General features: G+C 42.9%; 1 protein-coding gene and 1 long non-coding RNA gene across 7 annotated transcripts; one reads left to right on the top strand and one right to left on the bottom strand.

The window, feature by feature from the left end:
- The first annotated feature begins 31,367 nt into the window (after positions 1-31,367).
- LOC103788680 (uncharacterized) lies at positions 31,368-69,405 on the top strand. 2 transcript variants are annotated; one of them, XR_004735510.3, is made up of 5 exons: positions 31,368-31,657; positions 32,617-32,684; positions 34,681-34,866; positions 45,872-45,986; positions 64,121-69,405. It is a non-coding gene; the product is annotated as an uncharacterized LOC103788680 (long non-coding RNA). The 2 variants fall into 2 exon arrangements; XR_008477008.2 differs by lacking the exon at positions 64,121-69,405 and adding an exon at positions 52,658-53,932.
- Positions 65,722-97,091, bottom strand: ZNF706 (zinc finger protein 706). 5 transcript variants are annotated; one of them, XM_078353447.1, is made up of 5 exons: positions 96,489-97,091; positions 95,334-95,462; positions 92,145-92,281; positions 90,753-90,860; positions 87,512-90,022 (listed from the first exon to the last, which is right to left on the bottom strand). In XM_078353447.1, the coding sequence occupies exons 3-4, from the start codon at positions 92,277-92,279 to the stop codon at positions 90,765-90,767; spliced, it is 231 nt and encodes a 76-aa protein (XP_078209573.1). In that variant the 5' UTR covers positions 92,280-92,281; positions 95,334-95,462; positions 96,489-97,091; the 3' UTR covers positions 87,512-90,022; positions 90,753-90,764. The 5 variants fall into 5 exon arrangements, with proteins under 5 accessions (XP_017821143.1, XP_078209573.1, XP_017821140.1 ...); XM_017965651.4 differs by lacking the exon at positions 96,489-97,091 and adding an exon at positions 96,083-96,302; XM_017965654.4 differs by lacking the exons at positions 87,512-90,022; positions 95,334-95,462; positions 96,489-97,091 and adding exons at positions 65,722-68,708; positions 96,083-96,302.
- Positions 97,092-144,179: the final 47,088 nt, after the last annotated feature.

Here is a 144,179-nt window from a genome sequence, read left to right as displayed (position 1 = left end):
AACTTCTCAGCTCTGCTCACTCCTTCCAGAACCCCAGCTCCCACTGTTCCTCAATCAGCCCATGACCTAAAATCACCAATCCTATCACATTTTAAGTGTCTCTCATCACTCTTATGTTCTCCAGTTCCCGCTTACCCAACATAAATTCCATGGTCAACCACCATTACAATGACTCACATTACATGAGTCATAGGAATGATAAGTGTTACGTAAGTAAGTGCATGTCAAATCTGTACCTCACAGGCACATTAACTCCCCGACCCTCTCACAAAATAGCAGCCATGGTTGAATCCAACCCTCTGTTTATTCCATAGTGGTCCGACCACCACCCCCCATCTCAACAATCCATCTCCACAGTTGAACAGGGACAGAGAAAGACATTACAAGCACGCGGACTGGTTTTATTTTAAATTCAAGTGAGTGCTTGGTGATTACTGAAAATCCAACCATGCTCCCTCATCCATTCATTTTCTTTTTTTTTTTTTTCCTTTCTTTTTTTTTGAGATGGAGTCTCGTCTGTGGCCCAGGCTTGAGTGCAGTGGCGCAGTCTCGACTCACTGCAACCTCTGCCTTCCAGGTTCGAGCAATTCTCCCGCCTTAGCCTCCTGAGTAGCTGGGGCTACAGTCATCTGCCACCACGTCCAGCTAATATTTCATATTTTTAGAAGAGATGGGGTTGCACCATGTTTACCAGGCTGGTCTCGAACTCATGATCTGCCCACTTCAGCCTCCCAAAGTGCTGGGATTACAGGCGTGAGCCACCATGCCCAGCCCATTCATTCATTTTCTTATGTTCCTAGATGACTGCTTCTTCACTCTCTGTCTTCCAAACTCCAGCATCTTCATCTCCATCCTCACTTTCCATTGTTGACATTGTTTCTAATTTCACTTAGGAAATAGGAAAATAAAAGGGAATTTCAGTCATTCCATGTATCATATCTATTCACCTAATGGCAACCAAACCCACAAAATCTCCTTCCCTTCCGCGACCGTGCGTGACCTCCATGCTCCCTGCTTGTGGTAGAATTCACAGAGCCTGTGACTATGTTAGCCGACACAATGAAAGGGATCTTGCAGATGTGATTTAAGGTAAGGGTCTTGAGACGGCGGGATTATCCTAGATTTTCTGGGAGGGCTCATTATAACCACAAAGGTCATCATGAAGAGGGAGGTCGCAGTCAGAAAAGGCTTTGTGCGGGTAGAAGCAAAGAAAGAAATTCAAAAATGGCCAGGAGCCAAGGAATGCAGGTGTCTTCTAGAGAAAAAGCGAAGAAATAGATTCTCCCCTAGAGCTCCCAGAGGAAATGCAGCCCTCTGAATAACTTGATTTCTGACCACCAGAACTATAAAATAATAAGTTGTGTTTGTTTTAACTTACTAAATGTGTGCTAATCTGTTACAGCAGCAATAGGAAATATTACGTCGTTAAAGTCACTGCCTCCTCTTGCACTCCTACCAGCAATTCTGTCCTTTCTCTGGCATCATCACATTTTCCCTCTTTTGGATATCCGATCAACACATAAATATACTGATTTCTTTCATTAAAAAAAATTAAGCGCAGAGCCTCTCTTGACTGTACACTCTGCTCTAGCTACAAGCCCATTGCAATAGGTAGCAGAGATGCTACCTATTGTAGCAAACTTCTGAAGTCTGTCAGTCCCCTCAGTCTCTGTTAAACCCTCACCAACCAGCCTTTTCATCTTCCACTCCTGCTCCACTGAAACTGCTCTTGCCAAGGTCATGGATGACCTGCAGTTACTACATCTAAGGATCCATTCGAGGTTGTCTTTTTTCATTTTTATTTATGTTTTTGAAACAGGGTCTTACTCTGTTGCCCAGGCTAGAGCGCAGTGGCACAATCACAGCTCACTGTTGCCTCAACCTCCCCAGCTCAAGCAAGCCTCCCACTTCAACCTCTCAAGTAGCTGGGACTGTGGCTGCATGCCACTACCTTTGGCTAATTTTTCCATTTTTTGTAGAGATGGTGTCTCGCTATGTTCCCCAGCTGGTCTCAACTCCTGAGCTCAAGTATCCTGCTACCTTGGCCTCCCAAAGTGCTAGGATAACAGGCGTAAGTCACTGCACCTGGCCTGACTTGTCTTCTTAATGGACCCATCACAGCATTTCACCTGATGTCTTCACGTCCTGCAGCCCTTGCTCCATGGTGTCTGGGACATCACACTCACTTAGTTCTCCTCTTTCCTCCCTGGCTCCTTTTTTGTCTCCTCTGTGTGGTCTCCCATTTCTTGGCTCTCTAAATGTTGGGGTGCCCCAGGCTGTATCCTCCGATCCCCCTTCTCTGTCTGTCCTCAGTGCTTCCATCCAGTCTCATGCCTGGAAATGCCATCCTTAGGCTCCTGATTCCCAACTTTATGTCTCCGGCCAGAACATCTAATTCCAGGCTCGGACATCCAGCGCTGCGCATGTCAGATCTGCGTGTCACACTTGCCTCTCTAAAACAGAACTTAGTCCCTGCCTTTCCTCCCTCAGGCTCTCCCAGCTCAGTTCCCGTCCCAATGTCCCTTTAATTTCTCAGGGGAAACACCTTGGAGTGCGGAACTCTTTGCTGTCAGCAGATTCACCTCATCAGCAAAATGCTTGACTTTTCCTTAAAAGCTTTCAGTGTTTGACGTTCTCCTGTCTTCTCTCACTTCCACTACCTTTCCGGTCACCTTTATCTTTCACCTGCACTAAAGCGAAGGTCAGACCACATCACACATCTGGTTATTTCCATGGATTATCCACGGATTTCCCATCTGAGTAAAGGCTAGAATCCTTTTTAGGCCTGACAGGGCCCCACCTGACAGAGGCCCCCTCTCCCCCCCTGACTTCACCCCCTGCCACTCCGTCTGCCCGACTGGCTTCACTCCACTACCCCGGCCCCTTGCTGATCCAGGGCCACCCCCGCTCTGCACACCTCCACCTCGGGCCTGCTCAATGTACTGTCCCCCTCTTAGCCTCCTGTGGCTACGGTAACAAATTATTACAAACTCAATGGCTTAAACCATCCGGAATGTACTATCTTACAGTTCTGGAGAGCAGAGGTCCTAAAGTCAAGGTGTCTGAAGAGCTACATTTTCTCTGGAGGCTCTGGGGAAGAGTCTGTTTCTTTGCCATTTCCAGCTTATTAGAGGCTGCTTTCCGTGGTTCATGACCGCTTCCTCCAACATCAAAGCCAGCCACATAGCCTTTTCCAATCACTCTCATTCCATCAGCACTTCACTTTTTCTGTCTAACCTCCCTCTATTTTTTTTTTTGAGATGGAGTCTCTCTGTCACTCAGGCTGGGAGTGCAGTGGTGTGATCTTAGCTCACTGCAATCTCCGCCTCAGGGGTTCAAGTGATTCTCATATCTTAGCCTCCCGAGTAGCTGCGACTACAGGCATGAGCCACCACACCTGGCCCCTCATACCTCCCTCTTATAAGGACCCTTGAGTTTACATTGAGACCACCTAGATAATCCAGGATAATCCCAGCATCTCAAGAACCTTAATCTAATCATGTCTGCAAAGTAAACTAACATAGTCACAGGTTCTGGGGATTAGGACACGGTCATTTCTGGTAGCCATTACTCAGTCGGCCATGCTCCTCTTGAATATTTTCTCTAATTATGATTATGATTATTATTTTTGAGATGGGGCTCCCTCTGTTTGCCCAAGTTGGAGTGCAGTGGTTCGATCACTTCTCACTGCAACCTCGACTTCCTGGGCTCAGGTGATCCTCCTGCTTCAGCCTCCTGAGTAGCCACCAGCATCTTGGCTAATTTTTTTTTTTATTGTTTGTAGAGACATGGTCTCACTATGTTGCCCAGGCTGGTCTTGAACTCCTGGTCTTAAGTGATCCTCCCGCCTCAGCCTCCCAAAATGCTAGTATTACAGGTATTAGCCATCATAATTGGCCCTTCCTCTAATTATTAATAGATCTTCCTTGCTTCCTTCAGGTCAACTTAAATGTCACCTTCACATCAAGTCCACCCTTGACTATCCCATATAAAACAGCCATTGACCAGGTGTGGTGGCTCATGCCTGTAATCCCAGCACTTTGGGAGGCAGAGGCAGGTAGATCACTTGAGGCCAGGAGTTTGAGACCAGCCTGGCCAGCATAGTAAAACCCCATTTTTACTAAAAATACAAAAATTAGCCAGGCATGGTGGTGCATGCCTGTAATCCCAGCTACTCAGGAGCCTGTGGCACTAGAATCGCTTGAACCCGGGAGACAGAGGTTGCAGTGAGCTGAGATAATACCACTGTACTCCAGCCTGGGTGACAGAGTGAGATCTGGTCTCAAAAAATAAAAGATAAAACACCAGCCACCTCCCACCCCAACCCTATGCTCCCTTTCCTCCCTACCCTGTTATTTTTCCTATCACATGCATTGCTCCCTGACATGCCATGTATTTTCTTGTTTGTTTTCTGTAATGAACATAAGCTACATGAGGACAGGGCTGTTTTGCTGCTAGATGCCCAGCAACCAGACTATGTCTGGCACATGTAAATATTCAATAAATAATTGCTGAAAGAAGGAATGACTGACAGCAGTGCCAGTCTCCCAGCCTTTAGTGTTGGGTACTCAGCTGAGCCCTTAGGAGACCATCACACACCAGCAATAAACTTGTAGAAGCCAAACCCCAAAAGCAAAGAGGCCGAGCTGTGCAGCCCACTTTAATCAGTGTTCTTCATAACAGTTGCTGCGTAATGAACACTTACTCTGTGTATGTCCCTGAGCCCAACACCGTCTGTGTTGTCTTGCTGATCTTCCTACCAGCAAATGTGGGTGGCGCCGGCTATTTTTCAGAGGAGGTCCCTGGGAGTATAAGCGGCAGAGGACCCGCCCCATCTCTGCTGAGTCCAGATCTCATGTTCTAAAGCAGATGGAAGTGTCCTTCCATTGAAACCGGAAATAGCCTCCCCTCCACCCCGAACACAAGAGTGGTTGTGCCAACACTCTTAGTTCTTGCCATAACTCCAAGAAGGCGGGCCAATCAGATGCTCCAGCTCGAATGATGTAATAATTTTATTCCACTGTTTCTGCCCTCATGTAAGAACCTGCCGCCTGTCCACCTGTCCAGAATGCCTGCCCCTCCCCCAGCACACAGGGTTAGTGGATTCCGCTCCTCCCAAGATCCCTAAGCCCCTCAGTAAAGGTTTGAGTGACAGATCAATGCCCCTGAAGTAGTGCTTTATTTTATTTTTAAACAGCTTTGATTTTTCAGTCAATTCCCTAAATGCCACAAAGATATCATGGAATTCCAGGAAGTTCCAATGGTTTGTTGAACAACGTGCTCCTGTGGCTGGTGGCTTCTTGAATTCTCTGTGGGGCAGGCCTGGGTCAGGGGATATCCCCCACTCTCTCCCAGAGGTCTCTGCTCCCAGAGGTCCACTCCCCTGTTCAAGAATGCCACCCCATAGCCTTTAGGCCCAAAGGGGAGCAGAGCATCAAGGCACCCGTGTCCCTTTCCGTGCATACATTAAACTGAGCCCAGCAACCCAGAGCTCTTACATTACAAAGGGCAATAAGTTTGAAGAACAAAACTATTTCCGTGAACCCTTTTCTATTTTTCTAAATTCATCTTGATTTTTTACTTCATTGTGGTGTGGGGGGATTTTCTCTTTCTTCATAATGGTTTTATTTCCCATAATCTTAAGAAGGAAAGGCATCTCCCGTGCTTGTTGATTTGTTTCTCATCCCTGTAAACTTGCCCTGCTCCTGACTTACCTCACCTTGAGCCACAAGCCCAGAACACCAGCGATCAGCTAAAGCAGGGGAAGTGGCAGCAATGGCTGGAGCACACTTAAACCAGGAAACAGGTTAAGAGGAGCGTCTTCTTTCAGGCTTCAGGCTGTTTCTGTTCCTTCAGGAAGCCTCAGGCAATCAATCACTCCCGCTTTTCCTAAGAGAAAAGGTCTCCAACCTTTTCTTAATAACTCATTCTTCACTAGGACAACAGCGTTTCTCTTCATCAACGAAATCGCTCAAGCCGAGGCTCCAGCCTGTTTCCTTGACATTGCTGTGTCCCAGGTGAGCCTTTCTTCCGTAGATTTGGATTATTTTCCCTTTTATTTTTCTATTTTTTTAAATTAATAAATCCTTTCTTCACACCACTTTTTGGGTCCTCCCTCCATTTTCCCTCTCTTTTCTAATCCTCTTCACCTCATGGTCAGAGCAACACATATTACATATGTTAATATTATTAAACAGTTTAAGGTACTAAATTTCTGTTTAATACATTAAAAAAAATATGTATCAAATAAACATTTTACATTAATAATCTTTACATCACATGTGCTGTATGAACAGCTTATGTCTATTGAACATATACCATATGCCAGTTCATTGCCAAACACTTACAATCCATTTTTCTGCTGAATACTGCTAGCTACCATGTAAGGATGTTGGGGGGGAAGCGGGGGCGGGGATGGGGGGAAGTAAGGCATTCAAGGCACACAAGAGATATTCATCTTCAGGGTCACACAAGTGCAGCATCAGCATCTGAGAGTGTCAGACTCTGGTCGCAGCTCTGGTCCTTACCGTTACCTCCATCTCCATTTTAACATATAAGAAAATGAGGCTTATAGAAGTTGGCTCTCTAGTGCAAGGTCACAGAGCTACAGGACAAACAGAAGATGAAGGTAGGACTAGTTGACTCCAGAGCCCAAGCTGTAGGAATTGTAGTAACTGCAAACTCAGAGCACCCAAATTTTTTTAAAGGGTGCCATTCTTAAATATGAAGAGAATGAAGGGACAGCCAGGCATCTTCAGACATAGGTGAGGCTTAAGGAAAGCCTCTCACACAAATACCGGGGATCCAACCAACCAAGCAGAAAAGAGACTCAGAAAACCCCAAAGCTGAAATAATGCAGAAAGCAGAAGAAAACTCCAAATAAGCTAGAATCAGTATCCTTAAGGAACTGGAAGATACTCATACATGAAACAAGAGCAGGATTAAAACAGGAGCATTTATAGAATAAGAAAATGCTCATATACATTATGGAGTTCATAAGAGAAATGAATGCTTTAATAGAAGAGTTGAATAGTAGAGCTGAAAAAATAGAATAAGAAGATAAAAAGATGAGCAATAAGGAGAGAAAAGATTAGCAGAATAAGAGACAATCAATTCAAGAAGTCTGGCCTCAAATGAATAAGAGTTTCAGAAAGAAAGGAGAACAAAAATAGAGACTAGAAAATTATTGAAGAAATAATATCATAAAATTTGCAGTCACTTTGGCACCAGGGTCTGGTTTCCTGAAAGGCAACTTTTCCATGGACTGAGATGGGGTTGGACAGGGTTGGGGGATGGTTTCAGGATGAAGCTGTTCTACTTCAGATCATCAGGCATTAGATTCTCATAAAGAGCATGCAACCTAGATCTTTTGCATGCATAGTTCACAGTAGGGTTAGTGGCCCATGAGAATCTAATGGCACTGCTGATCTGACAGGAGGCGGAGCTCAGGTAGTAATGCTCAATTGCCCATGCTCACCTCCCTCTGTGGGCCCAGTTCCTAACAGGCCATGAATCAATACTACTCCATGGCCTGGAGGTTCCCTAGTCTAGACACCCGTCAGTTCCGAGTGAAGCAGCAGAATGAAGGACGCTAGACATCTGGATTCAATCATAACAAGGACAGAAGATCTGATTGCTTATTTCATGTGTTTGCCTATATTAAGAAGAGTTTTAGAAGAGGTTGGAAGAATTCACAAAAGGCGCCTAAAATTTTGAGCAAACATAAACACAGTGATTATTCACTCCAGCAGAAACAAAACAGTGTACAAGAAAGGAAATGTCATTATAGTCAACTCTGAGGCTTCTCTCTAAACAATACTTCTATTTATGGAGGCATATCAACATAAATTCTGAGTATCAATTTATCCAAAAAAGGTGAAATACTGTATTGAAGAATGATTACGAATGTGCATGTGTGTGTATCATGTAAAAGCAAAACTCTCCTCTTCCATAGTAGGAAATTAATATGTGTGTAGGATGAAAAGAATAAAGAAATATATTACTTAAAACTATGGAGAAAGGCTGGGCACAGTGGCTTATGCCTATAATTCCAGCACTTTAGGAGGTCGAGTTGGGGGATAACTTGAGGCTGGAAGTTCCAGACCAGCCTGGGCAATATAGTGAGACCCTGTCTCTACAAAAAATTTAAAAATTAGCTGGGTGTGGGGACATGCACCTATGGTCCCAGCTACTCAGGAGGCTGAAGCAGGAGAATCATTTGAGCCCAGGAGTTCAAGGCTGCAGTGAGTTCTGATCATGCCATGCAATCTAGCCTGGGTGTCAGAGCAAGATACTGTCTTTACACACACACACACACACACACACACACACACACACACACACACACAAACCTATGGAGGAAAATATCAGAAAAGTGTCTAAAAAGAGTTGAAAGTGCTTGTAAGGAATCTCTGCTTTTCATGATAAACCTTGTAGTACCTATTGGTCTTTACACAAGGTATGCATATTACCCTGATCAAAATTAATATTAGGCCAGGTGCAATGGCTCAAGTCTATAATCCCAGCACTTTGAGAGGCTGAGGTGGGAGGATTGCTTGAGCCCAGGAGGTTTAGGCTGCAGTGAGCTGAGATCGTGTTGCTGCCCTCCAGCCTGAGCAACAGAAGAAAGAAAGAAAAAAGAAAAGAAAAAAAAGAAAACAAAATTAATATCAAAAGGTAATTTTAATAGTATCTTATATACTTGCCTTTCCCCCGCTGATAAAACTAGAACCTAGAGAGGAAACGTATCACCTCTTTGGGCCTTTTTGCTCTCTGAACAGAGACCGTGACTCTTCCCTCTCCTCCTTTACTGTAGTTTTAATAGCCCCAAATAGCACATAATCCTCAACCCAATATTTGACTTTGAAATTAATTTTACAGTTATATTTGACTGCGTGTAAGTCGTAAATTATATTGTGAAAAGCCAGATGGTGCCAAATCGAAACACTGTCACCTTTTCCACTGAGCCTCCTCCAGGTTCAAGTGCTCTCAGATAAAGCGTCACTTGCAGCAACATGGTTCCCTTCTCTCTACTTTTGTCCTCATTGAGTTTCCACACCCTGCTTGGTACCAGCTGTCAAATGCAGAGGTCCCAACCCTTCAATCACCTTTCAGCCGCTAACTCAAGAAGCCTTTACTCTGCATTCCACCATGCTCAATACTGACTCACTCCTAGAGACAACAAAATACCGGAAATAGTCCCTGCCTTCAGGGAACTTTAAATGCAGTTAAGAGAGGAAGCCATGGGCAAAACAAAACAGCAACAACCAAACAAACATTGGCAAGTAAAGCAAGACAGACTGTCTGCAGAATTAAGAGTGCAGCTGTGACGTGCAGGACGATGTGCTGCTTGCATCCGAGTAGGAGAGACCTGGGATGGCGGGAATGGCCTGATCAAATTCCAGGGAGGAGGCTAAGCTTGGCCGGGGTGCTCAGAGGCTAGGTCCTGTTTAAAATGATCTTTCTGGAGTGCCCTGGCTCAGCACCTCACATTATTGCAAAATTAGCCATACCCTCTCTAGGCTACCGCTGGAGTTTGAATACCCTTCTGATATTGCCGTGGCCATATTGCATGACAACTTGTAACTGTTCGTTTACCCCACTTACCTCAAGATGCACCAGCTTGCTGGCTCTGTGTTTTGGCAGCCACAGCCCCCAACTTAGCCCAACGGCTCAAAAATGTGAGCCAAATGAAAGAGTGACTATTGTTTAATGCAGGGGGGAAAATGAAGTCTATAGCATAGCATGTGACACTGGACGTGGGTCCCCCCGGTCCCACTCTGGCCTCCCTTGCCCTCCCTTGCTGGCTTTGCATCTGCAGGTGGGAGTGGATGTGGGAAGGCTTGTGGAGGAGCAGCTTAGAAAACAGACAGGACAGGGGGTCAGTCCTTCCTAAAGCTCATCAGGTGGAGAAGCTGAGCTCCTGCTGGCTCTGGTACGTTGCAGACCCTCAGGGTATTCACAGATTCCCCCATCTCAGGTCCTGGAGGGTTTGCCACATCTGACACATGAAGACACAACAGGTTGAATGTCCTATCCTTACTTCTCTAAACTGCAGAGAAGTTTAGAGTGGTAGAGGGGGCCTTTGGCGGGGCGGAGCTGTGTGTTCGGCCAGCATTGGTCTGCTCCCACTTCTGGGGGTCTTGGGTCACTTGAAGGCACCTCGTGAGAAGAGACAAGATCACCCAGAAGATATCGCCAAGCACACCCCCTCTGAGGCTGTGCACGGCTGTGCCCCGGGCAAAGCTGGCTCACTTCCTCGTGGTCCATCCTGCCAGTTATCTAATGCCAGCCTCTTCATTTGTAAAAGGGCCCTAATAATAATGAATCATGGGTCATCCACAAGCCAGGCTGAGATGATGCGGGGCTGCAGCCAGCACAGTGCCTGGCACGAGATGCTGTCCTCGGTGGCTGAGTGGCCATGGCAGATGCTGCTGTCACTGTTGTCCCATCCCCTCACTGTACTACTGGCTGTTACATGCAGGGACGCAGAGCAGCATCCTGAACACCACAGGAGTTCTAACCATGACTTGCAGTTTTTATAATTCTGTTTTTTTCTTGACCCAATTAAAAAAAAAAAAAGGAGGCTTTTAGTCTGTGTTCTCTTGGGCCTGGAGGCTGTGCTAGTTTGCCCGGCTGCAAGTGGAATGTGTTAACCAGAGAGTGTGCAGGGGGCCCTCTGAGCAGCTGCAGAAGGCCACGCTCTGCCAAGGTCAGGGTGCAAGCCAGCGTCCTGAGGGGGAAGGGTGGAGCGGGGAGGATTCAGCATGGGCAGCCTCTCCCCCATGCAGCCTTGGGGGCCCTTCCTGACCACCCCTGGCTGTCCTGGGGCCACAAGAGACATTTTTAGAACATGTTGCTGTCCAGACCTACCTCCCACTAGGATTCTGAGTCCCTTGGCCTGGGATGCAACCCAGTCATTGGTATTTTTAAAAAGATTCTTACATGATTGTGATGTATGTGCCACCAGAGTTGAGATGCTCTGGCCTAAGGGGACTCGGTTGTCGAGTTAACCCCTTCTTGTAAAGTGCTCTGTGGCCGAGGCACTCTGCACGTGGGACACCTGCACTCAGTCAGGTGGCTCGGGTGTGCTCCTGGCTTTGTCGCTCCACACTGTGTGTGACCTTGAGCAGGTCATCCGGCATGTTTAATGTTAGTTTCTTTATTTAAGAAATGGAGAAGATAACAGTCCCTCTCTGACAGCACTATAATCGGAACTAAATGAGGCCGGGTGCAGTGGCTCACACCTGTAATCCCAGCCCTCTGGGAGGCCGAGGCAGGCAGATCACCTGAGGTCAGGAGTTTGGTACCATGTCTGGCCAGCATGGTAAAATCCCATCTCTACTAAGATCACAAAAATTAGCTGGGGGTGGTGGCAGGCGCCTGTAACCTCAGCTACTTGGAAGGCCGAGGCAGGAGATTTGCTTGAACCCTGGACGTGAAGGTTACGGTGAACCAAGATTATGCCACTGCACTCTAGCCTGGGTGACAGAGTGAAACAGTGTCTCAAAACAAAAACAAAAACAAAACAAAACAAAAACAAACGAACTAAGTGAGATGAGGCATTATATCAAGGTTCTCCAGAGAAACAGAATCAATAGCATGTATATATGGCATAAAGGAGGGGTGGGGAGAAACGTATTATAAGGAATTGGCTCATGCTATTATGAAAACTGACAAGTCCCAAGATCTGCAGTTGGAAGCTGGCGACCCAGGAAAGCAGATGTTTAAATTCTGGCTCCAGTCTGAAGACCTACCACCCAGGAGGGTCTTGATGGTGTAAGCTCCCAGCTCACGACCAGAAAAGATGATGCCACAGCTCAAAGCAGTCAAGGAGGAAGAGTTCCTTCCTACTCAAGGGAGACCAAACCCTTTTGTTCTATTCAGGCCTTCGCCTGATTGGATGAGGCCCACCCATATTAGAGAACACCATCTGCTGTGCTCAGTTTACCAATTCAAATGTGAATCTCATCCAGAAACACCCTCCCGGACACACCCAGAATAATGTTTGACCAAATGTCTGGGTGTCCTGTGGCTCAGTGAAGTTGACTCACAAATTAACCATCACAGACATGTGAAGTGGCTAGCTCAGTACTTGACAAATAATTACTGTTAATTGCTATTATTAATAATTATTATCACTTGAAGACAGCGCTCTTATTTCCTGCCTGATCTTGCAAGTGGAGAAAGCCTAGGACCATTCAAGGCACTTCTCTAATGGATTCTGCAAATTACCATACAAATAGTGCCACCCTGGAGATTTCTCTTCTCTCCCCTTTATCCAGTCCTCAAAGGCAGGCCTTTTTGTCCCTAGTGGACAAAAGTGGTGACCGCAATTTTGCCCCATCATATACTGTTTCCAAAGCATGTTCTAGGAGTCATCTCACTGAACACTGGCCTCTGCCTTCACGAATATTCCTCAGCGACTTCTTAGCCTGAGTGACAAACTGAGACATGTCTCTGGGCACAACCAGGTTGGACAAGCCAGAAAGGCAGGCAAGTTGGGCACCGGCTCTTGCCTTATGAGACGTAAATCTCAGCCACATGTGAACATGCTGTACAATCACTCTTCACCTGTGCAGTAATTGGGCTTAAAAGAGCAGTTCTCCTTTCTTTCCAGAGAAGAGTGCAGTCTGTTGGCTACCTGCCTCCTGTCCCAGCCCAGAGGCTGAAACTGTCTTGTGGCTGTGAGCCTGTGCTCACCAGCACCCTTCCAGAAACCTGCCCCTGCAAAGGAAGAATGGCGCTGAGGAGCCTGGGTTCTAAGAGATATCTGGAAACAGGGTGCACGGAGGCTCCAGGTATGGATGTGCAGGGGTGATGAGAGCAGCCTCAAAAACCCAGAGTGAATCCCTGCCTGAGACTGCATCTCTTCCCTAGGTGTCTGCATCTTTTCTCTGGGTGTCTCTACCTGGTGAGCCACCAGAGCCTTAGAGCAGGGGTGCTGGCTGGACAGATCTCCCTGGGTTCTGGAGAGGTGGACACAAAGAGATACACATCAGGAGGAGGGAACCAGGAAGGGTCAGAGGTCCTTTCCTAAGGTGGCTGGTTAGCAGAGGTGACTGCTTAGCAGAGGTGGCTGGTTAGCAGAGGCGGCTGGTTAGCTGAGGTGGCTGGTTAGAGGTGGCTGGTTACCAGAGGTGACTGCTTAGCAGAGGTGGCTGGTTAGAGGTGGCTGGTTAGCAGAGGTGGCTGGTTAGCTGAGGTGGCTGGTTAGAGGTGGCTGGTTAGCAGGGGTGGCTGGTTAGCAGGGGTGGCTGGTTAGAAGTGGCTGATTAGCAGAGGTGGCTGGTTAGAGGTGGCTGGTTAGCAGGGGTGGCTGGTTAGAGGTGGCTGGTTAGCAGGGGTGGCTGGTTAGAGGTGGCTGGTTAGCAGAGGTGGCTGGTTAGCTGAGGTGGCTGGTTAGAGGTGGCTGGTTAGCAGGGGTGGCTGGTTAGAGGTGGCTGGTTAGCAGGGGTGGCTGGTTAGAGGTGGCTGGTTAGCAGAGGTGGCTGGTTAGAGGTGGCTGGTTAGCAGAGGTGGCTGGTTAGCTGAGGTGGCTGGTTAGCAGAGGTGGCTGGTTAAAGGTGGCTGATTAGCAGAGGTGGCTGGTTAGAGGTGGCTGATTAGCAGAGGTGGCTGGTTAGAGGTGGCTGGTTAGCAGAGGTGGCTGGTTAGCAGAAGTGGCTGGTTAGTGGTAGCTGGTTAGCAGAGGTGGCTGATTAGCAGGACTCCTTCCAGCTGGCTTTGCCATAGATGCTCTCAATCTCTCAGACTTGACTGAGTCCCAGTGACAGATAGTGGGAACCTGGGCCAAGGCAGTAGCAGCAGAAGCGATGGAGACAACCAGGAAAGACACTGGAAGAAGCTGTTGCCCTTGGAGGATCATGACTGGAGTGCCCAGGAGACCAGAGATAGGGTCACCAGTGCCAGCATCACTTTAAGAAGGGAGCTCAGACTGGTAATCATTACTGACATGTGTTTTTTGCCTATAATATAATTTGTGTAATAACAATAGCAGCCACCATTTATTGACCATCTATCCTGTGCCAGATGCATTACCTACAATAGCTTATTTAATCATAAGCTATCAGGCAGGGACCAGCATTTCCCTGGCAGATGGGGCCGCTGAAGCTCCAGGAGGCCACGTGACTCGCCCCAGGCCCCAAAGCCAGTGAGAAGCACACCCAGCCCCGAGGCTTCACAGCCTGTGCTCCTGTCCCTGTGTCACATCGGTAATGTAACTAGCAGTGTTCTCTACAGAAACACAACTCCTTGTTTCTCTCTCCTCATGTATTAGCTTAAGTTCTTCCCAGAGCTTGGGCCTCCCCCGACATTCCCGGGGCTACAGGGCATGGCCAATAATTGTCACCACCCCATTTCTTAGGAGCATTTTTGAGGAGAAGAGCACATCGGTTAAAACTGAATGTGCATTTCAATAGCACATTCACAGGCCCTGAAACTGTTAATAGAGGAAACTGAACAGAGGACTTCATGTCATTCTCTCTACAAGCCATTCATTCCTTTCTCCATATAGTCATGTATTATTTACTTATTCAATACAGTATGATGGCTAATAATTTGGGCTCTGGAGCCAGGCTGCCTGGATTCAATTCCCCATTGATGAATGTTATGAACCTAATCTTTCTGTGTGCCAGTTTCCCTATCTGAAAAATGGGAATAATACCTCCTAGAGTTGAGGTGAGGGTTAAGTGGATTAGTATACTTAAAACGCTCAGAACAGTTGTTGGTGCCAGTGAATGCTAATGTGTGCTTGGCCCCAGCACATGCTAGCAAGTCCAGTGGGGCACAGTTCCTGCCCTTGAGATGCTCACAGTTCAAAGAGGGAGTCAGGGATGCTCTATCCACCCCACCAACCAGCCAGGATGAGGACAGGATGAGGCCAGATCGGCTTGGCCTCTCCAAGGACTTTTCTTTCCCAGGCAGATGCCCCAGCCTTGGAGCTGGAGCCAAGAGGGACAGAGGGCTGCTTTTACAGCTGAGCAGCCTGCACCAGCTCTGCCCTGGGGAGTTGGTTCCAGTCCCCAAGCCTGAAGGCCTGTTTGAGGCCACGTAGCAGTATGCATTTCTCTGACTAGATTCTTCTCCCCTGAACCCAGAAACACCTGCCTGGTGGAGGTAGGAGAGGCTTTTAGGATGCCGGGGGTTGGCCCTAACAAGGGCTCCTCTCCCCAGGGAGGCTGGCTGATGATGGAGTCCTGGCACTTGCAATGCTGACCCCAGGCACCTCACAGCAGAAGGCAGAGCCCAAGAAGAAAAGTCACAGCCGTAAGTAGGGCACTGGCCTGGGCTTTGTCGTTTGCTGAAGACACCCGCTGCCCCCAGTGCTTTGTGTCTTTGGATCCGGCTGTCGCTCCATTGAGGCGACAGCCTGTGATCTTCTCCTTTTGCTGGAGCTCGAACAGAGCAAGGCTGGAGTCTCATTTGTCTGTCTGAGACTTTTAGAGCCAGGCAACTTGAAAAAATGAAGGGACAAAAGAAGCCGGCTAACAATTAGGTAATGCCAGCCTGCCTGTCAGGCCCCCGGCATGGAGCTACCCTGGAGTTCACTGGGGAGAGCGGACATGGGGATTCTGGGGCTGGAGGGGTCCCAGCATGCATTAGGGGAGCAGCCAGGGTGTGTTGGGCTGGACAGACCCTAGGAAGTGGCCAGTGACCTCAGTCTCCGAGCCTCACCTGTACAATGGGGTGGAAAAATGACAGTCACACTGGGGGGTATAAGGCCTTCACCCGATCCTACTGTGATCATAGGTGACATGACAGGTGGTCAGTGATGCCCAGTCCCTTCCCTCTCTAGTGTGCCTCCAGGGTAGCCTGAGCACGGAGCAGCTCTGACTCTCTTCCTCCCATGTGGAGAACTGGGCAGCCCTCTCTCCACAGCTCTCTGGGCTGCAGAGAGCCCCTCTCCCGGCATCGAGGACCTCTGGAAATGGCAAACGCTCCTCCCCCACAGCTGCCTCCTCCCTCTTAACTTCCCTCTCAGGTTCTTTGTGATGGACAAACAAAATACTTTGCTTTTTCATCTCTGAATTTTCTCCTAGGCTCGTCCTCCTATCAGAAAAATCTTTACTGGCGGGTGCAGTGGCTCACGTTTGTAATCCCAGCACTTTGGGAGGCCAAGCCAGGAGGATTGCTTGAGCCCAGGAATTTGAGACCAGCCTGGGTGACACAGTGAGACCTCTACTAAAAAAGAAATTGTTGGGTATGTGGTGGCATGTGCCTGTGATCTCAGCTACTCAGGAGACTGAGGTGAGAGGATTGGCTGAGCCCAGGAGGTCGAGGCTGCAGTGAACTGTGATGGTGCCACTGCATTCCAGCCTGGGTGATAGAGTGAGACCCTGTCTCAAAAAAAAAAAAAAAATCTTTACCAAAGGCTTAGCCCTTCCCTCCTGCAAAGTTCAACTCGACACACTCCCCCTCAGATGTACCTTGGTGGCTGACACAGCCCGAGGTCTCTTCTTCAAATATCTTCGTCCCTTCTCTGCAGCCACGTATTATTTGAGTGTTTTGGGGTTTTTGTTGTTGTTTGTTCGTTTGTTGGTTTGAAGCCCAGGAGATCGCTGGTCCTGAGTTTAATTTCTGGCTTCACAATTTACTGATTGACTGTGGACAAGTCACTTAACCTCCATAAACCTCAATTCCCTCATCAAAAAATACTTTATAGAAATGTTTCCCCCATCTGTTGTCTCTGCAGCTCTTCGGAATAGTCCTATAGCCTAGCAATCATGAGACAGTCCTACTTTGCAAATGAAGGGACAGAGGCTTTGAGAAGTTATGCTGCTGCTAGGACAGCACCTTGACATGATTCCTAACTTTTCTTTCTATAGGGTCAAGGGAGAATCCTTTCTCATTTCACTTCTCAAAACTGTTGTAAGGATCAAAGGACATCTTCATTTGTTTTCTCAACAAACATTTATTAAGGTCACAGTGTGTCAACCTCGTCTCCTGGAGCAAAGGGTTCCATCAGCTATAAAAATCTGGGCAGACATGAGCTAAGGATCGGGCATCATGCCCCAAGCAGGGAGCCTATATGTCCTGGCAGAGGGTAGCACAGCATCTGGCACAGGGTGGCTGCAGCCTCAGCCCAGTGAGGAGCGGTCCTCGTCCCTTTTTGCGGGCCTTTCTTCCTAGGCCCCTCGCACTTCGTCCTTACAACCACCTGTTTGGGAGGCATCATTAGCCCCATCTTACAGATAAAGAGAATACGGAACCTGGAGGGCACTGTCAGCTGGGAAGCTTTAAAAGTGCAATGCTTAGGCTGAATCTCAGACTATTAAATAAGGAACTGGGGGTGGGAAGAAGGGGTGGCCCCAGGCACCAGTATACCTTCTACAGCTGTCCAGCCAGTTCCACGTGCAGCCTGAGAGGCAAGCACCGGCTTAGAGGCTGGGCATCCGCTGGGGCTTCTGACAGATGCAGTGGGTGAGTCCAGAAGCTGAGCAGTCAGCTTGCAAATTGTCCAGGTCCTTCGATTTCTCTTTCTTGAAGGCAGTGTGGTGTGGGGGAGGCAGTGTGTGTCTGGGGTGGTTCTGGGGCTCCCCTCTCACCTGCCTGTGGTCTTTCTGACCTGGATGACCTTGGGCAAGCTGCCTTAGCAATCCCAGCCTGTTTGCATGGGGGTGTCTGGGGGGCTTACTGGTGGCATTTAAGTAAAGCAATTGGTACCTATCAGAGGCTTCAGAAGTACTGGCTGCCTCTCTTCTTTTCCCCACCTCTGCTGCCCATGTTGGGGCCAATTCTGTTTATTCACATCTGCTCCAAAGGAAGTGAAATTCAGTTCACTTCTCCTTCTTATGGGTAGCATTGCTCAAGGGGTGGAGGGACCATGGGAATGGGCAGGGAGGAGCTTTGAGATGCGAGTGGAGTCCTGCTATCCACAATACGCAGCCTCCAGGACTGGCTGGTCTTTTCCAAGCTTGGTCCAAGTCTGGGTGTGGGGAGTGCAATGAAGGAGAGACAGTCTGCTCTGGGCCGTAGGTGCTTGCTAAGTGCTGGGGCTTCTTTAGTAGGGTGAGGGCAGTGGTCATCTTTCTCTGTCCTTGGAGGTAAGTTTGAGAAGCAAGGATTAAGGGCTGCCTGGAGGGTTGGCTGGTCAATAGGCGGCCAGATAGGACAGCTTCACCCCCAGAGGCAGGGTTCCTCCAGGGCGAAGCTTAGCACAGAGCCTGGTACGCTCTGGAGGGTCTGTTGCCTGCCTTGAGGGAGTATTCCATGTGCTTTTCTTCCTTTGTCCCCTAGCTCTTTGTACAGGACTTCTTCCCAAGTCTGTTACAGGCATCCTCATCGTCTCAGGAAGTTCAGGATTTTACAGGTCTTTGATTATTGTCTTAGTGAGCTTGATCTGCCATAACAGAATATTATAAACAACAGGAAAGGAATTTATTTTTTCATGGATCTGGAGGCCAGAAAATCCAAAATCAAGATCAAGATGCCAGCAGAGTCGGTGTCTGGGGAGAGCTCTCCCCTTGGGTGGCAGATGGCTTCCTTCTCTGAGAGAGAGAGAAGAGAGACAGGAGAGGAGAGGAAAGGAGAGGAGATGAGGAGAGGAGAAGAGAGGAGAGGAGAGGAGAGGAGAGTAGGGTAGGGTTAGGGAGGCCTTCTCTGAGAGAGAGAAGAGAAAGAAGAGAGTGAGGAGAGAGAAGGGGAGAGGAGGAGAGGGGAGGGGAGGGAGAGAGAGAGAACACACCCAAGCTCTGTGATCTATTCTGATAAAGGCACTAATCCCATCATGAGGGCCCCACCCTCATGACCTCACCTACTCCTAACTACCTCCCAAAGGCACCATCTCCAAACACCATCACATGGGGTTAGACTCAAACATATGAATTCGGAGGGAGTAGGGACCACAATTCACTCCATGGTAAGAATCCAAAGGAAAGGTGTGTGGGATGTATGGTATGGAGTTTTATTAACAATAAAGTAGAAAGAGAAGAGACAAGAATGAGACTTTACCGTTCCCCTTCCCCTTCCCACCAGTACTGCTGCTGCCTCCACAAATATTCCAGCCTCAAGGACAGGAGAGTCACCTGAAGAGGTGGGGTGGGAAGGAGACGGTTTGAAGAAGGTTAGAGGCAACAGACCTGAGTAGAAGGTGTAGGGGGAGGAGAGAGGAGAGAGATGGGGCAAGGAGGAACAAGTCAGTGAGAGAGGAGTTGCCACACTCGTGGGCCAGTGTCAGGCTCCCAGCCAGAACCAGGCCAGTGTGGAGGCTAAATCCACGCCTCCGAGAAGCCAGTGCTTGCAAACCATTTCCCTACCTCCAGGGGGTGCTGCGTAGCCCAGGCTGGTGGTGGTGGTGGGGGAGGGGGGTAGCCATTGTAAATGATTTAATTCAAGCGAAGTGTTTACGTTAGTTCATGGCACTTCCCTGGTTTGAACGTGCCTCTGTGCAAGGCTGCCTGTGTGTACCCCGCGAATCAGATAGTCGCTTGCTCCCAAGCCTTTTCCTAAGCCCGTCTGAACTGCCCCATATAAACACTGATTTCCAAGGGCTAGGAAAGTCATAAACTCCCTCAAAAATAAATAGGGCTGGAGGCAGTGGCTCATGTCTATAATCCCAGCACTTTAGGAGGTCAAGAAGAGTGGATTGCTTGAGCCCAGGAGTTCGAGACCAGCCTGGGCAACAAGGCAAAGCCTCTTCTCTGCTATTTTTTTTTTTTTTTTTAATTAGCTGGGCGTGGTGATGCGTGTCTATAGTCTGAGTTGCTTGGGAAGCTGAGGTGGGAGGATGGCTTGAGCCTGGGAGTCAGAGGTGGCAGTGCACCGAGATCGCGACACTGCACTCCAGCATGGGTGACAGAGTGAGACCCTGTCTCAAAAAAGTAAAAAAATTAAAATTAATAAATAGAAGAAAGGCTTTGCACCCAAAGGCAGGGTGCTAACGGGAAGGAACAATCCCAGCCTCACTGCTCTGAGGGGTCAGGAGAGTAGGGAGGCCACCTCCCTTGTTTTATAGTATTAATACATGTGATTATATAACATCAGCAGCACAGTGTCGCAGTTAGGTACCCAGGCCTGGGAGCCATATTGCCATGTGTAGGTTCTGGCTTTGTCCCTTCCCAGCAATGTGATCTTGGGCAAGTTTCTCAATATCTCTGTGCTTCATCTCTATTATCCCAGCACTTTGGGTGGCTGAGACGGGTAGATAACGAAGTCAGGAGTTTGAGACCAGACTGGCCAACATGATGAAACCCATCTCTACTTAAAATACAAAAATTAGCCAGGTGTGGTGGTGCGTGCCTGTAATCCCAGCTACTCGGGAGGCTGAAGCAGGAGAATCACTTGAACCCAGGAGGTGGAGGTTGCAGTAAACCGAGATGGCGACACTGCCTTCCAGCCTGGGCGAGAGCCTGACTCCACTTCCTCCTTTGAGAGCTGGAGATGAAAATAATCATTCCCATCTTGTGAGGTGATAGCAAAAAAATTAAATGAAATAATTCAAGTAAAGTGTTTAGCTCATGGCACACATAGTTATTGCTCAAAAACTTTTAGCCATTCTGAGCGTCCTTGGGGGCTCTCAGGGATCATGCCTGACAGCTAATCATGAGAGAGGAGGCGTGGTCAAGGGCGGGGGCTCGGAGGGAGCCAGCCTGGACCGAGATGGGCCACCTTGGTACCTCGCCCCTTGCGCTGCAGTTTCCTCCTTTGTAAAGTGCGAATTATGTAAAATAACACTTGCAAATAATAAGTATAAGACAAATGCTTGCGTTTACATTTTTTTCAGACAGGAAAACAGGCACAGAAGTTACAAACTTGCCCAAGTTCACAGCTCAGGAAGTAGAAATGCTGAGATTTGAGCCAAGGCAGTCTGCCCCCAGAGACATCTGTGCCTGCACTTCAAGCGAATTGTAGAAAATGTGATTTATTTTTTGTTAACTTTTTTCATTGCGGGCTGTTAACAGGATAAGATGACATTTGCCAAGCAAAGGGATAAATCTGTCTTAACTCTAATTTTCAGTGTAGTTTTTTTCTCTATCCTCTTTTGATAGAATAGCAGTCTTTAGAGATTATATAAAAATCCATTCGAATTGGCATCCATCTAGACATAATAGACTCACTCTTCTGGGTGTTTATTAGTGACTGATAGGCCTAAGTTACAATATATCCAGATCCGCACAGCATCACAACATCCCTATACAAAAGGTAGAGGAGTGTCAGCTGATGCTGCTTATTTCGGGTGGTACTGGATAAAAGTGCAAAGGAAGCCTTTAGAAGCTCCTAGGGAACTGCTGTAGAGGTTTGGCCTGTGCTTATAAATACAGACTTCAGGGCCTGGTGACCCAGGGTTGACTCCCACCTCTGCCAACTGCTGGCTGTGTATGCGGTTAACACATTCGTGTTCATGCGATCTTCTACAAAATCAAAGTGAAGTGTACCAAACCCCTGCTGAAAAAAAGCCCTGGGGCACTTATTCAATGTCGGTTTCATGGCTTTACCCAGTTCTGCCGAACCTCATCCTCTGGGAACAGCACTGCGGAATCTGCGTTTCTGGCAAGGCTTCCAGATGACTCCAGGTCGGACGACTCAGCCTGTACCCCCAAACCTCAGGCAGGCATGGGACGGGGGCAATAGAGGAACCTTCCTGGGCCACGCTGTTCCAGGTCTGTCTTGGAGCTTTGCCTCAAGACCCTGGGCGGGTGACTTAAAGCAATAAATTGCCCCTGGGGGAGGCGTCCTCAGCGCTTACGGCTGCTAGCTGGCTTTCTGCGTGAGTGCTGGGGGTGGTCTTCGGGATGGACTTGCACTGCGTGAGGGCGGCCTGACTCCCCTATCCCCTAAAAAGGCTTTGTGGAATAGGAGCCACCTTTCCCTGGCTTTTGTCCCTGCCACCGCATCAGACGCACCAGCTTCAGGAAAGGGCCGCATCCTTCCGGGCGGGGCCGTGTGGCGGCCCGCGGGCTCTGCAGCCGTGACTCAGCTCGGGAAGGCGGGCGCTCAGGCCTGGGGACCCGGGCTGTGCTGGCACCAAACAAAGGAGCGCTGGCACGCGCCCTCCCGGGGCCGCGCCGCACCTGCCGGGCCGCCTCGCTTCTTCCCCTCCCGGAGCCGCACTGGCTGTTGCGGGGCAGGCTGAGCCTGCGGCGGCTGCAGTTGGCTCCGCGGCCGTCCCCGCCCGCCCCCGCCCTGTGAGTCACCGGCTCCTGGCCGCGCCGCCGCCCAGCCGGCTCTCACGCCTCTCAGCCTGCGCGCACCGCTCGCCGAGCTGGGTTCGCTCCGCCGGGGGCACTCGATGAGGGCGGGGACCCCCGGAGGTCGCGGCCTTCCTTGGCTGCCGGACAGCCGGAGTTCCCAAGGAGGAAACCCCTGACCCTCAGTCCCCTCGCACGCACCGGCGGAAAGGACACCCAAACGGTCACCATCCTGGCACTGTGTCTCCCCGCCTCCCTGATGCTGGTCACACCCTCTTGCGCTGGCTCTGTCTAGGGAGGGGGTGGCAAGTCGCTGGTGCCGACCTCCTCCCACTGCCTTCTCAGAGGTGACTGCTCATTAGAATCACTGGGAGCTGTAAAAACTCCTGATGCCCAGATCAATGAACTCAGCCACGGGGGTGGAGTCCCGGCACCTGCATTTTGTAAAGTTCCCCAGGTGACTCCACTGTTCAGCCAGAGTGGCGAACTACGGACCCAGACCGCAGCTTCCCAAACTTTGATGGGCTTTGAAATCCCTTGGGATCTTGTTAAAAATGCGGGCTCCCACTTAGTAGGTCTAGGGAGGGGCCTGAGAGTCCGTATTTCTATCCAGCTCCCGGGTGATGCTGCCGCTGCTGGCCTGTTACATCTGAAGCCACTCAACGCTTCCCTGCCCTTTACCTCTCCTCTTTGGTGGAAATAGAGTGGGCGTGTGCGCCGCAGCAGATGGACAGGGGTTTGAATCCCCCTCTGCCACTCGCTAGTTTGGTGAAACTGGGCACTGTTCTTTGTGTATAAAATGGGGTGGGGGCGGGGTGGGAAGCAACACTCACTGCAAATTTCTGGTGGGGAGGAGAGATTATGCCTAGAAGATGCCTGGTGCCCTGAGTCCTCCATGAAGGTCAGCTGTATTGGATGATTTCGCTCTCTAGCAGCCCTCTTGGCTGAGTTGGCCAGGAAATGACAGAAGCAGAGGAAGGAAGCTTCCAGTCTCCCTCCTCTCCTCTCTCATAGGAAAACTGGGCTAAAAACCACCCTCCACTGTCTCCCTGGGGGCTGGAAGGGAAAGGTGGTATTGCTGGGGTGTGGGAGCTGAGGGATGGGGAGCTAAGAGCCCCGAGTGGCCCTGAGGAGGTTAGTGGGACTAGGAGTGGGGGCTGAGTCCCTGAGAGAACAGGTCTCCTCCTGGGGAAGCCGCTGAGGGTTACAGGGGGACCTGGCAGATGCTAAGAGCCACAGAAGGCCAGAGAAGAGGAGGTCACCTGGTCAGGACCCCAGGAGACACAAGAAAAGGGGGTGGAAGCGGGAGAGGGGACTATGTGTGGGGAGTCTCATTTCCTCCTCAGAAATGTCGTAGCAGAATGTTAAGTGTGCCAATTTCCTGGAGGCCATCTGGGGCTGAATCTTGTCACTAGTTGGGTGGCCTTGGCCAAGGAGACTTAAGCTCTCCAGTCCTCAATTTCTCCATCTGTAAAATGGAGTTATTATCACCAGTAACTCACAGGATGCTGTGGGGACCAAACAAGGCAATTGTGCAAAGCCCACAAGCCAGCAGCCGACACACGGTGGGCCCTCTATAGGTGCTGATGTGACTATAATGATTCTTCCCACTGCACAGATGGGCAACCTAAGGCTCAAAGGGATTAAGTAACACCCAGGTCTGTGTTCCTCTCTCCATCATGCAGGTGGAAAGGTGCCTATTGGGCTCTGATTAGATCTGGACACATCTGGTTTTTTTTTTTTTTTTTTTTTGAGGCAGAGTCTCACTCTGTCTCCCAGGTTGGAGTACAGTGGCACAATCTTGGCTCACTGCAGTCTCCACCTCCCAGGTTCAAGCGATTCTCCTGCCTCAGCCTCCTGAGTAGCTGGGACTACAGGTGTGTGCCACCATGCCCAGCTAATTTTTTTTGTATTTTTAGTAGAGACGGGGTTTCACTGTGTTAGCCAGATGGTCTCAATCTCCTGACTTTGTGATCCACCTGCCTCAGCCTCCCAAAGTGCTGGCATTACAGGTGTGAATCACCGTGCCCAGCCCTGGACACACCTTTTAACCAGTGTTTTGAGTTGGCACAGGGCCGACCATGCATGCTGGTGGCAAAGTCCATTCTTGGTCTGGTTCTCCTGAGGCTGCAGCCAGTATATGTCTCATTTAGTGGCTCAGTGAAGGGGTTGGAAGTCAGAGGTTCTGGATGAAGCTGGTTGCCTTCCTCAGGGCTCCGGTCATGACATGAGATGTGCGAAGGCTCTGTTGGGATCTGCCCCAATGCCAGGTGCAGTTAGGATTTTTCCTTATTCATGCCCATGAGATCATAAGATTATGCTTTCTTTTAAATCACTATATAGCTCTGATGAACAGCTCAGCAGGCAGGGTTTAAAAAAAAAAACAAGCTTTCTTCCACTTGGAGCCTGCAGACATGAAGCAGGGGACCTGGAGCTGAGAAGTGGAGCTCTGGTCTTAGGGCCACCACCGTGGGTTCCCACGGTCCACTCACCGTGTTATAACCCTGCATTGTTGTTTGTTTGTTTTATTTTATTTATTGATTTTTGAGATGGAATCTTGCTTTGTCACCCAGGCTGGAGTGCAGTGGCATGATCTTGGCAACCTCTGCCTCCCAGGTTCAAGTAATTCTCCTGCCTCAGCCTCCCAAGTAGCTGGGAATACAGGTACATGCCACCACACCCAGCTAAATTTTGTATTTTTAGTAGAGATAGGGTTTCACCATGTTGGTCAGGCTGGTCTTGAACTCCTGACCTCATGATCTGCCCACCTCAGCCTCCCAAAGTGCTGGGATTACAGGCGTGAGCCACCACACCTGGCATTGATTGTTCTGTAATAATTGCTTTTCATGTCCTTCTCCGCGCCCCCAGACAGTCAGCTTTTTGAAGGCAAGGACTATGTCCTATTCCACCTTGAATTCTAATCACCAAGCAGAATGCCTGACACCTAATCTAGTTAGTGCTTACCAAGTGCTCATTACCAATGCAAGAATAACACAACTGTGGAACCTGGCAGGCACTTTATTTCCCTGGGCCTCAGTCTTCTCGTGCAGAACTCGGGGCTGGACTAAAACTGGATATCCTAGGCTGCCTCTGACTCTAACAATTCCCCCATTTAAATTATTCTTCATCTGGGTGTAATCCACCTTGCTTTTCCATCCCAGGTATACATTTCTACATTTGACCTTGAATTTGTGGTTTGCTTCTGGCTCAGGTGGGTGAACAAGCTTTACAGAATGATTTTAAATGCTCTGCTGGTTGAGGCCTGAAATTCCTTTATCACTAAATTCTTCTTGACGAGGCCATTGGTCTGCTTTTCACTGGAGGTACATTGGGCTGATCATTTTAGGTGGCTGGAGCTGGTTTTCTCTTCCCCACTCACCATGGTCCTCCATGACGTCCTTGGGCACATCGCCTCTGTGTCCTTGGTAGACTGACCACCCCTTTGCCCCCTTTTCTTTGCTGGGCTTCTCTCTTCACAAAGAAAATGTGCAGGCTGCTTAGATTAAGGGAAAGTGCCCCTCACCCCCAACTGGACTTGACAGGTCACATAGGCCCACGAGACTGTCATCTCCCACAGGAAAAGATGAGTGACGCCAGCCCCCGTCCCTGCTACAATACCTCCCACATTTAACTGTTAGGCTGAGAGAGTCAAAACCCAACATAATGTCTAAAGGGAATGTTTTCCCTTCCAGGAAAGCAGCCATAGTGGGATTTTCTGTAGTATTAGCTTAATGCTTGGTATCTGCCACTACAAATCACTGTGTGTGACAGTCTGCAGAGATGGCCATGAACAGGCCACCCTGTATTCACATGCACTCCTCTCATCACAGGGTGGAGTCAGCGCCCCTCCCCTTGATACTACGCTGCTCAGACTGGCTCTGGCCCAGAGACTGAGACAGAAGGGGCGCTGTTCCAGTTCTAGGCCTAGACACACTGGCTCGGCAGCTTCTACTTTCCCTCTCTTGCCACCCTGAGCCACCATATAAAGTCCAGCTTGTCCTGCTGGGCAGAGAGCCTGCAGCAAACTTCAGGGCCCCAAGCATGAGAGAGGCCCTAGTCACAGAGCAAAGCCCTAGTCATACTCAGGCCTGACCATGTCACATGGAACATCCCCCAGACGGCACTGCTGGGCTCTGCCCAAAGTCCTGCCTCACAGGATTGGGAGCAGTAAAAATGGTTTTGGGGTTTAAGCCACCAAATCTGAGGACAGTCTGCTACACGGCAATAGTTAACAGAACCGCAGTACTCTCATTTCTTCATTTGCAAAATGGCGGGCCTACTTGCATCTTTGAAGTCAGGCCAGTGCCTCCATAACTCATGTCCAACTGTCTTTCCACAAATGAGCATTTTAACATCTGGCTCCCAAAGAGTTTGAAACTAGGAATAAACGCCCCTAAAGCTCAGAGACTACCACTAATAGAACTAGAATTCAACAGGGAAAACAGAAGAATGTACCATCTCAAAGCACCGGCTTTGGAGTGGAGGTCCCTGGCTTTGAGTTCTGGTTCTGCCAGGTCCTGGCTATCTGATCTTGGACAGCAAGTTCCTTTCTACAAGTCTCAGTTTCCTCATCTCTAAAATAGGGTAATAATAGTACCTACTCACGGCATTAATGTGAGGATTTATGGCCAGGCACAGTGGCTCACGCCTGTAATCCCAGCACTTTGGGAGGCCGAGGTGGGTGGATCACCTGAGGTCAGGAGTTTAAGACCAGCTTGACTAACATGGAGAAACCCCGTCTCTACTAAAACTACAAAATTATCTGGATATGGTGGCATGCCTGTAAGCCCAGCTGCTTGGAAGGCTGAGGCAGGAGAATCACTTGAACCCGGCAGGCGGAGGTTGCGTTGAGGCAAGATTGCACCATTGCACTCCAGCCTGGGTAACGAGAGCAAAACTCTGCCTCAAAAAACAAACAAACAAAAAAGTGAGGATTTAATAATTTAACGTCAGTACATTGCGTAGCATGGTACTCGCACAGTGAAGGTATTTAATGAGTGGCAGCTGCCCTTTTTATTGGAGCCTATAATATTTTTTGCTTTTATGTCTGTTTTCAGAAGGAGTAAAAAATAACCAGAATGCAATAACCCAACCCTGACCCCCCAGCCAATAAGAAAATGAAGTCACACATCACCAGGGCACTCATAGCAATGGTAAATATTATCTCTGTAGTTTCAGAGAAATTTAAAGGATTTTTTCAGTGTTCAAAAAAAATTGCGTGGGAGGGGCAGAGGGAAGAGGCTGAATCATTACTTACTTTGTTTCTAAAAGATAATGCTCCTTGAATTTATGCTTAGAGGAAGGTCAGAAAAAAAGGATTAATAATTAATTTGTGGCTTTTTGTCAAAATAAAGCAAAAAAAGCAGGCCACTGATGAGCACATTTCTCAAGAAAAATAATAGTGGAATAAGAAAAATCAGAAGCTAACCTTCTGCCATCTGCCACAATGGTTTTGTAGCTTTCTACAAGCATCTTATTAGCATCTTCTAAGAGGCTGATGGTAGTCACCAGCACAACGCTGAAGACAGGGGCACCGCCACCCACCCATGCCCACGGCGTCCGCCTGCTCTGGCAGGGAGGTGGCCGCGTGGGAACCTGGCCCTCTCTCTCCATTTCCTCATTTCTTTACAGGAATGCATCAGGCAGACGAAAGCTCTGTTTCAGCAAGGAGAGAGTTACTCTCAGAACATAGCTGTTGCAGGCAACGAGAACAATGAGGAGAGACTGGCCTAGAGGAGACGAGAATAACACTTCAAACCCACGTTTGCTTCTAGGTCTCCTCTCTCCCAGCCTAATCGAGTGCTGCCTTTTCTGGAGCTTCTAAAAACCCGGCACTGCCAGATCTGAGGTACAGGAAAAATGTACCCTCCCCTCTTCCAGCTCCTCAAATCACCTGCCCACCTTGCTTTCCAAAGGAAAGCAAGACAATACGAGCCTTTTCTCAAATGGCTGTCACCTACTCAGGGGCTATGAAAAGAATTTAGAGCGTCGAGATGGAAATGTCACAGGAGAAAATGAAGTGAAGGCCAGGAGATGATTTTCAAAGAAGTTTTAAGAAATTCGGATTTTTTTTACTATCTCTTTAATTCAGTTTTTCTAAGTGTGTGAGGCTGGAACAAGTGCGTGTATGTGTGTGTGCATATACATACACTGCATATGTGTATACACACATGCATATATACACGATACACACACACACATATACATATGCAAATACATGTGATTGAAATAAAAGCCACCCAGTGATTTCTTCTGTCCAGGAAGGCTCGAATCTATGAGAGTCTAGAAATGCACTAAACCTTTCAGGCACTCATGATTCGAGTGGACCTTTTCCCTGGGTCTAGAATTGTAAAGACTCAAGCCAAAGGGTGGTTTGATCTGGTCTAGCATGATTTTAATTTGGAGTCCTTGGTCTCCTTGTCTAGAGGTGTTCTAGCTCCCCAAGCAAAACACTGCCCATCTGGTGTCTCCTTGACTGTAAACACTCTGGCCACATGAGCTGCGGCTTTTTCTTTGAGATGGTCTTTAGAAGACACATGAGCCGAGAGCCTACAGGTAGAGTGATAAAGTAAAAATAGACCACATACGCTTGAGTGGTCAGTTCATTTAAATGCCATGAGACCTGGCATTGGAACTCTTTTTTTGAGATAGAGTCTTACTCTGTCTCCCTGCCTCCATCCTTGCTGTAAATTAGATCATCTTCACATCTCTGCTTAAAACCCTTCCACGGCTTCCTGCTGCTCCAGGGGAAAATCCAAACTCCTTTCTGTGGTCTGCATGGTCCGACCTCGCCCGGCCTCCTCTTCCTCCTCCAGGCCCTCCTGCCTGTTCTCTCCTCGTTCTGTGGTGGCAGGATGTTTGTTTTGTTCATTGAGAGATCCTCATCGCCTAGAAGGGTGCCTGACACATAGCAGAAGCTCCTTACATATTCATTTGTTGAAGGAGTGAATGAATGACTTGTGTGCCTGGCTCAGGTACCTTCTTTCCTCCTCCAAATCACACTTTTTTTTGAGATGGTGTTTTGCTCTTCTTGCCCAGGCTGGAGTGCAGTGGCTTGATCTCGGCTCACTGCAACCTCTGCCTCCTGCGTTCAAGCGATTCTCCCACCTCAGTTTCCAGAGTAGCTGGGATTACAGGTGTGCACCACCATGCCTGGCTAATTTTTTGGGTTTTTGGTAGAGATGAGGTTTCACCATGTTGAACAGTCTGGTCTTGAACTCCTGACCTCAGGTGATCCACCCGCCTCAGCCTCCCAAAGTGCTGGGATTATAGGCGTGAGCCACCACGCCAGGCCACCACCACACTTTTTTCCTTCCCCAGGGCAGTTGCACCTACTGTTCCTTCTGCCTCTAGTCTCTTCCCAAAGCTCTGCAGGGCCACATTTTCCCTGTCTCTCAGGTCTTAACTCAGTTGTCAGCTTCTCAAAGGAACCATCGCTGAACACCAAAGAGAGTAGCACCCTTCCGTGCTCTAACCTATCACTCCATTTCCCATAGCACCACGTACAAGCACCTGAAATAATACAAGGCACTCGCTCTGTCATCCAGGCTGGGGTGCATCTCGGCTCACTGCAACCCCCGCCGCCCAGGCTCCCACCTCAGCTTCCCGAGTAGCTGGGACTACAGACAGGTGCCACCACGACTGGCTAGCTCTCTGTATGTTTGGTAAAGACAAGGTTTTGCCATGTTTCCCAGGCTGGTCTTAAACTCCTGAGCTCAAGTGATCCACCTGCCTTGACCTCCCAAAGTACTGGGATTACAGGCATGAGTGAACGCGCCTGGCTTAATTGTCAGTGTTCATTTAGGTTGACTCGCCCATCATCCCCCATGAGATTGTGTTTTACCGACGGGGACCTTGTCTGCCTTATCCATTCCTCTACCCAAGCACCCAGAACAGTGCTTGGCACTTAGTAGGTGCTCAATAAGCAATTGTGAGCTGACTGATGTGCACCTCAGATTGTTGTGTAGATTAAAACACCACTTTGGAAAACTGGCTATTTCTTTTTTCTTTTCTTTTCTTTCGTTTTTTTTTGAGATGGTGTCTTGCTGTATTGCCCAGGCTGGAGTGCTGTGGCATAATCTCTGTTCACCGCAATCTCTACCTCCTGAGTTCAAGCGATTTTCCTGCCTCAGCTTCCAAGGAGCTGAGACTACAGGCATGCACCACCACGCCTTGCTAATTTTTGTATCTTTAGTAAAGATGGGGTTTCACCATGTTGGCCAGGCTGGTCTTGAACTCCTGACCTCAAGTGACCTGCCCGCCTTGGTCTCCCAGATTACTGGGATTACAGACATGAACCCCCACGCCCAGCCCAAACTGGCTGTTTCCAATAACGCTAAGCATACACTTACAAGAACAGCAATTCTACTCCTGGGAATATACACAAGATAAATGAGTACACACATCCAGACCATGCCTTGCACAAGAATGCTCACAGTCGCCTGATTCACAATAGTCAAAAACTGGAAATAACCCAAGAGTTCAATAAAGAAATCAACAGTGGTGTGTTCATAAGTGAACTATTGCTGACTACGTTGAAGAAGGACCACATTAGGAATGACTTAAACACTGTTACCATCAAATGGGTGAATTTCATAGACAATATGTTGGCCAAACACAGCCACAGAGAAAAAGGGCATACTGTGTGATTCTATTTATATGAAATTCCAGAGCAGAGGAAGTTAATCCTGGCTGTGCCCAGTGACCCCTTTCCAGTGCTACCCTCAGGCCGAGAGTGACGCACAAGGCTTTTTTGATACCCGGAAGTGAGACAAACTTGTAGAACAGGGTAAGGATTTGCATTCACAAATGGTGGAGGGGTCAGTGTGGATACTGCGGGTGGAAAGTATGTCTATCGCCTCAGTAATTTTGGAAAGCTATGTGCCAGGCAGCCTGGGCCAGCAAAGGTTTGTGGAACAGCTGGAAAAACACAGAGCTTTCAAAGAACACCAAGGAGGATGCTGCGGCTTCACGCAGAAATCAGATCTGGAAATGTAATGCACATGAAGAGCGTGACCCCAGTAGTGACCGTTGCTGTGGCAGGTGGCTTCCTGCCCAGCTGGGGGCAGGAGGGTTGCTGGGGGGAAGTGTGGTAAATCTTTTCTGTGCTGCGGGCCCTTGTCCTCCAGGCGGCACGGGCCTGGGGCGTTCCTCCCTCTAGCGGTAAGCAAAGCTCCTTCGGGGGCCCTTTCTTGCTTCATCTGAAACTGTGCAAAGAGTGATCAAAACAGGAAGAGGCCTGTCAGTTGTCTGCGTAAGAACCAACCAAAAGTTCAAGACTCCTTCCCGCTCCAAGCTGCCAGAATGGCAAAGGCCCCTCGTGACTCTCTCGGCAGCCTCTCCCCCAGCTTGCCCGTCAGCTCTGTCACGCTGCCGCAGTGACTTTAGCCAGCTGGGAAACCCAGAGGTCGATATTAACTGCTCGGTGTGCAACCAGAGCCCGTGAAAGCTGCAGGAAGCTGAATTCAGAAAATGTGCGATGACAAGGCCACAGAGACAGAGCAAAGGGAACAAGCTCCTTGGGGGCGCAGGTATGCTCCACGGGGGCCATTTGGTTGCACCGGGAATTATGTTAACCCTGTGCAGGTATTTACTGTGGCCTCTCTCCTCAAATGCACTTCCCTCCAACTGATCAAAAATGTCCCCACTTTCTGGAGGGTTGGGAATGTGTTTTATTGTTCTTGATAAAACCTGGTTTTGGATATGGCTGCCTCATCTGTCACCTCACTGATCGCCAGGGTTGACTCGGCTGTTCTGGATGGCTAGATGGGTGTCTCCTTCTTCCCTTGCCGCTCCATATGCATCCCTTCTGAAGCTGCAGGCTCAGTGGAAGAGGGCGACCATCCTCGACAGAGGAGGATTGGCCAAGGGTAGAGAGTAGCTGCGCTTCCCTGCTAGAACCTCCAGACAAGCTCTCGATAATATTCTGTCTTAAAAAAAAAAAGATCTGTTAGGTGTGCTTCAGAACAAGTGGATAAGTACAATTGAGGAATCCATGTATAATTTCAATCATCTTTTAGATAAAAAAAAAAAAAACGATTTAACCCAAAGCAGATCCACAGGGCTACTCCAACCTGGAGCTCACCAAGTAAAGCGGAGGAGAGGGGCCAAAACTTTGAGAAAATGGATTTCAGTTTGAGTTGAAATACTAAGTAGAGTCCTACCTAAAGTTGACTTTATCCCCAAGTGAAATGGAGAGCAATCAAGAGGGTAACGTATGAGATCAGTCATTCGTGGGTGTGACAGGGAATTAGTGAACAAGCAGTTTCAGAGAATCAAGAGCCTGCAAGTGCATCGAGATAGTTGAGAGACAGACACATGCAGCATCCTAGCAAAGCAATAGCCTCTGTCACTTTTGGTGGTTAAAAGACGTGAAGACAAGACACCATCAAGCCCAAATCTTATTTGTTACAAAAATGGTTGAAGCTAATTTTGCTAACACTAAATTATATTAACCAAGAGGAAGTCTAACTAGTTTTACTTTATTTAGATGACGTATCTGGAGTTTTCATGTTCGTTGAACAGGAAATTGCTCCGTGTCCATTCCAAATATTTCTGGTGAGTTATGAAAGTTCCTGGCTGTAGGGGTGGGTTCATTCCCTATGCCCCAGCAACAGTGATCAGAATCAAAAGGTTGAATGCAAGATCTAATAGGCCAAATTCATTGATACATGGATGGTGGGAGGAAAACGCTTTTTTTGTGTGTGTTTGATTTTTCTTTTTCTTTCTTTCTTTTTTTTGGGGGGGATGAAGTTTTGATCTTGTTGCCCAGGCTGGAGTGCAGTGGCATGATCTCAGCTCACTGCATCCTCTGCCTCCCAGGTTCAAGTGATTCTCTTGCCTCAGCCTCCTGAGTAGTTGGGGTTACAGGCATGCGCCACCACGCCCAGCTAATTTTGTAATTGTTTGTTTCTTCTATAGAGATTTTTATACTGGGAGGATAGACATCTGAGGCTGTGGTGGGAAGAGCTTTCTGTAGAATGAAAGGAAGCAGAGGGAAGCAGAGAGGAGAGGCAGACAAAGAGAGATTTAACATCAGTGGTTTCCAGCCTTGGCTAAACATTGGAATCAACTGGGGAGCCTGAAAAAATACTGGTGCCTGAGTCCCAGTCTCAGAGATTTTCATTTGGTTGGTTTTTGGTGCTGCCTAGGCCTTGGGACTTTAAAAGCCATCTTGGTGAGTCTGATAAGCAATTGGGGATAGAAACCACTTGTCTTGAAGCACCAGGTTACATTTGGTTCCAGGGCATGAATTCCAGCCGCTCTTCCTTGTTCTGTAACCCATCTTGGCATCCCGTTGCCAATAATTTCTCTCTCTCTCTCTCTCTCTCTCTTTTTTCTTTTTCGCTTAATTTAGTTGAAGTTGAATTTCTGTTATTTGCAGCCAAAATAAGTCTAACTAAGAAACTAAAAATACTCTGTAATCATAGCTAACACTGATTCGGCCTCGTATGAAGGCACTGTTTGGAGTGCTTACTTATATTAACTTGCTTAATCTGTACTGGGTCCCTAGAATTTGAAAGCCATTATTGTCCCCATTTTACAGGTGAGGAAATGAGACATCAAAAGATTAAGTGACGTGCTAAAATGTACACAGCCTATGAATGCTGACCTGGAATGTGAGCCAGAAATTGTCCTTAACCAGATCACCTCACTGTCTCAGGGTAAAACTACGTAAGGAGGTAGATTCTCTGCATTAAACCCCAAAGTGAAGTCTTCAAACAGCCATAATATAAGTGCTTTTTAAAAAAATTTAATTTTTTTTCTCTTTTATAAAGATAGGGTCTCACTGCATTGCCCAGGCTGGTCTCAAATTCCTGGCCTCAAATGATCCTCTTGTCTTGGCCTCCCAAAGTGCTGGGATTATAGGCATGAGCCAACGCACCCAGCCATGAACGCTTTTTATAAGGAAGAAGCTTTCGGCTGTAAGAACAGAAAGTTCCAACTCTACCAACTTGCGCACATATTTACTATCTGGAGATGGGGCAGTTCCGGGTCTGGCTGTTGCAGTGGCTCATTTGAAGGCCTCAGGTCTCCAGCTTCCTTCCCCCTTTCTGCTCTGCCCGGCTCAATGTGCTGGCCTCTTCCTCAGGCTGAATCATTCCACCAGCAAGGGGGCCACAGACATCACATTCCCATAGAATAACCACAGGCAGAGAAAGGTGCTGTTTATTCACCTGTGTCTCTTCTTACCAGGTGTTATAGAAACACCTTCTGCAAAAGGCCTCCGGTGGAATTCCCCTTGTGTTTCATCACAGGAAAGGGGGAATGGGAGCACCAGGATTCACTTGGGTCCATGGGGCATTGGGGAAATATGGAGGGTGTCATTTTTGGCTGGCACAATAATTCGGATAGGGCTATGACCATGTAGTGGGCAGAGACTAGAGATGGCAGACAACCTGTACTGTGTAGGATGGTCACACTCTGTGACCTGCATGATTTTTGAACATCCCACTGAACATTTGCACAAGTGAAAAATCTTCAAAATTATAGGAGCCAAGACCAAACTCATATATAAACCCAAAGCATTTTAAAAACACACTGTATTTTCCAGGAAAGCAATTGCTGTGCACATCAAGAGAAGACCTCGCTTTGTTTTGTTTAGAATTTTTCCAGGAGTTGTTCACTGTTTTGGGAAATCGCGTTAGCAATGTCAACACCACTCATGGACTTTGAGTTTCCGGTACTAAACACCCAGATGAGCCTGCCCTGGTGGCTGCCACATTTACTGCGATTCCAGGTATGGATCCTAGCACCTGCAGTATTGTTACGTCTTTTAGCGCAGTCCTGCTGAGAATTTGCATGTTGAAATACATGTGTTTTTTTGTTTGTTTGTTTTCTTGCTTTTATCTGCTTTTTTTAAAAATTATACTTTAAGTTCTGGGGTACATGTGTAGAACGTGCAGGTTTGTTACATAGGTATACATATGCCATGGTGGTTTGCTGCATCCATCACCCAGTCATCTACGTTAGATATTTCTCCTAATCCTATCCCTCCTCAATCCCCCCATTCCCCGACAGGCCCCCTTGTGTGATGTTCCCCTCCCTGTGTCCATGTGTTCTCATTGTTCAACTCCCACTTATGAGTGAGAACATGCAGTGTTTGGTTTTCTGTTCTTGTGTCAGTTTGCTGAGAATGCTGGTTTCCAGCTTCATCCATGTCCCTACAAAGGACATGAACTCATCCTTTTTTATGGCTGCATAGTATTCCATGGTATACGTGCTGTTTTACTGTACACTATTTCTCTTTTAATGCTACTTAATAACAGTTATTTAATTTTAAAAATTATGCATACAGATAGTTTATGTTGTATACAAATTTCATTTCAGTGTAGTAAAAGGGACATCATAAAATATTTGTAGGGCTGGGTGCAGTGGCTCATGCCTATAATCCCAACAATTTGGGAGGCTGAGGTGGTAAGATTGCTTGAGCCCAGGATTTAAAGACTAGCCTGGACAACATAGCAAAACCCCATCCTTACAAAAGATTTTTTAAAAATTAGCTGAGCCTGGTGGTGTTCGCCTATAGTCCCATTACTCAGAAGGCTGAGGTGGGAGGATCATTTGAGCCTAAGAGTTTGAGGCAAAAAAGATAAAAATATTTGTTATAAAAAGAGGGTATTGGATCCAACAGGGAGGAGAGTCACTGTTTGGGCCAGTGAAGACTCATCTCCTGGGGCCTCGGATGGGACTCGCCTCCCTGAAGCCTATCCCTAGGCTGAGGAGGATGAGTGCCAGAACAGGGAGGGTTCTTCGGGGAAGCAAGAAGTGAGAACTGGCCAGGGGGTGGCAAGAACATTGTCTGCTCCAGGGAGATTCCATTCAATGCCATCCAGGAGGGGAAGAGAGACCTGGATTCAGTAGCTGCAGCTTTCCAGGCAGGAGAGAGGAGTTTGTTGTTGAGAAAGACACAAATCCTCAGGTCCACTGTGACCTGGATAAAAGGCCACTGACTAAATTCACCTTTGTTGCCTTTTTTTTTGTTTGTTTTTGAGACGGAGTCTTGCTCTGTTGCCAGGCTGGAGTGCAGTGGCACAATCTCTGTTCACTGCAACTTTCACCTCCTGGGTTCAAGCCATTCTCCTGCCTTACCCTCCTGAGTAGCTGGGACTACAGGTGCATGCCACCACACCCAGCTAATTTTTGTATTTTTAGTAGAGCTGGGGTTTCACCATGTTGGCCAGGCTGGTCTCAAACTCCTGACCTCAAGTGATCCGCCCATCTTGGCCTCCCAAAGTGCTGACGCCTTACAGGCGTGAGCCACTGCGCCCTGGCTACTTTGATACTAGGAAGAATTAGCCAGGTGGCTCCCAATGCTGGTCACTAGTGTTCAGGTCCCTGGAAGGGGCATTCTCAGTTGCAATCAGATGTACTGGTGCCCTGAGCAACGCATTATTCCCTATGGATCTGGTTAAGCCGGTAGCTCAGAACTGATCTATTCTGGGTGTCCTGACACAGGGGAGTTCTGGGACTTGCAAAGCTGAAGGGGAAAAGACCACCTCCAGATGCTGCCTCCTGAAGAGGTCCTTTCTGGGTAACTGTTGGCTTTCCTAGATAATAAGGGGCTTTCAACCTCTGAAAAGAATATGAAATGTCATACAAATTCCCACTCTGCCGAGCCAGTTAAAGGGGAGCTGTACTACCTGAGGGCTGGGCTGGGAGGCCTGGAGACAGCTACGGCACATCCTGAGAGCCTCTCCCTGCGGTGGGTGAGGGCTTCTGGAAGATGTACAGGCTCTGACCGCTTTTGTCCTCTCTTTAAGTCACAGGATGCAATCTTGGCCTCGGCCATCTCCCTGTTCCTCCCTGCGTCTGGAAGAGGGAGCCACCCACACAGAAGCTCTTTTCTACTCAGACTTGATTCCCCTCAGCCCCACCCCTGGGGGTGCACCCAGGTGCTTTAAAAGAGTGCCTGAGACTCGGTAATTTACAAAGAAAGGCAGTTTATTCGGCTTGTGATTCCGCAGTAAGCATAGGCCCAGCACTGCTTCTGGTGAGGCCTCAGGAAGTTTCCAATCATAGCAGAAGGTGAAGGGAAGCCAGCGTATTACATGAAAAGACTGAAAGCAAGAGAGGGAGGAGGTGCCAGGCTCTTCTTAAACAGCCAGATCTCGTGTAAACTCAGTGGGAGTGCTGACTCATCATTTCTAGCACAGCACTAAGACATTCTTAAGGGTTATGTCCCCACGACCCTAACACTAACACTAACGCCAGCTAGGCCCACCTCCAACGCTGGAGCTCACATTCCAACGTGAGATTTGGAGGGGACAAACATCTAAACCATGTCAGGCTCCTTCCTCAACTTTTCTCTTTTGCATTGTAAAGGTGGAGAGGAATGAATTCTTCAGGCTAAGCCACAGTTAAATGGTCAATGGGGGAACAGTTAAAGCAAGCACCAAAATATTAAAGATGTAAAGCGCTTCCACGAATACCAGGTCTTTAGTAGGTCAGACCATACCAGCTGTACACTCTTCTTAAAAAATGGAGGGGGCAATTTCCTGTCCAGTCCCGAAGGGAGCATGGTGCAGCCTCACTGCATGGAGAATGCCAGAAAACTAGGCATCTTAAGCTCAGAAACAGTTTGTGGCCCCAACAAGCCCCAGAGCCTGAGACCCCAAATGTGGAAGAAATGCCTGGTCCCACAGGGCCCAGAGGGTCCCACAGCACTGGGAGGCAGAGATGGCACTAATTCCCAGGGCAGTGGCAGCCACCAGGGCATGCCCAGGAGCTCAGGGGTCTTGGAGGTACCAGGGAAGCTCCTTCCCTCACCCAGCAAGCAGCTGAGGCTATGGAGACCAGGTACCTGCTCAGGAATATTCATCTGACCAATACTCATTATTGAGCACCTACTGTATGCTGAGGTGTTCCAAGTGCTCTAGATGGGCCTGGCTGTGATGAAAACAGCCCTGCTCTGAAGGACTGAGTGGACCTCAGCAAATACCTCTTATAAGTGTGAGTTTGCTTTATGCTTTTCTTTGTACAAACGGGCTTGCATTGCTTTTAAAATTAGGAAAAAAGTTATTATAAATTGTTTTTGAATAAGTATCCATAAGGAAATAGAAATGTGAAAAGGAAATACCGCATATTCACACATCTGCAAGAGCAGTGGACTCTGTACTCTGATGAAGCCTGAAGAGGTGTGGTCAGAGAATCAGCACCAGATGGTCCTAGAAGAATTGATCGTAAACTGTTGTTGTCAAAGAAATCGCAGGAGAACTAGCTGTTGGTCAATCTGGTGATGCACTTCACTATTCATTCAAGAAACTTTTTATGTATTAGATTCTAAGAATATAGAGATGGGCAAATTACCATCCTGTCCTCTAGGACCCCACATTTCTGTTGCAGGGCAGATATGATAATGGTTACAAACAGCAGAATGTTGTAGGTGCCATGGTAGAGTTGGGGACTGGGTGTGGAAGGACCACAGGAGAGAGATCACCACTTTATCTTGGTCCACAACACAGAGTCTTACACAGTAGGCTCTCACTCGTTACTGAACAGTGTTCAGGCAAAGTTTCATGGATATGGGAACCCGGTAACCTGAGCACTGAAATGATGAAAGATGACGTCTTTGGTTTGTATCTGTTCCAATTGCCTTTACTCTTTTTTTTTTTTTTTCTTTTCTTTTTGATATGAAGTCTTGCTCTGTCACCCAGGCTAGAGTGCAATGGCATGATGTTGGCTCACTGCAACCTTCGCCTCCGAGGTTCAAATGATTCTCCTCCCTCAGCCTCCTGAGTGGCTGGGATTACAGGCATTCACCACCATGACTGGCTAATTTTTGTATTTTTAGTAGAGACAGGGTTTTACCACATTGGCCAGGATGGTCTCGAACTCCCGGCCTTGTGATCTGCCTGCTTCGGCCTCCCAAAGGGCTGGGATTACAGGACCCAGCCACCTTTGCGGTTTTCTTGGCAGCGTTAGTAACTTTTAGGTGTTCTGTGACCACGGCTGGTCTTATCTTCATCACAGCCCCATGTGTGCTTGCACTCCTTACACTAGTTCTTTATTTCATTCTGCTCTCCTGCCATTGCTACCTGCTCTTTCTTCATAATTTTTCACTCCTACTTCACAAAAGCCATGTCTTCTTATGTCCTAACAACGATGCAAAACAGTTTTTAAGAATTATCTTCTGATTCTTGGAGTACATCACTTTCAGAAATAGGACCTTGCTCTAGACTTCTGAATGACATTCTATTTCCTCTCATCTGCAGTAATGCAGAACTTACCGTGCAAGAAGGGCAATCTGCTCAGATCTACTGATTGCCAGAGACACAGTATGGCTTTCTCTGGACTCCACTCACTTTCCATTTGGACGTTTGTGGAATCTCATTCTTTGATACACAACTGGAAGATAGCATAGTATACAGAGGTTGGTGGAAATTCCAGTGTCTACAGAGCACATATTCCTTTCATGTAGCTTTCTAGGATTGAGGCAGTATCTTCTCCTATGACGAATATCTGTCTAGTTGACATTGTGAATTAATAAAACGTGTATGCGCGCGCACACACACACACACACACACACACACACACACACACACACAATTGCCCTGTCACCAGCCCACGCCGGACCACCCCCACCACCATGCATATATGCACCGAACTTTCTGCACTTTTGTTTTCTTAGAATTTATTTGTTAAATGGTGATGTGCAATTTCTAAATAAATGCAAAAAGAGAGGAATTGTTGGCAAGGTCAAGAAGAGAATGGAGTGCTGCTTTGAAACACAGAACCCAAGCAATTGAGGGATGGATTCCAGATTCTTTTTGGTTGATCCAGACCCTGGGCTTCTAAACCGAGGTAAAAAAAAAAAAAAAAAAAAATCTAGAGAGAAAAAAATGACTTCCTTCTGCATTACAGGGCTCTTCTTTTGAGGGCATGAAACATGTACTGTTTCTGTGTTTGATTCTGAAGTTTTCCTTAGAGAACTTAGAATTTGTCTACATTTCTTCCATATTCAGGCAGTGGATTTTCAAATTGTTTTAACTTCTGGTGGGGTTACATGCTTTTATTCTTCGTACATTCTAAATTGGTATTTTAGTAGAAAGTTGACAAAGATTATATTAGGAACTGATAAGAAGATTCAATTTGAAACCAGAATCCCTGACTTATTACATATTTATTCACTCATTGATTCATCCAACTATTATTACATATATATGTAATATATATGATATATATATTATATGTATATACATATGATATATACAATATATATATGTTTTAAAAGTCTCGCTCTGTCAGCCAGGCTAGGGTGCAGTGACATGATCATAGCTCACTGCAGCTTTGAAAAATCCTGGGCTCAACCCATCCTCCCACCTCAGCCTCCTGAGTAGCTGAGACTACAGGCAGATGCCTCCACACTCAGCTAGTTGTTTTATTTTATTTTGTACAGTTAGGGTCTCACTACATTGACCAGGTGGCTCTTGAACTTCTGGCCTCCAGTAAACTTCCTGGCTTGGCCTCCTAAAGTGCTGGGATTATGGGTGTGAGCTGCCACGCCTGGCCTTCCAACTAATATTGAGTCCAAAATTTTGCCGGGTCCTATGGTAGACACCAGTAGTAAACACCCCACCCTGTCTTCATGAAGCTTATTGTCTAGTGGGTGCTTCAGGCTCCAGGGAGTTCCAGGCTCCAGATTAAGTACAAGTTCCATGCTCCATGCCCTATACTCTGGGCTATGAACCAGATGTCATGGGAGAAAACACTTGGGATGATAGGCTGAAGGGCTGACAGGATTGAAGGGTCTTGATAACATGTTCATAAATTTAGACTTTGAACCTATGAACCTTTAGATGGGGGAACCCCTGAGGAATTTAGCGCAAGGAAGTGAGTGACTTGTTGAAAGCTGTGATTTAGGAAATTACTCCTATAGCCAAGTAAGGGGTGAACTGAGATGGGAAGACAGGGAGAAGCAGTAGGGCCAGTCAGGGAGGCTATCCCATGAGGCCAGTGGAAATGCACTGAGGACTTGAATTAAGAATTGAGAATATGAACAGAAATTTCTCAAAAAAGACATTTATGCAGCCAACAAACATATGAAAAACAGCTCACCATCACTGGTCATTAGAGAAATGCAAATCAAAACCGCATTGAGATACCGTCTCACGCCAGTTAAAACGGAGATCATTAAAATCAACAGACAACAGATGCTGGAGAGGATGTGGAGAAATAGGAACACTTTTACACTGTTGGTGGGAGTGTAAATTAGTTCAACCATTGTGGAAGACAGTGTGGCGATTCCTCAAGGATCTAGAAATAGAGTTACCATTTGACCCAGCAATCCCATTACTGGGTATATAACCAAAGAATTATAAATCATTCTGTTATAAAGACACATGCACACGTATGTTTACTGTGGCACTGTTCACAATAGCAAAGACTTGGAACCAACCCAAATGCCCATCAATGATAGACCGGATAAAGAAAATGTGGCACATAGACACCATGGAATACTATGCAGCCATAAAAAAGATGAGTTCATGTCCTTTGCAGGAACATGGATAAAGCTGGGAACCATCATTCTCAGCAAACTGACACAAGAACAGAAAACCAAACACCACATGTTCTCACTCATAAGTGGGTGCTGAATTCACTTGGGTGTCCAGGTGCCAATGAGAACACATGGACACAGGGAGGGGAACATCACACACTGGGGCCTGTTGGGGTCTGGGGGCTAGGGGAGGTTTAGCAGCAGGGAGGGGATAAGGGAAGGGATAGCATTAGGAGAAATACCTAATGTAGATGATGGGGTGATGGATGTAGCAAACCTCCACGGCACGTGTATATCTATGTAATCCATCTGCACATTCTGCACATGTACCCCAGAACTTAAAGTGTAATAATAAATTTTAAAAAAATCAACAACAAAAAAGAGTAGAAACAGAGCAAGGCATTTTAAAGGATCTGGCAGTTGGCTTCATGTGGGTGACAAGGAGCAGGAACACTGGAAATGGCACCAAGATTCCAGGTGCCTGGGGAAATGGTGGCATCATGCACTCAGAAGGGAAAGGTCAGAGCCGAAGCAGCACTGGGAAGAGATGGTGATGGAATCGTTGGATGTGTTGAGAGGATAGTCCTTTCCTGTCTACTCTTTCCTTCACTTATTTTTATTTAGCTTGTTAACTTCAATCTTAGGTTCTAATAATGGGGCATTGAAAGTTTCTAAAATAAAAATCCAAATAAACCCCCTTGAAGAAGATACCAAGGCTGAATCAACAGTAGTTATGCTAACTCATCACTTGATTCCATATGCTTGGGGTCACATGTAGCTGGTGCTTTTCATCATCAATATGCCCACCCACCCCAAGCAGTCAACTTACTTTGCATTACCAAGGGATAGGTCTTAGTTGTAATTTTCCATATGGAGCCGTGGGCCAGAAATGTAGGGGCCTCTGCCCAAACCACAAAGAGTATCAACTGTCAGGACATAAACAGTATTCCAGAAATCTGATTATTCAGTCTTAAATAGTCACAAACTCAAGTATCTGAAGGGAGAGGGCAAGCATAAGCTTGGCACCATTTTAAAGTTATTAAAATCTGGTTCTATTCTTCAGTATGTGGATTCCCAGGAAAATTCCTCTCTGATTTTCCAACCTCTTAGGTCTGTGGGTTATAGTAAGAGAGAAGCAGCAGATTAGTTCTGATTAATTTCCATCATGAGAGTCAACTCTTGCTTTTCAGGGAGAGATTAGGGAAGGGATGACATGGGTAATTAAAATCCACAGATAGCACAAACACCCAATGTAACTGGCAATTTCAAATCCTCCTCCACTAAATTTTTCTTATTAGAGGTGTCAAGTAGCAAGGCTCAGCCCACCTTTGGGGGCTGGATCTAACAAAATGTGAACGCATTGGCAGGCAGGCAGGTGGGAGCAAGAAGATGAACAATGAGAAGAAGCTGGGGGTTGTGGGCCTTCCGAGATGGAAAATCGCCCAATCTTGCCCACTCTCTGATGCTGTCATTTAGGAGACTCACATCAGCATCATTAGTTTACATTGTGGGCTGCCAGGCGAGACTTTTAGAAAGGCCAGCTTACTCTTGTTCATCACAGAAGAGCAGCTCACTGATCAAGAGCCCCACTCTTGCAGAGAATGGGTTTGCAGGGATTGCAGGGAGAAGGAGGTGACATGGCAGAAGTGGACCTCCAAGAGCACAGGACTTTATTTTCCTCTGGCCTTAAGTAAGCTCTGCCAGTTTCAGCTATTGATGTGATGTGGGCTCAGCCCAGCTTGCAGCTGCTACCACTTTAGATTCTCTCAGACATAGCCTTCCACAGCCTTCATAGGGCCTCCCATTTGCCTAGCATTCAAGACTGCACGTTGCCTAACCCAAATCATACCTTTCTTCTCACTACTCTCCAAAACATACACCACTTTGGCCAAGTTCACCCCTGGTGGGGAGCATATCTGAATTTCTTACCACCTTGTCTTTGCTCCTGTCATTTCCTCACCAAATCCCCCCACTCCCCAGTTCTCTACCCACTCCTCTTGCTAGAAATGGAACTCCTCTTCAAGGTCCAGCTCCTCCTTAAAACCTTCCCTATTTCCCCCAACTCAAAGCGATCATTCCTTCCTATGACAGCACCTTACTGGTATGTCTTTGATGATGCCACATTATGCTTTCTATTATATCACGGTAGCTTATATACCTTATGCCTTTAATGTTCTCTGAAATGTGGGTCATGACCCATTAGTGAGCTTTGAAATCACTTTAGTGGGTTGTGACCTGAATTTTAAAAAATGAAATAGAATAGAATAGAACATTGTAGAATGCATTACACAAAAACATATTTCCCTCTTTGGTTTATGATCAAAAAGCTTGACAGTCACTGCCTCAAGTAGTAGTAATGTTTTCAGCTTTTATATAACAGAAAGCCTTGATCCAACCAGCTTAAATAACAGCGAATATATTATCTTACATAATGCAAAGTCTGGAGATAAGGCAGCTCTAAGTTTGGTTTATTAGCAATTTTTTTTCTTAGATCTACCTAATTTGTCCTATTAACAGTTTGGCAACAGCCTCAAGGACCCAGGTACTTGCCATCTCTGTCGTCTTTCCAGCTACCTCCCCTCTTGTTTGCAAAACGGGCTGTAGGGCTTTCTTGCGCCATAACAACATCCACAGAAAAAGGAAGCTATCTATTCTTTGGGTCCCTATGTATCAGCAAAGAAAATCTTTCCTAGAACTCTCCCTACCCCCAGATCTTCTATATTGCTCCTTGAAACAAAATGAAATCAAGTGCATTACACACCTAGCAGGAGTGGCAAATCACAATTAGTCTAAAGCAAAATTAGTTTCGATCAAGATAAGAGCATTTTCCATGCGCATCTCTCTGGTTCTATTGGTCAGGGAGAAGGGGAAATTGATGGATCTGGATCTGGGATAGGCCAGCAAAATTATCTTCCAGCCATGTACAAGGTGCATCTCAGGGGGGCCAGGGTCCCTTTCTCTGCAATGCTTCTCACGTAGCAAGTCTAGACAGTCACCTCCACTTCCAGTGATAAATGAAATCAATCACTTTCCTCAAAGTATGAATATTCATGGGATGCAGGGACCAAATACCCAATTTGAGATACTCGAGGCTTTCTGCAGGCATAGCTCATGTTTTTTGTTCCTATATAACTCACCAGAGGTTAACATTTTTTCCAGGTCTTAATTTTTCTATTGAATTATCAAGCATAAAGGGCTAGATTAACAACATTGTACATTGTAATACAATTTGAATAATAAGATACATATTTGTCACAATGCAGATGGCAAATGAAGGTTTACAGATGGAATTGTGGCTCTCAAGACGAGATGGTGAGCGTGTGGCGGTGGGTGTGGAGAGAGGCGGTATCAGAGGTGGAGAGACATTACGTCATCCCAGATATGGGGTTTCTTTGGGAACTCTGGCAGGGTTATTGCTGAATCATTCCGTGAGGCAAATTATTGGTGCGTTAGCTGGACAAGGCTCACTGTAATTATGCCCTTGTGTCCCCCACCACTCCCCTTGGCATTTCTCTGCTTATGTTGCCATTTAAGGCCAGACTTAACATGAACGCATAAAATCATCATATTGCAAGAGTCAGTGGCAGAAAGGATGAAGGCAGTGCTGTTTTTCCTGGCTTGAATACACGCATGTGTGCATGTGTACATGCACATACACAGACACACACATATCCCTTATCAGAGAAACCACAGGTTCTGAGGACTTTGAACTGCAGAAAAGCTTTTGCCTCTGAGATAGTTAGACTGGTTTTGTTTGTTCCTGTTACAAATGCAAGACCCTCCCATCTGCCCAGTAGATAAAACAGGACTGTGAGTGCTTTGCAATTCCTTGGAGGCTGTCTTGTGCTCAGGAGTACCAGACAGACCTCATCTCACTGCCTGACATTAGGTGCTGTCAATGAACCTGGTTGGCCAGAGTGGCCCAGGATGGGAAGGCAGCAGGCTTGGATTTTACTCTTGCTTATGTTGCTAATTTATGACTCAGTTGTTAGGCTGTGTTGGGTCATTGGGCCCCAGGCACAGTCCCAGCTCTGCCAGAGTCTGCTTAAATTCCATTTTCAGTTTTAGGGGCTTCTTTTTAAGAAGGTCTTTGGCAAACTGGGCAGCATGCTGGCTAGAATGGGCAGCGTGTGAGGTGTCCGGAGACCATGAAGAAACAACAGGAGTAATAATTATTATTGTATAAGGCTTTCCATTGCATTTCCCATTGGATTTACTCAATATTTCTTTACTTTTTGTTTTTAAACAGGGTCTCACTGTCACCCAGGTGGGAGTACAGTGGTGCAATCATACCTTACTGCAGCCTGCACCTCCTGGGCTCAAGCGATCCTCCTGCCTCAGCTCCTGAGTAGCTGGAACTACAGGTGTGTGCCACTGTGCCTGACTTGATGTGCTAAACCTTATGAGGTATTTACACTTATTCAAAAAAGATTCTAGAGACCTTAGATGGGAGAGATTGAGGCTGGTGCCTAGGAACCTTCTCCAGTGGATTGTTTAACAGATGGCTTGGGACTGCTTGGAGAAGGAAGTGGTCAGTACAGAGGGCTGCTGTGGCTTCACCCTCATTTCCTTTCTCCAGCATGACCCTGTTATTGATTATAAGAGCTAATATATATGAAGCGCTTTCTATGTGCCAGCACTATGCTAAATGTTTCAAAGCATTTAAACTTCACAAAAAACTGTGAGGTGGGTGCTGTTATTATTTCTATTTATAGATGAAGAAACTAAGCCTTGGAAAGAGAAGCACCTGCATTTCTGTTTGTCCCTCTTCCTTCTGTTCCTTAAAAGCCTGGCTCATTCTCATTCTTCAGGACTCTGTTCAAGGTCATCGGTGAGGCTTTCCCTGCCCACCTATCTAGCTGCCCACTGCTGACCCCAGGGCCCTGATAAAAACACTCACCCATGTCCATTTCCTTCATAGGACATATTCGAATCTGCAGATACCTTAAAAAAAATTTTTTTTTTAAAGAGATGGGGTCTTGCTCTGTTGTCCAGGCTGGAATGCAATGGCATGATCACAAGTCACTATAGCCTTGAACTCTGGGGCTGAAGCAGTCCTCCCACCTCAACATCCCGAGTAGCTAGCACCACAGATACAAGCCATCATGCCCCGCTAATTTAAAAGAAAAAAATTATAGCGACAAGGTTTTACTGTATTTCCCAGGCTGGTCTCAAACTCCTGAGCTCCAATTTTCCCACCTTGGCCTCCCAAGATGTTGGGATTATGGCGTGAGCCAAGGTATTTATTTACTTATTCACTTGCTTAATTTCAGTCTCTACTATTCAGACATAAGCTTGGTGAGGACAGGGACCTTGTCCCCTCCTGTTTGTCCTATGTTGGTGTCTAGCAGGGTGTCTGGAATATAACAGGAACTTAATAAAATATTTGAATGAATGAGTGCATGCATGAATGATTGTAATTCAGTAATTACATTGGGATTTGGGCCCAAGCTTGTCTCATGCCAGAGACCAAGGGCTCAACACCCCTCTGTTCTGCTCCTGTGTTATACTCACTCATCCATTCAACAAGCTTCATAAAATTATTAACAAATGCCAGGCACTGAAGTAGGTGCTGGAGAATTTAATGAGTAAGACACAGTCTCTGCCCTTGAAACTCTCACTTCTGAAAGGTCAAGGTAGTGGTTGGAAGTAGAAAATTGACCCACCTTATAATAGAGTTAAATACAAAGTGACATAGCCACAAAAAGAAGGGACCACCTAGCTGCCCTGCCAGACTGGGAAGACTTCTGCAGAGTTGGTGACTTTGAACCTGACCTTGAAGGAGAATTCTGGGCTGTTGGGAAAGGAGTCTGTGTATAGAGGCAGGGAGGAGAACACACAAGTATCTAATGAGCGGCATGGGACTCTGACCATCCTACACTGTTGAGTCACATTTTGATCTCAGTGCCTAGTTGTTAGGAGGGCCACTGACCAACTGACCACTTAGTGGGAACATCATGAAGGGAAATTTTATCTGGGGTGGGGGTAGGGGGCACTGGGTGTGGTATCTGGATGGCCCCTAACTGTCCTTCAACTCTAAGAGTGGTGTGATTGGGAGGACTGCCTCATGGAAAAAGGCACCAAAATACAGAACCAGACTATAGGGATACACTCTTGAGGACAGAATTCATGTGAGTGTGTGTGTTCGCACGCGCATGTGTGTGTGCGCGCGTGCATGTGTGTGTGTGTGCATGTGTGTGTGTATGAATATGAATATATGTATATATTCATAGCATGGCCATATTCATATTCTTGCCCTAAATTTAGATAATTTCTTAATGAGAAGGATAACTACAACCAAAATGTACATATTGGTATGTAGTTTCTAAAGCATCTTCTCAAACATGATCTCATTTTATCCTCCACTAGACTGCTAGGTATTCTGAAACTCAGAAAGACCATTTATTCATTTATTCGGTTTATGTGTATCGAGAACAAAGCCCTAGCCCAGACCTGGGCAGTGCATAGGGGTATAGTCCCAAGAGTGCTTAGGTACAAAGATGAAATGAAGGGCTGTGAATCCATCCAGCATGTGGGAAAGGAACTCCAGCCAGGGACCCCTGAGTTGTGCTGAACATGGCTGCCAGCAGCCTGGGATCCTGAGTCAGTCTTGTCTTGTACTCACTCTCCAGGCAGTGGGTAATTAATGAGATCATTACTACATGTGTCCTGGTTAGATTATAGGCTGGCTGCTAAGACAAAGACCCTTAAATAGGTAGGATTTCACCATGATGAAAATTGATTTCTCTCTCATGCAGCCCTCCAGCTAGGTATGGTGGCTCTGCTCCAGGAAGTCATGAAATGCTAGGCTCTGTCCACTTCGTTGCTTTGCCTGTTCTAGGGAGCTGAACCCATCCAGAGAGTCCAAGATGACTCCTCATTATGATTCATGCTGTGTTCAGATGCAACTTGACACAGATGCTTAAATGACATCTCCAGGACCTGGGCCTCTCTCAGTGTGGCTCCCTCATCAGCTGAATCAGAATCTCCTCTGCACCCTCAGGCAGGCTCTTCCACTGTGGTTGTAAGAGGGTTTGGGCAGCTCCCTCTTCATGTGCTCTCAGCTTTATGTCCAGCATCTCCCCTCTAAGAGTCAAATGAAAGTCCCGTGCTGCCTCTCAGTGACCTGCACCATTCCCAGTGGTGGGACAGGAGAAGTTGTTCGCTAAGACTACTAGAAGCGCCCCTGCAGCCTGCCCCCACAACTGTGTAGCTGAGAGTGAGGGAAGGATGAGTCCCTACAGAAAATTCTCTATACTGTTTGACCAGGAGAAGGATGAATGACTGTAAAGTAGTTAAAAAAAAAACAACAACAAGGCCAGGCATGGTGGCTCATCCCTGTGATCTTAGCACTTGGGAGGCCAAGGCAGGTGGATCACCTGAGGTCAGGAACTTGAGACCAGTCTGGCCAACATGGTGAAACCCTGTCTCTACTAATAATACAAAAATTAGCTGGGCATGGTGGCAGGTGCCTGTAATTCCAGCTACTCTGGAGGCTGAGGCAGGAGAATCACTTGAACCCATGAGGCAGAGGATAGAGTGAGCCGAAATCACACCATTGCACTCCAGCCTGGGCAACAAGAGCAAAATTCCACCTTAAAAATCAAAATAAAAAACAAAAAAAACAAAACAGAACTCATATTTCTTCTCTCAATCAATTATATGTACTTCTAGAGTCTATGATCCATAGCAGCTGTCTTCAAACTCCCCAGTTTTGACTATGCCCCCAATAAGCACATTTATTTCTTTGTAAGTACCACATGTGCTATTCTACTAATATATCTCTGTGATACAGACTACCAGTTGTGCACAGAGGTCCATCCTTTCCTACTTCCTCAGTATAGCATTCCCTAATGGGCACATGGCATCCTAGAACAGACTACATTTCCCAGGACCCCTTGCAGCTACGTGTGGTCATGTGACTCAGTTTTATCCAGTGAAATTCAGAAGGGAGGGCGCATTTCCAGGAAGTGTGCTTAATGGGAGAGTATACAGCTCTTCCCTCCTTTTTCCTTTCTGCTGCCTAGAATGTGGATGTGATGGCTGGACCATGAACAACAACCTTAGATAATGAAGTGGAAGCCACGTGTTGAACATCTTGATGCAACCAGAGAAGACACTTTGCTAGCTCTGGGCAGCATACCACCAGACTCCATTTATTTTATTTTATATTATTTATTATTATGATTTTTGAGACAGACTTTCGCTCTTGTTGCCCAGGCTGGAGTGCAATGGCACAATCTAAGCTCACTGCAGTCTCTGCCTCCTGGGTTCAAGCAATTCTCCTGCCTTAGCCTCCCGACTAGCTGGAATTACAGGCATGCACCATCAAACCTGGCTAGTTTCATATTTTTAGTAGAGATAGGGTTCCTCCATGTTGGTCAGGCTGGTTCTCTTGAACTCCTGACTTCAGGTGATCCACCCACCTTGGCCTTCCAAAGTGCTGGGATTATAAGTGTGAACCACCACACTTGGCTGGACTTCATTTATATTCAAGAGAAAGGAACTTCTCTCTTGTTTAAAATGTTGTCGTTTTGAACATTCCTTTCTTTTAATCACAGGCAAGTCTAATCTTATCTGATACGATTATAATGCATGTACTAAAATTGATATAAAAAAGAGTTAAAATAACTATAAAGTTATGTTTGATAACTTTGGGAGTTCTAATATTTTTGGTACCACATTGGATAGAATCTCACATCTCTGGAGTCAAGGCTGCATTCCTGCCTCTCCCTGCCCATTTTAGAGACCTCAGTCTTCTCAGCCCATGCTCTGTGGTGCCCAACAGGGTTAGTGACATTTGTGGCTGTGTATCTCTCCTCCTCTGAATACACTTTGCTCTTTGAGGAAGTAGCCCTGAAGGAAGTTCTCTGAATCATCTAGCACAGCTAGGGCAAAATCACACTTAGTCCTTGCCTTTTACTTATTCTTTTTCTGTCATCCAGACCTTGCTTTTGCTGGGAAGCAGACAAGAAACTCTGAAGAAATTGAAAAGATGAGATACGATCTGAATTTAAAGAAGTGGGCAATCTGTAATTGTCAGAAAAACAGATGTGCACTTCCAGCCTGTGCTGCTGCTGCTAAGGTGCACCCACTCACAAACCCACTTCTCCGAGCACATGACTCTGCTAGCTCTTTGGGGCTCTGCAGGGAAGGAGTGAGGGAGGGGGAAGAGGCAGAGAGCTGGGTTGTCTGAAAGCTTTCCCCAGGCCTCACCTTCCTCTTCCCTGGAAAGCAATGCCCGTGAGGTCATATCCATCACACCACCTCAGACAGAGATTGTCAGGATGAACTCAGTTCCATCACTTTGAGGCGGAGGGTATGCCGATCCCCATACAGGCTGATCCTGAGAAACCAGACCCTGCCTGGTCTGTTTAGGATCTGGGCGAGTCCATCCTCCCTCCCTTCTCCCCCGTGAGGCACCAGTGTCCTGATTGTATCACAGCTTCAAAATTCCCTGACTCATGCCATCCTCGATTTTAGAAAAGAGCTTATTCAAGTGGTGTAGGCTGCACGCTCCACCCCCTCCCACTCAATCCAGCGATTGAATTACAGCACCCATGTGTGGCAGAGGGGCCAGGGAAGGAAGGGGCTGGGAAGTGGGAGAGGGGCTCCTGGAACCAGAGGGAGAGGCCCTTGAAGAAAACTTGTGATGATCTCATTATGAAAAAAATCTCTTGGTGCCCAAAGAATGGCTGGCCCTTAATCCCAAGTGTGGGCAGTCAGAAATGAGGAAGACCTCTGAGGTCATCCAAGTCTGCTAGGGAAAACCAGCCGAGCTGAAAAGGAAGGCATCCCCTTCCCCCATCACCGTCTGATCTGGGCTATTCTCCCACACTTTTAGGTAGCCAGGCTATCATGTGATTTGCTAGTAACCATGGCAACAAACCTTGTTTCACGAAGTATATGGAGAGAAACCCCAGGGAAAGAGATCGGTGTTGTGTTTTACCCAGGGCAGCTTGCCTCTAACTCAGTCTGTTCTCCTCACTGCTGTGGCAATTGTTGTTGAGGAAATGGCAGTGATTTGCTCTCTTCTGAGCTGGAGACATTGTGGATGTTTTTGTTCTCCTCCTGCTACTTGTCTCCCCTATTTCGGAGCACAGTCTCTGAAGACGAAAGACAAAAATAGCTCTCTCCAAAGGAGAGGATGCTAATGTGCTTTCTGTGCTTTCAAAGTGGGCTTTTTGATTGTAAAAACCTCCACCTCTAGTAACTTAAAACTGGTGGCAAGTTCTGCTTTCTGACCACAAGAGAAGCACCAGCCACTGGGTTCACACACTGCTGTCTGCCATGAGAAGCCGCAGAGAAGTGGTCTGCACTGGGGAGACTGAACAGCAGTGAGTGGGGGTGCAACGCCCACCCAACTGTGGGCACCGACACGCTCCAGCTCTCAGGCAGAGCTAGAGGAAGTGGTTCAGATATTCTTTGTTGCAAGTGAAGGGCATAATTATAATTTGGCGAAACACCCGTCGTTAAGTGATCCTGTAGCCAGCAGACAAATGACCGCTGTGGGATAATGTCTGAGCTCGCACAGCAGGCCCTGCAAGCCACCTGTCAATCTGCCTTTACAGAGACAAGCCAGTCAGGTGCTGCCTTTTTAGGAGAATGGCGTTCCTGACTCAGCCATGTGCCGTCTGTGTGACCTTGAACAAGTCACTTAGTCTGTTTGGCTGTCAGTTTCTCCATCTTTAAAATAGGCAGAGTGATTCTTGGGTAGCCATTCTCACCAGGTTTTCATAATCATATTTAATAATATGGAAAAAATACTTCAAAATATAAATTAAAAAGGACAGTACTTCAAAACTATAATCACTACAAAGTATCATCTTTCTTTTAGTTGTGGAAGTATTCATTTCTAAAGAATTCAAAAAGTCAGAACGAATAAGTAATTAGGTCAAAAAGTGATGGTAGTGCCAACCCACAGAAGTTACCGCTGTGTGATTTTTAGCTAACATTTAATAAGTGCAAAGCCAATTATGTATTTCATTTCATCTTCACAACACTTCCATGGGTGTCACTGATTTGTATTTTGCAGATGAGACTCCAGTGATAGAATGAGGATCCAGCTCCTGGATAGTCTGATACCCGAGTCTAGGCTGTTAACGCGCTGCTAGAACACTGTGCTGGGGCCATTTCATTTGAAACATTCTCTGTGCTGTTGGAGGGCAGTTACCAGGTGGTTTCCTGGGAGCTCACAGAGCAACATGGCCTGTGTGTGCGTGTGGGCGTGTGTGTGTATTTATGTTTATAAAGAGGAGGCCGCCTTGCTTCCTTATTTCAGGATAGCGCGGTCCCATGCTACCATGACCATCTTTTAGGGTCTTCATGGAGAACTTCTAGTTCAGCCAAGAATGTTGTGTCTGGCCTGGTTTCGATGGTGAGAACAGAAGTACTGTTAGTGAGTGTGCAAAGCCAGAAGGAGACGGAGTCTTGTGACAACACTGCCGAGGCAGAGAAGCAGTCAGCTGGTTTGAAAAGCTGGGCCACCTGGGTTCCATACCCTTGGACTGTCTAATCTCACTGTACTGGTCACATGTGCCCTTCCAGAGTCACTCTAAACTCTTCTTGTCCTTTTATGGCCTGGTGGGCTCACCGCCTGGACCACATCAATGGGCCTCCTTGCCCTTTGTTTTCTGGCTGCATTTGGGTGATGGGGAGCCTTGCCAGGAGAAAAGTGAGGCCAAGGCATTATTCTCCTGGTTCCCTTGTCCTGGGTGGCTGAGGTTGGCTGCCCTTCAGTGATAACTTCCAGCTGTTGCTAGCCCTGGGGCATCATGCTATCCCTTGCAAGGTTTCTTACCTTGCTTATACTTTCATAAATGTCCCCTTATTAAACTTTCCTCCATTTCCTAGCTGAAATGTGCTCATCTGCCACCTGCTGGGACCCTGCCTGATACAGTAGGATGAAGGACCTGCTTTCTAGGACTATTGTGACAATGAAATAAGTGAATACGTGTAAGGCAGGTGCTCCATGTAACTATCATGTGGAAGTGGGATTAGCCCCCTTGCCCAGCGCATTTGCAAATGCCCTCTTCAGGGTTACAGTCTGGCCAGCAAATACTCTGCTTGGCAGAGTGGTTTGTCCAGTAGCCCCACCTCCATTGTCTCCCCAGCTTTGGCTGCCTTGCAAAGGGAAACAATGTGGGCTGGGCACAGTGGCTCACGTCTGTAATCCCAGCACTTTGGGAGGCCGAGGTGGGCAGATCACGAGCTCAAGAGATGGAGGCCATTCTGGCCAACGTGGTGAAACGCTGTCTCTACTAAAAATACAAAAATTAGTTGGGTGTGGTGGCAGACGCCTGTTGTCCCAGCTACTTGGGAGACTGAGGCAGGAGAATCGCTTGAACCCGGGAGGCAGAGGTTGCAGTGAGCCGAGATGGCGCCACTGTACTCCAGCCTAGCAACAGAGCAAGACTCCATCTCAAAAAAAAAAAAAAAAAAAAAAAAAAAAGAAAAGGAAACAATGTATATTTAATAAATTGAAGTCGGTGATTTGTATAATGGGAAAAAGAGAAAAAAATTCATTAAGTTCATTGAATGTGCAAATGTAGTGTCAAGTAAGCATACACGGAAGTTATTTATTTATCCTCAAAAATATATTAAGCATCTGCCAAGTGCAAAGAATTTGGCAATGAATAATATAGATGTGGCCCCATTCTCTCATAGAGCTCCAGGAGGAAAGACACAGTGAAACAGGATACTGAGCAATCTTTTCCCTGGGGGAGGTGAGGTACCGACTGAGTTTGAAAGGTGAGTTGGAATCAGTCAGATGGGGGATAGGATGGTAGGCATGGGGGCCTCTCGGGCTGAGGGGGTCCCACAGCAAAGAAGAACTTAGCTGCAGAACAACCAGCAGAGGAGGGAGTGTGACTGTGAGTTGCAGGCCGGGGCTGGACCCTGGCAGAGTTTGTCCTTGTATCGAGAAACCTGGACTGCAGTGATGAGTTTACGCAGGGGAGAGACACAGTCAGATTTGGGTTTTAGATGGATCCCTCCGGCTATTATGTGAAGGACCAATTTAACATAGACAAGACTCCCGACTTTTGGGGAGGCTTAATAGTCATCAAGGCAGGTGACATGAAAGTCCCAACAAGGTCACAGTAATAGGGAGGAGGCAACTGTTTGAAGAAATATTTTAAGGGGTAAAATCTCAGCACTTAATGACTGATTGGCTTTGGGATATGAAAGGAAGAGAATAACACTCCCCGCCCAACCTCAGTGTAGGTGCTAGGGTGGATGGATGGATGGATGGATGGATGGATGGATGGGGGGATGGATGGATGGATGGATGGATGGGGGGATGGATGGATGGATGGATGGATGGATGGATGATGGATGGATGGATGGATGGGGGATGGACAGATGGATGGGGGGATGGATGGATGGATGATGGATGGATGGATGGGGGGATGGATGGATGGATGGATGGGGGGATGGATGGATGGATGGATGGATGGGGGGATGGATGGATGGATGGATGGGGGATGGATGGATGGATGGATGGATGGGGGGATGGATGGATGGATGGATGGATGGGGGGATGGATTGGATGGATGGATGGATGGATGGATGGGGGGGATGGATGGCAGAGCCACCAACTGGGTGGGAAGAAAGAGCAGATTTGGGAGGCGTAGTTGCTCTTGTCTGTCCGGGACCTTTTGCACTTCTGGCTCCACTCTACTCTGATAACGAACCCCAAGAGAAGTGGGGCCATGATCCGAGCCAGGCCTGTCAAATTTACTCCTGGGAGCTTAAATCTATACAGTGACCTGGTTCTCACCCAACAGTCACCAGGTTATTCAGTAATCCCTGTGATTCTAGGAACCACCCTGCAATCCTTCCAATTAATGAGCTAGCTGGGATCGGTTCCTCTTGCTTGCCACCAAACGCTCCTAATGGACAGATGAAGAGTTCATTTCTGGAGCTGATGAGTTTCAGGCCCATGTGACATCCATGTGATGACCAGCAGCTCCAGGAAGTATGAATCAGAGAGGAAAGGTCTGGGCTGGAGTTATCAGCATATGAATCATGACTGAAACTAGGAAAGCATCAGACCACCAACAGAGAGAATAGCAGTGGACAGGGTGGCGTCCAGGAGAATAAGTAAAGGCTGGAGGGGAAGAAGAAAGGAGAAACTGGAAATTAAATGGCCAGACAGGCCATGGAGAACCAGGAGAGCAGGATTTCCTAGAAACCAAGAAAGTGAGTTTCAGGAATGAATGCTTGAAGATTTTACACACAGCTGAGAGGCTAAAGTAGGGGCTGAACTTTGGACTTGAAAAGTAGATTGTTGATGACTCATGGGGCAATCTCACCAAAGGAAGACGGAAGCCAGGCTGTATGAAGTGGCAGCCAGCACGTGAGGCGGGAGGGGAGGAATTAGAGGGAAGGGTTCTGGGCAGTTTTAAACTAGAGATGAAAGAGACAAGATAGTCCTGGGGGGAGGCTGGGTCGAGGGAGGGCTTGTGTTAGTAACTCCAATCAGGATTAGCCAGATGCAGAAGCCTTCCATCCAAAACCTACTACCATGTGGTCTGAGTGAATCAGTACTTGAATGGTAAAGATAACCCCAACCACACAGAGTACTCTTTCCCAGGTTGGAATTTTGCCTGCTGTCAGATGCATCATGACTAAGTGTTGGGGGTGGGAGGGGGTTGATGAGAATTTTGGAAGTATATAAACTGGTAGATTTCTTGTGCTACTTCATGCGTGATCTAGTTTCTAGACAGGTCAAAAGCAAAACAATAACAATAACTAAGTGAAGAAAAAGAGGACAAATTGTGTTTATTCTTTTTGTATTCAAATTAAAAATCCCCTTCCCACCCCAAAATTCAGGGGAAAAAAAGTATCAGAAATTAGTATTAAAAAGGACAATAACTGCTCTTATGTTAGAGTATGAGAATATATTCCTGGCTGGCCACGGGGGCTCATGCCTATAATCCCAACACTTTGGGAGGGGAGATCCTGGGAGGGGAGAGGAGCTGAAGGTTAAGTTGATCGGCAATAGACAATTAATCATGCCTATGTAATAAAGCCTCTGTAACAATCCCCTAGGACAGGGTTTCTTTCTTTCTTTTTTTTTTTTTTTTTTTTTGAGCTGGAGTGCAGTGGCACAATCTTGGCTCACTGAAACCTCTGCCTCCTGGGTTCAAGCAATTCTCCTGTCTCAGCCTCTCGAATAGCTGGGATTATAGGTTCATGCCACCAAACCCAGTTAATTTTTGTATTTTCAGAAGAGACGGGGTTTCGAAATGTTGGCCAGGCTGGTCTCAAACTCCTGACCTCAGGTGATCAGCCCGCCTGGAATTCCCAAAGTGCTAAGATTACAGGCGTGAGCCACCACGCCTGGCCAGGCCGGGGTTTCTGGAGAGCCTCCAGATACCTGAAGCCATGGAGGTTTGTGGAGGGTGGTATACCCAGAGAGAGCGTGGAAGTCCATACCCCTTCCCACATACTTGCTTTTGTATCACTTCCATCTGACTGTTCATCTGTGCCTTTCGTAATATCCTTATAATAAACCTGTGTTGACGAAAAGAGTCAAACTCTGTGAAATATTTGAAGAGATTTATTCTGAGCCAAATATGAGTGACCAGTGGCCTGTGACACGGTCCTCTGGAGACCCTGAGAACCCATGTGTCCAAGGTGGTCGGGTGCAGCTTAATTTTGTGCATTTCAGGAAGACATGAAACATCAATCAAATACATTTAAGATACATATTGTTCCGCTCCAGGAAGGCGAGGCAACTCAAAGGAGGTGGGGTTCGAGGTTATAGGCAGATTTAAAATTTTTCTGATTATTGGTTGAAAGAGTTATTACCAATAAAAAGGAATATCTGGGTTAAGATGAGAGGTCATGGAGACTAAAGTTTTATCACGGAGATGAAGCCACCAGATAGCAGGCTTTAAGGAGAGTAGAATAGACTGTAAATGTTTCTTATCAGACTTAAGTTCTGTGTTGATGCAGTGTGCCTGTCGGCTTTCCCTGAATTCCAATAGGGAGGAGGTCATAATGAGGCATATCTGACCCCCCATTCCAGTCACGGCTTGAACCAGTTTTTCAGGTTAAATTTGGAGTGCTCTGGCCTAGAGGAGGAGGCCCATTCAGACGGTTGAGCACCTTAACATTTTATTTTTGGTTTACACCAGTAACTACAAGATTTTTTTCTTGAGTTCTGTGAGCAATACTAACAAATTAATCAAGCACAAGGAGGGGGTCATGGAAGCCCCAGTTTATAGCCAATTGGACAGAAGTATAGGAGACAATCTGTGACTCTCGGCTGGTGTCTGAAACATGGGGCAGTCTCCTGAGGCTGAGCCCTCACCTGTGGGGTCTGATGCTATCTCCCTGTAGACAGGATCAGAACTGAATTGAACTGAGTCATTGGTTGCTGGTGGGGAGAAATCCCCACATACTTTCTTGGTGACCAGAGGTCACAGAAGTCTTCTGTGTTGATTATCGAGTGAGAGTACAGGAGCAACTGATTTTGTTCATCCCTATATTCTCAAACCATGTAACTCACTTCAGCTCATAGAAACATTAGTGGATGTGATGTGAGCAGAGGCTTTAATGTGCTTTTGGGGCTTGGCTTTGCCTCTTGCACTTCTGCCATCTGCCACAAGATGAATCTACCCGAAGAGCCTCTGGTCCCAGAATGAGGAGACACTTGGAATAAACCTAAGCACAACAAGCAGCCTGGAGTCAAGTCTATCTGGTCCCAGCCACCCAAGAGAGTCATAGCCAACCTGCACACACAGAAGCAATAGATATTTGTCAATGCACTGAGATTATGTGATTGTTTGTTACATAGCATTATAGTAGCAGATATCTGACTACAATAATTGCTCAGACGTGAATCTGTAATCATTTTTTACATTTTCATTTCCTTAACCCCCATCGCTATTTCTCATCAGGTCCTCGGAAGTTCCTTTGAATCATCTTCCATGTCTGTTCCCTGACTTCCATCCCACTGTATCACCCTTCATCACTTCATAGTTGGGTTCTTACAATAGCTTCCTTAATGAAGTCTTATTGCTTCCCCATCCAGTCTTTCCCACAGAGAAGTGTGGCATGAACTACCTTACGAAGTCCTCACACAACAGGAAACCTCTGCTTCAAAGACTGAAAATGCTTCCATCTTTTTAGAGCCAAAGAAGCCAAGCAATTCAGAGCTATATTTTATGCATAATTTTAACAACTATTCTTAGCCTAGGGCCTGGTAAAATTATTTCCCCTGCTTTCCATACCTCTTGCCTTTTACCTTTTTGGGATGGTCCTAGTGATTATGGGTCATTTTATTTCTTCTCAAATCATATTTTACAAGTAACAAATAGAAGCTTTGCCTTGCATCAAGGTCAAATTTTCTCCTTGATTTGCAAGCCCTTCTATAATTTGGCTTCACCTCATCCATTTTTTTTTTTTTTTGAGATGGAGTCTCACTCTGTTGCCCAGGCTGGAGAGCAGTGGCACGCTCACTGCAACCTCTGCTTCCCAAGTTCAAGTGACTCTCCTGCCTCAGCCTCCTGAGTAACTGGGACTACAGGCACATGCCACCACGCCTGGCTAATTTTTTTATTTTTTAGTAGAGACAGGGTTTCACCATATTGGCCAGGCTGGTTTTGAACTCCTGACCTCAAGTGATCTGCCCATCTCCCAAAGTACTGGGATTACAGGCCAGAGCCACTGCCAGTCTGGCATATACTCTACTCTTTTTTTTTTTTTTTTTGTACCTTGTAGTCTGCTGCCTGGAATGTAGATGTGATGTCTGATGTTCTAGTTGCTTTTTTGGACTATAGGGATGAGGACAACATCCTAAGAATGAGGAACTGTGTCCCTTAAGACACATCAAAGCAGGTTGTGGTGGCACATGCATGGAAGCCCAGCTACTCAGGAGACTGAGGCAAGAGAATTGCTTGAACAGAGAGGCAGAGGTTGCAGTGAACTGAGATTGTGCCACTGCAATCCAGCCTGGGTGACAGAGCAAGACTGTCTCAAAAAAAAAGAAAAGAAAAAAGTACATGCCAGCTGCCCTTCCTAGGTAGTTGTCAGATAGCATCTGCTTATAATTCATTGGTCAGGCACAGTTATACAACCGCAGATAGTTGCAAGGGAGTCTGGGAAGTCAAGTCTTCATCCTGGGCAGCCATGTGCAGAGCTGAAAACTGGGTCTATTATTACAGAAAAGAAGGAAGAGGGTAGTGTGGGGTTGCTGACAGCCTCTGTCTCAGATGTATCTACTCACTGTATCCTCCAGACAATGCCTGCAGATAGATACTATTCTTACACTTGTTTTGAATATAGGGAAACTGAGGCACAGAAAGGCTAACAACCTTGGCCAAGGTCATACAGCGAGGGGACCTGCCTCCAGAGTCTATGTTCTTCACTGCCTGCCACACAGCTTCCATGTGCACAAGTCCGGCCCACTTGAGGCCCAGGAACTGCATGTACATTCCCTGGCTGTGCCTTCAGCCTCTCCTCTCTTTCCGGAAAGCTGTATTCTGTACCCTCCCACTTCCTTCAGGGCCCTGGTTCAGGCTCTGCCTGTTCCTGGTTCTCATGGATGTCCTCAACATCTTCCCCACTGTGATATCATTTTATGACGTACAAGGCCTAAGAGGAAGGGCCAAAGACTTTATGCAGCATTCGGGCATTTAAGGAGTGTGATGAAGGGATGCAGGTGAGGGTACCATCACTAAAGCCCCTCCAGTCATGCCTCCCCGTCTGCCCTCCACCAAGGGATGTGCTTGACAAAGACCGCCACCTATGACTCTGATTCTTTAGACAGGGCCCTGAATGGCTGAGTTAGAAGCTTTAACTCCTTTGGTCTGGAACATAAACTGGTAGTAGAATTTGCTTAGTGGGGGCAATGCTACTATGGAACAGACATGAAATATCATTCTTAGAAAAGAAAGCAAAAACAGTATTCATCAAAGGAAATGATTTTTATTGTTAGACAAAATATTTCTTATCAGAGCACACATAAATCTAGAGAGCAGCTGCATTTTCAGAACAAACAGATGAAATACCTTTGGTAACTGCTTAGTCTGGGAAAGCCTAAATTGTTTGCAGAATTGAGTTGAGAAGATCTCCAGCAAGAACAGAGAGCTAGCTTCCTACATGTGCGGGCTTTTACAGAACAATGTGCAGCTGCCTTCTAAGGCGCTTTAGCATGGCACAGTGGAAGGCACTCTTAGGCAGGAGCAGTGCAGAGCTGGAAAGGCCAAAGGCCAGAGGATTTGAGGCAGATCAGCTGCTATCTGTGAAGCAGTGTAGTGGGAGGAGCGCAGACTCTGGAGTCACACAGACCTGGGTTCTAGTCCCAGCCTACCTCTGCCAGCTGTGTGACTTTGTGCAAGTTGCTGAACACCTTTGTGCCTCAGTTTCCACAGGTGCAAAATAAAGAGGCTACATTGGAAGACTTCCAAGTTCTTTTCTAGATAGAACATTCCTTGGTTCTAAAAAGGTAGCTTATGTATATAAAATAAATAGATGGATACAGTATTATCTCTTTGGACTTTGCTCTCAAATCTGGTTATCAAGTACGCACAGCCAGCCTGCTCCTGACATGTTCACAAAAGCACTTTTCTCTGTGGGTAGGAGGGGAAAACAGTTCCATTTAGCTGATATCACTAATTTTTAAAGAAAACCATATGAGCTAAAGAGAACTGAAGATGAATGTGGGAGCTATGAGTCAGCCACTGAATTAATTTTACATTATAAATGACACAGTTTTAAAGTTTCTTATATTTTATAATACTTGAAATTTTTCTTTAAAAGAGCACACTCGATACATGCCGATACATGTTAAAAAGATTGAACATTTATTCCCATTCTAAAGCATCTTTAAAACAATGATTGTGCTCTTAGTGATTTTTAATATAAAACACATTTTCTAGCAGTCTAATAAACTTCTAACAGCACTTTTTGTGAAAACCAACTGATTCCTACACACACACACACACACACACACACACACACACACCACACAGAGTTCTTGTTATCTTTGTGGAATTTTTTTTCCTTTTTCTCAAATTGTTTTATAACTGATAATATAGCTTAAAAACATCCAGCATTGGTGGGGCGCAGTGGCTCACACCTGTAATCCCAGCACTTTGGGAGGCCAAGGTGGGTGGATAATGAGGTCAGGTGATCGAGACCATCCTGACCAACATGGTGAAACCCCATCTCTACTAAAAATACAAAAATTAGCCAGGTGTGGTGGCATGTGCCTATAACCTGAGCTACTCAGGGGGCTGAGGCAGGAGAATCGCTTGAACCCAGGAGGCGGAGGTTGCAGTGAGCAGAGATTGCACCACGGCACTCCAGCCTGGAAACAGAGTAAGACTATCTCAAGAAAAAAAAAAAAATCCAGCATTTCCATGAGAAATGCAATATTCAGAAAACTTCTGGATAAGTGATATTTACATATAGTTCCTTTAATCTTAAATATCTAACTCTTAAATAGCATATATGAGAAATTGTTTTCCTTTACTGTCGTAGATTCAAAGTGGCATCACACATTTTCAGATAGGGAACTAAAATATAAGACCTAGAGATTATGTAAGAAAGATCCATGCTGGCCATCCTTACCTCAAAGCAAACCAAGACCCAGAGGCAGAGAAGAATTTCAAAGCCTGACTTAGAGGATTATGGAAAATAATTATATCAAATCAAAGTTTGGGGCAATCTTGGACTATGGAAAGAAGAAAAGAACATTTAGCACATTGTTAAAAATAGATGCTCATTCTCTTTTAACTGAAGACAGTTCTTTAACATCTTACATTAGCAACACGGACAGATTGGACCCAGTTTTAGTTCATTCTTTGTCACTTAACCATTCCAGGCCTCAATGTTTTCATCACCAAAATGGGGGTGATATTATTTCCTAGCAGGCTAAGTGTGCAGCTGACATGAGGCGACACATGTGCAATGCTCTGTAAATTATATAGCACTTCAAACACAGAGGTCTGCTGTTATGGGTCAAGGCTGTCAGGAAAGCTCATGGTTAATGCAAACGACCCGGAAACGACTCGTAGCTGTTGAAGACACATGCTTTCGGTATCAAAACTGCGAGCGGGATTCGGTTTGAAAGAGCATTATTAAGAGAAAAAAATCTGCTCTGCAGATTCCAACTGTGATGTGGTGCCTGTTTCTTGGCACAGACCTCCCACTTAAACTAATTAAAGTTCCACATAGGTAGAAAACGAATGCTTGACTTGAGATCTGTCATGTGGACCTAAAAGATGGAATTGTCTATGGCTCTTTTATTTTGGTTAAAAGAAAGCAGCATTTGCTTTATTTAAAAAAGAAAAGTAGGGGGAGGGGAATGTATGTGGGTTTGTTTAAATGCCGAAGAAAATTGTTCTAAGCAGCTGAAGGAATAAAAGGGAGGAGCACTAAAGAAAGAATGTGCTAAATCTAAAGATATAAGAACAACACCCAGGAATTGATTGAAAATGCTTTGGTGACAAGTGAGGCATGTAATGACAAGAAAGCAGCATGTGTGCATATTGAGGAGGTGCACGTGGAAAACAGGTTTCTGCTTTTAATTAGCTTTGCCACTGGGAGGACCTTCTCCCTCCACTTTCTGTCCAGCTCTTCCAGCCCAGAATTCCACTCTGGGTTCTTATGATGTGCTAACGAGGCTGCAGGACAGCTCTGATTGAGTGGGTCAGTAATGCCAGCTCAAGGCCACCTAGAGAAGTGTTCTCCCAGCTTGACAGGTGCCCTCTAAAGAAAAACCTGCAAGAGCACCAACCTTTTTGATAGTGGCTTAGATGCTTGAAGCCCAATGTCATTCTTTTGGTGAGATAATGATTCTTCCCTGCCTGGCCCACCTATGGCCCCTTCTGAAATTTAAAAATTTTCAGAAATATGTTGGAAAGTCTACTTGTTTTTCTTCAAAGTCTGTCCTCTTTCTCTCTTGACAGAATCTCGGTTTTTACTGATTGCACAAAATAAAGACATTTCCCTGCCTTCATTGCAGCTGGAGTGTCTGTGTATGTGTGTGTATTTAAGGGGAGTGCTGGGTGCAACCTCTGGGGAGGGAGTATCCCCATCCTCCTCTTTCCTGTCTAGACCATGCCGATGATGGCCATCCCTAGAGATAACGAAGCTAGACAGGAGATACCCAGATCCTTGACACCATGGACCCGCCATACTAGTCGACTCACACATTGTCATGGAAGAGAAATAAACCTCAATATTGCTTAAGCCGTTGATACCCTAGGTCTCTGTTGCACACAGCTGAACCCATAGTCCAACAAATGTTATCTTCTTGACTAAATCTTACCTTCTTACTCTGATGATTTATATTCAGAGAATAAATTTAATTTTGTCATTATCTGGGGTAAAAAAAAAAACATTTTAAAGGACTCAACAACTCTTCAATAAATCTGGTTCTCTCCAAAAATACTCCAGAATATTCATGTGATTGGAAAACTGGGCTACTTAGTAGAAAAAGAAATGTTTTGTCTTTTTTTTTTTTTTTTTTTTTTTACAGGGGATTCTTTGGGAAGCAAAGATCGCCAAAATTCAGTCTTCAGTTGCATCTGCAGAATGCACTTAGTACATGTTTAGTCAATTCAATCTTCATTGGTGAATTTGGCCAGCAAAAGAGAATGGGAATGCACAGTGCATGACGGTGGGCTGAGCTTTGGACATCAACAGGGGAATAAAAATCAGTTCAGCTCTTGCTAAAATAGTTTTCCATTGTCTGAATCAGAACTGAGCAAAAATGAGTCACCAAAGTTAAAGCAGAAAAACAACTAAGTTGGGCTAAGAGTCCAATAAGCCAAAGCCAAGTCTGTTATACACTATTTTATGGAATTATGGGGAGATAAAGAAACTTTAGAAAAGAGGAAGTTGGAAGAATCCATGTTGGGCTTGTGTGTGTATATCTCAAGACCTTTTCAAACGTTCATGGAAATGTATGCGGAAACTATGCATGTGTTTCAATTTTTTTTTTTTTTGGCCAAATAAACTCATACTAACTTGTTATAACAAGTCTGAATAGGATCTAGTGTGAAGCTCTCAGAAGGGTAACACATCAGCTTGAAAAGAGCCCCATGAGAGCAAATTAATTTTGCTAAAATTGAAGCAAAAACAAATGTATCAAATTTATGTTGACACTTGAGTAAAAGGATGGTGAAATCACTGATGCTTTATGAAAACTTTAGGAGTAAAATTCCCCAAAGAAATCAGCAGTTTACAAATGGATAACTCGTTTTAAGAAGCAATGAAATGATGTTGAAGATGAAGCCCATAGTGGCAAACCATCCACATCAATTTGTGAGAAAAAGATTCATCTTGTTCGTGCCCTAATTGAAAAGGACTGACAATTAATAGCAGAAACAATAGTCAGCACCATAGACAATTCAACTGATTCAGCTCACACAATTCTGACTGAAAAAATCAAAGTTGAGCGAAATTTTTACTCAATGTATGCCAAAACCATTACTCCCAGATCATCTGCAGACAAAAACAGAGCTTTCAATGAAAACTGGAAACAAGTAACATCAAGATTCTGAAGCATTTCTTTAAAGTAACAAGAGATGAAATATGGCTTTACCAGTACAGTCCTGAAGACAAAGCACAATCACACCATGGCCACGAAGAAGCATTACGTGCTCTAGCCAAAGCAAAAGGATACTAGTCAGCAGCAAAGATCATGGCAGCAGTTTTGGGGATGATCAAACTGTTTGATGTTTACTTGTTGACTTTCTGTAGGGCTAACAAATGTTAACATCTGCTTATTATGAGAGTGTTTTGAAAACGTTAGCCAAAGATTTAGCAGAAAAACACCCAGGAAACCTTCACCTGAGATCCTCCTCCACCATGACAATGTTCCTATTCATTCCTCTCATCAAACAAGAGCAATTTTATGAGTTTTGATGTTAGGCATCCACCTTACAGTCCTGATTTGGCTCCTTCTCACTTCTTTTTGTTTCTTTCCTCAGTTAATAATGCAAAAACAACAAAAACCCAAAAAACCAAAAAGGCAGCATTGACATGGTTAAATTCCCAGGTCCCTCAGTTCTTTAGGAATGGACTAAATGATGGCTAGTATCATTGCTCACAAAAGTAACTTGAACTTGATGGAGCTTACGTTGAGAAATCAAGTTTTATTTTTGAAGTCTCCTGTGTGTGTATATGTGTATGTACATTCCTAAGTTGAAGTATAACATCACTTTGGATAAAATTCTTTATATTAAAATTCACTTCCAGGGTTCACAACTATAGGTCTCAAAAAATATCAGAACAAGAAAGAGGACTAGAGTCCAGGTTAAACATCATTCCATTATCGATGAGGTTTAAATGTGGATGCTCAAGCAACTGTATATTCATCTAAACTGAGTAACAATGCAGTCTACACTTCTCCATCATATCCATCATATAATGTGAGGATATTCAAAATGATTTTGTCACATGTAGGGTTAAACTCCGTTGCCAGCACCCCTCAATGTACCCAAACTTTTTCTGATTCCTTTTTAAATCTCACAAATTATCTTTTAAAATAAGCATTGTATAATTTTTCCCAGGAAACATTCAATTTTATTAGCTGGTATTGTCCGTGAGTCACCTTTTGGACAACTGGGTTGACATTTCCTTGATTCCTGTCTTTTGGCCACTCTCATTTATCATAAGTGTTAAGGACTTATGGCTATGCAACTTTATCTGCCTATCTTTTCAGTGCCCCAAAAGCAAATTTTTAGGGCCTAGACACACATTTTTGTGTTCTCTTTTAACCATGTTTCTTTCATCCTTTCTAATTTTGAGAAATGAGAACACTACCTTTCATGAAGAAGAAATGGAAAGTAGGAGTTATTTGTTGATGTGAAAGGATAAGATGTATCACATGGAATAGAGCCTTTTAAAAGTGTTATTTTTCTAAAGTTTAAACAGCAGTAGTTCTCAATGCTGTCCACACATCAGAACCACCTGGAAAGCTTACAACAAGACAAAAACAAACAAGCAAACAATTATGCCGATCCCCACTCCAGAGTTCCTGATTTAATTGGTCTGGGGTGGGGCATGGGCATGTGTGTTTTTAAAAGTTCTCCAGGAGATTTTAACATGCAGAGTTGAGAATTACTGCAAATCTAACCATTGGGAAAGTATAACCTTTCTTTTTTAAAGGCCTGACTTCCACAGGAAATCTTGTCTGTTGTCCCACGAGTTACATTGCAGCAAAGCTTTGATAAAAAGGGATTTTCAGGCTGTAAGCCCATATACTCATGGAAGCTCTGAGCAATAAGAGGTGTTAGCTGACTTAGCTCAGTAGTTCTGAAAGTCTAATTTTGGATAGAATCACTTGAAGAATATGTTGAAAATGCTGATTTCTGAAGCTCCCTTCCTGCTCTCCTGAAGGTTCTAAATTGCTTGGGAATGTAGGTAATGGGAGAGGTACCAGCACCTACATTTATAACAGGCAGGCGGGCGAAGCAGTTCTAATGCTGCTGTCTCACTCTGAAGACCACAGCCTTACCCAATGGGACACACAGCCTTGAAAAGCATGGAGGACTACACCCTGAGCAAGATTTGGAATACTGAAAGTAAAGCTTTTCCAGTCTTGGGCATGAATGGGCAATAATCTCACAGACCAGGGCTGGCTTAGAGTTCAGGTCTATATCTTGACCAGCAGATCTAAAAGGAAGATCTTATTCTGGGTCAGAAAAACAGATGCTGACAAAGCTGTCTTTTCTGAGGTTCCCAGCATTTCTGGGGTCTTTCTTTACCAATCCCTCCCAACTGCAGTGTTCTGTTCATTTCTTGTCAGCTGTTGTCTTTACATTACTCCATTTAAAATCTTTAATCTCTAAATATAACTTCTCTTTATATTTACCAGTACACATTTGAAAGCCTCAGCTTTTCAGGAGTTGGCCTTCCAGCCAATTCCTAGCAGCTGGTGCTGTCCAGGTACCCTGTGAGCACCTCTCGTCTGTCGGAGAGCTCAATGCAATCTCAGGCCTTGCGAGGTACCTGAGCTACTTCTTTCTCACAATTACAAGTGATTGTGTGACAGAACTGTTTTTTAGGGCTCCATTCCTCTTGAACTAGTTTCTGGCCATGGAATCATACCTATAATTTTCTGAACTTTACACAATCTATCTCACTAAAGTTGAGTCTCCTGGACCCCAGTGCTGACTCCATTCTACCTTGGAGCGTGTTGCCTGATTACCCAGGGCCTCCCTGCTAGAACCTGGGTATAGCTTTTGCTCTTCTGAGTTTTCACACCACTTTTTACTAGTCATGATACATCTTCTACATGTAATTGTAAACTCTACAATGATACAATTTCCTTCTTGTTGAGAATTAGATAGTAGACCCTCATTTTTTTCATTCATTTTCTCAGATATGAAATTGTCAAGTCAATACTTTGCCAAATGCACTTTCTGAGCAGACTGAACATTCTAGTAAAGGCCTAGAGAGCTGAAAAACATTTTTACTACATCTTGCCTGTCTTAGTTTGAAACTGGGGTTAGGAAACATGGCCTACGGATGGTAGTGGCTTGTGGTTCCTGGTTTTAAACTGCTCCCATGGTAGAATCACCTGAGTCTCTCTCATTTCCACACAAATATTCTCCACCATGCTTTTTCATGTAGGCTTCTGGTTCTGTGTACTTTCAAACATTTTGGACATATACTGCTCCTCTGCTATCCTTTCTCTCAGGCCTTCCACATTCTAGTCCTGAGCCCTGTGTTTCAGGGGTATCTAGGAAATCCTGATTTCTTCCAGGTGTTAACATCTCAAGTTCCTTTGCTTCATATTCACACTTGAAATCATATATAACATTCTTTACTTTTTCCTCCTGTTATTTTTGCATGCAAATTAAGAGATTCTCCAATTGCTTTGTGTCACAGGTTTTCTTATAAGTAACGGGGTTTACAGTTTCACCCGAGCAATTTTTCCACTCTCTTAAATTGCAGTTTAAGGTCTTCTTGGTGAGGTTACCGAATCTCTGGCAAGCATATATTCTTTCCAGTCTTCACAGGGCAAGCTTTGGCCCTTGCTAGGAGTCCATCATTCTGCCATGACATTTGCTCCCAGGTCATCTGCTTGCAAGAGGCAATCAAGAGTTTGGGAAACCCTTACAAAAGAAATGACAATAGTTTATTTTTGGCTCCTGACATTTTATGCTCCTAATACCCAGTTATCCTTTCTGCCCCACAGTCAGGATGCCTTAATTGGCAGTAAATGGTGCGGCTATAACCCAGAAACAGACATTGTTACTTGTTTCAGTGTTGGTCTTAATGTCCCTGAGACCTTGTCCTCCCTGTAGCTGTGGCCATCATTTACCGAGGGGAGAGAAGTCCTCTGCCTCCTACTGTAATGGTTTTCTTATTGAACTCCTCAAAGGCTGGCCTTGTTTAGGTTAGGTTATCATGCAGCATTCTTTGGATTCATTACCTCCGATCTAGGTCAGAAGACGTCTAAGTGACACCACTCAGGTCCAACCTCCAAGGGTTTCCACATGCTGATAGAAAACCTGTCTCCCAGTCACTCACTGTCCTGACTGAGAAGGAGGCCCCGCTAACCTGGGCCTTCTCCACTCCCATGGCTGGGAATAGCTTTTGTTCTTCCTTTTTTTTAGGAGTCTAATCCTGACAAAGTGGGATGAAAATTATTAGTCCTAATGTTCTTTTTACAACAACTTCTTTCTTAAACCAATCCCTGCCTGTAATCCCAGCACTTGGGGAGTCTGAGGCGGGCAGATCACCTGGGTCAGGAGTTTGAGACCAGCCTGACCAACATGGAGAAACCCCATCTCTATTAAAAGTAGAAAATTAGCCAGGCATGGTAGAGCACACCTGTAATCCCAGCTACTCGGGAGGCTGAGATAGAATGGCTTGAACCCAGGAGTTGTCAGCTGTGGTGAGCAGAGATCACGCCATTGTACTCCAGCCTGAGCAACAAGAGCAAAATTCTATCTCAAAAAAGAAAAAAAAGAAAGAAAAAGAAAACTTGGGATTCTCTTCCAGCGGTCACTTCTGCCTCTCGTGATTAATCATCTCTCAGTTGCCTTTCACAACAAAACTCTTGAAAGTTTTATACATGCTGTTTCTACCTTCTCATCTCCCAATCCTTTTTTAACCCACGAATTTGGGATGCATCCTCCCCACTCATTTGCAGATACTCTCAGGTTGTGAGTCCCCACTATGCCCTCAGGTTAGCAAGCCTTTTCTCTCATCTCGCTTGCCCTCCCCTCAAGGTCTTTGAACTGAGTGCTCCCCCAGAAACACCCTTCCCCTGCTGCTTCTCTCCTTTCTTGCCTCCTATTCCTCTACTTAACCTCTGAATGTAGGGGCTCCTCAGGGTTTGGTCTTGAGCCCTCAATTTTCTATCTATAATCCTTTCCCAAGTGAACACAACCCTAAAGCTTTAAATACTTTCTACAATGGCCGGGCGCGGTGGCTCAGGCCTGTAATCCCAGCACTTGGGGAGGCCGAGGCGGGTGGATCACGAGGTCAAGATATCGAGACAATCCTGGTCAACATGGTGAAACCCCATCTCTACTAAAGATACAAAAAATTAGCTGGGCTTGGTGGCGCGTGCCTGTAATCCCAGCTACTCGGGAGGCTGAGGCAGGAGAATTGCCTGAACCCAGGAGGCGGAGGTTGCGGTGAGCTGAGATCGCGCTATTGCACTCCAGCCTGGGTAACAAGAGCGAAACTCCGTCTCAAAAAATAAAATAAAATAAAATAAAATAAAATAAATACTTTCTACATGTTGACAATTCTGGAATTTATTATCTCTAGCCCAACCTCCCTCCCAGAATCACATATGCTTCTGGACATACGTGTTCAAGTACGATTACCTGACACTGCCACTTGGCCAATGGCCATCCCAAACTTATATCCAAAACTGAGTTCTTAACTTCCTAGCACATTCCTCTCAAATCTGTTCCTTCTCCCATGTTCTCTATCATCTCAGTATGTGGCCTATCTACCCAGCTGATTAGAACAGAGACCTGAGAGGCATCTTTGATTCCTCTTTTTCTTTCATCCATACACAGAAGCCATCAGCAGGTCCAAGTTTCCAACATCTCCGACTTGGATTACTGTGATTACAGATGACTCTTCATCTGTCTCCCACCACCACACACACTTGCCACCTTCCAAATGATCCTTACATAGAAGGGAGCCTGCTCTTCACAGAACGTAAATCTGATCATGCTGCGCCCTTGCTCAGGACATTTTCCGCTCTTCCCGTCACATTTAAATAGAGTCCAAAAGCCTCACCATAACTGACGAAGCCTTGCCGAATTTGGCTCCTGCTCTGCTGTAAACCTCATCCCATGCCATCTGGTCCCCTGGAGTCTTCCCTTCACTCTGGCACTTGGGCCCTCTTTCTTACTCAAGGCCTCTGTACTTGCTTTCCTAAGCCTGCAGAGCTCAGCTTACCTGTCCTCATAAGAGGAAAGTGATAACCACCTGTGTAGAGAAGGATACACCTGCTGGGCTTTTCCATGGTGCCCTGTGTCTGCCCTCACAGACTATATACTACACGAGGCAGGACCCCTTCTATCATGCTCAGGGTTGCATCCCCAGTACCTGGCACCTAGGTGATCAGTACTGAATGAATATCTAGATATGGGTGTTTTTGCACATTGGATTCCTAAGGAGTTACCTTCATATGCCACAGCTCCCAAAAACGGTATTCAAATTGGGGTCTGCAGCTCTCAGTATGCTATTAGCTCTCTCTCCATGTGACGGCCAGCTGTGGGAGGCTGGCCCTTTCAGACTTACCACTGTCTTTATGCTGAGCCACACTCTGTCCAGGGCCCTGCCCTCTCCCCAGCTGCTGACCTAGCACTGGGGGTACAGTAGTGGCCCATCCCAGCCCTACAAGGGATTCTTCTCTTGGGCAACTTTTGCCTGAGGACACCATGGGCTGGTCAGCAGCTTTCTGAGAACTGTGCCGCAATAGGAGGCATTTCCTACCCAGCCCCTCCCTCCTTCTCCCCTTCTCCCCTCACAGGTACAAGGCCTGCATTAGGGTGTGAAGCCTGTCCTGGCCTACTCCTGCTGCCTCCGCCTTTATCTTTCCGAAGTATCCCCTAATCTATTACACTTCTAATCCAGCTGAGGCAACAGACTCCCAGGGGCGCTTTTGAACCTTGAAATATCAGTACCATAAATCATGGTCCAGAAAAGCTAACTTTTATTTGATAGTATGTATAAAACCATCTGTTCATTTCCCATACCACTTCCAGACATGACCTTCAACTGGATTAAACAGAAAAACAAAAAAAACCACCTGTGCCCCAGCACCTTTGGGTTATCACCCAGGGCTCTGATCACTAGAAATACATTCCAGAAGTCATTGAACATGTGTTCCTACCAGAGTCAGCAGAATGGGTAACCACGGACAGACAGCACATTCTGGCAATTCTTGGGCCCATGCTCCAGAAAGGCAGCCTTAAGTTCATACTCAGGCTTATAAATAGCCAGTCATCAACCACTACCAGTTGTCTTGGTACTAGTGACATAATCTTGTAGCTGCTGGTGACTAGAAAGTGTCATTAATTTTGTGGAGAATAAAACCTCCTCTCTTTATCAGAGGGGGAACTGCATTCTGATTTTATAACTTGTGTGATGTGGTACTCCCCGCCTTCTCTGACTGAGAATCAGTATTTATTCCTGCTCTGCCTAAGTTCCATGAATACCAAAACCATTGTCTATTTCATTCACTGTTATAACCCATGGGATGTACTCTGTAATTATTTGTTGAGCAAATTATCATACAGATGCTTTCATATTATCTCACTTTAGCCTCAAAACAACCCTGGGAGGTGTGTATTATCTTCATTTTACTGGAACTCAGAAGGATCAAGTGACTTTTCCAAGGTCACTTGGTACTCTCCAATAATTTAGACAGCAATTAATCAAGCAGCATATCTGCCAGGCTCAGAAAATTCACCTGCTTACTGTTTGGCTAACATTAATTGAATAATCTTTTTGGTCCCCAATCTTTTTGGCAACAGGGATGAGATTTGTGGAAGACAATTTTTCCATGGACAGGGTTGGGGGGGGGTGTAGTTTCAGTATGATTCAAGCACATTACATTTATTGTGCACCTTATATTATTACATTGTAATACAAAATGAAATAATTATACAACTCACCATAATGTATTAATAGGATCAGTGGGAGCCCTGAGCTTGTTTTCCTGCAACTAGACAGTCCCATCTGAGGGTGATGGGAGACAGTGACAGATCATCAGGCATCAGATTCTTTTAAGGAGTGTGCAGCCTAGATCCCTCACATGCACAGTTCACAATAGGGTTCATGCTCCTATGAGAATCTAATGCCGCCACTGATCTGACAGGAGGTGGAGCTCAGGCAGTAATGCAAATGATGGGGAGTATGTAAATACAGATGAAGCCTTTGGGAGGCTGAGGTGGGTGGATCACGAGGTCAAGAGATCAAGACTATCCTGGTCGACGAGGTGAAACCTCATCTCTACTAAAAAACAATACAAAAAAAAATACAAATAAAAAAAAATACAAAAATTAGCTGGGCATGGTGGTGCACGCCTGTAGTCCCAGCTACTCGGGAGGCTGAGGCAGGAGAATTACTTGAACCCAGAAGGTGGAGGTTGCGGTGAGCCGAAATCGTGCTATTGCACTCCAGTCTGGGCAACAACAGCGAAACTCCATCTCAAAAAAAAAAAAAAAAAAAAAACAACACAGATGAAGCTTCACTTGCTCGCCTGCCCACCCCTCACCTCCTGCTATGCAGCCTGGTTCATAATAGGCCAAGGATCAGTGAGGTAGAGGGAGGGGACCCTGCTCTAAGCACTTAATGTTTTTATCACATTTAAGAGAGAGTTAACTATTACTACCACCCCTACTTTACAAATGATGAAACAGATTTGGACAGGTAGAGTGACTTGCCTTAAGGCCATACAGGGAAGGGGGGTAGGACTGAAACTGAAATATAGGTCTCATTCAAAGTCATGCTCTAAACTCTTACTCCATTTGGCTTTTTTTCCAACAACAGAACACAATCAGTCTTCCCACCAACTTTTTTCTTTTTTGACAGAGTGATGGAGTCTCATTTTGTCACACAGGCTGGAATACAGTGGTGTAATCTTGGCTCACTGCCACCTCCATCTCCCGGGTTCAAGAGATTCTTCTGCCTCAGCCTCCTGAATGCCTAGGATTACAGGTATGTACCATGAGGCCCGGCTAATTTTTGTCTTTTTAGTAAAGAATGGGTTTTGCTGTGTTGGACAAGCTGGTCTCGAACTTGTAACCTCATGGCCTTAGCCTCCCAAAGTGCTGGGATTATAGGCATGAGCCACTATGCCTGGCCCCAACATTTCTTTTAATAAAGAAAAAAAGTGTATCATCTTTGAGAGACTAATGAAAAGTCAATAAAACAAACAGGGTAGAACTGTATTTTACATTTCATTAAAAAAAAAAAAAAAAAAGTGGCTGGGCGCTGTGGCTCACGCCTGTAATCCCAGCACTTTGGGAGGCCGAGGTGGGTGGCTCATGAGGTCAAGAGATTGAGAACATCCTGGCCAACATGGTGAAACCCCGTCTCTACTGAAAATACAAAAATTAGCTGGGCGTTATGGCACATGCCTGTAGTCACAGCTACTTGGGAGGCTGAAGCAGGAGAATCACTTGAACCAGAGAGGTGGAGGCTGCAGTGAGCTGAGATCATGCCACTGCACTCCAGCCTGGTGACAAGAGCAAGACTGTACCTAAAAAAAAAACAAAAGAAAGAAAAAGGAAAGCAATGGCAACAAAAGCCAAAATTGCAAAATTGACAAATGGGATCTAATTCAACGAAAGAGCTTCTGCACAGCAAAAGAAACTATCATCGGAGTGAAAAGGCAACCTCTATAGAATGGGAGAAAATTTTTGCCATCTATTCATCTGACAAAGGGCTAGCATCTAGACTCTACAAAGAACTTAAACAAATTTACAAGCAAAAAACCAACCCCATCAAAAAGTGAGTGAGGGATATGAACAGACACTTCTCAAAAGAAGACATTTATGTGGCCAAAAAACATATGAAAAAAGCTCATCATCACTGGTCATTAGAGAAATGCAAATCAAAACCACAATGCAATAGCATCTCATGCCAGTTAGAATAGCGATCATTAAAAAGTCAGGAAACAACAGATGCTAGAGAGGATGTAGAAAAATAGGAATGCTTTCACACTGTTGGAGGGAGTATACATTAGTTCAAACATTGTGCAAGACAGTGTGGCCATTCCTCAAGGATCTAGAACCAGAAATATCATTTGACCCTGCCATCCTATTACTGTGTATATACCCCAAGAATTATAAATCATTCCTACTATAAAGATACATGCACACATATGTTTATTGCAGCACTGCTCATAATAGCAAAGACTTGGAACCAACCCAAATGCCAATCAATGATAGACTGGATAAAGAAAATGTGGCATATAGATTAAACACTATCTCCATCAAGCTACCAATGACCTTCTTCACACAACTGGAAAAAACCACTTTAAACTTCATATGGAATCACAAGAGAGCCTGCATAGCCTAGACAATCCTCAGCAAAAAGAACAAAGCTGGAGGCATCACACTGCCAGACTTCAAACTATACTACAAGGCTACAGTAATCAAAACAGCATGGTACTGGTACCAAAACAGAGATATAGACCAATGGAACGGAACAGAGGCCACAGAAGAAACACCACACATCTACAACCATCTCATCATCTTTGACAAACCCGGCAAAAACAAGCAATGGGGAAAGGATTCCATGTTTAATAAATGGTGTTGGGAAAACTGGCTAGCAATGTGCAGAAAGCAGAAACTGGACCCCTACCTGAAACCTTACACTAAAATTAACTCCAGATGGATTAAATATTTAAACATAAAACCTAACACCATAAAAACACTAGAAGAAAATGTAGGCAAAACCATTAAGGACATAGGCATAGGCAAGGACTTCAAACTAAAACACCAAAAGCATGGCAATAAAAGCCAAGATAGACAAATGGGATGTAATTAAAATTCAGAGCTTCTGTACAGCAAAGGAAACCATCATTAGAGCAAATTGGCAACCAACAGAATGGGAAAAAATTTTTGCAATCTACCCATCTGACAAAGGGCTATATCCAGAATCTACAAAGAACTAAAACAGATATACAAGAAAAAAACAAACAACCCCATTCAAAAGTGGGAGAAGGATATGAATAGATACTTTTCAAAAGAAGACATTTATGAGGACAACAAACATGAAAAAATGCTCGTCATCACTGGTCATTAGAGAAATGCAAATCAAAACCACAGTGAGATACACCTCACGCCAGTTAGAATGGCGATCATTAAAAAATCTGGAGACAACAGATGCTGGGAAGGATGTGGGAAAATAGGAACACTCTTACACAGTTGGTGGGAGTGTAAATTAGTTCAACCATTGTGGAAGACAGTGTGGCGATTTCTCAAGGATCTAGAAATAGAAATTCCATTTGACCCAGCAATCCCATTATTGGGCATATACCCAAAGAACTATAAAACATTCTATTATAAAGACACATGCACATGTATTTTCACGGCGGCACTGTTTACAATAGCAAAGACTTGGAACCAACCCAAATACCCATCAATGATAGACTAGACAAAGAAAATGTGGTACATATACACCATGGAATACTATGCAGCCATAAAAAATGGTAAGTTCGTGTCCTTTATAGGGACTTGGATCAATCCGGAAACCATCATTCTCAGCAAACTGACACAAGAACAGAAAGCCAAACACTGCATGTTCTCACTCATAGGTGGGTGTTGAACAATGACAACATGTGGACTCAGGGAGAGGAGCATCACACACTGGGGGCAGTTGTAGGGGGTAGGGGAGAGACAGCGGAAGTTAGGGAGGGAGGTTAGGGTGGGGAAGGATAACATGGGGAGAAATGCCAGATATAGTATGCACCTAAAGTTAAATAAATAAATTACAAAATAACAATAATAATAATAATAATAAAAGAAAATGTGGCACATATGCACCATAGAATACTATGCAGTCATAAAAAAGGATGAGTTCATGTCCTTTGCAGGGACATGGATGAAGCTGGAAACCATCCTTCTCAGCAAACTGACACAAGAACAGAAAACCAAACACCGTATGTTCTCACTCATAAGTAGGTGTTGAACAATGAGAACACATGGACACAGGAAGGGGAACATCACACACTGGGGCCTGTTGGGAGGTAGGGGGGTTAGGGAGGAATAGTATTAGTAGAGATACCTAATGTAGATGATGGGTTGATGGGTGCAGCAAACCACCATGGCATGTGTATAACTATGTAACAAACCTGCGTGTTCTACACATGTATCTCAGAACTTAAAGTGTGTGTGTGTGTGTGTGTGTGTGTGTGTGTATATAAAGGGGATTTTACATTTTACAAAAGCACTTTTCCAAAATTAAAAAAAATCCTCGTCACAGTGCTGTGAGATGGGAGATGATACTGCTTTAAAGCTAAGAAACCTAGGCCTCGGAGACTTGAGTCACTTGCTGACAAACTGAGGACAGCTTCTGAATGACTCCTCTATCACTTCTCCATACAAAACCTTTCCCACAGACACCTGGTCGTCCAATCTACATCAAGGGACACCAGCGTAGAAGCTTTTGTGCATACTTTCAGCCCAGACATTTAATGTCTAGGAATTTTCTCAAGAAAATAACTACAATCACATTTAATAAAATGTATCTCAGGGTTTAAACTATTGATCAGAAAGGTTATCACAAGGTCAGTATTATTTTCCATTTAACCAACAGTGAGTGTGAATGGCTCAAGGTGAGCTCTATTTTCATGCTACCAATAAAGTCTAGTGCATTTACATATATATAAACATAACTTAGAACTTTGTTATTTTATAATTTTATAAATTGTTTTTAAACTATTACTTCATGTTTATGTGCATTTTATATAATTCATATATAAAATCCGATTTTATATATAATTAGTCATAAACGGCATAACGACCTTTTGGCCAATGATAGACTACGTATACAATGGTAGTCCCGTGAGATTATAATGGAGCTGGAAAACTCAATCATCTAGTGACATTGTAGCCTTTGTAATATGTAGTGCAATCTGTTACTAGTGCTTGTGGTGATGTTGCTATGAACAAATCTACTCTGCTGCCAGTCATAAAAGCACAGCACACACAACTGTACACAGTATTAATACTTGATGATAATAATTGTGTTACTGGTTCATGTCCTTACTATACTATACTTTTCATTAGAGTATACTCATCTCCTTATTTAAAAAAATGTTAACTGCAAAATAGCCTCAGGGAGGTTCTTTAGAATGTGTTCCAAAAGAAGGCTTCAATGATCATAGATGACAGCTCCGTGTGTTAGTGCCCCTGGAGTCCCTCCAGTGGGACATGATATGGTGGTAGAAGACAGTGCTACTGATGATCCCTGACTCTGTGTAGGCCTATGTTAATGTGTGTGCTTGTGTCTTAGTTTTAACAAAAAAGTTTAAAAAGTAAAATAAGAAACTTTAAGAATAGAAAAAAGCATATAGAATAAGAATATAATTGATATTTTTGTATAGCTGTCTATACAATGTGTTTGCATTTTATTACAAGGGTCAAAAAGTAAAAAGTTTATTAAGTAAAAAAGTTAAGGCTGGGTGTGGTAGCTTACACCACTTTGGGAGGCCAAGGCAGTTGATCACTGAAGTCAGGAGTTCAAGACCAGCCTGCCTAACATGGTGAAACCCCATCTCTACTAAAAATATAAAAATTAGCCAGGCATGGTCGTGGGCACCTGCAATCCCAGCTACTGGAGATGCTGAGGCAGGAGAATTACTTGAACCCGGGAGACGGAGGTTACAGTGAGTTGAGATCGTATCACTGTACTCCAGCCTGAGCAACAGAGCGAGGTTCCATCTCAAAACAAACAAACAAACAAAAAAAGCCACCAAAGAAAAAACAACTTACACACACAAAAGTTACAGTAAGCTAAGGTCAATTTACTATTAAAGAAAAATATTTGTAGACTAAGTACAGTGTTTATAAAGTCTATAGTGGTATACAGGAATGTCCTAGGCCTTCACATTCACTCACCACTCACTGACTCATTCAAAGCAACTTCCCAGTTCTGCAAGCTTCATTCATGTTAAATGTCCAATACAGGTCTGATTTTGTATTTTTTACACTGTATTTTGTTGTTGTTGTTGTTTGAGATGGAGTCCCACTCTGCCACCCAGGCTGGAGTGCAGTGGTGTCATCTTGGCTCACTGCAACCTGACTCCTGGGTTCAAGAGACTCTCCTGGTTCAGCCTCCCGAGTAGCTGGGTCTACAGGCACTCCCCACCATGCCCAGCTAATTTTTTTTGTATTTTTAGTAGAGACAGGGTTTTGCCATGTTGACCCGGCTGGTCTTGAACCCCTGACCTCAGGTGATCTGCCTGCCTCGGCCTCCCAAAGTGCTGTTATAACAGGCATGAGCCACCATGCCTGGCCTACACTGTATTTTTACTGTATCTTTTTTATGTTTAGATACAAAAATACTTAGCATTGTGTTGCCATTACCTACAACATTCAGTACAATAACCTCTGTACAGGTTTGTGGCTGAAGAGCAATATGGCTTAGGTCTCTAGTAGGCGATACCATCTAAGTTTGTTTAAGACATTCTAGGATGTCCATAAAATGACAAAACTGCCTAAAAATGGATTTTTCAGAATGTATCCCATGGTTAAGCAAGGCATGATTATATATCAATTTATGTGTAAAGTGTAATTACTTAGGGTTACAACACTGAAGATCATAGGTTGTTATATATAAATATGGTATAATCATTTCCAAATATCTATGTCAATGTTTTAAATATAAATTGAGCTTACTGTGCCTAAAAAAATTAATACCATCACAGCACATTTTAAGGTGTGAGCAAGTCTGCTACACAATTGGTAATCAGTGCTTTAGGCCTCCTGGAAGGAAGTGTTGGTCCCATATGTGAGGACATTCCCTGTGCGACACTACTTGATTCAAGTCAGGGGTCTGTATCTGATCTTTCCTTGCCCCTCAGCTTCCACTCCTGTTTTCCCAAAACCATATTCCTTTGACCTCACAGAAGCATTTGGGATGCTGATTACCACTGTTGAGAATGTATTTAATCCACACACTGGTACAAAGCAGGCACTCAGTGAACGGATGGTAGTTTATGATCTTGACAACCCAGCCTCAAACCCAAACTCTTCTCATGTCTGAGAATCTGTATGACCCTGATGCTCCTCCGACCCCTTCTGATTGTTCTTTCTGTTACTTCTCCTAGCTCCTTCTCTACTTATCCCCTAAAAGTGAGGGCTTTCCAACATTTTAACTCTAGTGTGTTTATTCTTTTCACTACATACAGCCTTAAAGGTATGTTCCTAAGACTTCACCTTCATACAAATCTCTCCAGTCCTGACTTCTCTAGTCTCAGGTATCATGTTCCAAACTATATATGCTAAGTGTTCAAAAAATGATGCTATGTGCCCTTTACCAGTGTACTTTTTCAAGGGTACACTTTCACATGCTTTGCAGAGTATTTTTTTACACAGCATGGACCCTTACTGCATTTCATTTGCTTTTATTGATTTATAAAGAGCTATGTATCTGTGAGCTGCTAAAAACCCTAAAAGCTTAAAATCTAGGTTTTTATGGCAGGTTCTATGACAAACAGCAATGGCTGAAAGTGAGGCGTGCGGCCCAGGTGGTGATGTAAGTTGATCCACTGAGATGCAAAAAGAAAATATTAGAATGCTTTTCATCTCATCCTGTGAATGCTTTATAATTACAATGTAAGTATGTGCATATAATTTATGGATAATTACATTGACGGTATAGTCAAGATTTTTTTTTAACTGATAGAACTTTATGATTTAAGTTTAGAGTCCACTGATAAAAGAATGATCCTGACCTACAGTAATAATATTGAAACACAGCTTGCCAGGTGATAAAAAGAAGTATTTCTAAACTAAGATTGACAATCTAGGAGCCTATTAAAACACTGAATACAAATATGCTCTACAGTCAGAAGTGTATCTCAAATCCAAGTGTGATGAAGATATTCTGACACCTATTCTGACTCAATATTCTCTCCATTTAAATTTATAAGCATCTGAGAAAGATAAGGACAAGTAAAGATCAAGCAGTTTGTATGTTCAAATAAGTCAATATATGAGTAGCTTTTCCCATTTGACAAAACATGCTCATAGTACCTAACTATCTTATGGGCTCCCAGCATTGCATTACTCAATGCAAGAGGACTGCTGAATGAGAAGGATCTCAGAGCCTGTCTACCTGATCTCCTATCAAATGCTAAAAAAGCCTGCTGCCCTGTCCCAGACATAATCAGATAACCCCTTTATTAAGAATTTTAAGGAAGGGGTGCTCCTGCCGTAAGACAAGCAATCGTGATACTAGAGAGATCAAGATGCTGTAATGAGGTTTCTTACAGTGAGGTAACGTCCATCCATGGCTTTCAGATCTGCTCTCAGAACAAGACAGCACAGCAACTTTCCAAATGTCTCCCTAGTGAACATGGTTTACAGTCGACTCACCATCCCCGATCTCCTCCCAGCACTGTGTGGAATCTAGACAATGTTTCACTTATAAACAGCAAAGACAAAGACATCCAGAATAAAAGATCAACTTCACAAGAAAACTGGCTCTCAACAAATAAAAATGTGTGATTAACATGTGTTCTCCTAAACTAAGATTGCATTCCTATATTTTAAAGCAAAGAAGTCATGCTTGACTTATAATAAGACTAAACTAATGCACTGGCTCTTAACCTGAAAAAATGCCGAGAGACTGTTGCCCATATTTTGTACTTGTAAAATGTAATTTTTATAAATTCTAAATTGATTTAACATTTATTCCATTTAAACTGCTTCTTGGTTTTACCTTAGCCTTTCAGCCTGAAATCTTCCTGAACTGTGATTCTGTATCAGCTTTCCCTCCATACACTGTGTTATCTGTAAACAGGTAACACACACATTACACACACTCTTAAAGTGGCCAAGATATGAGTGCAGAAATTCAAAAAAAGTTTAAGTTTAGTACATTAATACTAAAATGTACTATTGCCTGTAGACAATCTTGCTATCAAAATTACCATACATTACTCTGCCTTGCTCAAATTATCATCAAGCTGTCCCTTGATTTCCTCAAGCATATTTTTATATGCAATTAAAAAAAATACTTTGTAAACTATAAAGGTTTCTACATATACAGCAATACCTATATGAACCCTCTTCTTAATAGCTTTAGTAATCTAAAAGAGTAAATCCAAAAAAGTTTATTAAAAAGTAATCTATAAAGCAATGAGAATAGCTTGTTGCAATTTAGTGAATGCTATACTGAAAGATAACAGTTTCATGCTGTCATAAACATTCAAATAGACACAAAAATAAGACGACTCTTGTTCTCAAGGATAGTAAAGAATAGTATACTGATGAAAAGATGGAAGGTCACACCCAGTGACTTTGAGGGTTACAAGGAGTGATCCTATCAGATTCGACAGCATTAGAGAGAGGGCACAATAAGAATGGAAGAGGGAAAGGAGGGCACCCCAGTTAAAATGCAGAAAGACTGTGCAGAGGCAAGAAAGGCACAGTGAGAGTTTCTCAAGGAACAGCAAGCAATTCACTCAGCAAGAGCATGGGAACAAGTATAGCAGAAGGGGCTGGCTGGAAGTACATGCTGGGGTCAGACTGTGGAGGACCTGTCAATCACAACCCAGGAGTACGTTCATCTGGTGGGCCAGGGAGAGCACCTACGTGTTTCAGAGGGGGTTGTGACTTGAAGTGTTTTAGAAGAATTTCTCTTGTCACAAAGAAAACAAATATGATGGGGGAAAAAACTAGAAATAAAACTACACATGAAATTTGTCCAAGGCCTAACAGGAAAAAGGAGTTTCACAGTAAAAAGATAACACACTTATTTACCTAGAGACCACGAACAAATTTACAATTTTGCATTTTCTTCAATCTTTTCTTTTGTGCCTTTTAGAAAATCAAGACACAAATTACTTATCCTGTCTTCTGGACAGCTTCCTGTCTTTATCACTTTATTGCTTGAAAGTGGCTCAGACTTAATGTCAAATTCTACAAATTCCTATAGCTTTCTGAGTCATAATTCATCAAAGCCAAGTAAAAACCCAGTGAAATCATACGTCCTCTTAGTATTTCATCATACTGGGTTCACTTTCACAATGAGAGTTTTACAAAATATACAGCAAATAAATAGGAGTTGCTTAGGCAGTGCTAACGCTCATTCCTTGTTATTACTGCTTAAACGAAAACAAGTAAATACATTTCCTTTACTACTTTTCAGGAAATTTTTGCCTTTCTAAAATTTAGTCTCCTGAACACTATTTTTTATAGTTTGTAGTATTCTTTCACATTTATTACTATATATTCCTTTTTCCCACATTAGTACATTTTTCTAAGTGCTGAGGTTCATGAAAAAAAAAAAAAAAAGAAAATCAGCATTCGAGTGAAGCCCTGAAGAATAAGTAGCATTTCCATGGCAGAAGACTGGGGTTGGGTGAGGAAAAAGCATTGTAGTCCTAAGAAAAAACACAAACAGAAATGGGCAAACGTGAGATGAGTATGTGTAAAGACATTGTGTTAGTTTCATTAGAGGAAGGAGGGAACGGAAGACAGTGGAAAGAATGCTAACAGTTATTGAGCACTCATGACTGCACAGGAGCTTATACTCATTATTTCATTTGCTTGTTAACTTAAAACAGTCATTTGAGGTAGGTATTAGTTTCTGCATTTTATAAGGTGACTGAAGATACTGCAGCTCAGAAAGGTGAGGCAAACTGTCCAAAATGAGCAAGGAAAAAAGCAGAGCCAGATTTGAACTTAGGTGTTTACCATTTTTCTCACTGGGTCATTCAACTACAGCTTTAAATTCTTATGTTTGGCCATTTTCTATCCTAACTAAGAAACTCTCTTGCTATCAGAAATGTTCCTGGCTATTCAAACCAAGGCTTAAATACAATCTATTTTGTTACTAAGAAAATCTACATACATAAATATTAAATAATAGAACCTAATAAAATATAGATCCCAAACATAAAAGGTTATTTTTTTACTGTAACTTACTAAACTGACAATCTAATAAAAATACTGTTTCTTAATAGCAGTCAGGTAACAGTGAAAAACATATTTCACGGCCTGGTGTAGTGACTCACGTCTGTAATCTCAGCACTTTGGGAGGACAAGACAGGTGGATCACCTGATGTTGTCAGGAGTTCAAGACCAGCCTAGCCAACATGGTGAAACCCTGTCCCTACTAAAACACACACACACACACACACACACACACACACACACAAATTAGCCAGGCATGGTGGCATGTATCTGTAGTCCCAGCTACTCAGGAGGCTGAGGGAGGAGAATCACTTGAACCCGGGAGGTGGAGGTTGCAGTGAGCCAAGATCGTGCCACTGTACTTTAGCCTGGGTGACAGAGTGAGACTTCATTTCAAAAAAAAACAAAAAACAAACAAACAACAAACCAAAAACATTTCACTAGCCTTCAATAAAAATATGCCTTAAATGCAAACTGGATTTATACTTTGACAGTTATGGCTTCTAGCGAGTGGTGCAGACAGAGCCTACACTTTTGTTCTCTGCATAAAATAAGTTAGAAGTTTCATAACTATAGTTACCTTGTATTCCCTGGCAACTTTTTTTTGTTTTTTTACTGTGGACAGCAGATTAAATATAGTCAGAAGATCCCAACATACAAATGAGCAATGGATAATTCACAAAATAAAAACTGTATCTGGCTAACGAATGTAGTTAAAATATTCCTGCTTCACTAGAAATCAAGGAAATATACAATGGTTAACCTACCAAATTCAGGAAAAAGTGCTAGTATTCAAACACAGGTAATGCAGTAACACGCAAAACATTGTTGATCAAGTATTGTCTGGTCCTATATACTATTTGCAGTCTGCAACTCTGGTTCTCTCTCATTCACTATTTTAATAAAGTATTATACATTTTCAGAAGCGCTTTAAAGTTTTATGATGTATAATTTTAAATGTAGAAATAAAGCCTTATGCACAAATTAGAGAAAACCTAAATGTCCAACAACAGGAAAATGGTTAAAAAGCTATAGGTAAATCTACCCAATGGATCATTATATAGTCACAAAAATTCTACTTTGTACAGTTTATAACATGAAAAACCCACCTGTTGTTAAATGGAATAGCAAAATACAAAAACATAATATCTAAAAAGTGACTACAAAAATTCAAAAATGTGCATTAACTTAAAAAAAAAAATCTATGTGGTCAGAATGAGAGAGAGAGGGAGAGGGAGGAAGAGACAGACATGGATACTATTCCAAAATGTTTTGTACTGGTAAATTTTTAAAATCCAACTTTACCATATTCTTCGAATTTTTATATATGAGATATATTTCAAAATATATTACTTTCATAATGAAGTAGAAGACAAAAATGTCATGTATAGCCACAGTGTAGTCTGGGGTTATTTAGTACAGGGACAAACATCCCTAAATACAGCTTTTTGGGACTTACTAGTATCATTACATTAGAGCATAGCAAAATTCTTACCCATTAATCTACATTCATAATAACCTAGAATAACCAAAAGTTAAATTATGGACAGTAAACTGTTAAATAGGGAAACATACAAGAGGTTGTAAAAAGATCTCTATCAAACCAGTACCAACACGGTATCGCATTAATAGATGTAATATAAGTTTTCCTAACATACTTGCACCACATCACTCTCCTGCGTCCAAACCCTGAAAGAGTCCCCAGTGTCAGGAGTAATTTGAACAACTTGAACAATTTTCTGCAGTGCATATGCATTGCACAGTCTTGTCCCATTCTAATGATTCTCCCCACTCTCTTCCATGGGATCAAAGACTCTCATTCACAAGCCTTGTGCTTGGGCTGGCCTACTCACTTTCTCTCAAAGAAACTTTACATGTAGTTTTGTTCACTCAGCCACCCACACCTTGAGTTCCCTATTCCTTCCTACTCCTGGCTCAGCAGGCTCCTCATACTCCAGGCACAGACTGCCCTCTTTAATACACAAGCCATCTCATATACACATACATGCACACATATACATATACCTCACTAAGTTATTGTCTATAAAACACACTAAGCACTTAGCCATATAGCCTAAAATTATGTCAATAAAAATATGTATTATCACCAGAATGCATCTGAACATCCAAAGATTAGGGAACCTTGCTATATTTCTTTATATAATACATTGCTTTTATATAATGCTTTACAGCTTATAATGCAACTTCACATATATGATTTTCAATAAATACCTTAGTGACTTAAACTTCTCAAAAAGTTCATCCCCAAAAGATCTGGGATAAAGATATTCTTCCTCCCTACAACTCTCAAATAAGATTAGTTAATGGTAGGAATAACAATTACTTAACATGGGGATAATTAACAATTATCCCCATGTGAATATAAAGAAAGTGACCAAAGTCTGTCTCTGCATGTGCAGAATTAAATTTGGAGCCATAAAGTGTAAAAAGATTAGAAGCTGAAAAATGGCTATTCAAAAAAAAAAAAAAAAAAAAAAAGAGGATAACTCAGTAAAACAACTTATCAAAAGAACATTTAAAATAAAAAATATTTTCAATTTAATATGGTAATCTATAATTAAAAATTATAGGATGAACTTTTATTTTAAAAAGTCTATTTTCTTTGTTAAGTGGACAGATGTTTTCATTAAACCTACACACTGAAAGCTCTTAAGATTTTTCTGGAACTTTTACAATAAATAAAATTAAGGTAGCTTAAACTATTTCAAAATATAAAGTTATAGCAAACACAACTCCCTGGTGTTGATCTTCATTGCCATATACTGTTAAAAGGTACATGACCAAAAAAGTACTCTGACCAAACTAAACCACTTTCCAAAAAAACCAGAAATCTAGTACAAATAGATTAATTCAGATTGAGTAGTTTAAATATAGTATTTTAGTTATAGTTTGGACTGTGTTTGATCACTGTGTTATAGAAAAAGGCCATTAACCACATTTTAAAGTAGGTACACACGTGTGTGTCTGTGTGTGTATTGTTTTTTTGAGGCAGAGTCTGTTCTGTTGCGCAGGCTGGAGTAAAGCAGTGGTAAGATCTCGGCTCACTGCAACCTCTGCCTCCCAGGTTCAAGCCATTCTCTTGCCTCCTGAGTAGCTGGGATTACAAGTGTGTGTTATCATACCCAGCTAATTTTTGTATTTTTAGTAGAGACGTGGTCTCCTCATGTTGGCCAGGCTGGTCTCAAACTCCTGACCTCAAGTGATCCATCCACCTCATCCTCCCAAAGTGCTGTGATTACAGACGTGGGCCACTGCACCTGGCCACATCACATGTATTAATGAAAATTAAAAACATGGTTTTTCTTAGGTAAAATGGTAATGTTGACAAATTTTATCTTATGCCACATCTCAGGTTTGAATTATGATGTCATTAATTACCTATATAGACTCTTTAATATAAAATTAAAAGTATTACTTCAAATCTTACAATATCATCAAGGACTTATCCATCCAATTCAATTAACTGACCTAAGTATTTTTCATAATTGTATTTTTATGTTAACAGCCAATCACTTCCCCTCTTCCAACAATTCCCACTTATTCTATATAGTAAGGTTTCAAAACGACAAGTTTTTTTCATCCAAGTATTCTACCAAACTCAAAAAGGCAAGGACTGCAGGGAAAACAATGAGAAATGAAAGAAATCTCTTGCTACCCTTAGATCTACCAAGCTATACTTAAAAGGCAACTCTAAGTTCAGAAAGAAAAAATAAAGTGGGAATATAAAAACTCTTAAAAATGTAGAAGAAATTAGACTAGTTTAGTTTTCTTTAATATCTTCTTTAATATGACATTACAGCACACAACTGAGCCCCTAGTGTGTTAGTTAAACATGGGGATGTAAATCCATATGAAGAGAATGGAAACAAGTTTAATCTTAACCCCATTCCTTATGGCAAGTAATAGAAATACAGCATACAAATGGACCAATTCTCTCTCAGTGTATTTTATCAAGTCTTTGAAGACACCATAGCAGTTTTATAATGAACTTTGCTGTAATCTGTTAAAGAATCCTCAAATTAAATTACAGGGATGTTTCGTTTTAACGCAAACACAATAAAAGAGGGACTGTACTAATAATCCCCTCATGAAGTATAAGGATTAATGCTCACGTAAGATCAAAGCAGCTATTTCCCTATCACTGAGATATAGTGTTAAATATGGTGTCTTCGGCTGCTTATTAAAAAAAGGGCTAAACATAAGAACAAAAGAACTTTCATTCTGAATTACAGTCAGTAAAACAAACGAAAAAAAAATTAAACCAAAACTTGTGAATGGTTTTATATGATTTGTCACTAAACATAAACATACATATGCTCAAAGCACTTTTAAAAAGTTTTAAGTTGTGATTTAACCAGAACTTCTGCAATAACCGTAAGAAATTAGGTAAAATTCTGACGTTTTGGTAATCAACATATTAGGAAACAACAGATATTAAATTTGAAAGGAAATTAAATACACAAATAAAAGTACTATTTTAAAGTAAGGGCATAAGAATAGGAGTTGCTAACTATAGCACTGAAGCTTTTCCTTGGAAATATCTTAAACTTACAGGGAAGACAAACAAAGTGGGCAAAATATGCAGAGCTAAAGCAATGACAAGTTACAGCAGAAGAGGGAATGCATTCTCTAATCCACAGGATCAGATATGTGACTGTAAGCAGGTACCAGGAAATATTTTAGTGTTCTTCCTATCATGTTAATTTAAAAATTTAAACCGAGTTACAGTAGTTTTACAAGTTAAGAGCTGAAACAAGCAAATTACAAGAACTCTAAAATTAGCCTTCCTTAATTGAGTAGGATTTACCATATCCATCTGAACAAACCCATTTCCCCATCCTGAGATCTAAAAGAATGTGAATATTGACCCATTTTAATGCTTTTCAAGTTCAGACGGAAGTCATACTGTACACTAGTCTTTTGATTTTAGGAAACAGCACAAAGCAAACTCCTAAAATCAACTCACTTAGAAAAGAAAGGAGGGAGGAGGTTCTAGGAATTCATCCTGCCACAAGTCATTCCAATCTTCCTGTTAATGCAAAATCCGTTTGTATAAACAGCCAAATAATAACTTCCAAAAACCTAAAAAATTGTATTTCAATTTCAAATTAAAGAACTTCAAGAATTTTCAAAGAATCTAGTATCAAAACAGATCTTTACCAGTTCACATTTGTTCCATATTTTGCATTAAACAATAGGTTTAATGATTATTTCATTATGGCATATACATCAGAACCCAATCTTTCAGAAGGGCTCACTGACAATCCAACTGCTTTTAGGAATTTATCAGTTATCTACAGGGAACACCTGACTGGCAGTTAGAGCCAGGTCATACCACAATTTTAAATATTCCAACTCGGCTGGGTGTGGTGACCCAAGCCTGTAATCCCAGGACTTTGGGAGGCCGAGGCGGGTGGATCATGAAGTCAAGAGATCAAGAGCATCCTGACCAACATGGTGAAACCCCATCCCTACTAAAAATACAAAAATTAGCTATGCATGGTGGTGCATGCCTGTAGTCCCAGTGACTGGGGAGTCTGAGGCAGGAGAAGCACTTGAACCTGGGAGGCAGAGGTTGCAGTGAGTGGAGACTGCACCACTGCACTCTAGCCTGGTGACAGAGCGAGACACCGTCTTAAAAAAAAAAAAATTACCAACAAAACAACACACACACATATATATATATTCTAACTCAAACACAGGAAATAATCAGAGGGGGACAATGATGTATAACTGCAATATACTAAGGCAGCAGATAAGTCATTTTTCACCTAGATCATCAGCTGCCAATAAAATAGTATGCACAACTTTAATGAATGAGTGCTCTAATTTAACTAAGGAACCTGTTATGGAGCTGAGAAAGGGATATAAGAATTGCACTTGCAATTCTAGCTGATGAATTCATTAGATTTTTATAAGGCAAATAATGTGGAAAGTTAGAACAGAATTTCTAAAACCATTTATCCTGTGATGTTGTAAATCAAAGTACTACTTTATTAAACGAGTTATTTTACACAATATGAACATCAATATAATTACAATTGTAAAAAAATTTTTTATAACAATGATGGACTGATTTTCAGATTTCCAAATCAGAGTCAACTGTACATTTACACAGAATTGTCTTTGCATGAAGCCCAAAAGGGAACAGCATAAAAATGAGTGTTTCTGTAGCCCCTTTATTTTTGCTGATCAACAGTTTGTTAGAAAAGCAGCTGCAGGTATGTTACCTAAGGTCTGAGACAGTAGAAGACTCAAAGGTGTCATGAATTCACCTATAAAACATAAGCAAAATTTTCAATGAATGTTACCATTACACAAATGCAACTTATCTGCATTTCAAATAACTAAGAGGAAACACCATGAAGATAGTATCTGGTAAACTTGTCACTGGACTTTATATACAGAACTTTGAAGAATTTATTTTAAAAAGAAATAATTCTCAAACACACAACACACCCACCACTAACTCCACGCTTTAGAGGGAAAGATTCCAACCAAATATAATGTGTAAAGTGATGACTTTCAAACAACAAATTTATAAACAAATTTACATAGCACATATCTATATTTTGCCCTATATTTTAATACTCATAAACTCTGCTAGGGGGATGGGTTGGGGGAAAAAAGAACATCTGCTAATTATTATAAGTAAAATAACTAAAAAGGTGCTCAGGAACATTGGTGTACACTGTTTCAGAGGAAAACTCTCAAATATCTTTGTAATCGCTATTTCCTTTAAACTGGTAAGTTTCTTCCATTCTTGGACCAGAGTTGGCCCGCATGTATTCATCTCCCCATTTTTGGCTACAGTAATAAAACTTTGGATGTTTTCAAAGGCATTGAAAGGAAATAGTCTGAGAAAAAGGGACTTTTAAGTTATACATTAAAAGGTGGAAGCAACAAAGTCTCAGAAGGCAGAAATTAATTTCACATTATGAGAAGACAGTTTTGGTCTTTTTACAAACCTGATATTAACAAACCAATAAAAAAGAGGTCGGTTACCTGTAAACAACCTTATGCCTGAACATCAGCTAATTCTGGAGGAAGCGGAGTCTTAGGATGCTTGCTCTCAAAGTGCTGCTTGAAGGTCTTAGGGTCTGGCATTTGTGTCTAAGAAAAAAATTGTGCAAAAGAGAGCTAGACTTTATTTATGAAATAAAAAATGTGTTACTTTTTAGAATCCTGAACCTTCTCATGATAGACAATTATCACAAAAACATCTTTAAATTCCTACAACTCAGTGGCTGGCATATGAAGAGGGACTTTGTGGTAAAGAAATTCCTAACATTCCCATATTTCACATATAAAGAAAGGTAGGTCACACAGAATGTATTCTGCTTATCTGATTAACAGCAAACAACAGGTAACATTTACTGAACCCTTATTATGTTAAGCATGTTACCTTAATTTCCACAGAATCTTCACAGTAATCTGTAGCTCTTTCTAGCATCCTCATTTCATGTGATAAGAAAACTAAAACCCAGAGTTTAATTTGCCCAAGACCTTATTATTTTGAGTGTATATGTAGGAAACTAACCCCACTATGGTTTCCTTTGGCACTGCCATTCACTAACTTCAAGGGTAATGAGCTTAAACAAACAGGTAAGAGGCTCTGATTTGGAATTTCAGAAGTACTTCTTTGAGAGGCAGTACAGTAGTGGTCCAGAAGGTGGACTCCGGAGCTGAACTGCCTGACTTCAGATTCCAGCTCTTCTACTAACCAGTAGGGTGACCCCACACAAATTGTTTAACTTCCATGACTCAGTTTACTCTTCTGTAAAATGAGAGTAATAAAAGTACTTTATCTCATAGGGTTGTTACTGGATCAAATAGGTGAATACATGTAAAACACCTGGATCTATGTCTGGCATATGGTAAGCATTCAAAAGTAGTTGTTGTAATTATTGTTTTTCAAATCTAATAAAACACATTAATTCTAGGAAAAGCTCTCAACATGAATATACTCTATGTAGTTTTATAGACATCCTAACGATGGATTTAGTGAAGAAGAAGGAAAAAAAGCCAATGATATTACCAGAGGTGCACTTACTAGCATATCATATAGCTCTAAGAATGTGGTTTAGAACTATATGATATGCTAGTGAAGTGTATCATATGTCCTTATGAAGACAGCTTTATTCTGTATGAGTAAAGCGATTTTGTTTTGTTCACTCGTTTTCCCCAGCACCTAGAGAATTTTGTCTGGCCATAGGAGCCATTCAAAATATATTTGTTGAAAGGATGAATGAGATAATACCTAAAAGAATCAGCTCTTGAACGTACTATTTCAAGTAAAGCATCTATTTTGCCATGGTTTCCAAATTTTGATCTACACAAACCAATTTATAATGAAAGAACTGCCCACAGGTGAGCTGTATCTTCTAATCCCCTTACCCTACAGACAGTGCAGGTATATATTAAGGCAGCTTTGGCAGCAGCCTTTTGGTCATGTCCTTGTTTCTTCTTTTGTCCAGCTTGCTTTTTGGCATTTTTCTGCTGAGACTGAATCTTCTGCTGTCCACGAGCCATATCTAAAAACAGAAGGTAATGCATTAGAGTGGCTTATTTACTCTAATACAGAGTAATCTAAGCATAAGAACGTTCTTAGAATTGAAGCTTTAAGTTTTATAGAAACATCTGGCAAATAAAAATGCATAGGTATTAAAATTCCCACATACAAATACTACAAAAGTATCTACTGGCACAACTCTGTGGAAAGCTAGTTGGTGGCTGTTTATTCTATGAGCCAGCAATTCCACTCTTGGTATATATCCAATAGAAATGCAAATGTTATGTACCCAAGACATGTACAGAATGTTCAGAGTGCCTATTCCAAAACTGGAAACAATCTGAAGGCCTATCAACAGTAAAATGGATGCACAACTTGTATACACATTTTTATAGTATTTATACAGCGGGAATACTATGCAGCATTTAAAAAATTGTTACAAGTAACAACTTGGTTGTATCTCAATGTTAAAGGAAAGAAGCCAGTTGTGGAGACTATGCATTATTTAAAGTTTGAAACAGGCAAAGCTAATCTATGGTGAAAGGAGTCACCCTGGGGGTTACCGTTAGTGACTGAGAAGACAGTGCAAGAAGAGGACTTATGGGGTTCTGAAAATGTTCTCTATCTTGAATCAAGTGTGTTTACTTGTAAAAATTCACTGAACTGTACACTTAATATTTATGCACTTTACTGTATGTAATCTTCAAAGATTTACTAAAAAAGATTAGCCACTCCCCATCATTTATTTGATTACTCAACAAAGGCAATTTCCCTTCCTAGTATTCACTGTGACTTGCAGTTGTGATTCTTATAACCTTAAGGAAGAGCTGACAGCTAATCCTTCTAAAGGAGACCACTGAAACAGGTGGAAACTGTTCTCTTAAATACTTAGTTTTCATAAAACAACTGTTACTACTTTTTTTTTTAAACATTGGTCTTGCTGGATTGCTGCACAAATTATAAAATAAGACTATTAGCAAGCTACTAATTCCAGAAGTTTCTTTGCTCTCTAGCAGTTCCAAGTTGAGGGAATGAACGTGGTTAAGAGGGTTCTTTTACAAAGCTGAAAGATACCGCTTTTTATTACTGATGATCTGAAGTGAACCCAAATGGATTAAAAAAAATCTTGTAGCTGAAAAAAAAGTTACTTTTACTTTTCCATTTAAAGGCTTTTATTAGACCACACAAGTTAAACCTGTTCATAAAGAATCTTTCATGAGTCTCAATTGCTTTTGAAATATATCAAAATTGGAGCCTAAGAATTCATATACATACATATATATATATATATATATATATATATAGTTTTGACTAGCACTGTAACTAAATGTAAATTATTCAGGACAGGAACATACAATGGATTTATATTAATTTCACAAGGGAAGGGTGAAGCTTTTTCTGATTGGAACTGTAATTATTTAATGGATATGAGGTCAAAGCATTTCATAAAAATTACTGAGTTCCTATTCCCCAAAAAAGGAAACTGAAAAAATACACTGATTGGAGAAGTTCCCACTAGCATTAAAAAAATGAACTGAAAGTCAGATAAAATATAAAAGAGGGTCAATGCTTTTCAGGATAGTTGGCTGAATCAACTGACAAAACATGGAGTTTTTATATTAGGCTAGCATACTACATACTAGCCTAATACATTTTCGTAATTGAAATGTTAGCAGCTGGGTGTCGTGGCTCACGTCTGTCATCCAAGCACTTTGGAGGCCAAGGCAGGCGGATCACCTGAGGTTGGTGGTTCAAGACCAGCCTGACCAACATGGTGAAACCTCATCTTAGAAAAAAAAAAAAAAAGAAAGAAAATGTTAACATGCTAGCCTAATATGAGAACCCCATTCCCACCAAACAATGGTAAATACTGCTAGCTCTAACAGTCCTTGAAGACTAAGCTTCCATTTTTGCTTAAACAAACAAACAAAAGTAAGGGCGTGGTGGTTCGAGCCTATAATCCCAGCACTATTGGGAGGCCAAGGCAGGCCGATCACCTGAGGTCAGGAGTTCAAGACCAGCCTGGCTAACATGGGGAAATACAGTTTCTACTAAAAATACAAAAAATTAGCCAGGGGTGGTGGCGTGCATCTGTAATGCCAGCTACTCAGGAGGCTGAGGCAGAATCACTTGAACCCGGGCGGCAGAGGTTGCAGTGAGCCGAGACAGAGCTACTGCACCTCAGCTTGGGCAACCAGAGCGAAACTAAAAAAAAAAAAAAAAAAAAAAAATCCCCAAATCTTTATTAATTCTAAGCCAAATGGCACATTTTTTAAAATTTATGTTTAAGTCCGATGTTACTGCAAGCTTACAAACCTATTCGCATGGAAAAGAGGTTTGGATACTTTTGTATAATTTGGACGACAGTAGTCACATGATCAATCTTTACATATATCAATGTTTTATAACATTTTTTCTGTCTCAGTGTCTTACTATCAGGACCTTGTAACAAAGTAGTCAGTCCTGTCACTCACCTAACTCTTCGACACAATGTATTTTATGTATGCTGATACACTGATTTGGTGGGAATTCTTGTTTCACAATTAAAAAAATCTTCAAAAATTAAGCCACTAATTTCAGAAGTTTCTTTGCTCTCTACAAGTTACTAGCTACTGTGATATTTCCATGTAGTGACTCGTACAATGCAATGTCACTAGATACACAGAATTATTTTTAACTTTTGCACTTAGGACTTTCCCTAAAATATAACATTATACAATAGAGTTAACCCATCCCATTTTCCATTGTCACCAAACAGCAATCAAAAAGCCCGAAGAGACTTAATAAAGACAGTAGTTGCTTGTTCTAATTCTGAAGACAGAAACCACCACATAAAGGAAATTGAATCAAATAGGCTAAATGCATGAGGTAGGCCCCTAACTTCTGACAACACGCCACATCGATTTCCTTTCTGAAAGCAGAAACGCAAACGAACCAACCACCTGCTTTTGGACAGCTCAACTTCAGATTTGCTCTCAAGCCGACGGCATTTTCTACAAAATCGTAAGCAGTTACAACCGTTCCTTGACTAAATGCAACAAACCGGAGGGAAAACGTGGTTCACAAATACCTACATGCTGGTTTTTAATGCAACTCTTCGTGTGGTTTTCCGAGGGGCTGCAAAGAAGGAAGTAGTCGAAGGGACGGGCTCTAAAATGAGGCGCTCTCGTGGGAGGCAACAAGTAAGCACGGCCCCAAAGCTCCTTTAAAACCAACACAAACGAGTAAGAGAAGAAAAGGATTTTGGGTCCAGGAAGTAGGCAGAGTCTCCGTAACCATCCGAAAGGCAGGGGCCCAGGCAGCGTTCCAGAGACGGACCCTAGCGTTCAACTCCGCGGTTCCGGGGGGAGCAGAGGAGGAACGCACCCAGAGTGAGGTCTCCGTCACCCAGCACTTCGCCCCGGCCGCTTCCTGCCGCACCTTCCTCCCCAAACCGGCCTCTCCCGCCTCGGAGACCCGCTCCTCCTCCCTGCCACCAAAGGCCGGGCAGCCCCCACCTGGCCAGTCCCCAAGGACCCGGGTCCGAGACGCGCCTCCCGGAGGCCAAGACTGCCCGCGATCCCGATCCTGCGGCCGCCGGGGACAAGGTTACCACTCCGCCCCCGCGGCCGGCCTGCCACCCCGCCACCTGCAGGGCCTGGCAGGCGCCCCAGTTCACCCTCCTTCCCGCGGCCCGCGCCGGGCCGGGCCGGGCCCCGCCGCTCCCCGCGACCCCTCGCGACCCGCGGCGAGTCCCACGGTCCCCACCGCCCCACCGCCGGCCGGCCCCCGCCCCGTTTCCCGGGCGTCCCGCGGCGTCAGCGCCGCCCCCGCTGCTGCTCACCCGGGCCGGGACAGTCTTGCGTCGGAGAGACCGCGCAGCGCGAGAGGGCAAGGGGAGGACGCCAGAGAGAGAGCGAGGGGGAGCGCGCTCAGTACCGCCTGGGCCTCCTCCACCCGCGGAGGTGGGGAAAGAGGAGAGCCGGGAGCACAACAGCCCGCGCCTCTCACACCGGCCGCCGCCGCGCGCCCGCCGCCGCCTCAGCCTTAGGGGAGGCCACTACGCCTCGTGCCCGCGCACGCCGCGCCGATCTCCCCGGCGCCCCCGCCCCGCCCGCTCCTCGTAGCCCCGCCCACTTGCCCTCCGGCGGCAGCCTCCTCCCCGCCCCCAACCCTCTTGCACGCCTGCGCCCTGGCCGTCGCGCGGGCCAATGGCAGCGCGCCCCTGTTACATAAGTGCGAGGGCTGACCCTGGCAGACGTGAACTTCGGGAAACGTCGCCCTCTGTCTCCGGGCGCCCCTCCTCTCCGTCGCACTCAGTCGGCGGCCTCTTCACCTGGCCCTGGGAGCCGCGCGATCCCGGTCCCGGCTGATGACCCGGCCGCGGCGTATTTCACAAGTCGCTCGCTTGCTCACCCACTCGGGCGGCAGCCGGGCCTGAGGCCCTGCGCCCCGTTTCCCGCGCCTCCCTGGCTGTCGCGCCAGTCTCCGCGGCCCCCTCCTGGGCACCGGCTGAGGCGCTGGGCCGGGAGAGGAGCGCGGGGCCGCGGCAGCCGGGTTACAGTCCCGGAGCCCCGCCACCCCGGACGCGGCAGCCCCGGTCCCCAGCGAGGCCAGCGGCCCAGCGGCTCCGAACGCGGACGCGCAGCCTTTGTTCTCTCACCAGCCGCCCTTTACCTCCCTCCCTCATGGGAATCCCGGGTGTTTCCCCAAGCTGGGGACTTTTAGTGAATTCAAGCTTCAAGCCTGAGCCCCCCTAAAAACTGCTGGCTAGGGCCGGGCGGGGTGGCGCGCGCCTGTAGTCCCAGCTACTCGGGAACCCGAGGCCGGAGAATCGCTTGAACCCGGAAGGCGGAGGTTGCGGTGAGCCGGGAGGAGCCACTGCATCCAGCCTGGCAACAGAGCGAGACAACGTCTAAAAAAAAAAAAAATGGCTGGCTTAGCCTGGCGCGGTGGCTCACGCCCGTAATCCCAGCGCTTCGGGAGCTCAAGGCCGGAGGATCAGTCGAGCCCAGGAGTTCCAGACCAGCCTGAGTAACATAGCGAGACCCCAGTCTCTACAAATAAAATAAAAACTTAGCGGAGCATGGTGGCGCGCGCCCGTAGTCCCAGCTACTCATAATAATAATAATAATAATAATAATAAGTGCTGGCCAGGCCTCCCTGAGGGGTTTAGTCTTACTGCTGACAATATACGGTACGGAGTTGCTAATACTTCCGCGAATGGTTACAGTTCTCTGCGGTCTCTCCCCCTCTAGCGCTCGTTCTCTCTCTCCATTTACAGGCAATCGCAGCAAACTTTCAATAGCTGATCAAGAGCTATGGCTATTCTAACCATGATTACATTTGCTTATTATCTGGAAACACTACTTTAGACATCAGCATTTTTTTTTTTGAGACGGAGTCTTGCTCTGTGGCCAGGCCAGAGTGCGGTGGAGCCATCTCAGCTCACGGCAACTCTCCCTGGTTCAGTCGATCTCCTGCCTCAGCCTCCCGAGTAGCTGGGATTACAGGCGTGCACCACCGTGCCCGGCTAATTTTTGTATTTTTAGGAGAGACGGGGTTTCACTATGTTGACCAGGGCCGTCTCGATCTCTTGACCTCCTGATCCACCTGCCTCGGCTTCTCAAAGTGCTGGGATTACACCGTGCCCGGAGGACAACAGCTTTATTCTGCTTATTTAACCCCCTCCCTCGAGCATTAGTGTCTAATTAGAACTGTTAGTGACAAAAAAGAAAAAAAAAAAAGCGTTTGCATTGGCTATTCTTAACTTGCCTGTAGTGTGGTTTCCCAGGTTTGCATGTCAGTGCCCACCAACTGTTAGTTGAATATTTCACAGAATTGCTGAAACTAGCCAGAAGGAGTTGCTGCATTTGAGTGGAGAGAAATATGAAATGAAACATGGCGTGCCGCCAAGTGTGGTGGCTCGGGCCTGTAATCCCAGCACTTCGGGAGGCGGCGGCTGGTGGATTACCTAAAGTCAGGAGTTGGGGACCTGTCACTGCTAAAAATACAAAATTAACCGAGCGTGCTGGCGCTGCCTGTAATCCCAGCTACTCGGGAGGCTGAGGCAGGAGAATCCCTTGAACCACGGAAGGCAGAGGTTGTGGTGAGTTGAGATAGCGCCATTGCACTCTAGCCTGGGCAACAAGAGCGAAACTCCATCTAAAAATCAATAAATAAAATAAGAAAAAAGAAAAACAAACATGGCGTGCAATGATCAAGGTGTTCAGTTCTCCCTCTTCATCCTCATTTGAGCTCCTCTTACCTTCACTTTTCATGCTCTTCCTTCCTTCTTACAGTTTTAAATTACGCTCTAATACGAGATTGTAAGATGATGATGATGATGATGATTATTATTATTACTATTTTTTGAGACGGAGTTTCGCTCTTGTTACCCAGGCTGGAGTGCAATGACGCGATCTCGGCTCACCGCAACCTCCGCCTCCTGGGTTCAGGCAATTCTCCTGCCTCAGCCTCCTGAGTAGCTGGGATTACAGGCACGCGCCACCATGTCCAGTTAATTTTTTGTATTTTTGGTAGGGACGGGGTTTCATCATGTTGACCTGTAAGATTATTTTCATCACCGTATATGCAGTGTGTTAAACGTAGTAGACATTGAATAAATGGATATTGACCAAATGAACCAAGTGTGTCTGAAGAGAGCAGCTTTTAAATAGACACATCATGGATCTTTAGCTTAGTCACCAATAGTCACTATAACCATAATGGTTATGTTAATCTGGCTGATAGAGGGAAGAGGTACTTGGAGGCCCTAGAAATGGGAACTTCAAAGATCTGTGTTTGTCTAGCCATGAATGACAGTAGGCAGTGGAAAGGGACAGTGAAATCTGTCTGGTAGAGATAAGTCTTCTTAACTAGAGAGGTGACTCCTATTGTGAGGTAGGTTAATATGTCACGCTTTACCATGGCCTAGATGAAAAATGTATTAAAGCCATTGTTTATTAAGTGTTTGAGTCACATGAGAATTTGATGAAAGCTATTGACTTTGCCTGCAGAAAGTTCACGTACATATAAACTTATCCTCATAGGTAGTGTTTCTTAATCTCAGCACTGTTGAAATTTGGGCTGGGTGATCCTTTATTATGGGGATCCATCCTGGGGATTGTAGGGTGTTTAGCAACATCTCTGTCTTCTACCTGCATACGCCAGTAGCACCTCATCTCCAGCTGTGACAACTAAAACTGTCTCTAGACATTGTCAAATGTTCTCCGGGGGGTCAAAATCTCCCCTGACTGAATTTGAAATACAAAGAAAAAAAAAGAAAAAAACAAGGAATGGATAAGATTCAACATCTGTGAAGTGACACACAGTAAATGAAAGGCGGATGAATTAGCATTACTACCAGCTGGTGTCCTACTTACGTTATAGAAATGTGACAGGCAAATGCGATATGAACTTCTTAGAAGCATTTTTATATACATTTCTGGCTTTAATTGTGAATGCTACAGTAACTCTCGTGTTTTTCTTCTGCTGCCTTTAGACCATCAGTCAAGGTTAAGATGCAATAAACATGTGCCTATTTTCTATCCGAAATCACAGTCAGATTAAAATGCTTCTCTAAAGACTTGAAAGGTTTATTTATTTACTTGTATTCATGGAGGATTTGGGGGAATAAAAGAATTGGTGATTAATCAACATATTATTTTCCTAATAAACAGATTATTCTGACAAATGTGTAGGGGCAAATAATAGCAACAGCAATAATGACCACAAATAAACTTACAACAGAAATGGATTTTTATTTTTAATCACCTCTTTCCCCTCCACTTGCTTCAGCTTGTTGAGATTTCTCACACCTGCAACCTGGATCTTCTTGTCTTCTTTATATTCTTTCCCCAAAGGAATCTCATTCACTGTTGTGGCTTAAATAGCAAGCTTCAGATGACCCCCACATTTCTGTCTCCAAATTGACATATCCAAATGCCCACAACTCATCTCCTCTGATGTCTTACAGACATTCACATTTACTACTATGTTGTTTTGAGTCTAAGGAGCCATTAATTGTAAGTCACATGTATGTCCACTAAGATTAAAAAATACTGCAAACTGAATTATGACAAAATGCTGATACCCCTGATTGTAAGATACATCTTGATTTTAGAGACTTTAAAAATAGCCTTAAAAAATAATGTGATTTACTAGAATAGCACCAAAAAGAATACTTAGGAATAAACTTACCAAGAGAAGTGCAAAACTTATATTCTAAACTCTAAATAACATTATTGAAAGAAATTAAAGAAGACCTAAATAAATGAAACCATATCTCATGTTCATGGGTCAGAAGACTTTGTAAAGATGGCAATAATCTGCAAGTTGATCTACAGATTTGGTGCAACCCCTATCAAAATTCCATGTGATATCTTTACAGAAGCTTATTCTAAAATTCATATGGAAATTCAAGGAGCCCAGAATAGACAAAACAACCTTGGAAAAGATTCTAATTGTTTGGAAAAAAAGAACAAAGTTGGAAGATTCACATTTCCCAATTTAAAAACTTATTATAAGGCTACAGTAATTAAAACAGTGTGGTACTGGAATAAGATTAGACATATAAATCAATGGGATAGGATTGAAAGTCTAAAAATAAACCTTCATATGTATAGTCAATTGATTTTCAACACAGGCACCAACCAAATTCAATTGGTAAGGAGGAGTCTTTTCAGCAAATGGGTGCTGGGACAACTAGATAGCCACATGTAAAAGAATGAAGTTGAATCTTATCCTCATAGCATATACACAAATTAACTCCCAATGGTTCAAAGGTCTAAACATAAGTGCTAAAACATAAAAGTCCTAGGAGAAAATATAGGCGTAAATATGCATGACCATGGGTTTAAAAGGCCTTTTTTTTTTTTTTTTCTTTTTTTGAGATGGAGTCTCTCTCTGTTGCCAGGCTGGAGTGCAGTGGTGTGATCTTGGTTCACTGCAATCTCTGCTTCTCAGGTTCAGGCGATTCTCCTGCCTCAGCCTCCTGAGTAGCTGAGATTACAGGCACGTGCCACCACACCCAATTAATTTCTGTATTTTTCATAGATACAGGGTTTCACCATGTTGGTCAGGATGGTCTCAATCTCTTGACTTCGTGACCCACCCACCTTGGCCTCCCAAAGTGCTGGGATTACAGGCGTGAGCCACTGTGCTCAGGTAAAAAAGCCTTTTTAAGGTGTAACACCAAAAGCATTAGTGACAAAAGAAAAAAAAAAAAACAGATAAATTGAACTTCATCAAAATTAAAATACTTTGTGCTTCAAAATATACCATTTAAAAAAAAAGACCACCTACAGAATGGGAGAACACATTTGCAAATTATGTATCTGATAAACGACTTTTATCTAGAATATATAAAGAATGCTTACAACTTCATACTAAGAAAACAAATACCTAATTAAAAAATGGGTGACAGATCTGATTAGACACTTCTCCAAACAAGATATCCAAATTTCAAATAAACACCTGAAAAAAATCCTCACCATTCTTAGTCATCAAAGAAATGCAAATCAAAATATGAGATAATATTGTACTTCACACACACTAGGATGGCTATAATAAAAAAGACAGATGATAACAAGTGTTGGAAAGGACATGAAGAAACTGCAAACTTCATACATTTCTGGTTAGAATGTAAAATGGTGTAGCTTCTTTGGGAAACAGTCTGGCAGTTTCCAAAACTTAAACACAGAGTTATCATATGACCTAATAATTCCAATCCTAGATACATATCCAAGAGCAATGAGAACATACATTCACACAAAAATTTTTACATTTTAAACAGCATTATTCATAATAGTCAAAATAGAAACAACCCAAATATTCATCAGCTAATGAACTGATAAACCGTGGTATAGCCATAAAATGAAATATTTGGCCATAAAAAGGAATGAGGTTCTGATACATGCCTCAACTTGGATGAACCGTGAAAACATTATGCTAAGTGAAAGGAGCCTGTCACAAAAGACTATATATTATATATTTTTTATTTATATGAAATGTCAAGAATAGGCAAATCTATAGAGACTAATTTACTAATTAGTGGTTGCTTAGGGCTGACAGAATTAGGGAAAAATGGGAAGTTACTGGTAATGATTATGGACTTTCTTTTGGGGAAGATGAACATTTTTTTGTTTATTTGTTTTGAGACAGTCTTGCTCTGTCACCCAGGCTGGAGTGCAGTAGTGCAGTATCACCTCAATGCAACCTCTGCCTCCCGGGTTCAAGCGATTCTCATGCCTCAGCCTCACAAATAGCTGGGATTACAGGCATGCATCACCACATCCGGCTAATTTTTTTTTGTTTTTAGGAGAGATGGGGTTTTGCCATGTTGGCCAGACTGGTCTCAGGCTCCTGGCCTGAAGTGATCCACCTGTCTTGGCTCCCCATGTGCTGGGATTACAGGTGTGAGCCACTATGCCCGGCCCAAATCATCGTCTTTTATCTGATTTGTCTGGAGCAATAACCTACCAAGAAGTGGAGAACATCTTCAGTTTCCCTGTAATACAGTCACCATTAGACAACCAGGGTGATCTTTTAAAAATGCAGAACTGCTCATGACCCTTCTGTACCTAAAATCTTTCACTAGCTGTCAGTGGCACACAGAATAAAACTCAATATTCTTATCACGGCCCACTAAGCCTTGTCTGCACTCCTGATGCTCTTCTCTCTGGCTGTGCTCCAGTCTTAATGATCTTTAGTTTTTCAAACCAACCCAGTTCTTCCCATTTCGAGGCCATGGCAGATTCTTTTCCCTTTCTCACAGTATGTTCCCCTACTATGGCTATTTTCCAGTCACTCTTCCACTTCCAGCATCAACATCACATTGTCAGAGAAGCTTTTCTTCCTGAGGTGCTTCCTTCCTTGAGCCCCCATCTGAATGAGGAGTCCTTGTACTTTTCATCCTTTGCATTTATCATGCAGTGTTATTTACTGTTTCATGCAATGTTTTATATATATATATATGTATATATAATGTATATGTGTGTGTATATATATATGTATATATAATGTATATGTGTGTGTATATATATATGTATATATAATGTATATGTGTGTGTATATATGTATATATAATGTATATGTGTGTGTATATATGTATATATAATGTATATATGTGTGTGTATATATATGTATATATAATGTATATGTGTGTATATATATGTATATATAATGTATATGTGTGTGTATATATATGTATATATAATGTATATGTGTGTGTATATATGTATATATAATGTATATGTGTGTGTATATATATATGTATATATAATGTATATGTGTGTGTATATATATATGTATATATAATGTATATGTGTGTGTATATATGTATATATAATGTATATGTGTGTGTATATATATGTATATATAATGTATATATGTGTGTGTATATATATGTATATATAATGTATATGTGTGTATATATATATGTATATATAATGTATATGTGTGTGTATATATATATAATGTATATGTGTGTGTATATGTATGTATATATAATGTATATGTGTGTGTATATGTATGTATATATAATGTATATGTGTGTGTATATATATATGTATATATAATGTATATGTGTGTGTATATATGTATATATAATGTATATGTGTGTGTATATATATGTATATATAATGTATATGTGTGTGTATATATGTATATATAATGTATATGTGTGTATATGTATGTATATATAATGTATATGTGTGTATATATGTATGTATATATAATGTATGTGTGTGTATATATATGTATATATAATGTATATGTGTGTGTCTATATATATATAATGTATATGTGTGTGTATATATATGTATATATAATGTATATGTGTGTGTATATATATATAATGTATATGTGTGTGTATATATGTATATATAATGTATATGTGTGTGTGTGTATATATATATAATGTATATGTGTGTATATATATGTATATATAATGTATATGTGTGTGTATATATATGTATATATAATGTATATGTGTGTGTATATATATATAATGTATATGTGTGTATATATATGTATATATAATGTATATGTGTGTGTATATATATATGTATATATAATGTATATGTGTGTGTGTATATATATATAATGTATATGTGTGTATATATATAATGTATATGTGTGTGTATGTATATATGTATATATAATGTATATGTGTGTGTATATATATATAATGTATATGTGTGTGTATATATATATGTATATATAATGTATATGTGTGTGTGTATATATATGTATATATAATGTATATGTGTGTATATATATATGTATATATAATGTATATGTGTGTGTGTGTATATATATATATATATAAATTTGTAGAATTTCTCCTTTCCATTTGATTCCTAAAATAATAACGTGTAACACTTGTGCTGTACTTACTATCTACTAGGCATTGTTATATGTGCTTTATATATTTTGATTCATTTAACCTTCTCAACAGCTCTCTTGTAGCTAAGGTACCAAATGGCTAAGTTATCTAAGATTACATAGCTAGTGAGTGGAAAAGCTAAGATTTGGGCTCCTGGCAGTCTTCTTCCTGAGGCTGAGCCATGGTCCTGTGTACATTATAAGGGTGGTTCTGTAACTGTTCTTTTTACCCCTGTGTAGCCTGTGTTTAGCAGAGCATCTGGCATAATATAGGAACCCAATAAATATTTGTCAAATGAATGTAAGTCTGGATGATTCCTTTAAAATCGGTTAGGAGGCCCCCTAGGTATCACGGATTAGGATGTACTTTCCTAAAACTAACGGTTATCTTACCGTGTTGTACTTGCCTGTTTATCTAGTTACATCCCCATAGATGATGAGCTCCCTCAGGTCCTGAGTTATGTCTTGTTAACCAGCATCTAGTACAGTGCTTGGCATTTAGCAGGTAGTTAATAAGTACCTGTAAATGGATGAAATAAGGGAGTTGATTATGAATGAAATTACAAGTATCAATTACTATCCATGAAGCCAGTATTTGAAAATGACTACCCTGGCCATCCAGTTAGAGATGGAGGCTTGAACACATGCATTCAGCCCTACTCTTTCCTGAAATCCCGCTAAAAATAATGGTAAAGGAGTTTATAAGAAGGCATAAACTCATGAAGACAATGAAAACAGAAAAGAAGCCTAGGTAGCAGAATTTTGGAAGCTGCAAAGTAAGTGAATAAGTGGTAACTGATTTAGGAGAGAAGAGGGTTTCTGGACTGAGTGGGCAGCAAGCATGAGTGGGATAGCACAACAGAGGACTAAGTGAAAATTTAAGGTGAATGTTGAGAGACCCTTCTGCCCTGTCTCAGCTCTGAGAATGGAAACAGACAATCTTTTGCCTCCAGCCAGGAAACTGAAAGAGTTTTCTTGGGGATGAGAACTGAACCCAATGAAAATATCTAAAGATACTGATAGCTGGGGTTCCCCAATAAGGCAGTACAGCCAGGTAATCCTGCAATGAATCCCATGTTTGAAAAATGCCACCTACATGTGTCAATCTTCCAATCAGATGTCTAGTGCCCTGTTCTTAAATGTGAATACACAGCCAAGGAGAATCCAACATTTGAGGAAAACCTCTTATATGAAACACAGAGTCCCCAGCCTTTCAGAGAGAAAAGCAAGAGAAAACAAACTATTCTGGGAGAAGAAAACTTCAAGAGAACCATCAGAGAGACATGAATCTCACAGAGATGATAACACAGTCTCTCTCTCTCTCTCTCTCTCTCTCTCTCTCTCTCCCCCCTTCCCTCCCTCCCTATCTACCTACCTATCTGCTAGTAGAAATGGAAACTCAAGAAAGGTTGGAAGATACAATTAAGAAAATATCCTAGAAAGTTGGCTCTTGAAGAACATGGGTTTGAACTGTGTAGGTTCACTTATATGTATATATTTCTACTGCCTCGCTATCCCTGAGACAGCAAAATCAATCCCCACTCCTTTTCCTTCAGCTAAGCCTACTTATGAAGACGACAAGATGAAGACCTTTATGATGATCCACCTTCACTTAATGAATATTAAATGTATTTTTCTCTTGCTTATGATGTTATTAATACTATTCTTTTCTCTAATTTGTTTTACTGTAAAAAGTATATAATACACGTAACATAGACAATATGTGTTCATTGACTGCATTATTGGTAAGGCTTCAGGTCAACAGTAGGCTACTAGTAGTTAAATTTTGGGGGAGTCAAAAGTTACATGTACATTCTTGACTTTTTGGGGAGATTGGTGCCCCTAATCCTTGTATCATTTGATGGTTTAACTGTAGGATGAAAAGATAAATAGTTAGAAAATATGAAAGAAAAGACAATAGAATTAAAGGATCATTTTAGGAGGCCCAATATCCAACTAGTAGAAATCACAGAATGAAAAAACTAAGAGGAAATCATTTTTTAAAAAGCTAATAATAAAAAATGGTACCACAGTGAATTGCCAGCAAAGGGCCCCAAGGAGTGCTAGCACACTGGATGGGAAAACCCACACCAAGGCACATCTAAATGAAATTTCAGAACACTAGCAATAAAGGGGATAGCCTATAAACTTCCATGGAGGAAAGAATAAATTAGAATTCGTTTCATCAAAGAATTAATAACCAGAATGTTACTGGTTTTCTTTTTTCTTTCTTTCTTTTTTTTTTTGTTGAGACGGTGTTTCGCTGTTACCCAGGCTGGAGTGCAATGGCGTGATCTCGGCTCACCACAACCTACGCCTCCTGGGTTCAGGCAATTCTCCTGCCTCAGCCTCCTGAGTGGCTGGGATTACAGGCGGGCGCCACCATGCCCAGCTAATTTTTTGTATTTTTAGTAGAGACGGGGTTTCACCATGTTGACCAGGATGGTCTCGATCTCTTGACCTCGTGATACACCCGCCTCGGCCTCCCAAAGTGCTGGGATTACAGGCGTGAGCCACCGTACTGGTTTTCTTAACAGCAGTATTGAAAATTAGAAGACAGTAGAGAAAGATATACAAGGTATCAAACTATTTAGCTCCTGGCCACACTTCCTCACTCAGGTTATTATGCTCTATCAAAGTAAGGGAGTAAAGAAAGTGGATGATGTGGGTTCCATCCCGAGAGAGAGATGAAAAATATACAAGAAGAGAATGAAGGTCCCAAGATGGCAGCCTAGAGAAGCCTACAGCCAGTATAGGTTTTGCTGAAGAAATTTCAAGTAAGTAAAATTGATAGAATACTCCATAAGTATGAGTTTATGGAGAGCTTTTACAACTTGGATCAAATTTGTAATAAGGACATTTTAAAAAGCGAGGAATAAACAAAACAATTATCAGCTACTGGGAAGATTAAACGTTGTGCAAGAAATACAAGTTAATCATAGTGTATTACATGGCTCAGCAGTGACTAGCATTTATGTAATGATGTAAATATAAATCTAGCCACAGTTCTAAAAGCAAATATAACTTTATTGGGAGGATAAGGAAATGAAAGGTTTGTATATGCAGTGGGGACAAGTGGTGGCGGTTGGGGAAGTGAAAGAGAGCTAAATTCTGTCTACCATAGTGGAAAGTCCATAGATAATGCCTAAGACTGGGGAAAATGTTTAAGAAATAGTGTTATAAAAATGTTATTTAGAAGTCTGTAGATAAGTATCAAAAGACTTAACTAAAAAGAATTTTAAGTAGTTATTGCTGAGAAGAGGGAATTTGGCAGGTAACAAATTCTGTTCTTCATAACTAGTGCTATAGGACTCGTTGAAGTTTTAAACTGTGTGAATTTTTACAGTGATAACACAAACTAAACTAAACAAAGTAATTTTTATTTCAAATAATCTTCTAACCATGTTTGTTTCTAGGCAGTGTGTCTGACTTCATAGTCCTCTGTACTTCAGAAAGGTGGATGAACAAGTCCAGGTATTATAACAAGTGCAGGTATTGTTAGCACCCTTGGCACCTCCTTGCAATTAGAGTCTCTACTTTTCATTCCAGGTAAGGACATGCCTTTATGTTTAACCATTCCACTTTTCTAGTTCTCTACATTCCATTCTTTTAGTTAGATACTCAGGCACACTCAGGAGTATTTGCCTGCACAAACTAGGGAGGAGAGAGCATCCAAATTAAATGTGCCCATCCTTTCTGTCTTTCCATTATTACTCTTGAGCATGGAGGGAAAAATAAAACATGCAAATCAAGAATGGTGTGATTCATTCTTCTCCAGGTAGGAATTTATACAGATGTCTTTTGGGTGAGGGCTTTTGCCTTGATCTTTAGCATAATGCTCTCTTGATCTGATGGATGGCTTTAATTTTTTCTAAGATCTGTTGACTGCACTGATGATAACAGGATGACCTCACACAGAAAAATCTGTCCTGAGAATGGCTTCTGTAGTTTTTCCTAACTTCTGATGATCTGCAAAGATATTTTTATAATGTCTTCACGTTGAACCATTACTTTGAAGGAGAGAAGACAATAAAAGAGAAAGCAATCCTATTTGCAATAACTATAAAAAATGTAAAATACTCAGGAATAAATGTAACCAAGGAGGTGAAAGACCTCTATAAGTAGAACTATAAAACACTGATGAAAGAAATTGAAAAGGACACAAAAATATGAAAAGACATCCTGTGTCATGGACTCGAAGAATTAAGATTGAGTCAATGACCATAATACCAAAAGCAATCTACAGATTCAAAGCAATCTTTATCAAAATACCAATGAAATTCTTCACAGAAATACAAAAAAAAAATCCTAAAATTCATATACAACCACAAAAGACTTTGAACAGCTAAGGCAATCCTGAGATAAAAGAAAACAAAAGACAAAAACAAAGCTGGAGGCATCACACTACCTGATGTCAAAATATACTACAAAGCTATGGTAAGCAAAACAGCATGATACTGACATAAATAGACTCATAGACCAACAGAACAGAATAGAGAACTCAGATATAAATTCCTGTATTTACAAACCAACAGATTTTTCAACAAAGGCACTAGGAAGATTCATTGGGTAAGGGACAGTATTTTTAGTAAATAATGATGGAAAAACTGGATATCCATATGCAAAAAGAAAATGAATCTAGACTCCTATGTCTCACCATATACAAAATTCTACTCAAGATGAATTAAAGACTTAACTGTAAGACCTCAAGCTATAAAACTACTAGAAAAAAAAACATAGAGAAAATGCTTCAGAAAATTAGTCTGGGCAAAGACTTTATGGAGAAGACTGGCAACAAAATAAAAAATAGACAGATGGGATTATCTCGAACTAAAATCTTTCTGCACGGTAAAGGAAACAGTCAAGAGAATGAAGAGACAACCTACAAATGGGGGAAAATATTTGCAAACTTTTCATCCAACAAAGAATTAATATCCAGAATATACAAGGGACTCAACTCAATAGCAAATAATAATAATAAACAATAATTCAATCAAATAGTGGGCAAATGAGCTGAAGAGACATCTCTTAAAGAGATGCATACAAATGGCCAAGAGAAATATTTTTAAAAGCTCAATATCACTAATCATCAGGGAAATACAAATCAAAACCACAGTGAGATATCATCTCACCCCAGTGATAATGGCTGGGGTGAGATTATAAAAAAGACAAGAAAAAAAAGGGGCAGGATCTCTTATACACTGTTGGTGGGAATGTAAATTAGTACAGCCATTATGGAAAACAGTATGGAGGCTTCTCAGAAAACTAAAAATAGAACTACCAATATATATATCCAAAGAAAAGGAATCCAGTAGGTCAAAGAGATATCTGTAATAAACACTGTTCATGGCAGTGTTATTCACAATAGCCACAATATGGCATCAACCTAAATGTCCATCAACACATGAATGAATAAAGAAAATGTTATATATATATATATATATATATGAATATTTTTTAGCCATACAAAATAATGAAATTTTGTCATCCACAGCAATATGAATAAGGTTGGAAGACATTATGTTAAGGGAAAAAAGCCAGATTTATTTCACTTAAATAAATAATTGAAATACAGACACAGAAAAACAAATACTACATGTTCTCACTTGTATGTGGAGGCTAAAAATGTTGCTCTCCTAGAAGCAGAGTGTACAATAGTGGTTACCAGAGGTGGAAAATAGCAGGAGGGAGAGAGAGATAGACAAAGGTTGATTAATAGATACAAAATACAGCTAGAGAGGAGGAATGAGTTCGAGTGTTCTATAGCAATAAAGAATAATTATAATCAACAACGATTTACTGCATACATTCAAATCACTAGAAGAGCAGATCTTGAATGTACCCAACACAAAGAAATGATAAATATTGGCCAAACACAGTGGCTCATGCCTGTAATCCCAGTGCTTTGGGGGGCTGAGGCAGGCAGATCACGATGTCAGGAGTTCAAGACCAGACTGACTAACATGGTGAAACACCGTCTCTACTAAAAATACAAAAAATTAGCCAAGTGTGGTGGCAGGCAACTGTAATCCCAGCTACTTGGGAGGCTGAGACAGGAGAACCATTTGAACCAGGAGGCAGAGGTTGCAGTAAGCCAAAACCACACCATAGCACTCCAGCCTGGGCAACAGAGTGAGACCTGGTCTCAAAAAAAAAAAGATCAATCAGTATATGCTAACTATTGATTATTATATATGGTATAGATTTATTGAAATGACACACTGTACCCCACAAATATGTACAATATTATATCTCCATTAAAAATAATAGAAACAAAAAAGTAAAAAAACAAAAAATATTATAACTTTGCTAAGTATGATATATAAGAAATTTATTGTCTATACTCTTTTTATTTCCAAAGTAGACTTGGAGTGCCCAATTATCCAAGTGTTGGTTTTATTTAGCTGACATTTTAGCTTTTCTTCTTTCATATAATTTCAGAAAGTCAACAAAGAACGTGAATTGGTTAACCTTAAAGAGAGCTATCTTTAGTGGCTTGGAATTTAAAGTGCGAATAAATGAAGGATGTCTTTCATAAACAAATGATGTGTCATTTGCGACAAATGTGATACGATGTGTGGGTTCAGCCAACATAGCCATCAGGATACTGCAACACACCTGGCATAGTTATAATTTTCAAGATGGGTGTGTGTGTGCATGTCAACCTTGCTAGTTAATTTCATCACTGATTGACCTAAGCTGTTCTTATGTGTTCAGCTTGGCTTTCTGTCAGTGGGGATGAGTGGATGGATAGATTCAATCCTTCCTTTGCCTGATCCATCTTCTGACCCATGGCTTACATGTGTCAGATATTTGGCTTATGAATTGAATCTGTGCTTGTGTTAGTGCATTATTGTCTGTTCCACTAGAGAGGGAGGAGGCCTCAAGCCTTGTCTCATTAGCCCTACAGTCAGCTCAGCTGTCCAAACCAACCTCTCATATCAGGAGATGTGAAATGTTTGCATCAATGGAAAATTATACTAACTTTCTGTGGCTCAGTTTCTACACGTGTTCATTAGGACAATCTAAGCCAACATTTTGTCCAGTAGCATACGTTGACCATATATAGGGGTGCCTGCAAGTAGTTGGCTTGTTTCTAAAATAACCCAATGATGCTAAAAGCCCAGACTTCACCACTATGCAATATATCCATGTAACAAACCTGTACTTGTACCCTCTACATCTATAAAATAGGTAAATAAAATAATCCAATAAACTAGAAGGAAAGACAGTATACCATGTTACAAACAGTTGTATAGACCAAACACTAATTGTAACTTAGTTGAAAATTGGCTTTTTTAAAAACAACTTTTTCAGTTTGGGGATGTTTTAATATTTACTGTATCAGTGGGGGATGTATAGATATACACAGTTCCTTCTCTTGCTGGATTCATCTTTTCACCTGTGGCTTACATGTGTCAGATGATTGGCTCACTAGGAAAAGAAGTAAATTGAGAGAAATACAAAAGTGAACTTTTCCTATTTTTGAGTCCAAAGTTTTTGGGGTACATTTTAATCTCTGATTTTTCTTGCTATTCAGTAAAATTCACATTTGTTATAATGTGATGAATCCTGAGTACTGTGATTTTCAGACAAACTTCTCTTTTGCTGTTACATTATTGCTGCAGTTATGAGAGTGAGTGTATTTTTCATCCGGCACAGCATTTCTTTTTTTCATAATATAAAATGCTTAGCCTGGATTGTGATCAAGAAGTGGCAGAGTAAAAACTTCAGGTCATAAATATGTATTGAAATGGGAATGAAGGTAACAGGTCCAAAATATTGGAAATGCAGCTGATTAAGCATTTAAAGGAGGGTGTGCTCCTCAATAATGCCAATATATCTGGTTACTGCCTAGCTAGGAAAGGAATGAGTCAACTTGTTGGACGAGTCCAACAGAGATGAATGTGAAGCTCTGAAATCGTGAGAGAGTTCTCCTGTCCTGTTCCCACAGGATTGCCAAGGAATCTGCTTTCAACAAAACATAAAGCCGTGCATGGGACCTTAATGTTAGAGCAGGGGTTTGTTCTCAGCGCAGTTAGCTTCTGAGAGCAGCTGGCTGCTGTTTTTGCATATTCTAGCTGAATATCTACATGCCCTAGCCCTGACTCCTTTATAAGAAAAATCCTCAAAGTGTTCCAGTGCAAGTTCCCATGATGCACCTTGCAGAATTACTATATGAACAGTTATTTCCAAACCATCCAAAAATAGGATCGCTCCGTTTGTGAAAGCAATTCTGGCTTCATAAATTTTGTTTTTCCCCCAATTTTCTTTTATTCCATAAACACCCAGTTTCAAGTTGTGCAGTTCCAAAAATAAAGGCAGAGAAGGGTGCAGGGAAGAGTTTTGTGATGTGTGTGTGGGAGCGGTGAGAGAGGAAGAGTTGGGAACCTGTGGTCGGCCCCCTCCCTAGCCCTGGACGGGGTTGTGGCCCCTGCAGTGGGCCTCTGAGGAGGAGGTAGGCAAGGATCCAGGGTAGCTGAGGGTTGGAGGAAGCCTCTAAATCCTGCGCTCATCCCCAGAGACTCCGGAATGCACGGTAGGGGTAGAACCGGGAAGCCGAAGAGGCTCACAGATGGAGCAGCAAAACGTAACGTCAAGTTAGTGGATACAGAAGTGGATCATCATGATAAGGGGATTAAAGAAGGAAAAAGGAGGTTAAGGGAGCAGTGAAAGGTTCTGCCTGAGGCCCTCAGGGAGCGGTGGGGGCCAGCTTGCCTATGAACTTCATATTAAATTGGGGATGGGAGTTGGAGGGGAAAAAGTTATTTCCGGGGATGATTTCTCGGCCTCTCGACCAGTACAAGAGAGGCCGAGGGGCCTTGGGAAGGCGGCGGGACGGTAGGGAGCGGGAGTCCTGGGGTCCCTATTTAAGTCCAGGCAGGGAGGCTCCTGAGTTTCGTCCCCACCTCCCCATGCCTCTGACCGTGGAAATGCCAGAGGACGCTGCTGCTGGAGCAAGGCGCCCGCTTCCTCTCCCCAAGCCGCAAACGCCGCGGCTTCACTCACACCCGGCTTGATGCGGCCCTGCCTCTCCACCGGTCCCCGTCTGCTCCAGGCCACCGCCCGAATCCCGGTCAGTCCCCTCCGTGGCCTGGGCCCCGCGGTGCGACCGCGTCTCTGATGTCCCTTGGTAAATCCTGGGGACACCGTCTCCTGCGCTGGAGCAGGAGATGGCATCGGAGGATGAAACGGTCTGGCAATAGCCTCTAGTTGTCATGTGTTCCGTCGGTCATGTCGTTCATCATCCCAAGCATGGCCACGAAGCTACCCGACGTTCCCCGCATCCCCAAGGGGGAGACAGCCCCAGCCTGCACCCTGCAGCTGTGATGCCATCTGTGATGGCGAGGAAGGGGCTCCACCTGATGGCAAATGCTGACAGTGAGTAGTAGAGGGGTCCACCAGGAACGCGGGGTCCTCAGCCTTCACGTCCCTCTAGACGTGGGACATTCTGACCCTTGCTCCAGGGGGCTCCACGCCAGCCCAGATTCAGGCTCAGCTGCTCATCCGTGGGTTTCCCTTCTTCGCGTGCTGCAGGGTCAGGGTCGCCCGCGGCCAGGGAAGCCGGGTTGGTCCAGGCTTGAGCTCCTCACCCCCAAAACCCTCTGCCCCGATCCCTTCAGCCTCCTCCCACAGTTGCCTTTCCCCAAGACCCCAACCCCTACTCCTGGCCCCCGGAGCCCGACTGATTTTTATTAACCAAATCATTGTCTTTCTCCTTTCAAACAAACAAACAAATGCCAGACAACTGCCGATTATTTTCTTAAATCATCCCTGCTTCGTTGCCATCCCAAAGCATCATCAGAGGCGAAATGTAGAGAGATTGGCGTCGATCAGTTTGTGGACTAACACGAAATCGCTCTGGAAAATTATGGGAGACAAATCAAAGCCTGCTCAAATGGAATAATCATGAGATCGATCTTACGTATAAAGCATGTTGATTTCTGTGAATAACTCAAATACATATAGTTTAGTCACTCTTTGTAATGACACTGCAGGATTTTTTTTTTTTTCTTTTTCTTATTACATCATTTACTTCTACGGCTACTTTGAAATTTTCATCATAGCAGGTAAAGCATTTGCTTAAGGTTGAAAGGAGGAGTGCGCCAGGATCTGTTAACAGTGGTGAAGTAAGTGCATTGACCAAGAATTTAGAGGGTTCTGGCTTCCGAGTTCCCGCTGAGAGTGGGGGAGGCTGGGATCACTGGGAGACTGATGGGGCCGGAGGCGGGAAGAAGGATGTGCATGATCCATTAAGTGAGTAAGAAGAGTTAACTGAATGGCAATCTCTCACGCAAAAATAAAAGATAATCTCCAAAAGAGAGGAGAGTTGTGCAAAGGAGCATGATGAATCATCATCATTTCTTATATAAGCAAATAACTTCAGGCAAAGATTAGAATTTAGATTACAAGTTAAGTTCTCTGTACTGTATAGTAAATTTCACAAAGTCAGCAAATCTTTTTTATTAATGGAAGTAATAAAATATTTTCCATTATTCAGTTAAATTAGAAATGTGCACATCTTCTGTGATTCCTTTTCTCTGCCACCCTGTGGATTTTTCTTAAAACTGCAGAAGTAGTGTTCAGAGTTGAATCTATCAACTGATGTTTGCATTTTTTGATTTACTTCATTTGAATTTTTCAAAAGATTGATAGACACAATTAATAAAAAGTTTAAAAAACCCACCACAAGTTAATAATAAAAATTCCAAGTACATATAGGTATCTTTTCAGACTTTTTTTAAAAAGAGTTTTTATTTTTATGTTTTACTTAGGTTCATTTCTTTTTTTTCTTTTCTTTTTTTTTTTTTAAGACAGAGTCTCTCTCTCTTGCCTGGGCTGGGTGCAGTGGTACCATCTCAGCTCACTGCAAGCTCTGCCTCTGGGGTTCAAGCAATTCTCCTGACTTAGTTTCCCAAGTAGTTGGGACTACAGGTGCCCACCACCACACCTGGCTAATTTTTGTATTTTTAGTAGAGGTGAAGTTTTGTCATGTTGGCCAGGTTGGTCTCAAACTCCTGACCTCAAATGATCTGCTTGCCTCGGCCTCCCAAAGTGCTGGGATCATGAGCCACCACACCCTGCCTGGCCAATGTTTTAAAACACAAACATGAAGTTATAAGGATATAGGAACATTGAACTGTTAACATTTTTCTTTGCTTGGTACCATTTGAGGAAATTTGGTCCTTTTAACCTCTTAGAGAATAAAGAACACTAGCATGACCCCAGAAAGTCTTCTCTTCCCCTTTCTCAGTCAATCTCTACCCTTGCCCACCAGAGGTAACTGCTGTTCTGGTTTCGTCCATCATGGGTTGATTTGTTTCCTCTAGAATGTCACATAAATGAATTCATACAGTGTAAACTCTTTTAGTAAGGCTTCTTTTACTCAGTATGTTTTTTGGTAATAAAACATAAAAAATTTATCACCTGATATCCTCTTTAAGCCATATTTTCTCTATGTTCTCCTCTTGCCAACTATTATCTTTTTTGACTAATTATAATACTGATCTCTGCCAAGCACTTTCAAGTCAGTGTTAAGTAAAAAGAAGAAGTTATAGAAAGATACATATAACCTATATGTAACATTTTAAAATACAAAATAAGACCAGGTACAGTGGCTCAAGCCTGTAATCCCAGCACTTTGGGAGGCCAAGGCAGATCACTTAAGGTCAGGAGTTTGAGACCAGCCTGGCCAACATGGTGAAACCCCGTCTCTACTAAAAATAGAAACATTAGCTAGGCATGGTGGCAGCACCACGTGGGAGACTGAGACAGAAGAATCACTTGAACCCAGGAGGCAGGAGTTGCAGTGAGCTGAGATGGTGCCCCTGCACTCCAGCCTGGGAGACAGAGAGAGACTCTGTCTCAAAAATGAACAAAAAACAATCAACAAAATGAAATCACACCCTGCTTTAATTTTCACATTCAGAGATTATTACTTCCATTTTCCCCATGACAAAATGGGGCAATTTGTCTTGATCCATGGAACTGGACACAAATCTACATCAATTTTAAGTTTTCGCATTATTTCACTCTTCTACCGCATTTTTATCAACATGATGTTTTTGAAATTTATCCATGGTGTTGTTTATATCAGCTGGTCTTTCCTTTTTATTGCTGCATGGAATTTCATTAGATGAGCACCTCAATTTGTTTATCCATTCTCCTCAATTTGTTTATTGATGGACACCAGGCTTTTTCTGGTTTTTAATTATTATGACAAAGTTGCCATGAACATTCTTGTGCAAGTCCTTTTAAGAACATATGTTTTTGGTGAAACCCCGTCTCTACTAGAAATACAAAAAATTGACAATAGAGATCGATCCAAGATGGCCGACCACTAACAGCTCAGGACTGTAGCTCCCAGTGAAAGCCCAGAGAACGAGACGACGCCACACTTTTAAAAAAATTTTTGTCACTCACCGATCAGCCGATTCCCAGTGGAGGAGCCCCACGGGTCGCCAGCGCGACTCTTGTGGCCGCCGCAGCGGTTTTGCCGTCTAGGCGCAGCAGCTCTTCATGTAGAGCCAACGGGACTGCTTCCCCTATTGACCGGAGTTTGGAGCTCCGGGAAGTCAGAGCCGCTTGTTGCGGACTCAAAAGGGAAGCCAGACCAGAGATTCCCGGGCAGAAGAGCACCATCAGTCTTATCGCTGCTATTTAGGCCGCCACAGTGGGTTGCTCGGATCCCAGCACTGGGAATCAATAAGTCGGACGTCGACTCAGAAAACTAATTAGAAAGGCGGTTCATCTACAATGAAGGGAAAAAAACAGCCTAAGAAGGCCGAGTATACTCAAAATCAGAACCCATCAGCAACGGAACAAGCCATGATGGAAAAGGACTCATCAGCAACCGAACAAGCCCTGATGGAAAAGGACTCATCAGTAACGGAACAAGCCCTGATGGAAAAGGACTGTGTTCCATTATCTGAAGTAGGCTTTAAAAGGTGGATGATAAGAAACTTCTGGGAGTTAAAGGAACTTGTTCTAACCCAATGTAAAGAAACTAAGAACTTGGAAAAAAGGTTCGATGAAATGTTGAAAAGAATAGACAATATAGAGAGGAATACAAATGAACTTATGGAGTTGAAAAATACAACACGAGAACTTAGTGAAATTTGTACAAGCTTAAACAGCCGAATGGATCAAGCAGAAGAAAGGGTATCAGAGGTCGAAGACCAACTTAATGAAACAAAACAACAAGACAAGAATAGAGAAAAAAGGATAAAAAGGAATGAGCAAAGTCTCCAAGCAATATGGGACTATGTGAAAAGACCTAATATACGCTTGATTGGTGTACCTGAATGTGACGGAGAGAATGAATTCAAGCTGGAAAATACTCTCCAGGACATTATCCAGGAAAATTTTCCTAATTTAGCAAAGCAGGACACTATTCAACCCCAGGCAATACAGAGAACACCACAAAGATATTCCTCAAGAAGACCAACCCCAAGGCACATAATCGTTAGATTCACCAAGATCGAAACGAAGGAGAAAATATTAAGGGCAGCCAGAGAGAAAGATCAAGTTACCCATAAAGGTAAGCCTATTAGGCTTACAGCAGATCTCTCAACGGAAACCCTACAAGCTAGAAGAGAGTGGGGGCCAATATTCAATATACTTAATCAACAGAACTTTCAGCCCAGAATATCATATCCTGCCAATTTAAGCTTTACATTTGAAGGAAAAATAAAATCTTTCAGGAACAAGCAAGTACTCAGAGATTTTATTACCACCAGGCCTGCTCTACAAGAACTTCTAAAAGAAGCATTATACACAGAAAGGAACAACCAGTATGACCCTTTCTAAAAATACACCAAAAAGTAAAGAGCATTAACATAAAGAAGAATTTTTATAAACGAAAGGACAAAATAGCCAGTTAATATCAAACGGCAGCAACCCTAAATTTAAATCGACCAAATCTCCCAATTAAAAGATACAGACAAAATCTAATGGTATATCCAAAGATATACATAGACTCAAAATAAAGGGTTGGAAAAAAAAAATGTACCAACCAAATGGAGAGCAAAAATAAATAAATAAAAAGCAGGAGTTGCAATTTTCACATTTGACAAAATAGATTTCAAAGCTACAAGGATACAAGGGTAAAAGGATTAATGTAATAATAAGAGATCTTAACACCCAGATACATAAGACCCACAATGAGATTTAGATTCAACGAGACAGAAAATTGATAACGATATCCGGGACTGGAACTAAGATCCAGAACAAATAAACTCAATAGAGCTCTCCATTTTAAACACACAAAATATATATTATCCACAAAATCTAACGATATATCTAAAGATATACAAAGACTCAAAGCAAGGGGATGGAAAAAAAACTCACCAACCAAATGAAGAGCAAAAATAAATAAATAAAAAGCAGGAGTTGCAATTCTCACACTTAATAAAATAGATTTCAAAGTTACAAGGATGCAAGGGTAAAAGGATTAATGCAACAATAAGAGATCTTAACACCCAGATACATAAGACACATAAAGAGATTTAGATTCAACGAGACAACAAATTGATAACGATATCCAGGACTTGAACTCAGAGCCAGAACAAATAAACACAATAGAGGTGTCCATTTTAAACACATAAAATATGCATTAACCACTTTAAACACTCAAAATATTGATCGGCCATTATTGAAACCCATTTTAGGAATGAAGTAATATTCCTTTTTCCCTCTTTTTCTTTTTTTCCCTTCTTTTAAAAAAAAAAAAAAAAAAAAAAGAAATACAAAAAATTAGCTGGGCATGGTGGCGCGTGCCTGTTATCCCAGCTACTCAGGAGGCTGAAGCAGGAGAATTGCCTGAACCCAGGAGGCGGAGGTTGCAGTGAGCCGAGATCGCGCCATTGCACTCCAGCCTGGGTAACAAGAGCGAAAACTCTGTCTCAAAAAAAAAAAAAAAAAAAGAATATATGTTTTAATTTATCTTGGGTAAATACATAGGAGTGAAATTGCTAGGTCGTGTGATAAGTGCGCATTTTGTTATCCTATTATATTTTATTTTTTAGAGATGGTCTTGTTCTGTCACCCAGCCTGGAGTGCAGTGGTGTGATAATAGCTTACTGCAAACTCAAACTCCTGGGCTCAAGCAATCCTCCCACCTTATAGCTAAGACTACAGGTGCATGCCACCAAGCCTGGCTAATATTTTTATTTTAATTTTTGTAGAGGTAAGGGTCTTGGTATATTGCCCAGGCTGGTCTCAAACTACTGGCCTCAAGTAGTCCTCCTACTTTGGCCTCCCAAAGTGCTGGGATGACATGTATGAGTCACTATGCTCAGCCATGTCTTTTTTTTTTTTTTTTTTTTGAGACAGAGTCTTGCTCTGTCGCCAGGCTAGAGTGCAGTGGTGCGTTCTCAGGTTCCAGTAATTCTCTTAACTCAGCCTCTTGAGAGCTGGGACTACAGGCACATGCCACCACATCCAGCTAATAATTATTATTATTATTTTTGTATTTTTAGTAGAGATGGAGTTTGACCGTGTTGGCCAGGATCGTCTCCATCTCTTGACCTTGTGATCTGCCCACCTTGGCCTCCCACAGTGCTGAGATTACAGGCGTGAGGCACCTCGCCTGGCCCATACTTCATTTTTAAGCAACTGCCTGAGTTTTTCAAAGTGATTGTATCATTTTATACTCCCCAAAACAACATGTGAGAATTCTGGCTGTTCCATATCCTCACAAGCATTTGATATGGTTTAGGCCTTCCAATTTTGATAAAGGGATCCCAGGCTTATTTTCTGCTTAGAAATTTTCTTGCAATCAATAGCATAGGCCAAGGGGTTCTGAGTTCTTCTCAGAAGATATAAAATTCCCTGCTAATAAACTCTTCAAAAAATTTAGTCATAAGAAATAATTAAAAATAATTCCTTGAGAATATGCAATTTACTCATTCTTGTTAATGTCCAAATTTCATATCTAGACAACTAACTGAATATTTAGACAGCTTTCATTTACCTCCCTTTTTGTAACTGTTTTTCCTGAGTTCCCCTTTATGTTATACCTTTAGCTTCCTTCGAGCAGCCACATATATTAATAAAAACAGCCACATAAAACTCTTTATTTACTAGAAGAAAGTTAAGAAGAGTATGATCTATTTTATCAAATGGCTCTTCTCAATTCTCTTGCAATTCACTGTTGGGAACGTATATGCTTCTTTCTCCTGAACTGCTCGTAGTTTTCCATTCATTCGTCTGCTTATCTTAGAGACCCTATGACTATGGCTGTCTGTGTCTGGTCACTAGGAAGCTTAGAAATTGTGACCTATTTTGCAAGAATTTCTGGCATATTATATATATTTGCGGTCTCTGGCTTATTTTACAATGTCATGCTTGGTTTTCGCTTCATCTTCCTCTATGTATCTATCTCTATCTCTATGTATCTATCATTATATATCTATCTATCATCTATCTCTATCTATCTATCTATCTATCTATCTATCTATCTATCTATCTATCTATCTATATATCAGTCATCTATCTATCTGAGATGATATCTTGCTCTGTTGTGCAGGCTGGCCTCCAACTCCTGGCCCAAGTGATCTTCCTGCCTCCACCTTTCAAGTTGTTAAGACTACAGATATGTTCCTGGCTTCTTTACCTATTTTGATCCTTACGTATTTTATAAACTTCCTCAAATAATTCCCAGACTCAACTAGTTCATAAATAAAATAAAATCAAGGTAGTTTTATATACTATTTAAAACATTGATTATTCAGATAGAATGTGGCTAGTGATACACACACGTGCGCACACACACACACAAACACACACAGAAAATTGAACAGGGTTGAAACAGAGACAAATCATAAAAACAGGTTATATAACTCTCACTCTCTTTTTATTTTTTTTTTTTAACAATTAGGGTAATTAGAGTTGCCAGGCATTTAATAATAGCAACACTATTCACAATAGTCAAAGGTGGAAGCAATCTTATGAATGAATAAGCCAACTGTTATATATACACATAATAGAATATTATTCATCCACAAAGAGGAATGAAATTTTGATGCATGTTACAACATGGATGAACCTTAAAAACATGATGCTAAATGAAAGAAACCAGACTCCAAAAGACAATATAGTATGATTCCACTTATAAGAGGCATCTAGAAAAGACCAATTCATAGAGACAGAAAGTAGAATAGAAGTGACCAGGTGTGGAAGAGTGTGGAATGAGTTATTGCTTAATGGTCATAGAGTTTCTGTTTGAGATGATGAAGGAGTTTTGGAAATAGACACTGGTGACAGTTACACCACATTGCGAGTGTACTTAATGGCACTGAATTCTACACTTGCTTAAAATGGTAAACTTCATGTTAGGTGTGTGTGTGTGTGTGTGTGTGTATTTCCACAATAAGAATTTAAAACAGCTTAACTACCATTCTTTTTTTTTTTTTTTTTTTTCCGAGACGGAGTTTCGCTCTTGTTACCCAGGCCGGAGTGCAATGGCGCGATCTCGGCTCACTGCAACCTCCGCCTCCTGGGTTCAGGCAATTCTCCTGCCTCAGCCTCCTGCATTCTTTTGTTACTAGGGTTATCAGAGTTACTAGTCTGTTAATGGGTTGTTATTGACTGTCATCTACTTTTTCTGCAAGGCATCCTAGAACTCATACCAGGCAATTAATTATTATCAAGAAGCTCACATTTTGTTAAAGAGACAATCCTGTAATTAAGAGTTACATTTATGAGCACATGGCCAAGGAAGCAGTATTATATAAACTGCAGAGATGACCAGTAATATGCCGCAAGAGCCAAGACACCACAATAATTGTCATGGCTTGGGATTATATGTGTGTCCCACAACGGTTACAGAAAAGAAGCCATAGGGAAAGGGAAGAGCTGACTCTGGTCACCCCCTAGACAGGGTTGACCCTGTGCAAGGGGTCTAGCAATGCCTAACACAGTTCGGAAAAATGGTCTGCCTCAGGAGTCAGAGTTGTGGGACAGGGAATCTAGAAAGGGAGTCATGGGAAGAGGCAGACAGAAAGGAAGCATGGGAGGCTTATATATGACGGGCAAGGTCCCAACCACTGGGAGGGGCACAGGGGTACGCCTCCAGTAGCAGTATGGAGATAAGGATCCATGCAGTTTCGCAGACAAAAACTCAGAAAAACTCAGTCTGGGAAAGCTATCAAATGCCTTAATAATATTTATATTCTTGAATCTAATAATTTATTGACAAGGAATTTATTCTATGAAAGTATTTAACACAAAGATGTAACCATTAATAGAAACACTTTTATAGCAACAGTGCTTACAATAATGAAATATCATGAGTAATTTAAATGCCCAACAATAAAGAAAATCCATACAGCAGAATAACATGTAGCCATTAAAAACGCTGTTGTGGAAGAATTTGCAAAGGCATGTAAAGATGTTTTTATTTTTGTGTATACTATAGAATGTTCCTGGGTTAGATGGTGCTCAGATCTTAGTCCTGCTTATGTAGGTACTCCACTGAAAAATAAAAGGAAATTGCACTGCCAACATTTTGTAACTGAAGCTATCGATGTTTCTCAGGACTCCTTGTGGTTGCAGAGTGAACTTATGTGGTAAAAGAGGCCTTTCTTTGTTCATTTCATTTTCAACCTCTTTTTATGTTGCTAAAGTGTTTTAATTTATTATTATTTTATTTATTTATTTTATGTTGCTAAAGTGTTTTATTATCTTTGTGTATTTTCTGAAAAAGCACATTTTTAACAATTGTGTGAATGCAGAGGCAAAAGATTGTATTGAAGCTTTCCTATATTATTGCAGAGGAGCTCAGCTCAATAATAAATATCACGGCCAGGCGAAGTGGCTCACACCTGTAATCCCAACACTTTGGGAGGCTGAGGCGGGTGGATTACCTGAGCTCAGGGGTTCGAGACCAGGCTGGCCAACATGGTAAAGTCCCATCTCTACTAAAAATACAAAAATTAGCCAGGCGTGGTGGTGCATGCTTGTAATCCCAGCTACTCAGGAGGCTGAGGTGGAAGAATGGCTTGCAACCAGGAGGTGGAGGCTGCAGTGAGCCGAGATTGCGCCATTGCACTTCAGTCTGGACTACAAGAGCGAAACTCCACCTAAAAATAAGATAAAATAATAACAACAATAAACACCACTAGTATTAATTAATTAATTAATTAATCCAACACCTATGGTGTGCCCAGCTTTGCTTTATGTGTTGGAGACTTAACACCATACAAGCCTCTGCTTTCATGTAGCTTACTTTCTAAAGGAGTGGGGCAGGCCACCAATAAATAAACTATATGCGATTATAGGTAGTGATAAATGCTACCAGAAATTGGACAGGAAAGAGCAAGACTGGATAGAGGGTACATTATTGTAGGAAGAATGGCCTGGAAAGGCCTCTCTCTGAGAAACACATGTATGACCAGCTATATATGTCAGCAAACTAGAGGAGGTATGGCATTTGATTCCACACTTTATACTCCTGTTAAATCACAAACCATGCTGTTTCATCCACAGCAATTACATGTGCTGTGTTAAGGTGGGGAAAGATGCAAGCGGTGCATTATTGAAAACAGTTTTAAATAAATACTACTCTTGACTCCAGTCATTTGCAATTAGATCACTTTCAGATTCACTGAAAACCCAGGAAAAGTATTACCAGGCCATTAGCTTGGATTTTACAAGATGAGCATCAAAATTTCTACGTCCAGGAAAGTTCTAGGACTCCGCTCTAAGTGGACTTAGCCCCGAAGCTGCTGGCCCAGGGCGGAAATGCCTGACACTGGCAGAGGAGCAGGCAGTGACATCTGTTTGCCCTCAGCCAGTGCCAAGGTAGCTCCACCCCTCCTCGCACATACCATGTCAGACCATATAACAAGGCCAAGTTTGTGCCAGCTGCTCTGCTAGAGACCTCACAGTTCATTTTATTCAACCATTCAGCAAATATCTACTGAGCTGCTACCATGTGCCAAGCTCTGGGGATAAAATAAGGGGCAAGACAAAAGCAATTCCTGTGCACTTAGAGCTTGTAGCCTAGTGGGAGAAACCGATGATTAAACAGGCAATTACAACAAATCTTAGCAGTGTTATGACAGGGTGCTGTGGGGACACAGGGCAGGGGCTCCGAGGTGTCTTAAAAAGTTTCCCAGAGAAAGTGCTGTTTGTTTAAGCTGGGCTTCGAGATTGAGTAGGCACCGGCTGTGGCAATTAGAAAGGATGGAGGAAATAGGGTTCCAAGCAGAAGCAGCATGGAAATGCCTGGAGGTGCAAACCCTGGACTATATGAGGCACTGAAAGCTTAGTATTCATGGAGAACTGTGAGAAAAGAAAATCTAGAGACATGTCTGTTCTGTTCACCTATCATTTTTTTTCAATAAAAAATTTTCAACTGTATTCTTCAATAAAGGGAATAATATGATGACCTCCCATACCCATCACCCAGCTTCAATCATGATCAGCTGTGGTCAATTTTGTTTTGTCTATGCCTTTCCCATTTGACCAGCTCCTCTTCTACTCTGTGTGTTATTTTGAAGCAAATCCCAGACATCATGTCATTTTACCTGTAAATTTTTAAGTCATTCCATATTAATTTTATATGCAACTCCTGCTATTCTCATGGTAAGCACTCAGTAAATAAATTCATTGGTTTGCTGAATCAATACACAATTGAGTGGAAGAAAGAAAGGCAGGCAGAAGCCACAGGACGAAGGGCTTTGTCTATCATCTTGGAGTTTGGGCTCTATTCTGTGGGCCCCAGGGAGTCAGTGCAGGGTCTTGAGTCAGGGAATGACATGCAGTGGCCATTCTTCCTAAAGTGTTGGAAGGGATAGTTGGAGGTGGAAGTTGCATCTGCAGAGAGGATTTTAGGAGGCTCTATTAGAAATGTAGGCCATCAAATTATACCTGTATGTGGGGGAGATAGTAGAGGTGGAAGGGGATACAAAAGGCAGAAGAAAAAGCAGAAATAGAGGAAAAGGAAGAAAAGTGGATAGTAGAGAATGAAAAAATTGTAAGTCCAAGAAAGATGAAGGAAAGAGCTGAAGATAGGAGGTTGCAGAGAGGGCCTGGAGAAGAGCACAAGAGGACTGAAAGCTTTTCACCCTTGGTTCTTGTGCCATGCCAGGCAAGTGCCTGCAGAGAGCAGAAATGCCCATTTCCTGCCAGTTCTCTTTGCCTCAATGGGCAAAATGTCAGCAACACTCAAGGGAAGAAGCCTGGTTTCAATATCTGATCCAAGGAGGAAGGGAGTCGGGAGGGAAGGGTGGTGACAGTAGTTCTCAGGCCCTTGTGTGTATCCAAGAAATATGCAGCCAATGGAGGGGAGGTAAAATCTAGACGGGGAAAGAGCTGGCAGGAACCAGGCCAAGGGGAGAGAACCTCCAGCCAACTGGAAAGAGGTTCAGGGCCAGGTCCTCCCCTAGAAGGAGCTGGAGTGGGGACAAGTGCCGAGGCTCTGGGCAGAAGATCATTGTCCCTGGCACATCTGAGTGGTGTTTAATAGAATGCCAGCAGCTCAAGGCTCCCACAGACACTGGGGGCTGAAGGAGGGGCAGCCACCCTGTCCCCAGGCACACACTGCACTCCAGTTGTGGGAGCCACCTGTTGTTCCTGGCACCCCTGCAGGATTTTCAGCCTCAGGGCCTTGGCGAAGCAGATTTGCAAGTGAACAGCCTTTAGAACTCAAAGCTTGGCAGATAGAGGATCAATATTTGAGATATTTCCATTTTCTAACCCGCAAGGTTTAATAAGTTTCCATAACTGTTGTTTGTTTTAGGGTTAGACAAACATTGGGCTGCCTTTCCTCTCCAAGCCCGATAGTGCTGTGAAGGATTTCCCTAAATGCAGTTGCCTCTCACTTCACTGCTTCCTCTACGGGCCGAGGAGGTGAGAGCCCTTAGATGGTGGGAGCAGTCATTGTCCACGTTTGTTTACTGCACAAAGTGGGTCTCCCACAGTGCCTCCATGTGGATAGGGTAGGATTTGGTCTTGTCTTTCTTCATTTTTCGTTTGGACTGGCAAAAGTCTGCCACCTGGAAATGCTTGCTTTGCAGACTTCACTTCCCCTGGGTGGTGGCTAACCTTAGCCTGCATAAGCAGACCCGTTTGGGCAATTACTCGGAGCTGTGTTCTCTAACCTAGCATTCAGCAGCAGCAAAAGTAGATTTTGGTTAGCTGCCTGCCACCTCTTCTGTCCAGAACATGAAGCCTTGCTCTTTTTTTTCAGATGGAATCTTGCTCTGTTGCCCAGGCTGGAGGGCAGTGGCGCTATCTTGGTTCACTGCAACCTCCGTCTCTGCAATTTCCCTGCCTCAGCCTCCTGAGTAGCTAGGATTACAGGTGCACGCCACTATACCTGGTGAATTTTTTTTGTATTTTTAGTAAAGACAGGGTTTCATCATGTTGTCCAGACTGGTCTTGAACTCCTAACTCAGGCATCTGCTCGTCTAGGCCTCCCAAAGTTCTGGGATTACAGGTGTGAACCACTGTGCCCGGCCGAAGGCTTGCTCTTTATGGGGCTCTCTGGAGGACCTAAACAATGCTCTGTGAGGCCAAGCCTCTGTAGACAAGGCTCAGCCAACAACAGAGGAAGTAGATGTCCTGATCCCTTTTGCTACTATGCCAGGGCCCATGGTGAGATCCACTGACGGTGTCTTTCTGGTTTGTTTTTGACACCAATTGACAAGTTTCTCCTAAACTCTTTATGGAGACATTTGTATCAAGAGAAACTGGTCAGGTGTGGCAGGTTTCCTCCTGTAATCCCAATGCTTTAGGGGGCCGAGGTGGGATGATCACTCGAGGCCATGAGTTCAAGACCACCCTCAGCAACATATCTCTACAAGAAAAACGACAGCAACAACAAAAACTAGCCAGGTGCGGTGGCATACACCTGAAGCCCTATCTACTTTGGAGGCTGAGACAAGCCCAGGAGTTCAAGGCTACAGTGAGCTATGATCACAGCACTACAGTCCAGCCTGGGCAACTTAGCCAGATCTTGACTCCTTAAAAGAGAGAGATAAATTGACAGAAACATTAAACAAAGGGGGCTCTAAGCAAGGAGTTGGTGGAGGTCATTGATACTCTCTGAGCACAAACAAGCACACATCTTACCTAAAAGAAAGCAGCCACCCTTAGCCTATCTTGCTCAAGAACTATGGTCACAATTGACTTTGTACTCTGTTCCTGCTTGAAGGACCATCTATGACATGACAGTTTCTGGGGGCTTCAAGTTCCACTTGAAGATTTTCTTATTTCTCTCCCTGTCCTTCCAGTTGCTGCTGGATTGATCAGACATGAACCTCTGCCCTCTAGTCTGAATGTCTATGCTTAAAACTGGTGCTCCTGGTTGTATAATACAGAAATAGCTCATCATCTATTATCAAAGAATATAAGAACATTTTCTAAAAAGAAAACACAATGTAATTATTGATATTATAGGTTGTAGTCATTTTGTAAAAAAAAAAAAAAGCACTACTCTGCTTTTGTTAACAGAATAGGCTGGAACATAACTTAAACTTCTGAAAATGATAATTTAGCATTGGCGTTGGACACTTCTGATAGCATATTCTCCTGAATTCCACCAGATTGCCTCCCAGGCAGCCAACTTTGCCTCTGTTCCTATCTTAAAGTTTAATAGCTTCACTTTTGTACCAGTCTCCCTTTAATAGGCTGTCTACAACCCCAGATATTCATAGAATGAGAATTTTTAGATCTGGAAGAAAATTGGTGCCTCCACAGTCTTTGATTGTCACCTAGGGCAGAACTGCAGGTTACCAAGGAAACCAAATAATCCCGTATTGTTTGTAATACCAAGTCAAAGTTGCTCTCTGTGCATCTGAAGGAACAAAGTACCAAGACTTTGTCACAGTTGCCACTGTTATGGTCAGTCTTTTAAATTTAGTCACTGTTAGTCTGTTGCTGTACCAGGGAAGGGAATACCCAGTACCCAGATTTTATCCATCGATAGCAATAGTAGGTGTCCTAGTGTTTGGAACTAAGTCCCATCTCAGATTCACATGTCTCTTGAGTCAGTGTTGTATTCACCTGTGGATAACTATGGGCAGTTAAGAGTAGTATAAAATCCTCTAAATGAAAGGTGAGGGAAGCTTGATGAGAACGGGAAAGAGTTCAAATCTGCTAGATGTTCCAAAGTTAGAATTGGAAGGTTTGGTGACTGGTTTCTGGAACAGGAGGGGGTGAGGTAGAGAGTTACTCCCAGAGGAGCTAGCTCTCTAACTTGGGTGGTGACACAAGCCAAGATTTAGAGCACATGGGTAGGGCACATAGACAGCAGGTTTCTTTGTGCACATGTAGCTGAGCAGCCCAGAGGATACACAGGGGGAAATGTAGTCATCCCTGGCTTCACAAACACATGACAACTGTTCTGAGAGATGCATATGAAATTGTCCTGACTATGAACGTCACATGGTGGGAAGAGGTAGGACATTGGTTCTTAGGGTCAAGTTCTCCCACTAGCTATGGAATCTTAAGCAAGTAATCATTGTTCTTCATAAGTCTCTAAAATGAGAATGAGAATGTCTCTAAAATAAAATGAGAATATTTTCAAGGTCTGTTTCAATGGTAACATTTAAAGACCAATGTACTTCGATTCATTCTGTCACTTTTTCCAGGGAGGTATATTTGCTTGCTTATTCAGTTACATATTTGTGAATTGCCACTGGGACAGCTATGCCGTTAAGTCTCACAGCTTTGTCAGTTGAATTAAGCGGAATGACTGTCTCTCTGTCAGGATATCACTTGCCTGTTATGGTTTGAATCTAGTGCACTGTGTGATGTTTACTTTTTAAAATAGTTGCAGATATTAGACTTTCATCACTGTCATAATTCATCTGCCAAACCATCTCCAGGACTCCCTTGCTGTCATACAGCCTTAAGAAGGCTTTTTGTTTTTGACTGTGGTTAAAAAAAAAATCGCACAACACAAAACTCACCAGCTAAACCATTTTGAAGTGTACAATTCAATGGCCTCTGGTACGTTCACAATGTACAACTATGACCACTATCTAGCTCAAGAAGAGTACAATCTCAAAAGGAAATGCTCTACCCATGAAGCAGCCCCTGCCATACCCCTTCTCCAGTCTGTGACAACCACAAATCCACTTTCTGCCTCTATGATTTGCCTATTCTGGACATTTAATACAAATGGAATCATACAATATGTGCCCCTTTGTGTCTGGCTTCTTTCACTTAGCTTAATGTTTTCAAAATTCACTATGCTGTGGTGTGTATCAGTACAATTCCTTTGGTGACTGATTAATATTCCATTGTATGGACATACCACACTACAGTTATCCATTCGTCCATTGATGAACATTTGAGTTGTGTCCACCTTTTGGCTACTGTAAATAGTTCTATGGTGAAAATATGTGTACAAGGTTTTGTTTGAACATGTTTCTAATTCTTTTGGTTATGTACCTAGAAGAGAAATTGTTGGGTCTTATGGTAATTCAACATTTAAGTTTTTGAGGAACTGCCTATTTTCTAAAGCAGCTGAACCATTTTACATTTCTGCCAGCAATGTATGAGGATTTCATTTTTCCTACATCCTCACCAACACTTGTAATTTGTTTTTTTTTTTTTAATTATTATTATAACAAGCCCCAGATGGCAAAATAGAAAGCATACTCTAGTGGAAGTGGCCTCTCATTGAGGTTTGGATTTTCATTTTTCCAGTGACTAAGGCTGATGAATATCTTTTCAAGTTCTTTTTTGACAATTTTCAATGTGTCTATATAGGTATTTTGCTTATTTTTTTCCATTGGATTGTTTGTCTTTTTTGTTGTTGAGTTGTAGGAGCATTTTTATATTCAGCATACTAGATCCTTATCAGATATATAATTTACATACATTTCCCCCATTTTGCGGGCTGTTTTTTCACTTACTCGTCAGTATCCCTTGATATATGAAAGTTTTGAATTTTGATGAAGTCTCGCTTATTTATTTGTTCTTTTGTTGCTTGTGTTTTCAATGTCCTAAATAAGAAATCATTGCCAAATCCAAGGTCCTGAAAATGTACTACTATATTTTCTTCTGATAGTTCTATCGTTTTAGCTCTTGCATTTAGGCCTTTGATCTAGTTTGAGTTAATTTTTGTGTGTAGTGTGAGTTGGGGGGTCTGACTTCATTATTTTGCGTGTGGACATCAGCTGTCTTGGGGACACTTAGGAAGGTGTTTATACCTATTGGTTATTCCATGGCAGCTTAACCACAACAATTAACTATGCTATGGTTCCATATATTGTGCCCATGTGTAGTGGACACTACTGGCTGCCTACCAGAATCTATTACTCCTTATTTGTTCCCAAACTAATCCTAGTTTAGTTTGGATATTCAATTTTTCCCCCACATGATTCAGGGTAAAGTAACCCCACCCTAGGCTTCAGATCTTAATTAGTATAAGCCTGCTGTTCTCAGAGTGTCGTTCATAAACCCTTGAAGGTTTCCTAGACCCTTTCATGAATTCTGTGAGATCAAAACTGCTTTTTAAATAATACTAAAGTGTTATTTGTCCTTCTCACCGTAGGTAACATTGCACTAATGGTACGAAACCACTGGTGGGTAAAACGGCTGGTGCCATACGCTGTACACAAGATAGTAACAGTAGCTGTATTTTTGTATTCCACCATGCACTTGCAGAAAAAAAGAAAAAAACTAGTTTCTCTTGGTGTCCTTAACGAAAAAGTAAATATTTTAAATCGAATTAATTTTTGACCTTTGAGTATATATTATCTTTTAAATATTCTGTATGAAAAAATACAAGTAACCTTTTGTTACATTGAAGTATGATTGTTATCTCAAAAGAAAGCACTTAAGTGATTGTCTGGTTTGCAAGCTAAATTAACTCTTTTTTTTTTTTTTTTGCTTGAAAGAATGATTGACAATCTATGTTTACTTAGACTTAAGTATTTATAGACATTGTTTCAAACTTGGATAAAGGGAGGCTCTTTGGGGAAACCAGTTGGCGGTATTTGACACCAATGTAAAAGTTCAAGTATTTGAGCAAAATTAGAATTTTGGAAAATGTGTATCCACTATTGTGAGCTTGGTAGATTTCCATGTTTTGTTAACAGCTTCCCAATATGTAGATTTTTCTGGTAGTATCAGTGGTGATATTAGTGAATATCATTTTTTTGACATTATTTAATGAAAGTGTCAGTATTTGGAAGTTCTGCATAATTCAGTGAACCAGTGTTTTCCAAATGACCAATGGTTTACTTTACAAAATTACGCATGTATAAAAGATCAAAGTGCAAGACAGATCAATATATATTAATGTAACGGAACATAAGAAGCTCATGAATATGGTTTCTGTGCACACAGTTTTCATGGTTCTATTATTCAAGGCGCCATCTCCATCACCTGCTAAAGTGAAGGCAGGTGGGTCGAGCTCAGCCAATCAGGCTCTTTCCTCCACTGGAAATCGATCTTGGGTGAAAAAAAGAAAGTACAGAATACTGTTGAAGTTGACACTGGGAAGAGATTTTTCCATTTATTCTTGCTACCAGAATCCTGAGAATTTCCCTGGTTCCTGCCCCTTTTGAAGTCCCTCAATTTTTCCTCAGATTTGGGAGCCACCCGTATCCTTTAAAAATTATTTTTTGCTTAAGGAAGCTACAGTCTGATTCTCTTGCTTTCCACCAAAAACTCTGATAGAGACATGGAAACCTACGGTAAGTCCTCTCTTGCTGGGACACCGATGCTCTCCCTGCCGTGCTGTGTGTGCTTCCTGTGCCTTTCACCTATAGATCTGGGACCTTTGAATGACATTGTTAATGAACAATGGATGGAATTAATTAAGTTGACTAACTTTCCCTGATGCAATGGGCTGATGGTCCACCAGAATTAATATGTCAGAAACTTAATCTGCAATGTGACAATGTTGGAAGCTGGGTCCTAGTGGGAAGTGGTTAAGTGATGAGGCCTTCATGAATGGATGAATGCTGCTATAAAAAGGACTTGCAGGAGTGTGCTTGCCCTCTTCTACTCTTCTGCCATGTGAAGACACAGTGCTCGTCCGTCTTCCACTTGCCCTTCCATTTTCTGTCATGTGAGGATGCAGTAAGAAGATCCTCACCAGATGCCAGCACCTTGATCTTAAACTTACAGCCTCCAGAACAAAATAAATTTCTGTTCTTAATGAATTACCTAGTCTGTGTATTCTGTTATAGCAGCACCAAATGGACTAAGACACCTGGATAATGTTTATCATCTGTCCACCTGCTCACCTCCCTGTGGATATGGACCACTTGTCTGAGTCAAGCCAGTAATCTCTATGACTATTCAGATGGTGTACCTTATGAATAGTCAGAAGCGATAGCCCAGGTGCCTTCCTGAGGACTAGGAAGCCTGTCCTGATTCTTACCCCTTTCCATTAGTTCTGTGCTTATGAGTTCCCAATGTTCTTCAGATCAAAGGATTTCAGGAATTTATAGTGGATAAAAAATCATACCTAGTTTATAAACATTTTCATCATTAATTAGAAAGAAAATAGGACCTAGTATAAGGATCCTGAATTCAAATCTCAGCTTTACAACCTGCTATGTGGCCTTGGGCAACTCTTTTAATTTCTCTTGAGTCTCAGTTTCCTCATTTGTGAAATGGGAGTTGTAATTACTCCTGCTTTACTTACCTTACAGAGAGGTTATAAGGACCAAATTAGATAATGGATGTGACAGCAGCCTAATATCCACTAGTCTAACTTTCCCAAGGATCAGGATCTGTGTTTGATCTGCATTCCATGTTCATATCATGATACCTGCGTCACAGTAAATACTTACGACGTGTTGGTTGAACTAACCTACTTGGGAGGGAGTTGTTACAAAGCTCAACTAGACCTGGGACTAAACTGACAATGGGAAAAAAGAGGAGCATGTGGCCTCATTATTCTGTAGTCTTGTTCACCGGCTCCTCTTTTAGATCCTTTTATACCGAACTGTTTTTCACAACACTGAAAACCTGGATTTTTTTCCTTTCCCCAGTTGCCATTGAAACCGGAACTGCTTGAAAGAGCAGCTGACCAATTCATCAGGCTCTGTGGCTTAGAAGGAGATGCGAGCTCACTCTAAATGAGATTTCCAGTGACACACAGGCATGCAGGGATGTCACAATTTCATGGCCACACGTTACTGGCATTGTTTTAAGTTTGCATGAAGGCTTTTGCTAAACCCAGCTGCTTCAAGCTTTGCACCCACTTGGGCAAACTGTCAGTCCCTCTGCCACATTCTTTCCAAATCAGAAGGATTATTGAATATCCCTCACAGATTCTTTTCTTCTTCCTTTCTTCTTTCTTTCTTTCTTTCTTTCTTTCTTTCTTTCTTTCTTTCTTTCTTTCTTTCTTTCTTTCTTTCTTCTTTCTTCCTTCCTTCCTTCCTTCCTTCCTTCCCTCCCTCCCTCCCTCCCTCCCTCCTTCCTTCCTTCCTTCCTTCCTTCCTTCCTTCCTTCCTTTCTTTCTTTCTTTCCTTTCTTTCTTTCTTTCTTTCTCTATCTTTTCTAATAACCATAGATTGTAGTTGTACAATCCGATTATTTCAAATGTGTACCCCTAAGTAAGCATCTCCTCAATTGAAATGCAGAACATCTCTGTCACTCCAAGAGGTTACCTTCGCTCTTCTTTCTTTCAGCTCCTGCCCCAGCCAATAGACAATAATAGCCTAGCCTCCCATTACCATAGATTGTTTTTGCTTTGTCTAGAATTTCTTACAAATGAAATCATATGATATGTACTGTTATTTTTCTATTTTTTTGTATCTGAGTTCTTGTTTTTGAGATTCATCCTTGTTGTTGCATGTATCCATTGTTCACTATTTTTAAATTACTGAATAACATTTTATTATGTAAATACACCACAGTTTGTTTATCTACAATATTTTTGAGATTTATCTTTGTGTGTGTATATTTGGTTGTTCTTTTTTATTACTGAGCAACATCCTACTATACATATATACCACAATTTATCTATTTTCTTGTTGAGAATCATTTGAGTTGTTTCTAGTTTTGTCGACTATGAATAAAGCTATTATAAAGAGTCCTGAAAAAGCCCCCCCCTCTTTTTTTTGAGATGGAGTCTCGCTCTTGTCACCAGGCTAGAGTGCAATGGTGTGATCTCAGCTCACTGCAACCTCCACCTCCCAGGTTCAGGTGATTCTCCTGACTCAGCCTCCCTAGTAGCTGGGATTACAGGCACCTGCTACCACACCCAGCTAATTTTTTGTATTTTTGACAGAGACAGGGTTTCACCATGTTGGCCAGGCTGGTCTTGAACTCCTGACCGCAGGTGATCCACCCACTTTGGCTTCCCAAAGTACAGAGATTACAGGTGTGAGCTACTGCATCTGGCCAAATCTTTTTCTGGGGATTTGTTTTGCCTAGGAGTAAAAGTATTGGGTAATACGGTAGGTGTATGTTTAACTTTATACACGACTGTCAGAACTTTTCCATAATGGTTGTACAATTTTACATTCTCACCAATAATGTACAAAGTTCTAATTGTTTCACATTATCACTTACACTTGTCTTTTATTTTAATCATTTTAGTGGGAGTGACATGGTTGGTACCTCATAGGGTCAGGGGACTTTTAATGGAATTTCTATATTTGCTACTCACAAATCTAGTCAGGACAGATGAGAGCAATAGGAGGATGCTGGCAGCAATTAGGGATTCTGGTACTTCACTCTTTCCCTCCCCGCATCCTTCACCAAGCTCTACTTTTTTTCTTCACAATATCCCCTAATTCTGACACTTTTTCACTTTCAGAATTTTACTTTAGTTAATGCTTTGGCAGTTTCTATTTGGAGTTGAATCCCTGAATCTGGGTCCAACTTCAGCCTCTGTTCCAGGAAACAAAGCAAATGGTATCAAGAAAGGGGCCTCCCTCTCACCTCCACCTCGTCTTTGCTTTCTGGCCTCCTTTAGGATTATAATTTCACTAGAGTATGCAAATCATAGCAGACATTATGGCATTTCTATTGTGTGGACCAGAAAACTATCTGAGTAATGAAGATGATCCACAGAAATCATAGAACTTAATCCAGTGCTCATCAGAGCTTTCCCAGGAGGATGACTTCAAGGGTTTGAGCCTAAGTGGCATCTCTCTGTAGATTCCTTTTCTTTTATTTTTTTGTTTCCTTGAGACGCAGTTTTGCACTTAATTGCCCAGGCTGGAGTGCAATGGCACTATCTTGGCTCACTGCAACCTCCGCCTCCTGGGTTAAAGTGATTCTTCTGCCTCAGCCTCCCAAGTAGCTGAGGTTATGGGGCCTGCCGCCACACCTGGCTCATTTTTGTATTTTAGTAGAGAAGGGGTTTCACCATGTTGGTCAGGCTGGCCTTGATTTCCTGACCTCAGGTGATCCACCCTCCTTGGCCTCCCAAAGTGCTGGGATTACAGGCGTGAGCCACTGTGTCCCACCTCTCTGTAGATTCTTAGACTGTCATCTTGATACAACCATTGGTTTATAGGAGCTCTCCAGGGTCCTGGATTTCTTGAAATAATCTCTGACCCTGGAGACTAGTGTTCCATCCCTGCATTCAACCACTATCTTCATGTGTGTTGAACACTGTCCTTCTGATACCAGCTTTTAACTCCAACCTAAGACCTCATGCCTGTGACTGTCTTTAGTGTATTTGTTCTCTCTACATTTCTGTCTCCTCAGCCACTACCTTTGGCAGAGCTAGCAGTGTCTTTCAACTTAGGGCTTCCCAGACTTAAAAGTGCAAATGAGTCACCTGAGGATCTTGTTAAAATTCAGATTTTGACTCTAGGTTTGTGGAGGGGCTCAAGATTCTGCATTTATGGCAAGCTCCCTTGTGATTTGTTGCTGCTGGTCTGTGGACCACACTGAGTAGCAAGGCTCTGACTAATCTTCCCACCTCCACTCTGGCCTGCCAACACTGGAGTTATCATTGTAAAGTCACATCACCTTTCAGTGACTTTAGTTATGCTTAGAATGAAATCTAGACTTTTCATTGTGTCCAGAAAAGCTGCACTGCATGGGCTGGCATCTGTTTATCTTCCTCACCTCATTAGGTGCACCCTTCCCCTCATTCTCTACACTCTAGCCCACTGGACTTTTGGTTGTACTTACAGAAAATAACACACTTTCCAATGCCAGTCCTTCATGTATGCCATTACCTCTCTGAACTCCCTCATTTCAGTAGGGCTGCCTCCTTGTCAGTTTGGGGGGCTCAGCTTAAATGTTCCCTTTTTAGAAATACATAGCTAGAAGGTAAACCCCATGGTGAAAGAAACATGTCTATTTCATTCATTGTTGTAGCTCCAGCATATAGTACACACTCAGTAAATATTTGAGAGAAAAAGCGTGAATATTACAAGCTCTACCCTATCGGGTCTTGATTAGCATCATTTTCTTCCATTTTCAAATAGATAACTTGGTTTTCTGGCTGGTGTTCCAATCACTGATGATTGCATTCCAGCAGCTTTCTAACTGCTTTGTCTCTAGGACTTCCTGCCTGTTAATCCATCTTACTCTCCACCATCAGTTAATGAACCAGAAGCGCTGCTTTTGTTATCTTATTCTCCTGTTATAAAAACAGTAATTCTCATTCCCCATTACTGCTGACGAGTGTCCAGGATCTTCATAGGATGTAGTAGATGGACTGAATTGATATCCTCAGCTAAAAACTCACTATATCCATGCCCACTGCAGTGAGAGTTTTGAAAATCTGTCATCAAAAGTAGGTCTATTTCTCCCCCCTTGAATATCAGTTTGCCTTGTGCATCAAGCGGCTTTGCAGCTGCCACTGTGTTTCAGAACCCTGTCATGAGAATGCAAACCTCAACTAGCCTGCTGTAGGATGAGAGATCATGAGGAGGGGAGCCTCATTGTCCCAGTTCAGGCTCACCTTAGATCAGCCTTGTCTAGGGGAGGGGGAGGAGTCTTATGGTCACCCACATGTTTGATGACGCACTAGAAGGACTCCCAGGACTCAGAGGCAGTTGTGCTCACAGTTATAGGTGACCAAAGGACACAAGACAGCATCAACAAGGGAAAAAGTCACATCAGTCTGGAGGAGTCTAAGTGTAGGCTTCCAAAGTTTTGTGTCTGGTGCAGAAGGGGGATTACACAGAACACACTTTTTCCTCCAGCAGTAAAATTTAGTGACACACACACAATATTTCTGACTAGGGAAGCTGACTTGAGGCTCAGAGGCCAGGGATTTTACTGGAGAAATAGACAGAGGATGCCTATGTGCCCAGCCACAATTACTGAAATGCCAGTCCAGTGTAAATCACATTGTTTGCAGAAACATTCCAGGCAAGCTGGTACAAGTAGGATTCAGTGCCGTAGTTATGCCAAACGGCCTTATCAGTTAGATGGTAGACGGTCAGAATAAAGGCCCTCTGAAGGTGGCTCTGTTCCTATACCCAGAACATGTTTATATGCTACCTTACATGACAACAGGGACGTTGCACACATGATTAAATTAACGATCTTGAAATGGGAAGATTTTCCTGAATTTTTCAGGATTAAAGTCAGCAAGGGCAAGATAAAGGACATAGAGGGCAGAGAACTACTGAAGGAGGGAGAGATTTGAAAATGCTTTCCTGCTGGTTTTGAAGACAGAGGAAATGGTCATGTCTTAGTCCTTTTGTGTTGCCATAAAGGAGTAGCTGAGTCTGGGTGATTTACAAAGAAAAGAGATTTATTTGGCTCACGGTTCTGCTGGCTGTACAGGAAGCATGGCACCAACATCTGCTTTTTGATGAAGGCCTCAAACTGCTTCCACTCATGTCAAAAGGCAAAGAGGATCTTGTGTGTGCAAAGACTGCATGGCAAGAGAGGAAGCAAGAGAAAGAGGGAAGGAAGGTGCCAGACTCTTTCAACAACTAGCTCTTTCAGGAACTCATAGTGTGAGAACTCACCCTGTACTCCAAATCCTGCTCCAAGCCTTTCATGAGGGATCTGATCCTCCAGAAGGCCCCACCTCCAATATCGGGGATCAAATTCAACATGAGGTTTGGAGGGGCCCAACACCCAAACCATAGTGTGTCGTGGGCCTGGGAATGCAGATGGCCTTGAAGTTTGAAAAAGGAAGAAAATGAATTATTCTCTAGAGCTTCCAAAAGGAATGCAGTCCATCTGATCCATTTTAGACTTCTAATCTCCATAGCCCTAATATATAATACATTTGTGTTGTTTTAAGCTACTATGTTTATAGTAATTCATTACATCAGCAATAGAAAACTAATACAAATAGTAACAGAGGAAACATTCCAAAAGCAAAGGTCCCAGATACCAGCCACAGGTCAGTTCTGTAAGCAGGTCCTCTGGAGGAGCAACATCATCAGATCTATGATATTTAACTCTTTTTTATAAAAGCCTACAGCCAGACAATCACCACACATGTAAGAGGGAACAGCAGAACGGCCTACCCGACTGCAGAAATATGAGCAAGCCTAGCCACGACCAAAGAACTTCTCTATTGTGGGAAATAATACATCACTGTGGGCAATAATAAATGCTTTTGGTTTTAAGCCACTGAGTTTTACTGCAGTTTCTTATACAGCAATATCTAACTAATAATGGAATTCAAAGCTTTTGAGTAAAAATGTAAGAGCCCAATCCATGTATCATATATTATCTCTTCTTCACAAACTTTGCTTTATTTATACTAATCTATTTAATGTCATCCAAACAATCTGTGTTCCTTCCTATCACTGTCCTTTCTTCCATGTCATCCTTGTATCTCAAGGCCTTTTCCATCCACATCTCTGCCTACTATTTCAGAATGTAATTGACAACCGTTTAGCATGCAATTTTTGTGAGCATCCAAGTTTTCAAATCTAGTCAACTGATGCCATTTGGAATTTGGTTAGGATCATGAAGTGTGTTGCTAGAATTAAACATGCTTGTAAGTCATTGCCATCTGTAAGCTCTCAAAAGAACAAATACTTCAGAAGATGCTTTCTGCACAGATAAGAAAATAGAGTTCATGAGAGAGCTGCCAGAGTAATTTTTTATGTTAGTGAGAATGAGGCTTATTGATTCTTTGAGTGCTTATAGAACTCTCATTATTATTATTACAATTATTTTGAGACATAGTCTCACTTTGTTGCCAGGCTGGAGTGCAGTGGTGCTATCTCAGCTCAGTGCAAACTCTGCCTCCTGGGTTCAAGCGATTCTTCTGCCTCAGCCTCCAGAGTAGCTAGGACTACAAGCACGCGCCACCACACCCAGCTAATCTTTGTATTTTTAGTAGAGACGGAGTTTCACCATGTTGGCCAGGATGGTCTTGATCTCTTGACCTCGTGATCCTCCTGCCTTGGCCTCCCAAAGTGCTGGGATTTACAAAGTGTAAAAACAATAAGAAAGAGCCACTGTGTCCAGCAGAGTGCTTTTAGAACTCTTATTTGTTCAGTCCCAGAGCTAAGCTATCTTATGTCTGTATGCTCATTGGCACTTTGATTATTGCTGTACTTATAAATGCTAAGAGTTTATTTGGTCCAGAGTTAGGAAGCTTGTATTTCATTGCTGTCTAAGAGTTAAGCTAGCTACAAAGTCTTAGGTAAGAGCCACAAATTGTGCTGACAATCAGTAAATGGCGAGGTGGCAAATGCTCTTACTGGCTTGTAAAAATGAAATGCAACAACCTGTATTTATGGAGTACTTTCTATGAACTAAGCCTTGGGCTCAGCCATGGGCATACAGAAGTAAATCACATGGAAGTAAATAACCTTTTGGGATTTATAACACAGTGTAAAAACAATAATAAAATCTGGCATAAATAACTTCTGTAAGGCAGCAATGAGATACAAAGGCATTTGAAGATGAAACAACATCTGACAATCATGATGTCATTCTAGGAATATCCCAGAATTCTTTGGGTAATGTAACTTATTCACTTCTAATTTTTGTGCCAATATTTATAATCATCTCATAGTCAATAGATATTTGTTGAGTGCTAACGATATCCTAAGCATTTTGACACCAAGGGAAACATGAAAAAATTTAATATATTCCCTGCCCTTGTGACTTTGTACATTACAGCTCAACATTAATAGCAACAAGAACAAAATATCTGGGCTACAAAAGAGTGGTTCTTACTGCATTAAATCCATTTAATTTGTATGTCTGGCTCAATCATCACACGCACTCCTAAAATTATGCTTTTTTTTTCTGGACAAACTCTTTGCTATAGATTCGTGTAGATTAAATGGACAGTCAGAGATAGCTATGAATAAACTGCAAGAATGAAAGAGTTGACCCTGGGGCTTCTAGTGGCGTTTGCAATGGACTCCCCAAGTATATCACTTGTATAGGGAATGTTGTGAAAAGGGCATTGGGCTTGAAATCATCTAGTTTCCATTCTGTCATGAACTAGCTACAGGGTCTTGGGCACATCACTTAGCCATTTGTCTCCTGTAAAAACAGGAATTTTATGTCAGGTGTGCTTAGCTCTGAAGATCTTTAACTCTCTGATCTATTTTTCCCATATAGGTATTGTTTATATTCCTATGTGTGTCTTAAATTCATTAGAGAGAACCAGCTATCTAGTGATAGAACTGTCCTGTAAGACAACATCTTGTGGCACCACCATTAAACTTCAGCAGCAAGAGCACGAAGCAGCAAAGAGCATTTGCTTATCAGAAAAGACTTCTTTGTACTTAGGTAGAGAGGATCTGGGGCATTAGTCCTTAGGATCAGGGATCGTGAAAGCCTGTTTTTCCAACTGTTTCAGAAAGAACATGAGGCTTCAATTTCAGGATATTAGCCTTGAGTGGAGCCAGAGCGGGTGTGGCTTTTGCAATTCTGTCCACCTGCAGATTCATAGACTGAAAATAGTGCGTGGGCTTGCCTCTGTGTGTGTGTGTGTGTGTGTGTGTGTGTGTGTATGTTTGTGTGTGTTTCTGCTTTAAAGCATGAGTGTTTCTGCCTTAGCAAACCTCCAAAGAAGCAGGCTTTGTAACCCTTAAAAGCCAAGGAGCAGGATAGGGAGACTCTTTAGCTTATGATTTAAAGAAGAATCTAACAAAATTTTAAAATACGGTATTATCATTATTAAAATGCCCCAAACAAATATTGATGCTTTAAGAATTTCAGGATGCTATGGGAGGTGAGTCCACCCAATTACTTCTCACTAGGGAGTCTTGCACATAAAACTCCTGACGGCACCGAATTGATGGCTCACTCCTTAAACCCTGGGTGAAGAATGATGAATGGGTAAATAAATATTCATGAGGCCATCTAGGGCATCAAATTTATAAAGAACCACTAATGCATTAAAAGGCAGAGGGCATGGGTAATAGAGTGCACACTAAGCTACATGCTGCTACCTGGCTGCAAAGAAATGTTTGCACTTCACGGAATGGCATCTGCCCAGATGTCTCATTCTCCCTGCTCTCCTCCCTCCAATTGTGGCCTCCTTGTTTAGAGAGTCAACTCTTTGTTTTCATGAAAGGTGCATTTTGGTCATCCATAGTTGAATATCTCTTCCTTTCATCTTCATAGCAAATATTTAATTCCGTTGTGATATCTCCTATGCCCCAGCTGATTTGGAAGTCTCCTGGTATCTGTCAACACTGCTTTTTTTTTTTTTGTGACAGTCTCTCACTCTGTCACCCAGGCTGGAGTGCAGTGGCATGATCTTGGCTCACTGCAACCTCCTCCTCCTGGGTTCAAGTGATTCTCCCACCACAGCCTCTCAAGTAGCTGGGACCACAGGTTTGCACAACCACGCCTGGCTAATTTTTGTATTTTTAATAGCGCTGAGGTTTTGCTATGTTGGCCAGGCTCATCTTGTACTCCTGGCCTCAAGTGATCTGCCCACCTCAGCCTCCCAAAGTGCTGGGATTACAGGCAGGAGCCACCATGCCCAACCGCAAGTAGTTTTTAATATTAGCCTGAGTAAGATACAATGTCAAGGTGAGTTTGCCCTGTTTAAAGCCTTTTAGACAGCAAGACACTAAAGTGGTGAGATCAGGATGTCTAGACTCCAGAGTAAGAGGGTGTATGTGACAGCTCAGCTATTTGCTGTTTTCTCAAATGAACCTTGCAGCATCTTTCTTTCCATCTTTAAGGTAGGAAGAGAAATTCTACTTATCTCATAGAGTTGTTATTAGCATTCAATGAGCTAATGCACATGAAGTCCTTAGCACAGTTTCGGTCATATGGGAAACGAAATTTACCAGGGTAGTCCTACACCTTGCTCCAGGGCTTTTGCAGAAGCCAGACAGCAATTCAAACTGGGTAATCTGGGGAGGGTTTACTAAATGTCTACTGGTGTTTACAAAGGTGGTGGGCAGGGTTTAAGTTTTAAGGGTTGAGGACAGGGGATACTGCAGTGCTGTGAGCTGTTGACAGTAGCAATGCAGAGAACCAAGAAAGGCCGGGAAGGAGAGCTGTGTGTGAGCGGCCACTCCCACAGGAGCTGTTGTCTTCCAGGAAGAATGCAGCCAGCTCACAGTGATCTGCTGCAGAGAGTCTCATACCCCAGGGAGTAAATGCTCCTCCTCCACACTCCTCCTTCCTCCCTCCCGCCCTCCCTCCATTTCTGCCAGTACCTTCTTCCAGCTGAACCCAAGAAGCAGGAAATCTATTTTTGTAGTCCACATGGGTCAACGTCCCCAGGCTCAGCATAGAACAGAAGAGGCCTGCAGGAACTACCCAGCAGAACTAGCATTAAAATCTCACCTGTTCCAACTAACTAAGGAGACAACTCATCACTCTAAGCCAGAGAGAAGCCTGCACTAGAATCTAGATTATGTTTAAGTACAAGCAGCATCAGAAACAGGGGAATTCCCGAGTGGCTCACCTGAATGAGTAAATAAGAACCACTTTTAACTGCATGTAAGGAGTACTTCTAAACCAAATGAGAGTCTGAAAGCAATGTGTCCTCTTAAATAGTTTATGCTTTCTCTGGCTGGGCACAGTGGCTCATGCCTGTAACCCCAGCATTTGAGAGGTGGAGGTGAGTGGATCACTTGAGGTTAGGAGTTCAAGACCAGCCTGGCCAACATGAAGAAACCCTCTCTCTACTAAAAATACAAAAAAAAAAAAAAAAAAATAGCTGGGTATGGTAGCACATGCCTGTAATCCCAGCTACTAGGGAGGCTGAGGTAGGAGCATTGCTTGAACCCAGGAGGCAGAGGTTGCAGTGAGTTGAGATCGTGCCACTGCACTGCAGCCTCAAACTTTTGGGCTCAAGTGACTTTCCCACCTCAGCTTCCAGAGTAGCTGGGACCACAGCCATGTGCCACATAGCTATTTTTTGTTTTTGTTTTTTAACATTTGTGGGCATGAAGTCATGAAGTCTCACTTTGTTGCACAGGCTGGTCTCGAACTCCTGACCTAAAGAGATCCTCCTACCTTGGCCTCCCAAAGTGCTGGGATTGCAGGCCTGAGCAACTTCACCTGACTGCTTTCTCTCATATATGATTTATTCAGGAAGCACGAAGATAATACAGTGGCAATCATTTATGCAGTGTTCTTCTGAATTCATCATAATTCTTGATTCAGTTGAATCCCAATCAATAAAAAAATCTATTTGATGCATTTCAAAGATTGAATCAAATGATTCTGGGATATTCAAATGTGCAATTTGTATT

This window comes from Callithrix jacchus, chromosome 16 (genome assembly GCF_049354715.1).
Source record: "Callithrix jacchus isolate 240 chromosome 16, calJac240_pri, whole genome shotgun sequence".
Classification (NCBI taxonomy): domain Eukaryota; kingdom Metazoa; phylum Chordata; class Mammalia; order Primates; family Cebidae; genus Callithrix; species Callithrix jacchus.
The sequence above is the reverse complement of the archived record's forward strand: the minus strand, read 5'-3'. Positions and strand labels throughout refer to the sequence as shown.

Bases quoted from the DNA above. Each gene is read 5' to 3' on its own strand.
- ZNF706 (XM_078353447.1), bottom strand. From the start codon at position 92,279: ATGGCTCGTGGACAGCAGAAGATTCAGTCTCAGCAGAAAAATGCCAAA. The intron at 90,861-92,144 runs GTAAGGGGATTA...TTTTTTTCTTAG, and splicing joins ATACCTGCACTGTCTGTAGG to ACACAAATGCCAGACCCTAA.